The following is a 144,179-nucleotide window of genomic DNA, read 5'->3' on the forward strand; positions in this document are numbered from 1 at the left end:
CCAGTGGCTTTAATATGATAAACGAGAAGCTCATTTTGGAAAGCAGTATCACTATTGCTCATGGAGAAACATCCCATCTCCTGTGGGGTGGGCACGTGTACCCCGTGTCGTTCATTATATGAAGCTGAGAGGCTGCTGCAGCTACAGAGACACACACAGGCACATGCACTAAATTGTTCTAAGGCAAAATAAATGAGTCGCTGTCCAATACAGAAGATGTTTCCAGCAAGAGTGGTGCGCGTCCTGCCCAATCACAAGCGCGCTTACAAGAGCACAGAGGCTTTGCAGCTGCGGTCGCTCCAGTGAGCGCTTGTTTGCGATCTGACCCCGCCCCTTTCCTAATGATGAGAAGGGACCAAGCCAGGGAATAAAGAGGCGCTGCTACTGGATCGAAACAGGGACGCGCTACCCAAAGCCCCGGGGGGGATATCTTGGCATTGAATATCCCTCTTGGACCCTGCCCCTGGCACACCCACCCACACAGGAATACAGGACAAGATGGCAGGGATCCTAGTTTGGTTTTGGAATGAGAGATTTTGGCTGCCTCACAATGTCACCTGGGCGGATTTAAAGAGCACTGAGGAATCCACTTTCCCCCAAGCTGAGGACCTGTATCTGGCCATCCCTCTGGCCTTCTGCATCTTCTGCATCCGGCTTTTATTTGAAAGGTAAATGGGCTGGGAATTCTGTGTGCACCTTGACTTTCCTCACTCACTCACTCATCTTCATCATCTCAGCCTGCCCTATAGGATGAACATGTGCAGAGCTGTGGTGTCTGGGACTGCTGCAGAACCTCTTGGACACACATACACCAGCCATATGACTGCTTAGAGAGTGCAAGTTGAGTGATGCTGCTATTGACAGCCCCTCTGTTCAACAGCTTCAGCTGCAACTACAGCATTTGTTATCTCATTGAACCCCACACACCCTTGTTCTACCCAGGGCTCTCAACGCTACCTAACCTTCACAGTTTACCCTTTGTGTATCCACTTTGTTAATGGACTAAATAAGTAGGATTTGGTCATGGCAATCTAAGAACATTTGCAGGTCTTTATGTTTTATGGTAGTTTATCTTATTTAACTTATTTTGTTTTCATTCTGTCTGACTTGAAACATTAGATTGCTGTCTAATTGTTAGGCTTAGAACTCTATTCAGGCTTTACCACTTCTTTAAATGTTTACTTTGTCTTGTAGTCATCCTGCATAGTTGATAATTAAACAAGGTATCTAATAGACAGAATCCATAAGAAGTGTATAAGAAGTGTATAGAGGTGCAGGCAATAAAAATACTATCTAAAGAGTTTGCAGTCAAGTCAAGGAAGGCAGTCTGCAGGGGGGAGCATTTTTGGATGCTATATATGACTTTCAGGAGATGTGGGTGCTGCACCCCATAATCCCCTCAGGTAAATAAATGACATTGTGGAGAATAGTTCTGTTATCTCTCCTATCTAAAGATTATGCTTATACAGTCAGAAAGAGGGCAAGATTTGCTTAATGGCACAGCGGGCATTACCTTTGATAAGGATTAGGAAGGAGAAAAACATTTTACAGATTAACCTCATGTTCTTTATGGAAGGGATGTTAAAGTTTTATTGTCCAGCCTTCTGACAGGGGAAAGGTTACATCAACCTAGGCCTTCTAGCATTGTCCATAGGTCCCTAAAAGTTTAAACACCTTTACCCACCTGTAATCGGATGAATGGGACACACTTTTCCTATGGCAGAGCCAGAGATTGCTTGGGACAGTGCTGCATCTGCAACAGGCTACCGATGTCCCAGTCATATGTATAGGAAGTAGCTTCATGTAAAAAAGTGTATTCCAACTGTTGTGATTGTCACTGAAAAATGTTGACGGGGTTAACGCCAGGCAGCTCTGTACCTTTCAGATGGCAGCAGCATATAAAAGCTCTTTCAGACAGTTCTAGAGGAAATGTAAGATTTCTGAAAATATTAAGTAACACAGGGGTTCTATAACTTTAATAATCCGTTAATAATGTCAGTTCCCTGACAATCAGTTGTGTATAAGGTTATAATGCTTAGGCACACCAGGAGCCTCACTTATGTTGCGGGAGCTAGTGCTAGATCTCTAAGTGGGGGGGGGGGGCAGAAATGTCATTCACAAAGAATTTCCATCCTGGTGATACATGACCTCTGCACCTTGCACAATTAAGGTATTAGTTGAGGGCAGAAGAGGGGACGCCTGTGTGCCTCCATTCACTTGCCCCTCATGTATACAGAGGTGCTGAACATAAGGAAACTGCAGTATATCTTGTGCCAAACCCATCCATTCTATAGACTCTGTTCAATATTTAGCACAAGCGATTCAAGGATATAAACCAATTCAAATCCCAGAGGGCATTTGACAAATGGGAATGAGTACATTTGTTGCTTAACCATAGGCGTGAGAGCCAGCATAGGCAAATTATGGCTAGTTCGCAGTTTATATTTCATGGGAAAGGAAAAGATTTCGAGTTCCAGGGTTTTTATATGGTAGTTTTTGATGTAGCTGATGCCAATATTGCATATATTTTGGGAAAACGTAAAATCTCGGTGGGTGGTGGAAATATATACAGTATTTATATATATATATATATATATATATATATATATATATATATATATATATATATATATATATATATATATATATATATATATATATATATTAATAATTAATGTTGCTTTGTATCTTTTCCCTTTCTGCTCTTTGCTACGTCTCTTCCCTCCACATTTTCTTTTACTCTACCCCTCTAATTCTCCCTTTCTCTCCATATCTCGATTCCACTTTTAAAGTGTTCTCCACTTGGGACCCCATACCAAATTGTATTCCCTCATACCTCCCAACTGTCCCATTTTTCACGGGACAGTCCCGATTTTGACAGCTCAACCCAGATTGTTACTGAAATGTCCAGACTTTCTCTTTGATCTCTTGCACTGAACAACCAGAAAAATACGTTTCTAAAACTTAATTGGCTTTTGTCAGAGAGCCCATAATATGTGGCAGTTGCACGTACAGTAGATACATTTGTAACAATTTAAGATAAGCAAAAAAAAACAATGGTAACTATTTAAGATAAGGATCTCTCTTGGGGAAACTGTGACTTGCATCTTATAGGGCAATTCACCTTCATTAGCAAAACACATCCGGTTTTCAGCGCAGAAATGCGGCACAGTTTTTAAAAAAGCCGACTGAAACCCCCAGAAAAGTGTTCAAACTTTCTATAACCTGCCAAATTTTATAAAATGGACATGTTAATTAGGGGGTGTGGCCGTAAAATGAATGTGGTCAAAGACTTTTTGTCCCTCTTTCTGTTTTCAAAATGTTGGGAGGTATGTTCCCTTTTCTACCTAATCCCCCCATCTCTCACTGTCTCTCTCCATTTTACCCCACTTGCCTTATGCTCTTCCCTTCTGTTTCTAAACTTCTGTACTGAATTTCTTTTTGTTTCCTCGTTATTCTCTTCTACTCTCTCTTCTTATCTGCAGATTTCTTTCTGTTTTACCTTTACTTTTATTTTCTTTTGTTTTCCTCTGCTCACTAGAAGTGGAATTCAAGTTATTATCTCCTTGAAACATGGACCCTGCCATTTAAGTATAAAAGGGGCCCCCATTTAAAAAGATGGTGCTATAAATAGATCTAATGTAGCCATATTAAACTAACCTCCAGTTTGCCCAATCCACAGCAAGCCCTCCCCTTTCTGGGGCTTTACAAATCTTGACCATTTGTAGGCATTATATGTTTAGACCCTCCTCTTTCTTTGGTTGCCACCAACCTAGCCAATATGATACAAGCCATGACCACATCCAGTATTACAGATTTGCTGCAAATGCACTTGCTTGTAAATTTGTAGTATACAATTTTTCTGTCCCTGATATATTCCCCACAACACCCCTACCCACTAATGACATCTGCACTGACGCTACATCGTCATTAATCAGAGCTACTGGATACAGTTTCCCCTTGAGATTTATATCTGTATTTTAATAATTGAGCACCAAGCAAGTTACCTATAACTGGACTATAGTGTATGATACTTCATTATTGCTGACAGCAAATAGTAAATCTTACTCTTACACAAACACAATTCTGTCTTTCTTGCTCTGTAAGCAACACCTGGTAGATCCTTGTTAAACTGCAATAAACTGGCACAGCAATAAAATAAGTCTCTTTCAGCTGTGCAGCGACACAGACTTTTAGTTGTATGAATTTAAATTCAATTATGTCCCTTTTTAGTAAAGGCCATGTTGTAGTAAACCATCCGTACAATATAACTCACCAAAGTAGGCTTCCATGCTTAATTACAAATTCAATAAAATTCTCCAAAAAAAATATCGTTACTATCTTAACCAGCTATACATCAGTCATCTCAGTTACCTAACATACACTACTGAGGCTGCATTGCAATTATTACTTGCTAATATTACACTGTAATCAAACTTCCCATCATGCTTTAACCCTTGAAAATATAATCCTAGATCAGCAACATGAAGCAACACTGCTTTGGAAGGTCTATTTGCACCAAAACCTCTAATGGGGGAATGTAATAGATTTAATTAGAACTAAAAACAGTCGAGGTTTGCGTCCTATTTGACCAACTACAGACCGTAACAACTTCTTCTCAATGTTTGCGAACAAATGGCTTTTGTGAATATGTGTATGTAATAAAATCTCTCAACAACAAAGCATTTTTTGCCACCAAATATTTAATGAAACTCCAGAGCATGTGTTAACCTTTGCTTAGCGATAATGAGTGGTGTAATATTTGCCAGCAGATGATTTTATATTACAAGCAGCACTAAACATTAGCAAAAACGTTATTTTAAATAACGCTCGTGATTTTTAATTGCATTCCCCCTTAAAGCCCGAAGCCTACATGTTCTCTGTAACTGTTTCTGAGCCTGTGGTGCTTAAAGGGACACTCAACCTTACTATACTGCACTGCTCAACCACACTTTATTCAGTTGTTGTTGGACTGCAAATCCCAGAATACTTTAAGGCTAGGATGATAGCGGATCTCATCCAGCGGCTCCTTCTCGGCTTCTCCGCTCCTGCTCTGCCTGCATCCAGAAGCATTGTCTCCACTCGGGTGCAGGCAAATGTGGCGGATTTTGCATTTTGCACTTCGGACCAAAATCCGCCAGCAGCTCAAAAGATAAAAGGAGCGGCAAGGCAGCCTGGGGATAATCAGCAATCGTAATTGCATCATCTGGCCATAGCTTAATAGATCATCACAATTAAGGTATGCTGGGGCATTTTAATATTGAGCTGAGGGGTACATATTGTTATCCAGATTCTCATTGGTGGGTTCTCTTCCATCAATTGAAATGCTGGATGTACGGAACAGAGGACCAGCGGAAGTGATTCACTGAGAGGCACTCCTGATATTGCTGCATGATTTATACCAATGCCATTAGGTCAGTGTATGGTAGGAGCTGTCCAGCAAAATTTAGGTGAACCATGGTTGAGAACTTAGTATTTCTTATTTTAAAGGGGATATAGCCATTCCTAAAATTCTCTTAATATACCCCCTATTCCCCAAATTAAGCGGACATGTTTAATTAAAGACGCACAAATGTTCTCCAATTAGAATCCTGTATTCCAATTAAAGATTAACCATATTATTGTCAAGTGGTTTAGGATTTCAGATTGCAATAAGCTGTGGGGAAAATTATTGAATATGAAGCACAAGAATAAACTCATTTGATATTTGTTTGCCATCGTGCTTGACATAAATTATAATTGATCCCCGTGGATTTTAAGAAATGTGATTCTAATTCTAATGAATTGAAATAGAAACAAATTAGGTATTTAATAACCCTTGTTTTCTCAGATCCATGCCTCTTATCAGAACTTTGGGCCTCCTGAACTGCCTGCTAGCTTACTCATTTTAAGATGAAGGTTTGTTGGGTAAAAGGAAATATTAATTAATGACTGTAGCCATTTAGTCTGCGTTATTAGTACAAAGGATCTTCCCAGGGTGCATGCAGGCAGCCAGAGGTGCTCCACCAATGATCGAGTTGAGCAACTTGCCTCAGGCGGCAGTGCCCCACAAGGTACCAGGGGTGTCAAAAATGCCGCACCTGGTACTTTAAGAGCATAATTCCTGGTTTTCAAACTGCAAATTTGGCTCTTCTGGCGCAGAGAGCGCAATTATGCTCACTGTGCTAGCCTCCTGGCCCCCTCCACCACCCTCATGGATCCCCTGGACCAAAAAGTTGAGTGCTCCAGGGAGGGGGAGGAGGTGGCAGCAACACCATGCTGCCTCAGCCGGCGGAGGGGCTAGGATTGCCCCAGGGGGCAGCTATAATCATTTGTGTTTCTCGTGCTTTGTGTTCCCCAGTGACAGCATGCTGAGACCTGTAGTCTAGAGACATGACAGAGAAAGAGAGATATAGATGATAGATAGATAGATAGATAGATAGATAGATAGATAGATAGATAGATAGATAGATAGATTAGAGAGACAGAGAGATTAATAGATGGCAAGGAATAGAAAGGATGTGGCCAAGATCGTGCTACATCTAGTATGCAGTACTTTCTATAAGTAATAGGAAGGAGGTAAATAATTACAGAAGCAGCTACAAAGATTCTTTCTATAGCTATGCTTGCATTTTACAATAATTGCTGTACAGAGATGTCACTGTCACTTTAAGGACAGTGGAATATTTCACTACCAATCCCTGAGTAAGTCCATTCCCAAGTCTATTTTACTGTCAGTAGGATAATGGAAGTTGTGGTTCAACACAGGGTTGCTCAGTGAGTAGGTCACAGGCACTCATGTCTGCTTCTCTAGAGATGTGTGATACCTGGAGGTACTTTCTAAACATTCAAGGGGCCCTTACACGTGCTGAAGATTTTACCTTCACTAGTTGTAGTGAAGGTAAAATTGGCTGAAAAAACAAGACACTTTCTGTATGTCCCTTTAATACTTTTATGCAGAGAATGATTTACTAGGTGAGGGCACTATTCTCCTTTTCTGCTTATCTTTTTCCATTGTGCTGTTCTTGCCACAAGGCCATGCAAAGTATTTGATTATATGAACACTTCTCAGCAAGCTGCATTTTAGATTATAGTTCCCACAGGTAGCTTGTATTTCCATTGTGCAGTTCATCCATTTATACTACTTCACCTTCTGCGTTGGCACCATTTTAAGTACTTTCAGGAACACTTTAGTCATCTTTTATATCTTTTGTATTCGTCTAATATGGGACCTTAAGATTATTTATTTTTTGTGTTATTTTCACTAGCTTGTATGAAAACTGGTGAAGGTTTAAGACTTGAGATACTGTCCATTATGTGCTCCTTGGCTGGTCCCAGTCCTCCTGATTTCCTTCAAAACACTGCCCTTAAATAAAGCAAGCTCGGTGTGATTGGCTGGTAATTGTTTTGTACAGGCAGCAAGACCTCCCACCTAGGTTTTTTCTTAGCCTGTACACAGAGATATAGACATGCCAACCCAAAAAAAATGTTTTGCCTAATAAAGAAACCCCCACAATTATTAGCAAATGTCCAATATGAATCTATTAAGAATTGTAAGTGCTTTAAAAGTTATTTGTAATTGTAGTTGCTATTGAAAGCAGTATTTGCTTATCTTCTGGTTGTTTCTTTTTAAACAATGTTGCAAAAGCCAGTCTCCTCCTGCAAAACAGGTCTGTCAGTCCCTTGGCTTGTGTTACATTGTTTCAAAAGCCAGAACCACCAGGGCAGAGAATAGAAAGGAACAGATACAAACACTGCTTTCAATAGCAATACAAATAGCTTAAAAACTATAGACAATTTGTAATGAATGGATATTGCAAAGTTTTCTTTTATTAGGCAAAACAATATATTTTTTGGGTTGACGTCCTTTATATTTGCTTATACTGCTCCAGCTTCTGCTACTTATTTATCTCTCTGAAGTTTTCATTTCAAACAAAAACGGATTAGAAAAGGATTCTTTAGTAAATGCAATAGTCTAATAAATATTCGGCATTACCGCATTATGTAACATTCATATGAATTATATGAACGTGTCAATATATTAGAACAGGAGTTGACTGCAGAGGGCAGATGGGACATAGGAAGCGTAGGTCTATTGTTAGAGACTGCATCAGGTTTGGTCATTGATTCATAGGCATAATAGTCACGTACAATCTATAATTAGCATCATTAAAATTCAAAGAGCTTTTAGAATCTTGAAAGTGCAGATTAATGTTGGTGTATTTAGGGAGTGAACGAATGCACTGTTTGTTATACGTATTTATGTGGAAGGATCCCAGTTGGACATTTGTTAAAGAAAAAATGTACCCCAAAATCAGTAACAGTTTATCTCATATTAAGTGGCCTCTTAAAGAATCTCACTGTGGATTTGCCCCTTGACATTTTATCCCACAAAGGTGGGAACTTAAAATGATATTGCTTATCGAGGACTGTTCAGTCATTTCCCAGACTGCCCAATCCTAGTGAGAATGTGGCACTTCAGGGAGGGAAACACATCTTGAAAGTGCCTTCAAACAGGAAAAGTACGTGGATGGAGTGTTGCTGCAAGTAAAAGAGAGGCACAGTCAGCTTTGAAGCTTATGGAAGTCTGACAGGGCAAGTGGCAGTTATTAATAGAGATGTCGCGAACTGTTCGCCGGCGAACTTGTTCGCGCGAACATCGGGTGTTCGCGCTCGCCGGAAGTTCGCGAACGTCGCGCGACGTTCGCCATTTTGGGTTCGCCATTGTTGGCGCTTTTTTTTGCCCTCTCACCCCAGACCAGCAGGTACATGGCAGCCAATCAGGAAGCTCTCCCCTGGACCACTCCCCTTCCCTATAAAAACCGAAGCCCTGCAGCGTTTTTTCACTCTGCCTGTGTGTGCTGAAGAGATAGTGTAGGGAGAGAGCTGCTGCCTGTTAGTGATTTCAGGGACAGTTGAAAGTTTGCTGGCTAGTAATCGTTTTGATACTGCTCTGTTATTGGAGGGACAGAAGTCTGCAGGGGTTTGAGGGACATTTAAGATTAGGTAGCTTTGCTGGCTAGTAATCTACCTTCTACTGCAGTGCTCTGTATGTAGCTGCAGTGGGCAGCTGTCCTGCTTCTGATCTCATCTGCTGACTGCTGCAATAACAGTAGTCCTTGTAAGGACTGCTTTTATTTATTTTTTTGTTGTTTTACTACTACTACTACTACTACTACTATAAGAGCCCAGTGCTATTAGTCTAGCAGTGTTGGGGAGTGAGACTGGTGTGCTAATCTGCTGCTCCTAGTAGTTCAGCAGCACCAACTTTAATTTTTTTTTTTTAATATTCATTTTTTTTTATTTTACTTTTTTTTATTTTACTACCGCTGTAGTAGTGTATAAGTTGACCTTTTAGGCATTATTTGCCCTGTAGGCATTATTTGCACACTGTTTTCTTCAACCCGCCATCTAGCTGTGTGACCTTGTTCACATTCTGTCTAAATATCCATAATATTACCGTCTCCAGAAAAAACACCGGAGTGACTTTTTTCAAGCAGCATTCATATATTTTACGTAATCCGTATCCACCGCTGTAGTAGTGTATATGTTGACCTTGTAGGCATTATTTGCACAGTGTTTTCTTCAACCTAGGTCACAAAAGTGTCGATTACCTGACCTTTATTAAAATGAATGAGGGGTGGATCTCGGAGGGTTACTGCACGCCAACGACGTTGACCTTGTAGGCATTGTTTGCCCAGTTTTTTTGGCCGCAGCCACTGAAGCACAGAGGCCAGAAAAAATATGCCATATAAATGCTGAAAATAGTCATTTTTTGCCATACGTTGACTCAACGTATATGGCAAAAATGACTATTTTCAGCATTTATATGGCATATTTTTTCTGGCAACTGTGCTTCAGTGGCTGCGTCCAAAAAAACTGGGCAAACAATGTCTACAAGGTCAACGTATGGCGAAAAATGACTATTTTCAGCATTTATATGGCATATTTTTTCTGGCAACTGTGCTTCAGTGGCTGCGTCCAAAAAAACTGGGCAAACAATGCCTACAAGGTCAACGTATGGCAGTTGTTTAAAGAGAACAGTAGATTACTAGCCAGCAAAGCTACCTAAGCTAAAATGTCCCTCAAATCCCTGCAGACTTCTGTCCCTCCAATACAGAGCAGTATCAAGCAGATTACTAGCCAGCAAACTTACTATCATCTGTCCCTGAAATCACTAACAGCTCTCCCCCTACACTATCTCTTCCAAGCACACACAGGCAGATTTTTCAGATACATTTTTGCCCTTGATCCCCCTCTGGCATGCCACTGTCCAGGTCGTTGCACCCTTTAAACAACTTTAAAATCATTTTTCTGGCCAGAAATGTCTTTTCTAGATGTTAAAGTTCGCCTTCCCATTGAAGTCTATGGGGTTCGCGAACCGTTCGCGAACCGCTCGCATTTTTGCGCAAGTTCGCGAATATGTTCGCGAACTTTTTTTCCGACGTTCGCTACATCCCTAGTTATTAAGGTCAGTGGCAGTGATCAGTCTGGGACACTGCCACACATTACTGGGCCCACCTTGCCTGGTCTATTCTGTGGAGTTGGGTTATAACTGTGCATGGACTGAGTTATCCCTCTGCATGTAGGACTGCTTGCTGGTGCTGCCCTCCTGTGACTACTGCTGGGACTACATCCTGTATTTACAATTTGCAGTGTTGAGTTTTCCATATTCTGCTGTCCTATCAATAAAACATTTTTGGGATTAATAAGCTGACTGGTCTCAGAGACTTTGCTGCAGTGGCTAGACACACACCAAACTGGATATCAGTTAATATTGCCCTTTTACGTGTTTTACCTTGAGAAATATTACAGCTCTAACTGTAACAGGAAGAAGCGTGGGACAGAACTTTATCCATGAATTGGCTCATGTGACCTAATTATAAATATGTGTAGCCGAGTTTTTCTCGTTCGCATCACGACAATAGTGTGGTCCTAGGTGGCAACCCTTAGTAATTAAAATGGCAATTTCTATTTAGGATTAACCAAGGCACATACTGCTAAAAAGTATATTTGTATGATAATGGTTAATTTAGACTAAGCAGGGTTTTACATATCAGCTTATGTGATATATTTTTAAGACTCACATTGTTTGGCGGGTATAGAATCACTATCTGAACTGAGTCTTGATGTTCCTTTGCTCTTCGGAAAGTCTGTGCACCATTCACCATATAAAACAGAGGGGCTTCAAGTAACAGAATCCATTTATGCTCAATTATATATATATATAATATATATTATGCTCAATTATATAAGGTGAGGAAGGGTTGAATTACTCTGAGTCCAAGAGTGGTTAGGAAATTGTTCCTACGTGTAGGAGACAGACTGTCATGGTTTCCTATCAATTCATGGAATCATATATGTCTGTGTAAAAAGATATATATACAGTATATTGGTAGTTGGTAGTGATTGTGCTTTGGAAAGTGAGGGTCTTATCTCATTGAGAAGAACTTTAGGTTTCACAATATGAAGACCAACAAATTTTCCATAGTAACGAGACACATCTCAGGAGCATCATGTGGCTCTAAAATGAAGATAGTAAATAGCTGCTGAATATGCTGGTTTTTCATTTCTGGGTGATATATGCCCAATAAGTCATTAGAGCTGAAATAAAGTTTTAATATAGGTATAGAATCTATAATTCAAAAATGTGTTATCTAGAGTGCTCAGAAGCCAGCATTGCCATTTCATGCTGTGTATTGTTTAAATATACAGGTTGACATTACCCACATACTCATAAATACTGATTGCTCATTACTTATATAGGACTGTCAGTTATTTTGAATGACACCGTAACTTTAATATATAGAAAACAGCATTTGTAACCATATTCTTAGGGTTTTCTCCATAAATGGCAGGAGTTTATTTGAATGTTTAAAAGATGACAAATGCAAAAAAAAACACAAGACAAAATACAAGATTTTCGAAAATGGTAGAAGTCGTCCGGAAAGCCTCCCTGTAAGAATCATGATAGGCATGTCTGTTATTAGAGCAATGGCAAGGGTAATGTGAAGGTAAAAGGAAATCTAGTTTAGAACATCTCCCCTTGAAAAGCACACCCTCTTGCAACATGAACACAGTAGAGCTACATAGTGTTATTGTGTGGAGACCTTGACAACTGCTTATGAAGGTCACTGATTACCCTTTGTCAGGGCTGATTCGTAGAGTGATAACTGCGGAATCTAAAAGGAAGATGAAGAAGAGAAATCATAGCCCTGAGCAATATTTGTTATCCCTGTGGTTAAAATGGTAAAACGTACATTCATTCTATTTCCTGAAGATGATGTAACATTACCATAGCTCCTCATTGGGAGCATTTTTTTTATAAGTGCTGATTTAGAGATGCTGAATAGGTAGTCAAAAGCTGCCAGGGCATGCTGGGAGTCTGTGTGTAACAGCATTTGAAGGTTGTCTGTTTTTCAACACTGCTTTAAAAGCAGGGCTTTTTTATCTTTCCCCTTTAAATCACCTTCTTTATTAAACAGCAAGTCCCACAGACTAACTGGCATCATGTGTCCTGCTTGTGGCTTGTTATCAACACCATCACAATGCACCTCTATTTGGATATTAACAGAACTCTATAGGTCATATTACAATGCTTCTGTTTGTACTGATCAGGTCAGAAACATGTTTTATTCCCCTAATAACAATACTTAATACAAGAGATAATCTTCCTTACCAACAGCTTTAATGGCATCCCTACCAAGCAGATGTATGGTAAAAAAAAAATCAAATATTCCTATTAAAGGAACAGTAACAGCAAAAAAGAAAAGTGTTTTAAATTAATAGAAATATAATGCATTGTTGCCCTGCACTGGTAAAACTGACGTGTTTGCTTCAGAAACACTACTATTGTTTATATAAATGAGCTGCTGTGTAGCGATGGGGGCAGCCATTTAAAGGAGAAAAGGCTCAGGTTACACAGGAGATAAGATGTTCTGTAGAACATAAAGGTGTTATCTGTTATCCACTATTTAACCTGTGCCATATATCCTTTCTTCAATTTCCACCATTGCTACACAGCAGCTTGTTTATATAAACTATAATAGTGTTTCTGAAGCAAACAAATCAGTGTTACCAGTACAGGACAACTGTACATGATATTTTCATTACTTTAAAACACTTACATTTTTTGTTGTTATTGTTCCTTTAATGTATACTAGAAAGCAGCTTTGAATTACATTTTTAACTGGTTTTGTGGTTGAGATTCACTTTTTTTTTTTAAAAAAACTTTTTTTTTAACTTCGGGTAGTTTATTGAAAGAAAAAGTAAGCAGTATACAATGTAAAGACAAATAACGGAAAAACATAGTGTCACATGTTACATGTCTAGATCAAGCAGGGTGAACGAAGCATAGCATGCAATATACATTTCGTCATGAGTATTGCAGTGCACAACAAAATCGAGACTCCCTCCAATGAGGGATTCACATCTAATTAAACAAGTGGAATATAAATACCAGGTACCTTCCCTGAACCCTATTCGATTTAAACTGCTAGTGGTTGTCTTGGGTGTAGGGGGTAAATGTCAGTCCAGGATCCCCAAATTTTATGGAATTTGGTAGGGGCTCCCCTTTTTAAGTACATTAGGTACTCAGTGGTACAGGTATCCTGCATTATTGCTTTCCAGGCAGAGAAGGTAGGAGGAGTCACAGCTCTCCAGTTCTGGGTGATTAGTCTCTTGGCTAGTAACAGTGCCTCTAGTAGAAAAAGTGATTGACATTGATTCAGTTTTAGGTCCTGAATTATGGCCAAGATGCAAGTTTTAGGAGTTCTAGCTAATGTCACCTGAAGCACCCCATCTAAGGCATCCAGTACTTCCCTCCAGTATGTAGTAAGCTTGGTACAGCTCCAGAGCATGTGTATCAGAGTTCCCTTGTCCAAAGCACACCTAGTGCAAACATCTGGGGTGCCGGCATTAATGTAGTGAAGTCTGACAGGGGTGTAGTAAGCTCTGTGAAGAATATATAGTTGAATTAGCCGTAGTCTATGGTTGGGGGATACTAACTGGGGGGATTCTTGCGCTTCTTGCCATTCCTCATCTAGGATTGTACCAACATCTACCTCCCATTTAGATTTTAGCCCATCCAAGTTACTTCCATGCACTTCTTGCAGCAACTTAGCATATAACATGGTGACCAAGCCTTTGGTATGTCCCCTTTTAATGTAAACTAGAAAGGGGTGCGTGGACAGCGATAAATCTTGATGCTTGTGAGTGACCATGAGAGCACGACTGAGCCTATGAAAAGTCAGCTATTGGTTATGGGGGATCTGAAAGTGGTCCTTCAATCGAGCAAAAGAGACTAATGTGCCATCATGCCATATATCACCTAAGGTATTTACCCCAAGGTCCGACCAAAGACTCATTGGACCTAATTTTGCCAACAATGGGTAATTGAGGTTGTTCCATAGTGGAGTAAGCGGGTCAGTGGGGGGAGACTTCAAAAGTGCATTGGCCATGTTCCACACCTTACGTAGGGAGTCGATGGGGGGGGGGAAAGTAATGACTGAGCTGTAATGACAGATTTCCCCAGAATCCAGCTTACTGGGTTCTCAGTGAAGCCAGTCAAATGAGCCCAAAGAGAATGTAGCACTCGGTGATGCGAACCTTCTACCCACGTGGTGAAGTGGGACAATTGTGCGGCCAGGTAGTATAAATACATATCTGGTAGGGCTAGGCCAGCTTTACTTTTAGCACACATTAATGTTTCAAGCTTTAGACGTGGTCTGGAGTGAGCCCACACCAGTTGTCTAAAAACAGCATTTATTTTAAGAAAATAGGATTTGGGTATCCATACCGGGGCTTGTTGTAATACATAGAGTAGCTTGGGTAATATAATCATCTTAATAAGATGGATCCGCCCTGTAGTGCCTATCGGGAGATTAGCCCATGATTTAAGCTTCTGAGACATCCAATCATGCAATGGGTCTAAGTTAAGTGTTAAGTATTGTTGGGGGAGAGCTGTGACCTTAACTCCTAAGTAAGTAAATTCGGGAACTACTTTAAAAGGAAAGGTAGACATTCTTTCCTCCTCAGTAAGCGGGTCTATCATGAGGGTAGTGGATTTTGATTTATTTATTACCAGTCCGGATACTTCACCAAATTCTGCCAAGACCGTTAGGGCATTGGTTAGCGAATCACCCCTGTCTCCCAGATATAAGAGGGTATCATCCGCATATAATTGAATATGATCCTCCCTATTACCCAGAACAAACCCAGTTATATTGTTATGAGATCTGATACGGTAAGCAAGGGGCTCAATAGCCAATGCAAATAGTAGAGGAGAAAGTGGGCAGCCCTGCCTAGTACCCCGGTAGAGACGGAAGGACGGGGTAATCATATTACTAGCTTTTATAGAGGCGATGGGAGCATTGTACAACAATTTAACCAGATTGATGTATTTGGGGCCAAATCCGAATTCTTTAAGCAGTTGCCAAAGATATGGCCATTCAACTGTGTCAAACGCCTTGGCGATATCCAGGGCAACCACAGTCCTCTGGCCCTGGTTATCATGAGGGAGGGAAATATTAGTGTAAAGTCTACGGATATTCAGAGCTGTAGATTTGCCAGGCATGAAACCAGTCTGATCCTCATGCACCAAGTGGTGAATCACGTCACCCAGTCTCATGGCCAAGACTTTTGCCAAGATTTTGGTTGAGATTCACTTTAATGCAAGTTGTTGTTTCCTTGAATTTTCAGTATATCTAGCTGTCTAACCTTTCAACCGCTGCTTTGGGTTACAGGATCAGGTCAAATGTGGTGATTTGCATTAACAGAGATTACAGGGGTCTTGTGCATCATTGGGGGCTCGTGGGTTTTGGTCCAGCCCGTACATCACTAATCTCCATGCTTGAAATATGATAAATAATTATTTAACATTAAAAAAAAAGCAATAGCATTGATTTGCCACCAATAAGGATTAATTCTATCTTACCTGGGATCTAGTACAAAATACTGTTTTATTATTACAGAGAAATAGTTGCTAAAATTTTTAATTATTTGTTTAAAATGGAGTCTATGAGAGATGGTCTTCCCGTAATTCTGAGCTTTCTGGATAACAGGTTTCCAGATAATGGATTCCATGTCTGTATTACAGAGTATTGCAAAACAAAATGATATCCTGTTGTGAAAACAAGACCAACATTTTTGCTCATGCGGGAGCCTTTGGGGGTTTTTTTTATATTTTTTGTGCTGTGATGGTTTTTGTGTTTTGTGGGTTTTTTTTCATATGAATCATATGCAGCTTAGCTTCCTTATTCTGATTTAATAGAACCTTTGATGGAGTATTTGGTATTTGTCATATCAAACAATTGTGGATTTAGTGTACCCACTACAATATATACACTATACCATCACATTGCTACATGGCAGAATTAATGGAAAAAAGAATAATCTGTTAGCTCTTATAAGTTTATTGCAGTTTGAATAATGATAGAGTCATAAAATGTAACGGAAGTGTGAAATATGTTTGTTCATGTAGTCTGCTCATTTAAGTGACTCAAAGGAGCTGCCAGATACAGGCTAATTAGATATCGAGTTATTTCTGATAGTACTACTACAGGTATGGGATCCGTTATCCGGAAACCTGTTATCTAGAAAGCTCCGAATTATGGAAAGGTTGCCTCCCATAGACTCCATTTTATCTAAAGACTCCAAATTTTTAAAAGTGATTTTCCTTTCCAGTTGCTTTCCCTGAAAGCAAAAACAGTCTATTTGGGTTTATCTGTTTACATGATTTCAGGTACTGTATGAAGATCCAAATTACGGGAAGATCAGAAGCATTCTGGATAACAGGTCCCATACCTGTAGTAGTTTTATTTTTTATTGCTTATATGTAAGCATCAGTAAGGTAATTGCATCTGTATTGAACTTTTTGTCATCACCAACTGAAAACTGAGGGGTTTTGTGGGACATCCGTATGGTTGGGTTTCAATTCCCTAAAAGGGGCCCTAAACCCATCTGTAAAAGCTGCCACACTGTGCTACCTAGTTTTCTGTAGAAAAAGTAATTTATCATACATAGAAAACAATTCACCAATTAGAATTCTACGTACCAAAAACTTAATTATAGATGCAATAGAATCCACCAGTGAGAATGCTGATTCCATGCACTATGTTAGGCATCTTGCTGTTATCTTATTATATAATTTTGACTTCATTATATTACATTGCATATTCAAACATGGGGATAAAGGACATGCCTGTTCAATGCTGGGGGAAATCTCGGTGGTCTCCATGGGGCTTCATCTGAATAACACTGGGGTGTGCAGTTGGCCATTAGGTACCCCAGTCAGACATTGGCCTTATGCCACTTGTATCTGAGGACATTTTGGGAGGGTTTAAAGGCTTTTCAGTTGTAGTGTTCATTTTTATTTGGATTAATGTAATGGGTAACCAGTGACACCTAAATAAATTGGCCTGTCTGGATAATATGAAATATGAGTATATCTGTTTGATCAAATTGATACTCAGTCCCTCTTATTCCTGTTATTTGATATTTTACCTTATAAATTAAAGCAGTAGATCTTCTCACTGTTTGTTCTGTACCTTTTCTTAGATATGTCATTTCTCCTACCGCACACCTGTAGTTCACCAATCCTGCAACTTATTGTTTTATTGTTTAAATACAATATTTATTGCACTTGGACACTTTGAGATAGAAGATGATTATTTTGTAACCTGTTTTCTCTGTATTTCACATAAGGGTTACATTTCTTGTATTCCACATAAGGGTTAACTACTGTGGCAAGTTGCATGATGGGAAAAGAAGGCGTGGGAAGTTGGGTTTAAATTGGTTACTGCACTAATAATTTTATCCTGATGAAGGGTGGGTGTTTCCCCCCCGAAACGTTGAATGTTTGGTGGCTGAATAAAAGGGGATACTGCCTGACTGCATTAACCAGTGTGTGCGGATCCGTTTTTTATACACATTCCTTTTCTTAGATATACCAATATATTCCCAGAAACCTATTCTGCATATATATATGGAGTAAGCACACCTTTATATTATTTAAATGAAGCACTGAGATGAAGCCTCAGAGCCACAAATATTGGTTTTGCCCATTAAAATATATAATCATAAAAACATGCCTGTAATCATTTGAGATTCATTATTTACAGTTCATTAAACTGAAATGTGTTCTAACAAACATGATGGTTTATCATTATTAGTGGTTTCTCTAGTGCAACGGCAGAAGATTGGCACTTAGTTAATATGAAAACCTTCCTTTATCACAGGACAGAGAAGTCAGGTTTGCTCATTTACATTTGAAATATAAATGAGTGCATTAAATGAATGTTTATTTTCAATAACAATAAAAAAACTACACTGATGTAAATGCATAAATAATGCTTTTATAAATTCAGAGCTTAATGCACCAGCCTAAAGTTCATCATCTCTATAACAGTAATGATCCAGGCCTTCAAATTTATGCACAAGAGCTCTCCATCTTGGATTATATTTGGGAGTGTCAGTGACACTGTACGTTCTTTTTGTTCTCTGGTCAATTGTTTAGAATCTAAGCTTAGAGCTTGTTGCTAATCATCAAGCTGAAAATGAGTTTCACTCATAGTAGCTAATGCTACTTACTGGGCTGATTATTCAATTCTGATACAAATTGTCATGCATTGTAATGAGGATCTGAATATATTAATCAGCCTTGTATCATTATATTTATATTATATACAGTATTTTGTTAGTTGGTTCCTAAACTCAAGCAACTGACTGCAACCCAGATTACTTGTCTTCACCTGGCAGAAATATCTAAAACTGCAAAACACTTGCATGATCTGTTTTTCTGTTACTAATATTGAATATGTTTTTTATATAAAAGTTTATTTCTGGTCATCAAGTAGATATATATTAGTTTGGTCAACAATATGGGAAAATAGGTTCAGTAACAACATTATAAAGAAAACTAAGCCAAGGAATAAAAAATACAAATGATAAATACCCTGCATAATGTTGTTTGTGGTCTTAAAGCCTGCATAAATCTAAAAACTGGATTCATAAGATTGGAGACTGCTTGTTCCTGGTCGATAGTAACTTTTGGCTTTACTCTGCATGGATGTAAGGATCTTCAAGAAATCCGCAAGGAGGCTACTCAGATTTTACAAGCTTACTGTATTGATTCAGAACTATTGATTGCTGTGGATAATTTAGAATCCAGGCCATCAATCATGAGGAGATGCAGCCTTTAGCTTTTATTTTTATGAGTTGACTTTCTTTAATTCTGTAGTGCCATGAGAAGGCTTATATACTGTATTTAATAAAGACATCCTGTGTTCTTCTACTTGGGACTTGTAATCAAACAACTAGAGAGTATTTACTTTTTCTTACCCATGTAGATATGTAAAAAACCTTATGGAGCCATTTTGCTTAGATACCCTCACCATGTCCCACTATGGCATCTCATTTAAAAGGACAGTATACCCCTTGTTCAGATAAATGAATAGGCCTTGGGCCAAACATACCTGTTGCCTATTCTTTTAATCACAAATAATCTGTGTTTTTGTTATTTCTTGAGATAAACAGGGCAAATAGAAACATTTAAGTTATGCTATGTTTGGTCCTTGAGAGATTGATAGGGTGCAACCTGGCTTGTATTTCACTGGCGTAGCTGGTACGATACCGCCAAGACTAATAGACAAAAAGGGATGTACACTACTAGCCCTATTTATTGAACTACCCCTTAACAACAAATTATTTTGACATTTTTTCCATTGAAAGTACATTGTGCTGTGGTGTGTAGTAGTGCTTTGTGTGATGTCCATGAACATGAGACTAAAGTAATATCAAATGCAAGGAATTGCATTGTGCATATTGGGATTACTTGTTTGGCAATATTATACTGTTGTAAATTTGGGAAAAGTTTTATTGCATAGTGTTACCTCAAGAATGTATCTTTATGGTTGCTGGACTAATCTTTGATTGTATACTGGAGAATTGTGGGAATGTGGCTGCAGGTTGGGTCAACCTGGTGTTATGTGTTACTGTTGCCATCTTGCTTTATTTTACTTTTAATCCTCCACCCTTCCTATCTACTGCTCTTTGGGTCTCTACTGTGTGGGGGCCAATAAATGTCAGCCATATTTTCACTCATCTAAAGGCTGCTCTCCTGAGATGTGAGAAATAGACTAATACCTTAGTATGCAGTAAATGTATGAAAATGTAGAGGCTTACATCAGATTCCTACTTTCAGCTCTATTCATTTTATATTGACTTTTAATTTTGGAGTGCTGCTTGAGGAGACTTGTTCTAGTTTACTTATCTGCCCAAAGATATCAGTCAGGATTTGGGAGAGTTAATATCCATATCCTTGAAGTACATTAGCTTCTGTTTCTTCTTTCCACTACATGGCAACTCATGTTTTTACTGTTTTTATGTTTCCCAATGGCTCTGTACCCTTGGGAATGATGAAATACTAAATACAAAGGAAATGGTCATTTTTGTAAATTGGTTTCCATTCTCATGGGTACAGATCCATTAAAAATCATGAGATTAGTAAATGTTTCCATAGGCCCCATAAACATGGTGCACTCGTTTTTAAACATCTTTTCTATGTTGCAAAGTAGCCTTTGCTCCATCGGCTCCGTGCACGTAGTGGTCACATTGGTCTGTATGTTTGAGAGTGGAGATTAATAGTGAATGCCATCAAAATTGGTCTTTGTTCAACTTTGAATTGTGTTAATCCTTGGTCTGCATGCCCATAGGTACAGACCCACTGGAAGACATGAAATAAATAAACCCATGAGTTTCCATAGGCTCCATATAGATGGTAGCCACAGTTGTATGTGTTTCACTGCAGGGCAAAGCATTCAAAAAAACATCCTATGGTCTCTGTGTATACAGTGCCTGATCTTTGTTAATATATATTCAAGGTGATCTTCCTCATATACAGAACTTGTAGCCAGTGTATTTGTACAGGGGCACTAGCTGACGAGTACCATAATTCAGAGAGATCTGGCCTGTGTTACTGCTGTATCCACCTGTTCTGCAGTGTAGATATTTGACAGTTTAGACCATAAAAATGTTTTCAATTTTCAATTCGACCCTTAATAAATCTGCCCCTAAATGTTGTGTTGTATGTCTCTTCTGAAGTCCATTATAATTGGTTCTTTACTTTTGTATCACTTAGCAATTAATATCATGTGTCAGCTTCTTTGCCCAAATGCACACTTTTTTAGACAACTGCTCTGCTTGACTGCCAAATTTTATGTTATTTTATATGTTCTTTGATTCATTCCAGTTGTAACTGCCTTGATCATATATTCTTTTTATTGTTCACAGTGTCCAGAAATACTAACTCATTTTCTCCCTTTCTGATCACAACTTGTTTGCATTTCAACTAACTCCTTCAACTTCCTTGCTAACCTTCCGATACATGAACATACCAAACAACTATATATATAGCTTAAACCATGTCCTTCTTAAGGTAGAAACATAGTTTTGAAGGCTGCTAGTTCAGAAGTACACTTTTGCAGCCATAAGTCTTTCTCTATTAAACGTGCATAACCCATTGGCCTCTCAGTCTCTCCTTTGCTCCTACTCCACTGTGATTGAAGAAATGGTTTAAAAAATTTTGATTATATTTCTTCCAAAGTTCTCCATGCTCCTTCCATTTTTAAATAATTAGCCGCCCCATTAAAGGAGAAGGAAAGGCATCCTGCACTTGAGAGTTATAACAGGGTTATACCAGTGAGCACCACGGAGCGATTTGCTTCTTCTTGCTTCAAATTTCCCAGGGCAAACGCATGTGCAGTTGAATGAAATCGACGACTTTTTACTTAAAGTTAGGCTTTTCGTACTACTGCGCATGCGCAGCCGCGTGAAAAAATCAGAAGATGATAGAGAAGTGTGGTGCTCACTGGTATAACCCGGGCCGGTACAGTTTTCTGCTGATAGGAACACTGGCCCGGGGTATATATATATCAAGTAATTCCAACACAAAAAGTTATTGGACAAGATTACAAGCAAGTGCAATGTGTTTGCTTCAAGCCTAGTAAGCCATAGCACCTAATCAGAGGGTAGCGATTACTATTCTTAACACCTAAAAGCAATTGGGTGCTGTACATCTGGAGAAAACTTTGCTCAGTGTTTCATACATTGAACCATACTTATAAAAGTACTGTATATACGTAAAAAGTGTTCACCACAGATCTCATCCTAGTTGATCTTCTAATTGGGCATTCTCCCCTAATATTGCCCTTATTGGTTTTGTTTGGAAACCACAAATCTAAAGTAAAGGATTAGCAAGAATATTTATTCCACTTACACATAGGATCTAACCCAAATGTTGAAATTGTAATTCAAGGACTTTCCAATAAAAATTAATTACAAATTTGGGAGTTACCCTACCTATGATATTTCTCCCTATTGTGGATAAGGGGACTAAATACAGTGCACTTTCTATTTTTTCTAACACTGTCTCATATTCACATACATACTATGCAAGATGTCCTTATTGCTCTCTGGCAGTTTTAGAACGCTGGGATTTCTTGATATAGTGCCACCAAAAGAGCAAAAAGAGTAATGATTTTGCCCATAACCAAGCATGCAAAGATCTACTGTGCTTTAAATCTCTGTTTCATTTATTTATATTGCATCACTCCAACACTGAAATTCCCAAATATGTGAGCTGTAATGTAGCTGTCATCTGGTATTCTACAGATACTGTATGATATGGTTGTCCTGTATTGTTATAGTGAACGGTGATTGTCTGACTTTTTATTTCAAGCCCCCCTAGCAATTATATTATCATCCCAAATATATAGGCATTAAACCAAGATCTAACCAACATTCAGGCTGAGGGGCCAATTCGCAGTTTAGGAACCATTGATAAAACAAATAATGTACCCCTACTGTCAAACATGTATATTTGAAGACATATATTTGGAGTAACTAAGGAGTTCCATGACCATATTAAGTATGAGGCTAAAAACCAAGTCAGGTCACAGAACTTTTAATTTCTTATGTCCTCATATTTTTTTTTTTTATATATTCTTTATTTTCAAGAAAGCAAAGAAATCATTGCAGAGCATAGAAGTACAAGGAAATGCAATATGATAACACATGAAGAAACAATACGTACATCAGTTTCAGCATAATCAGAAGCAAACTCCAATGAGAGCATATATCCGTTAGTACAAATGAGCCTCTGTAATGTGTCATCAGTTAAATCAAAAGACATGATAAACAAAAAAAAAAAAAAAAAAACAAAGGAGAAAGGAAAGGATGAAAGAGAAAGAAAAGAGAAAGAAAAGTCACTTGATCACTCGCCCGTCTGACAACAAAATCAACACGCAGGTTAGCAAAATAGACACATAGTATAACAGTCTAGTAAATCCTAGTAAGCTCCTAGTCCATGTGTGGCTATTTTCATCGATTTTGTTCCAGGTAAAGTACCCAAGGAGACCAAGTACCTATAAAAGCCTCTTGCTTCATGTGGAAATAACTGAGTAATTCCTCCATCCGCATGATATGTCCTCATATTTTATAACAAAGGGTACAGTACATTTTCCTTACACAATTTACAGTTGATCATGTGCTGATTACATCACTAGGCACTGTTTATAAATATATATTTTATATGTTTTGTGTTTTCACACATGTAATATCACAACTGTAAACTGCCAACAACATGTTATAACTGTTTTATGAACTTGTTTGTATAGATAATTCTTGATTTATGATTGATAGCATTTCTCTTTGGCCAGGTTGCAGTCAATAATTTCCCTTTGTAAAAGTTGCCATAGACGTTAAGATTTTTAAAAGATATTTTCATTATCATAGGATGCTAAACTTGAAACGATTGTTTAAATGTGTGATTTGTCCATTATCTAAAACAACCATTCCAAGTGGTATCGTCTAGTTGAAGGTAGAAAAACGGTGGGTAGCTGCCTGCGTGACCCTGCAAACAATTGGAAAATAGATACAATTCAGAAAAAAAAATTTAAGCTGACCAGTCGATTTGCTGACCGATGTCGGATGATCGTGCGATGCCCACTAACCTCACAATAATTTGATGGATTTCTCGGATCGTAGTAAAATTGGTCGTTAAGGAGAAGAAATCTTAACGTCTATGGCCTTAATGGACAAAGCAGTCAATGTGTCCATCTCAGTCTAGTAGTAATAGAACAACAATTTTGATGTTCAATAGTAAAATGTTCATCAGGAAGATGCTTTGGGTGTCAATATCACGATGCTTGTTTTAATAAAACATATACTAGAAACAAACAAAACAAGATAATTACTATTTCTTTTCATGTATTTTAATAATCAGGGATAAGATTAATATGCTTTTTCTAATTTGAATCATTGAAGTTTATGCAATTACAGCATGATAATGATCTGGAAAGATATCTGCATTAACATAATGAGAAGTGTAATTGGCATAGTTGTCACTTAATTCTTTATATATCTGCTAAGCAGAATGACAATTGAATTACAGTTAATTTTATATTTTAATTGTGGAGAACAGCTGACTGCCTGTACTGCATGAGCAAAAATATTTTTTAAGAAAACCCTGAAAATTATCTAGATTGGTTGCACTTGCGCCTTAAAATCACTGGAAATGATTTCCACATTTAGGTATACAGTTAATTTAGAAAAAGAAAGTTTGTTATATGCTATGAAAACTAAAATTCTGATGTATGGGGAAGCCTTGAAATATACAGTACAGTTGTTACTCCTTATCCGGAAACCTATGTAAGATTATCATATCTTGTATTGATAATAATAATAAATTATTATTATTATATTCCCCCCTCTTACCAGAGTTTACGGTTTTGAGCAAGCAGACAAATAATTCATAATTTAATCTGTAGAAATTGAGAAAAAACATAATTACACATGGAAAACAGTTCACCAATGAGAAATCTACTGAGCAAAAACTCAATTACAGATGCAAAAGAATCGACCAGTGAGAATTCTGATTCTCAGCACTGTGTCAGCCATCTTGCTCTTATCTTGCATATACTGATTATTGCGCCATTTTGGGTTCAATATATTACACTGGAATCAAACATGGGGAGGAAGGACAGCATCATAGACCTTATGATGTTTCATGGATTGAATTTGGTCTGCTGGTGTGACTAACAGGGGATTGGTGTCTGCTCTATTTCAACTGTTTGTTCTTGGTTTCAGGGTTTCTTGGATGCCTTCTTTTGAGGTCTGGGTGAGATCAAATAAGTCATTGTTATGGAATGTCTGAGATTTAATACGTATTAAAGGTCTATTTATCATAATTTAGAAACTACACTTGAAATGATTAAATAGGAAACCATTTGTACTTTTCTTAGTGTGTCCTACGGGTCACTGAACATTTTGATCTGAAACAGTTAGTGTTAAAACCCTAATTAATTTATTGGTTTAGATGTCTTTGAGGGACTCAGTAGGGAGGAGAGAGATCAGTATTTTCTTCCAATTAGCGTGTTAGAAAATCCAATCTTGATATCCAACCTGATTTATAGACATGTAAATATCTTTTGTGTGATGCTTGTGTTTGCAAATTGATTTGCTGAATTTAGTCTTTCACAGTTATTACTCTAATGACTGAGCTAATCAGATCAAAGACACTGTGCAATGCCTGTGCATGAAAACTGGTGCTAAATCTGCAAGCCACAATATTTACCAGCAGAGGGGATTCGCAAAAGTGACATTTAGTCGAAATTGGGTTAAAGTAGAGTAATTTTTTTGTTTGTGCCAAAAAGTTAAATTAACAGTATTTTCATTGATTTAATTACATTTTTCTGACAGATTTCTCAACAGAATTGCACAGTTCGCAAAAACATTGTTTGCAAACATTGAAAATTTTGGTCACTAACATTTACAGTGGTCTTTGCAAACATTTTTCGAGGTAACGAAATATACAGTCTTACATTCCCTCATTAGTGTAGATATGAATACATTTTATTTTGCTATACAGCAATATTCTTTTTAATTGTTCTTTAAATTCGGGCTCTTTTGTTAAAAATGTGTTCAGTCTGGATGAAGTGTATTATGAAGAACACACATTTCCGTATTATGCTAATCCAACATGCCTTAGTAGTTTTAGTTCTGCGTCCCAGGAGAAAACCCAAAGACAACCTTGAACAGACTGCTACTTTAATCAGTCTTAATTAAAGCTTGGAACCTGAAGCTGAGCAGATAAAGAGGAAAAGTTTTTAGCTATCTAAAAAAAAGTATACATATATTAAAGTTCAGAAATACAGCTCTAGCATTTGCAGGATCAGTGTATTATTAATGTAATGGCTGTTGGTAAGAGATTTAAGCAATTACCCTGGTATGAATGATTTGCTCTTTACTCTGCACTTCAAAACAGCAGATTTAATTGGCGAATAATCCTTAAAGATGGTCTGTTGGGTAAAACTTTTCTTTCTGTTTCTGTTTAAGCACCTTTGGAATATTATCCTAAATGATTCATTCATTCATGGAAAAAAGTAGAAGACGGTCATTTGATTCGATTTTCTTATGCAAGCACGACTTCAACCTATAGAATTCTACATACATATTTTCCCAAAATTGCTCTTAAAACTTTTGTTTTTGATGATAGTGCATCTTTGATGATTTTCATGGATTTCCTTCAAATGTTTACCCTAGAGGTGTTTCAGCTCCTTCTTGATGTTCTGCTGTACATGAATAAGAGGAGTCAATGAATTAGAGTTTGAAACAAAATAATATCTCAGCTTTAGACTTATATTTCCTTGGCAGGCTCAGGATGGATATCCAACTGCAATTAAAGCTAAGATACATATAGAGTACTTCTAGTACTCTATATGTATCTTAGCTTTAATTACCCAGAAATACTTAATACCGAGCTTTCTTGATCTTCCTGGTCTCCTTTCTATCTGATGAGATGCCAAACAGGGATGGGCGAATTTGACCCGTTTCGTTTCGCCAAAAATTCGCCGCCGGCGAAATGTCACAGACGCCCATTAAAGTCTATGGGCGTCAAAAAAAATTTGTCGGCGAAACGAGGCGAAAAAATTCGCCCATCCCTAATGCCAAACAAATTGGTGCATTGCAGAAATTCTGTTCAAAGAGCAAGATTTCTTCTGCCAAGCAACTGTGGAATTATACGTTCAGTGACCTCTAGAATTAGTGAATTGCAGTATGTGTAGATTGTAGGTGCATAATTTAAAGGAAATATAGTAGAATAATTATTGTTTATCATCCTTACTTTCTAACCTATGGTTACACAATTCTATCAAAATAAGTAACAGGCTAGACAGGTCATTTCCTAAAGCTGTTCTAATAAAGTTGTATTAAACATTTGCAGTATGTTAGGGGAATGATCCCAAATAGTATACTTGTACAGTGTATGTAAGTCAGTTCATGATCAGGCATGTTTGCCAGTACATGGTGCACTGGCAGATGGGGAAGTGAAGAGGAGAACATTTAGACTGTATCTATCAATTTGGCTCACTGATTGATCTGTCAGTTACCAACCAGTGTATCACCAAAACTAGACCTCTCAAAATCCATGTTAATTTGTGGGGGTTTTCCTTCATGTTTAAATGTTGGGAAAGAGGTGCTCATCCTTCCATACCATAGTTTCTTCTCTTGAGTGAACAAGAATTCTCCAACATATACTATAATCATAAGTCTGATTTAAAAAGATCCTCCAATGTGTCCAATGTTCTTTTTCAGTTGAGGGCTACCTTGGAGGGCCAACTAATGTTCAGGGTCTCCCAAAATTTTAATTGACCAAGCTGGGCATTGGTATTGGGAGAAATTTGAAACAGCACCACTGTATTTTTCTTATTTCTTAAAAGCCTTTAATTGTGCAAAGGGGCATCACAGCAACGTTTCAGGTCTTGCGGCCTTTTATCAAGCTTGATAAAAGGCTTTTAAGAAATAAGAAAAAAACAGTGGTGCTGTTTCAAATTTCTTCTATCCATGATGTTTCCAATGGAAAGTGGCCATTGAAGTGACGTTCACTGCCTTGATTGAATCCGACAATCGCTGTGCTGACTACTTACTACTATACATTGGTATTGGGAGACATTTTCCTTAGATCTTACCGTTGCTGCCCATAAAAAAAGCTACCGTGCCACTTCTCCAGGCCCTTTGAAGGGACAATCCCCGCTATTTGTTAATTGTCTTTTGAGTACTTTCTTTGATTCTCAGTACATGTCAAGAAGCAGACAGGAATGCTTTGTTCTTACCCAAGAGGACCTAGAAACTGTTGTATTTAGATAGATATCAGTGCACATACATATATTTATAGAAAATGCTCATGGTGTGTTATTATAAAAATTGCTAATAAGAAGTGAAAACATTTATGGAGGAGATGAACTTCCTGAATGTTAAATGATAGTTTAACAACTAAGAAAAAGCACAAAAACAGCTTACCTTTAAGGAACAGTAACACTAAAAAAATTAAAGTGTTTTAGAGGAATGACAGCATAATGTAGATTTACCCTGCTCCGGTAAAATGGGTGTGTTTGCGTCAGAAACACTACTATTTTAAATCAGTGTTGTCCAACTTCTGTGGTACTAAGGGCCGGAATTTTTTGGGCGACATGGCAGAGGCCGATAATGGAAGCCTGTGTTGACCACTCCCAGTTTTAAAACACAAATGGTTGGTCATAATAAGACATGCCAAAAAATCCATATGAATCCTTCCCCCCTGGGGCTAGCACCACAACTCAGCGAATATATAATAATAATAAACCCCCAGAGCAACCTTCCACAGTATAGCACACACAGGGGGCATAGTGCAGGCAGAATTTGGCACACTGAGTAGAGAGGCAGAATATGGCACACACAAGCAGAGAGTCTGGGATGGAAGACAATGCAGGGGATAGTTAATCTCAGTATTTATACCTTTTAATGCTTACACAGCAACCAGACTTTGATGGGGGGGGGCTGGCCCGCGGGCCACCAGTTGGACAGCACTGGTTTATGTAAACAAGCTTCTGTGTAGCCATAGGGGAAGCCACTGAAGCAAAGGATACACAATAGATAACAGATATGTACTGAAGAATCCCAGAGTTTATCTGTTATCTGCTGTGTATCCTGTGCCTTTTCACTTTTTTCCAGCTTGAATGGCTGTCACATGACTACATAGCTGCTTGTTTATATATACTACATTTGTGTTTCTGAAGTGCACACAACAGTTTTCCCAATGCAGTGAAACTCTACATTATATTTCCGTTCTTAAAAACAATTACATTTCTGAGTGTTACTGTTTCTTTAAAGACTTGGACTGACACAATTTGTTGACCATCATATGTACAAGTATGTATATGTATATAATGAAGCTGCGCCCCACTGACAACTCTGTACAAGAGTCTTAATTGACCCAATTGATTTGAGAGAAGTAAAGCACATTAACTATTTGTCTGTTACAGGCACAGACTTCAGAGTACAGATTTTTACTTTGGATTGTTCTATCCCATTAATCCCCAATCAGTGACTTGTGAGCAACATTTTGCCCCCAACCCCTTGAATGTTGGTCTTGGTGGCCTCAAAGCAGGTGCTTCTATTTGAATTCCAGGCTTGTAGGTATAATAACCAGGTGTACTACCAAACAGCATCCTGTAAGCCGCATTGGGGCTACCAATAGTCAACCACAGCAGTTATTTGTCATCCCCAGGGACGTTTTTTCATGTTTGTGTTGCTCCCCAGCTCTTTTTACTTTTGTATGTGGCTCATGGTTAAAATAGGTTGGGGACCCTTGTTCTATCCTATTCTAGACCACATAGCTGGTCTAGGCTTATATGGGTTGGTATGGATTACAGATCTAATTTTTAAGTTATGATAAATAAAGGCCAGTATTTTTAGGAGATGCTAACATAAAAATGGCATTGCACTGCGATGACTGAAATCTGGCCGTGTGTCTTTGCAAGACATAATATCAAAAGTATCTTGTGTATTCTTATTGCTGAGTCTTCTGCTGAAACTTCTAGACACTGTTTCTTATAACAGAATGGCTTCATTGTTCCAAGTGCTAGAATCAATCCTTTGTGTGAATGACAATTTTCTTGTGTACGTGTAGATAAACTGTGTGAAATGCAATACATTTTTACAAATGCCAGGATAAGAGATTACACATTCTTTAGATATCTTTTTAAATGCTGTCCATATGTAGTCATGTATGATGCTTCATCCTTTACTTTATGTGTTGGTACATTGACCATGGCAATTTTGTTTTGTAGGTTTATAGCTAAACCATGTGCATTGGCCCTGAAAATCCAAGCAAGTGGACCACAGAAGGCTCAGTACAATGCCATTCTTGAAAAAGTCTTCACTTCAATCACAAAGGTATTGTCTCTGAATATAACCATATTTGCCCCTACATCTTTATGGTCCTTTACTTCTCATGTAATAAACTGTTATAAAAGTGGAGATTTTTGCCCTGTCTCTAGTAAAAGTGGAGATGTTTACCCTGTCTCTAGTAAACCAAAGCAACCAATCAGCACCAAGTATTATTTACCGGTCACCTCTTTAATAGCATACTGGATGCCTCCAGGGGTGGAGCTATAGATGGGTACAATGAAGTAAGTAAATAATGATCCAGATGTGTCTTCCTTCCGTTGCAGGAGGCATCTCCAGATGCTTTCCAGGGCATATAGTATATGAATAACATACAGAAAACAGAAGTTCCATCAGCAGGCACTCTATGCCCCCTTTACTTTAAGATGTAATAAACCATGCTGAATGTGCTCTTTATTTGAATTCAAGAAAATGATGGCATTAACACATTAGTAGCATGCCACAAAGTCTGATTGTTCTTATTCATTGACACTTAACTTCCCTGTCATTTTACCGATGATTTGTTCATTTTGTTCTCCTTCAATTCTGTTTTATAACTGTACTAAGACCATCAGTCTCCACATATGGTAGATTTATACTTCTCTCTGGCTAACACCCACTAACAACTGAGTTTCATCAAACTATTAAATAAAAAAAAGTTCAAAACTGCATGAGGTCTCACCTGCGGGGTCTGATAGAGTTGCTGCAATTCTGATACAAACACTTGTCAAGCCATCAAACTATCATTGTGTCTCTTCTTCAATCAAAGATGAACTTCTTCTTTACCAAAGAGAAACACTATCATACAAATGTTGTTGGTTTAACCAGAACATCTGAATATGCTAAAGGTGACTAGAATTCCTACACACAGGACTGCTAAGAGAAACCCTCAGAACATGCTAGGTCCCTATCTAGTTAGTGCTTTTGTAACACCTTGTGACTCAAAATAGTTAGATTCTACATTTCTGGACTTCAAGTTTAACCATTCTGGAACATCCTCTCCTCCTCCAGTCCTTTCATTTGCTTGACCTTCGTGGCACGGCCCTGTCCTGGTTCTTTTCTTATTTCTCAAATCATTGCTTCAGTGTCTCTTACAATGGAGCATCATCTTCTCCCCTAACTCTTTCTGGAAGGGTTTCTCAATGCTCTGTCCTGGGGAACTTATTATTTTCTCTCCATACTCCCTCCCTCTGCAACTTATACTCAGATCAATGTCTCCTCTCCTGATTTAGACCCAGATCTCTTAACCTTAATCACTTTCTCCCTGTCTGCTACAGTATGTCTACATGGTTTTCACAACCTTACCTTAAATGAAACCTTTCTAAAAATGAAATGGTTTTGTTTCCCCAACTAATACCCATAACATCCCAGAAGCAAGGATCATATCTATCATCAATTCCACTATCACCCCCATCTCCCCAGGCCCGGTGTCTTGGGGTTATCCTAGATTCTGCAGTGACTTATTAAATCATGTCACTTTCACCTAAGGAACATATACAAAATACGATCATTTATCACAAAAGGTGATGCGAAAATTCTTATTCACACCTCATAGAATTTGTTCTTTGTATAAACACATTAATTTTACATTGCTGAAGAATATATTGGTGCTCTAAAAATACATGTTAATAAAGTCAGTTGTCATAGGGCTACAGTCCTACAAAGAATAATCAGTATATGGATGTCAGATCAAATAAACACAGTCTAGCCTTTTGTATTAACTATTATTTTTATGTTTGCATTGCAGCACCCTGATGAGAAGCGTCTGGATGGGCTTTCTAAGCAGCTGGACTGGGATGTGCGTAATATACAGCGTTGGTTTCGGCAGAGGAGGAATCAAGAAAAACCGAGTACACTCACTCGGTTCTGTGAGAGCATGTAAGGGGTCATTTTCTTTTCTCCGTCTAGGCTAATAATGGGCAACTGGAAACTTTTCTAATTTTCAGGAACTGCATCTCCCAGCATCCCCCTGACAGCAATGCAAGGTAGAAATTGGCCACTTATGACCTCATATGTTGATTGCACAATACAAAAGTGCTAGACAAACAGTGGCAGGAAGACTAAGGGCTATTCCACACGGGGAGATAGCGACGCGTTTGCGGTCGCGGCGACAAAGCGCCGCGACCGGCGCAGGCGACAGTTTTGTATGGGCGCCTATGTAAAAACGCCTGTGCTAACCACACGAGGCGATGCGCTTTTCAACAGTCGCCTGAAAAAGCCTGGCGAGGCATTTTCACGCGTCGCTATCTCCCCGTGTGGACTAGCCCTTAGACTTCCCAAGTTAGAGATCTCCACGGTCCTCTAGAGTGAAATTCCGCCACTCTCTATTCATTTCTATGGGATTTTGAAAGGTGTTTTTATCAAAAGATGAACTTTCAGTTTCATCCATTGATAAATACTCTTTTAAAAAAGAGAGTGGCGGAATTTCACTGTAGAGGACCGTAGAGATCTCTAACTTCACTTTTTTGTGAAGTCTAAGTCTCTCTGCCACTGTTTGTCTAGCACTTTTGAATTTCCCTCTAGAGGACTGTGGTGAACTTTAACTTCATTCTTTGATAAATATACCCTTTAGACTGAAGGCCAGTTAGGGTGAGAATTGGGGATACTTGCTATTTGCTTTCCTAGATACACCTGAAAGCCCAACTTAAAGATCAGTTGGGTCGAGATTTGGGGTGAAAGTATTTGCTGCCCTTGATATTTTTTATACATATTTGTTCTTATTTTGTCACCTAAATGTTCTCTTATTTTGTGATTTAAATGGGACTTTGGCTAAAGATCTTAAAGGGCGACCCTGGTAAAGGTCAGTGTTTCAGATGGCTTGAACTATTGACAACCCTAGACTCCCTCCAGAAGCCATCTTGCTGAACTGCACCACAATGGAAGAACACTGCAACACTGACCCATTATCAATGCTAGTGAATAAAAATCAGAGTAGTACAGAGGGTTTGGCAGCTGCCATATGATCCACCCTGACATCAATTGCACATACTCTTGTAGGGACCCCTACTGGGTAATCTGCCCTGCAGCTTTAAGGCCCCCACCTTTTTTCTTAGAGTGATCTGCCAGGAGAGAATGACACTCCCCTGCTACACTGCTATATAGTGTGTGTAGGGAGTGGCCACTTCCTCTTTGGCCTGTGGATGAGTGATCCAGCTGGGTGTGCTCAGGGGAGCCTGGGCACAGCTAGGCCCAGAAAGGCCCATGTACTTTGAAGAAGAAGTCGGGGACCAGGTAACCCCGTCAATGAGGAATAGTTGCACTAGGGCAGACTTGTTATAGTCTCTCTAGGAGAGAAAGGCAGAGAGGTGAGAGAGAAAGAGCAGCTGAAGCTCCAACAAGGATTTGCAGTAAGGGAGTAGCTTCCCAGAGGCTTTATGTGTTGCCTCCAGTCAGGGACCTCAGTGAAGAGGGACTGTAGGGTAGAAGCTGCTTTCCTGACAACTTCCAGGAGGGAATGTGTGTGAATACTGCAAATGCCTAATGGAGACCTTTCCTCTGTGAGAAATGCCTAATGCCTGCAGCTCTGTGTGAGAAATGTGCTATTGCCTCAGCTCCTGTGTGACTACTAAACCTGAAGTCACTTGCCTCGTGCATAGTTAAATAAACCGTTTCTGTTTTACTGCAAGAACCTCCTGGCGCCCATCTTTTGTTGTATGCACAGTAGCCTGGGGGGATGTAGTTGCACTACACCATAGAGGGAACACTTCCACATGGCGAAGGCCCTGACCCTGTTGTGTGAAGTCGCGTGTAACCCATGCTTCTACTGCTAGCTGGACAGTTTAACTATTTGTGTGCTATGCAGCCCAAATAGGTGTTACACTCTGTTGCTTTGGAAATTACATCAAACAACAAGAGATGGTGGCCTTCAATCCTGCTGAGCTGCTCTACCTTTTATTCACAAGTATAGAAGACAGGGCAGTATTGGGGGTCTGCTTTGGTTTGGGAGTGGGGGAGGCCTGTTGAAGGGGGCTAGGGTTGTTAAAGCACTTTTATCCTCCCTTAAACTGCTGCATATTAAGGTGCATTGCGTCACATCAGTCATTTATGTATAATTTACACAGCATACTGCCTATTTAAATACTTCTCCCCAGCACAGAAGCCATGGCAACTTAATGATTACTTAAATTAAGATGTTTTAAAAAAAATGTTTCACATTTAATATTGCAAAGTCTTGTAAATTAAGCTAATTAACATTTCCAACAGATGTCTTTCTCTGTAAAGGGAGAAAAGGATGGGGAAAAAATCCGTTTGACCCTCTGATAACAGAGCATCGGATAATCTGTATTCCAATTAATGTGCCATAGTTAATCCATTTAACTAGTGAACTTCAAGGGATCATAAACCTAATGTCAGACTCATGCTTATTAAATCAATAGTTTGCAATGAAAATCAATTTTAATTCATGCTATCTTGAAAATTTTGTTTTATGGGGCTAAAATAGTTATTAAAGATTTTAATATATATTAAGGATGTACTGTATACAGAAGCATTATTAGTACAGTATATGACAGACTATTGGTGGTTATGTCCAGGTGTTCTATTTCTATTACATTCTCCAAGATCCACACACTGACCCCCACCACAAAGAATAGTCTTTGTGATGGGTATCTGTGCATGGTTCTTTCATGTAGAACACCTGGAATGCTATATTGATGATGTGTCCTAAGAAACATAGGAGCAGCAAAAAACATCCTATTTTTAGGGCTCTGGTTTGAATTAAGGCATACGCACACCCCAGATAAAAAGGTACATCTCAACAAAGACCTCCTCTAAATTCTGAGGCAAGGGGGAGGATTTAGTTACATAGTTACATAGTTAAATCGGGTTAGACAAAGTCCCTCAAGTTCAACCCCTCCAAATGAAAACCCAGCATCCATACACACACCCATCCCTACTTTCTCACAAATTCTATAGACCCATACCTATACTAACTATAGATCTTAGTATCACAATAGCCTTTGATATTATGTCTGTCCAAAAAATCATCCAAGTCATTCTTAAAGGTATTAACTGAATCAGCCATCACAACATCACCCGGCAGTGCATTCCACAACCTCACTGTCCTGACTGTGAAGAACCCCCTACGTTGCTTCAAATGAAAGTTCTTTTCTTCTAGTTTGTAGACATTGCATGCTCCCCTAACTGAAAAAGGCCTGTATTATCTTGTAAAGTATTCAACAAGTTGGATGGATGAAGGGTTTCATCATAGAATCAAGGGTATTGTAGTATATAATACAAGGGTAATGTAGTATATGGGCAGTATCCCAGAACAACCAAGAAGATCTGTGCTTTCATGCATTTAACTGTACTAGATCTAGGGTTGCCAACTTTTTTTTTCACTGATAGCAGCCTTCGGGTCGGGGGACTGGCCATGACATCACATGGCGTAGGTTTATGATGTATATGAAATTACTGGATAGGAAATGGTGGCTGGGGCAGCGGCAACTCTATTGTGAAAAGACTGGATCAGCAGTGGAAAGGGAGAGGAGGAGTATAGGATTTGCAGAATTACCAGCAGCTGCATTCCCAGTAACTTTGTAATACTGGTGCTGGTGATTTACTGTCTGTGCTGGTTAAATACCAGCCAGGTGGCAACTGTAACTAGATCTCAACACAGAAAACTAACTGCTGATTGGGCTCCATAGATTCCTGGACTGCAGAAGACTTTCAGTAGTAGAGAATCTCCCAAATGTCCTTAATTTCCTAATTCAGGAACTGTAAAGATGTCAACTGTATTCCAAAAACTAGTTAGCTTCAGGTCTCACATACGACCCATGCAGCACAGTACCTTTCTTTAGCTTTTAAATTTTCACAACACACTCAGATATCACTCAGATATACAGGTATGGGACATGTCTCTCACACTACCTTAAGCCTACTAGAAAAACATGTAAACATTAAATAAACCCAATAGGCTGGTTATCTTCCTATAAGGATTAATTATATCTTAGTTTGGATCAAGTATAAGGTAATGTTTCCTTATTACATATAAGAACCATTTTTAAAAAAAAAAATTAAGTGGAGTCTATGGGAGTGGGCCTTTCTGGATAACAGATCCCATAATGTTTCTTATTCTGAAGTATTTTCAATCTAGCCTGACAAAATCAAAAGCCTGGTTTAAAGGGGACCTTTCATACTAATAAATAATTCTGAATTATTTTCTATTGAGCAAAATAAACTTTACTTACACCATATTTATAAGTTACATTTTGTTCCCTTCAGTCTTGGAATTTAAAATCACATCAAGTAGGCAGGAGCAATTTTGTGGCAATTTGTTATTAAGATTAAAATTGTGTATCACCCCAAAATCTTGTGTATGCACCAGAATGGGGGACATTATACCCATGTGCAGTGTCCTACACAATTATAGAGTGTGAGGAAGGAAGGGGGAATGTGAGGAATTGCTGAATGGAATGTGAAAGTAATTGACTGCCCCACCTCTATGCCTCATCATAGAGGCAGGCAGGTAATATTTGATTGACAGCTCAGATATTCAAACACCTTTATAACAGGTATGGCTGTTTAAATAAAAAAAAAAGGATTTGGGTTCCATGTTTAATTTGCAAAGGACTTTTATTACACAGCTTTTAATGTGTAGGTGACAGGTCCATTTTAATTACATTAAATAGGAAAGGCCCTTCACTCTAAAACCTTTTTAGAATGAGAACCTGCTATTTATATTTATTTTTATATTGATTTATATTGTAAATATTGTAATTGCCTTGCAGTATCATATAGTGGCACACTGTTAAAAGCAGATGGCAGGTCTGGTTTTATAGCTTATTCTCTTTGATGGAGCGCATTGTTAATTAAATTAAATTAAATGGCTTGCTATTGACACAGTGTTCTTATTTATTAGCTCTTGCTGCCAATGACACAGCATGGCAGGGATATCTTGAAAGCAAAATCTAAGCATTGCAGCTACAGCAGTTATATTATAATAGACATTGATTGCAGTTCTCTCACAAAATTGTAATTAATATTTCATTCTCTGAGCACATAGCCCTATCTCAGAATTCTTTATGAACTGTTTTGGTATGTACCTAAGTAAAGGTAATGAGATGTATGTTTACTGTAAAATATATCTACAAAGTTCATTTTGGCCCATATTCATAAATACAGTATACATATGTACAGGTATGGGACCTGTTATCCAGAATGCTCCGGACCTGGGGTTTTCCAGATATACAGGTATGGGACATTTCCCTCACACTAAACATTAAATAAACCCAATTGGACGGTTTTGCTTCCAAAAATTATTTAATGTATCTTAGTTGGGATCAAGCACAAGTTACTGTTTTATTATTACAGAGAAAAAGGAAATAATTTTTAAAAAAGTGGATTATTTGATTATAATGAAGACTATAGGAGACAGCCATTCCGTAATTCGGAACTTTCAGAAAGAGCCAGCACTTCATGATGGAACTGCTGTCAGACATGCTACTGTTTCTCCTGCTTAATGTAACTGAAACCGTCACAGAAGGGCTTGAATTTTTAATGTCTCTGTGTATCGCCGATCTGCGCTGGCCCATTCTCCACAACAGGAATCGCTACACAATATCTTTGAAAAGCGGCTTTTATTTAGGCTCCATAAGTGATAACAGGCAGTGGGTAAGTGGTACAAACTAACGCGTTTCGTGCCCTTCCTATTGGCACTTCATCAGAGTTCAAAGTGAGTCACGTGTTAACCCATTTAAATAAACTATCTGGTGCATACGTTATCAAACACATGTGTGTATAAATTAGCATAAATCATTCTGTTCAATTTGCATCAGACGTTCCATTCAATACGAGTGTGTGCTGAATTGTAATACAAAATGAGTTATATTAATCAAATACTAAGTGTTTTTAAAAGGTTATTATAAATAGCGACTATAAAAAATAGTGAATATAAAAATAGTGATTATAAAATGACTCTAAATGAGGATCATTAGCACAAAGGAAGTGAAAGCATGTTTATGGCAAATTGTTAAAGCATGTACTGCAATCTAGAGTACAGAATTACTGTAGTGCAGCAGCAGGCTTATATTAGTTTTTTAAATTGCCCTCCAGTATCTGAAAATGTGAAAAGAGAGAGAGAGAGAGAGAGAGAGAGAGAGAGTGAGAGAGAGAGAGAGAGAGAGAGAGAGAGGGGACAATGAGAAGAACAAATCAAAATGGGTAAGAGAAAAGCTTAAGATAATAATAGAAGAGGAGTTTTTAAGAAGCCGTTTATAACGCATAGTTTAAGGTCTCTCTAAGGTAAGAAGAAAAGATGAGAATGCAAAAGCAAGTTGCCAAGTGGACAGAAATGTAGTTGCCCTTTCAGTTTCCACATCTGTTCCATCAGTGAAATCACAAATGCCTGGTTTTACCTGAGGGCAGGAATCTGCTATGTGTGCTTCTCAAGCTGTTTTAAATGGGATAGCTAAAGGGTAAATTACGTAGAAATTATATTTCCATGTACAATCCTAAAAAAAAAATCTTTAGTTTAATTCTTATTTTTGTGTTACATAGACTTTCTGTCTTTCTCCATCTAGACAGTTTAAATTTTCTGTGGTTGCAAAGTGTTAAGAAAAATGACAGTTTCAGAGGCTCAGATCTTGGGACTAGCTGGGCAAGAGTGTCAAATAAAAAAATCAGTAACGACTTAAATACCAAAAATCAAAAAGTGAGTTGCAATAATCTTTTACCAAGGAAAATAACGTCGTCTTACACTGCTCTTTTAGCTGTACAGAATAAAGTAGACGAAGGCTCCAAACTTTACTCCTGTGACTCACGTGCTTAATCCTCAAGTCATGTGCTGATAGGTTACACTAAAGTGGGGTAATTTGCAGATCCCCAGGGCACAATAGAATGTCAATCACTGCTGCACTCTGCTTATTGTGCCAGAGATCCTTGTCCTTACTGACCACCATGGGCCCAGTTGTGACCTGCACTTCCCACTGCTTCACTTGTTATTCAAAGAACATGTACTGTAGGGGGCAGAAGATGGGACACCTAATTGCTTGGATAGAGCACTGCTTAAAGTTGGCAGCGCAGGTCTCTGTGTTCTGAAATGGAGTCTAGCAACCATGAAGGCAGCCTCCATCGAGAATGCTAAAAAATAATAAACCATTCAGCCACACTTTGATGTTTCCAGTGCTGCTTCATTACTTAAAACACAGTACTTGGAGGCAGTTTTCTCATAAACCACCATTCTGGCCTCTTCCATTTCGACTGACAGATGTATTTATTGTGCTTTCTGTAGGTGGAAGTTTACGTTTAACCTTTACATATTCACCTATGGAGTCAGATACCTGAAAAAGGTAGGAAATGCCATTTCTTAACAGTATTCTGATTCCTGTGTTAAAATGACTTTTGGATACAGCGGTTTCATAGCACATTTTCTAGGGATCTCATTTGATATGTGAAGGCAATAATAGCTATGTTGTATGCAATTTATCACCTTAATTAAAAACAATAAACTTCTTGCCATTACGTCCTTACTTAAATTGTAATTGGATTTGTAATAGAGCAATTTTTATTAATAGATTTTTTTAAAATATCATTAGTTGTTTTGAATTAGCAAATTTGGCATCAAGGGATGTTCTGGGTGATACTGGCACATTGTTGTCTTTAAAGACAAAGTGTCAGTGGTTAAGTTTAATTCTCAAAAAGGTCCCTGAACCACATCAAATGCTCTCCCATCAGCTGCCTGTACTCAGAGAGAGAATGGGGGAGAATGGGGTGCTTTGCAATGGGGGAAATTGGGGGAAATTGTAAATAGGCCTTTGCATTGACGGCACACTGTTGTTGAAAGATAAAAAGAAGAGTTTGAGCAGTACTGTAAATAAAGGGCCATTACCACTAATACATTTTATTCAACAATTATATATCACAACATGTAAACTGAAAATTATGGGGATACTACCCAATGCTGAGTGTCCAAAGTGTCAAGAAGTGAACACTGGTTTTGAACATATGGTATGGGAATGTGTACACATTAATAGATACTGGTCCGAGGTGATGGGGTACATAGTTGAGCAGTTGGCCCTGCCCAGGGTTAAGTCTCCTGAAGTTTGCCTCCTGGGGGTAATTGACGACATCATTCCCCGAAAAGGTTCTAGGCAACTAATGAGAGTAGTCTTGTTCTATTGCCATAAAGTGGATGAGTCCTGAGACACCACAGGATTGGTACTCCGAAGTGCAATAGGCTGGTACAGGTTATAGGTACCTTTGTTAAGTTGACGATAAGTTGTAAATAGACTGTGAATGTTTTGTCTTGTCTGTTATAAAACAAAATAAAAACCTTTTTAAAAAAAAATACAATGCAATCTTTAGGAGCACCAAGGTCTGTTCGTCAGGCAAAATACAAATGAAAGCTAGAAAGGCACAGCATATATACTGTTAAGGTTGCCATACACTATGGGGCCGATTCACTAAGGGTCGAATTTCGAAGTTAAAAATACTTCGAAATTCGACCCTCGGATTGAAATCCTTCGACTTCGAATATCGAAGTCGAAGGATTTAGCGCTAATCCTGCGATCGATCGATCGAAGGATTTTTCGTTCGATCGAACGATTAAATCGTTCGAATCGAACGATTCGAACGATTTTAATTCAACGATCGAAGGAAAATCCTTCGATCAAAAAATCACAGGCAAGCCTATGGGGACCTTCCCCATAGGCTAACATTGACTTCGGTAGCTTTTAGCTGCCGAAGTAGGGGGTCGAAGTTTTTTTTAAAGGGGAAGTACTTCGACTATCGAATGGTCGAATAGTCGAACGATTTTTCGTTCGATTCGTTCGATTTCGTTCGAATTCGAACGAATTTAACCAATTCGATGGTCGAAGTACCCAAAAAATACTTCGAAATTCGAAGTATTTTTCATTCGAATCCTTCACTCGAGCTTAGTGAATCAGCCCCATAAAGTTGCGCTTGTTTGTCGACATCTCCAAACAAGCGGATCTTTTCCCCGATATGCCACTCACGGCAGGGCTATATCAGGGGTTATCTGAACATTCGGCCCTATGGATCGGATTACGACAAGCGCAATGGGCTCCGGCGGGTCGGTCGGGAGAAAAATCAAACCTTCCCGATTGATATCATGTCCAGATGTCGACAGGAAAGACCCGTCAGAAGCCTCCATACACGGGCAGATTAGCTGCCAAATTGGTCTAAACGACCGATATCGTCAGCATTATCTGCCTGTGTATGGCCACCTTTAGATCAGTGAAAGGTATTCATGGGCAATAAATTAGGACGTTACAGATAGATAGAGATCAATTGTAGAGATAATACAATGAACTAGGGTGGCTTGTAAATAGTCCAGGAGTCTGGATTCAGTCAGGTCACATAGGGGCAGATTTATCAAGGGTCGAATTTCAAATTTAAAAAAATTGTGAAATCGACCAACCGAATATGTCCGTTTTCGATCGAATTAGAATTGTACGAATCTAAGTTTTCCCCCCCAAAAAAACTTTGATTTTTCAAAGTCCACCAATTGACTCCAAGTAGGTTTTAGGAGGTCCCCCATAGGCCACAATTTGGCAGGTTTTAGATGGCGAATGGCCGAAGTCTAAGTTTTAAAGAGACAGTACATGATAAATTTCGATATTCAAATTTTCGAATTTATTTCAAATTCAAATAGAATTTGGACTGTTCCCTAGTTGAAGTACACAAAAATTATCACGATTTGAATTTTTTTAATTTGAATTTTCACTTCGACCTTTGATAAATCTGCCCCAAAGTGTGACATGAAACCTAACCTTAAATTAAGACCATGGGATATATTTATCAAAGAGTAAATTTAAAGATCGCCTCAGTCCACTAGGGTGCAATACCGCCTCTCTCCATTCATTTCTATGGGATTTTTAAAGGCATATTTATCAAATGGTGAACTTTCACTTTTACCTTTTGATAAATACGCCTTGAGCTCAGCTCAAGTCCTGTCTGATGTAACAGAATAATTTTATATTGTGGATATTACTTTAATCAGTGAATACTTTGCTGTTAGATTCCTTGTGCATTGGGTAAAACATTGCATCTGCAAACAGAGATTAATTAGTATGGGTACCAGGAAATTCAAAGCCCAGCTGGAAGCTGCAAGATGTAAATGAAAAAACAGTTGGAAACTGAAATAGGCATCCCCTTTTATACACTAAAACAGCTTTATGCTGTGTGAGTTTATCCTATATTAAAAAAAACACATATAGAAAAGCAAAAAAGATTATGGTGTAACAGAATAAGGCAAATAAATCCCAAATTTAAAAAGTATGACTGTGAAACATTTTAATCTGACTACATATTCCAGTTTAGCTTGCTAAATGCTGTGGAACTATGCAACTTCATCATACCTGTGAATGGTAAAATTGCACAGATATTATCTAATTGATCAGCTGCTAAGAAAAGAATGTGCGTTCCCACAGACTGAGCATACTTAAAGGATAAGTATACAACATGAACTGAAAGAGTAGGGCTTGTTCTAAACATACTGTATGCTGTGCTATATTTTTAATCACCAAAAAATCTATGGGTTTTGCTAAACGGAACAGTGACAAGATTTTCTTTCTCCTTGTGTATTTTTAAACATTGCACCAAATACCCTCAAATATGGTTTGGCTACCTTGAATATTAGACGTGCTGTGGTCATTAATATTATTATTTCTGTTTTACAAAATGATTCACAGAAACAGTGAAGAAAGAGCAGCTGTGTTGTAAAGAGGAACATATGGTACTACATCTTGTGATTAGAAATAGAACCATTTGAACTGCTGCAAACTAGAAAATGAAAGCCGAGATCTGACTGGCTGAACTAGACAACTGCACTGTTGCATATTTATATTATGTAAATCAGCCCAAGTACATTCGTAAACACATTTAGTAAATTTTAAAATTCACACTTCTTTTTCAATTGGCAGCTTTGCTTTTGTGGTTAGAAAATACAATTCACAATCACAAAATTCATTAAAAAACTAAATTAAACACATTTAGTAAATTTTAAAATTCACACTTCTTTTTCCATTGGCAACTTTGCTTTTGTGGTTAGAAAATACAATTCACAATCACAAAATTAATGTTGCTCCCACTAACACAAGAACACAAGGCATGCTGTTGTCCAAACAAAATTATTTGTTGTAATAAAAATTTTGTAGCAAAATGTTGTATTCTTGGATTCAAGACACACTGTTAGTCTTGAGACATGTCTCAGGGAGGAGTGAACATAAAAAAGTCCTCTTTTCCTTAAGACCAATGATTGTGCCTTTTTCCTATTGTAAATATATACATATACAGATATACAGTATAAAAAGAGAGATGAATATCCTGTAAATTATCCTTATAAATGGTGTTTAGTGATGTTACCCGTTATAAATGGTTCTTAGTGATGTGATTCACACATATACATTTTATAAAAATAATATACCCTCTATAAACATAAGATAGGAGCATTTTAGCAGCTTGATTATTTGCTTTGGTGTTTTGGGCTATTGACTTTTAGTTTATATAAACATCTGCAATAATCTAAGCAGTACTTTATCAGTACATGTACTCGAGAAATTTTATCAGGCAAGTGATCCTTTAATAGTTATAGCCAAAACACTAACTATATATGTATATATATATATTTTGTTTCCTGAAGACAGCTCAAGCTATGGAGCCGAAACGTTGATAATAAATTTTGATATCTGATTTTTCACTCTAAGTCCTGGTTGATGCGTTTTTTTTGTTAGTAATATATATATATATATATATATATATATATATATATATATATATATATATATATATATATATTTAGATTATTGTCTTCTTATGTGACCCTGTTTCTGTGAATAATCCATTGGTACAGCCTTTGGGTTGTTTGTCTTAGTTTGTATGAACCTGTACTGGTGTGTAGTTCAGCCACTCCTACTGTCTTCCGTTCCCATGTGTTTTATCAGGTGGTAGGCTACATGTGTCTGTGTTTCAGTGTCAGCTAATCACTTGTCTTTGATTCAATTCATGTGTGCTTCAAGAGTAGGAAATGGCTCTTTGCTGCCCCAGGTGCGCGCTGTACCCCCTGCCAGGGCAATTAGACACAATTTCAACAAAGACAGCAGCACTCTGGTAATTATGAAAAAGTGAGTCTTTACTTAAAGTGCCCCAAAGGCAACGTTTCGGGCCCTTCTGACCCTTTATCAAGCCTTTCATTAACATTACCAACATGTGTTTAAATACCCTCAGGAAGAGGAGGGGCTCCATATTACCCATAATGCACAGTAAACCGTTTCAGAGTTTATAAATAGAACAGTAAAGTTATACAGTGAACCATAAAAGATGCTTTATATCATTTTAAATTGAAATACTTTGTAACAATCATCTAAAAGTTGCAAAATAGTATTATTTAGAAACAGTGTTGTTTAAAAATTACAAAAAAGTTACAAAATGACATTGTGACTATAGAAAATGGACAGTACTACAGTCTAAACGTCTTACTTTACTGTTGCTTTATATTAATTATCTTGAAAAAAATGCTTTCTTTTCTGCTCCGTTGCTGAATTCAGGGGGACAGAATTACCTTGGATCTGGATCTTCCATATCTTTAAATCTTATTGTCCTAAAATATAGCCAAATAAAAAAAGAGGAATTACAAATACAAAAACACAGGTACATGTTAAAAACAAGCACTTAAGTTAAAGTTAAATTATTCATGAACACTTACTCATATAAACAGCATAGGAGTGTATTCACTATTCAAACCCGCCGGCGATAAAGTGCACAATGTGTCAATCCAGCGCATCTCTAATTTCTTAAGTGTTTGGTGCCTATCACCACCTCGCCTAAGTGGTTCTACATTGTCAATGTCCTGATAACGCAGTTGTGAAACTGTATGCTTTTTGTCACGAAAATATGCAGGTATAGGTAAATGTAATTGTTTACAGCGTATGTTCGATTTGTGCTGTTTAATCCCATCCTTTACCTTTTGGGACAGATTTATCAAGGGTCGAAGTGAATTTGAGGGAATTTTCAGTAAAAAAGTAAAAGTAATTTTTGGATACTTCGACCATCGAATCGAATAGGCTACTACGACTTCGACCTTTGATTCGAAATAAAATCGTTCAACTATTCGACCATTCGATAATCGTAGTACTGTCTCTTTAAAAAAACTTCGACTTCAATACTTTGCCAACTTAAACCTGCCGAATTGCTGTTTAGCCTATGGGGGACCTCCTGTGTGTTTTGCTAAGTTTTTTTTACGTCAAAGGATTTTTTGGGAAAATCGTACAATAAAATCGTTCAAATCGTTCGATTCTAAGTACGATCGGAGTACGATTGTACTACGATCGGAATACGATCGTACAATGTATAAAATCCTTTGAATTCGAATGTCGGAAGATTCTATTCAATGGTCGAATTTCGAAGTTTTTTCTACTTCGAAATTCGACCCTTGATAAATCTCGTCTGTGTAGTTTCACCTACATAAGCTACACCACAGGGGCACTTTTGTGTAAAGAAGTTACCTTTTGTGACATTATTACAATGCACACATGATAAACGGGAATGTCCCCTTTTGGGGGTTCCCAAAAATTGTTGTTTCTGAACTTTTGTTTACCTATATCAGCCCTTACCAGAAGATCCAAGTTTTTATTTTGTTTAAACGCCATTAGAGGGGGTGATGAAAATCCCTTAATATGTGAAGCACCTGTCTTTAATATCTGCCAGTGTTGTCTTATGATTTTCCTGACACACTCACTAGCCACTGAGTATTGGCTAACAAAAGCTAATCACTTGCCTGATACTTAAATGAAAAATTTTTCCTTGGACCAGTGCAGGTATTGATATAGTACTGCTTAGATTATTGCAGATGTATCTATAGTACTTGTACTTGGGCCTTGTACTTAAAGGGTAAGTCAACCCCAAAATAAAAATTTGCCTAATAATAGAAAACATTATTTTAAGCAACTTTGCAATATACATTAATTTCAACTTTTCTATGATTTTTAAGTTATTTTTATATGTATTGCTATTGAAAGCAGTGTTTCTGTCCCTTTCTATTCTCTGCTCTGATGTCTAAGACTGTTGATACAATGTAAGAGAAGGCAGCTGATCTCTTTGCTGGGGCACCAACACTGTTGCAACTGGGAGTTAAGTCAATGTTTCTTTCAATATCAATTGTTTTTACAAATAACTTTAAAAGCACTGACAATTTGTAATGAATGTATATTGGAAAGTTGCTTACAATTATGTTTTTTTTTTTTTTAAAAAAAAATTGGTTTAGAATTGCTCTTCCCTACCATTGCCTATTAAGTATGGATAATATTTTATTTCAGTTCAGTAACTGCATAGTAAGTGGAGGCTTGGAGAATAGTAGGAGGTGTTTTCTACACCACTTGAAATGTCTCCCGCTTATTGCTCCCATGGAGTTATACAATTTTATTAGTGACTAGAACCAAGTGCCTAAAATATAAATAGTAATTATAATGCACTGCTGATCTGCATAATTTTTTGAAACAATCCCATAGTGTTCTGTAATAACTAAAGATGATACATGATAGCTTCATCTGTTCAACTCTTTATTCTTGATATTTTATTGCAACCCAGTACTTGGGAAAGCTAAAATTCTACTTAAATGTAAACCTCTCAGGTCAAATTATGCACTGAATGTAAAGCATTGATCATAATTATCTTACATTATTCAAAGTGACAAACAACTATCTAACGCTTCCACTGATGTTTTCTGAACAAGTTTGCTGACTTGGTCGCCTTAGGGAAATCACTAGATGCAGAGAAAATGTTGACTTTGTACAATTAATGTTTTCTGATACAAACATGATTTTTTTTTTACATTTAATAATTTAAGTTCCTGCATGCATGGATAGACATGTCCATATTTAGTGTAACAGGGGTTTAAAAATGCACTTTAGCAGTACAAAAAAAACCCAAGATAGCTCCATGAGAACATTACAAAAAGAATATAATAAATTGCCAGGTATAAAAGCCACAGGTGCACAATGAAAATATAATAGGAGCTGCAACCAGAAAAACTGCAAACAACCTGGAGAGTTTTTGCAAGATAGTCAGTGGCATGATTCTTTTACAGTCAGACTTGATGCAAAGGGAGTCTCGTCACAAGCAGAGAGAAGAAAAAGACTGGCACCTGTCTCTTTCGTTCTCGTAACTGTAATGACAAAGAATTCAGGCCATACCGGTTATATGCATAGACTCTTGATGGCATCACAATATAAACTTGCAGCAATGACCCAGCACATTTGCATAGCGGTTTAGATCCATTGAAGGCATAACAATGGGGGCTTCCAGTTTGGGACGTCACCTTGAGTCATCACCTACAGTAAAACCTTGTACAAATACTAATATTGTAGTAGGATCACTAAATCAAGTATTCCGTTCTTGATTTGGCCAAGATTAGACCTTTTTCGGCAGGATTCGGACGAATCCAAGTGCCTGGCCAAACCGAATTTGATTCCAAAAAAACATGTGACTTTTCATCACACTAACAAGAAATTTTTGAAACCTCGAGCTGTTTAACCACCTAATTTCCTTAATTTACATATGAAAATTAGGGTTCGGATTTTGTTCTGTATTTGACCTTATCTTTCACAAAGGATTCTTCATTTAGCCAAATCCTATAATTTGTGGATTTGGTGCATCCCTAGTTGCTGGACTACATATCCCAGGATATTTTAACATATTATTAAGGCATGTTGGAAGCTATAGTCCAGCTGTAGTCCAATAAGAGTTATATTCTTAAAGCAATATTAATCAATATAAATATAAAACGGATAATATATACGGTATACAAACATTTTACTTTCATATATGTGTAAACAAAGACCTGGCTGCCTATAAATGAAATGAAATGTATCATAGAGAATATGAGATGTTAGCTACTATTAGTTCACTACAGCATAATTGTGTTTCTCTTGTTTCTAGACTCCATGGCTTTGGAATACAAGACAGTGCTGGTACAACTATCCTTATCAGGTAATTCACGTTTCATCTTTAGATTTTGTATATTGCATTTTTTATTTAAAAAATAATTTATTTTAATAATTTTACATTTTTAGCTTTATTCATGGAGGCTTATTTATTAAAGGTCGGATTTTTATAGGTTTTTGGAAGCACAACTAAACTCACAAACTCACTGAATTTATTAAAAGTTCAAAAAAAAAGCGCTGAATGATCTGTAAAAAAATACAAATACCTCAAAAACCTCTTAAAATCTCAGACAATTGGTAGCGAAAACAAAAAAAAACCTCAAACATTCTCAAAATGGTCCAATAGAATCAGCACACCTCCCATTGATTTCTACAGCACCTCGACAACTTTTACTTTGGCATTAAAGGAGAACTAACCCCCCCAATAAGAAAAGCTCCATATACTACCCTAGTCCCCACTCCCTGCTTTCTCCCTGCATAACACAGTATTCCAAAAAGTGTCCCTGAATAGCATGCTAACTTATCTATGCAGAGTTGTGCGGCAGAGCTCATAGATGCCATCTTCCGGGACACGTAGTTATTTGGCGCATGCACAGTTGGAGCAGTCCAGTATTCATACCAACTCAGCATGCGCCAAAAAGTTCTGTAAATTTCTGAAGGGAAGGAAGAGGATCGGAAGAAGACCAAAGATATGGAAGATGTCGCCCATGAGTTGTCCATGTAATCATTAACCAGTAGCATAATTCATTAAATACAGTTATTTGAGAATTAGAGAATCAATGACCAGGCCTGCAGGAGTTAATACTGGATGGGACAATTAAGCTATTTTATTTATTTATTAAATGTTATTAAAACAAAAATAGAAGTCTACTGAAAAACCCCTTATTTGTGGAGTTGCATTGGAAAATATACCCTCTTTTCAACATGAGGGTAATGTATATGGTTTGTGCTGGACAGTTTTTTAATTGTTTTAAAAATTAGGAAATACGTTTTTTGTTATTTCTCGTATTAAAAAGGAAAATATATGAAACTGAAAGTTAAGTCACATCCTACTTTTTGTTTGTAGGAGCACAGTCAAAGCAAATCATCAGTCCACAGAGAAGCCCTAACTGGAGCCTAGGTGCTTTCAAATAAAGTGCAGTTATACAGAGGGATTCTCAGCTGATTTGTTTTGATTGTACTTGTGATAAAACAACTTTTAATCTGGAGGGTAAAATGTAAACTATTATGTTATTGCTTAGTTGTTCCTAACTGCTTCAAAAATGGTATGGTATAACCCTCAATAACACAATACACATAGTTTGCCCCAAGTCCCCCTGTGAGATCTGTGCTGAGCTGTCTGGATTTTACACACACTGGCTATGCTCACCAACTGGCGCCCCATTGGTCCAGCACTATTAGCTGTGATTGGTACTATCACAGTTCAGGACTGGTTTGTTCTCTATAATGGCCCACCCAGAATGTAATGTAATTGGCCCCCTCTGAGAGCTGCCTTTGTGTGGAAATCCCTGTTCTGAATTTACAACAGATGCTATTCATTTTATGGCTTTCAATGTTGGCTACCAAGAATTCCAAATTGTTAGTCTTTTTATACCAATGGAAGATCACAGAGACTGCCCAGCTGTAGACCATCAAAGCTGTACCAACATGTTCCAACGACCAGTAGTTGTAGTGTCCAACCTTGCATCATTTGCAGACAGAACTACTACATGCTGGCTGACTTCCATAGAAACGTTGAGAAACTGGCAACAATCGATCTTCATTCTCTAAAGGAGTTGTGTTTGTGAGTACTAGCCAATGTCCATGTCCGTTCACGGCTTAGTGCTGTTATAGTGCTCCTGTAGTAATTTCAGGAGGCTAATTCTGATCCAAATGTCCAAATTCATATTCCCCATTGCTGAAAATCCACCTGAGCATGTGATCGGGCAAATATTATTTAAGAATTGCAGGAGTGTGGTAGGGGTCAGTTTCAAGAAATTTTATGGTGCATTTTTGAGTTTGCCATTGTCTAAAACAGCAGCAAACATACTGAAAAAATAAGAGCATAATGTTAGGTGTGCAAACAGACTGCATTTCTGTGTATGTGTTACGATTGGAATCCCAAACCCAGAACAATCCCCAAGGTCCCAATCACGGCTCAGTCTTCTGCCTATAACAAACACATTTCGCTTCAGGAGGAGCCCTCTGCTACTCAGGTGCCACCAGGTCTTAGCGTGAGAGGACCAGGGAGAGAGTTCCGGGGGCAGGCAAGGGAATCACATGTCGTACCGGAATGGAGAACAAGAAGCGCGATAAGGGACAGGCCAGGTCGAATACCAAACAGGAGCAGCAGTACAGATTCAGGAGACGTAAAGATAGTTGGGGTCACAGGCCGAGTCAAACACATCAAATACGAAGTACAGAGCAGGATCCAAGAGAGACGTCATACAGGCAGCAGACTAGACAATATCAGGAACAGGCAGGGTCAATAAAAGAATACAGGAAAATAGCACCCAGGAACTAAGAATAGATCTTTACATTGGGCAAGGTACAATTGGCGTGCGCGTCTATAAATATTTGAATCTCGTGACAAAATGCGATGCTTCAGCGTGGCTATCTCTTCAGAACCAGCATCGGCGTGCACGAAGAAAGACAAGGCGGGCGTCCCCTCCGTGGGTGCGATGGGAGTCCCCGTCGCACCCCGCTAGACCACGAGGGTGAGTTCTTACAGTATGTTTTTGGCTACTGCAAAGAGACTACAGTGTTTCGGTAGAAGACCCTTAATAATTCATACGATTGATTGGGTCTTTGCCCCCATCTCTACCATACTTTCTCAGCATACAATGAATGGAATTTATTCCTTTCTAAATGCCATCCGTAATGGTGCATATACTTAAACAACATGGCATATATTCAGAGGTTACTCCATCTCCAAGTTGCACATTGCTCTGCTGATATAATTGCTCCATCTGTATTTAACTGAGCAACACACAAGGCCATGTAAGCACACTGAGATCACACCGGGGTAAGGAAATGAATTCATTTAGAATTAGCCTCAAGATTTAAACATTAATCCGTTATGTTTCTAAAAATGCAAAGCACTTGAGGAAACTACGAACAGACACCACAAATAAGATTTTTAGAAAGAATAAAACAAACACAAAACCCCCTGGGGTTCCGGTCTGATGCCAGACGCTAAAATGATTTTCAGCTTGTATTGCTCTCTGCAGAGGCTGCTTATTGTTACAAGATCCCCACTGTCTTATTGCTCCTTCACATACCACAATAGCTACAGTAATAGTTCTTGTACTGCTGCATTAGTAGGAGAATCATGGGCACAGGGAAATAGCATTTTCTGAAGGTGTTTCAAAGACAAACCAGGGTACCAACACAAAGAAATGTATTAACTATTCATATAATTCAACCGCTTCTTTATATAAACAGGATTGTAATTAAACATTTCAAATGTGAAGAACTTCAGACAAGCAAATCTTTCTGTACCTCAGTTTATAAATCTCTTTTTAAGCCTTTGATACTGTTATTGATACTGCTGTTTTTTTTATGTGGTTCCCATTATGTGACACGTGTCCTCTGCATTACCATATCCATGCAGACTTGTTAGGAAAACTGTGCCTAAAAGGGTTGATCAGCTTCAAAACACTTTTTTCAGTTCAGTTGTTTTCAGCAGGGCCGGAACTAGGGGTAGGCAGAGTAGGCACGTGCCTAGGGCGCAAAGCTGGGGGGGCGCCAGGCACGTACCTGCTCTGTCGCCTACCCCATGTCCGGTCCCATCACTCCCTATTTTCCTGCACGGTTTGGCCTTTCTGCGCATGTGCGCATGCTGATTTGCGATTGTGCGCATGCACCCATGTGCGCCGGCGTCAACACGCGCATGCGCGCCGGCGTCAACACACGCCATGCGCGCGCTGAGCCAGCACCACAACGGGACAGGTTGCCTAGGGCGCCTGCACGATGTGGCCCGGCTCTGGTTTTCAGAGTGTGCATCAGAAACAAAGACTTTTTTCAATTGCTTTCGATCTTTTCTTTTTTACCGTTTTCCCAAAATTTAAGTTTATAGTTTAAACCTACACATAAAATGCTGTATAATGAAAGTCCTTTGCAAATTAAACACGGAATACAAATTCTTTTTTTCATTAAAACATCCAATCCCGTTATAAAGGTGTTTACATGTCTGAGCTGTCAATCAAATATCTGCCCTGAGGCATAGAAGTGAGGCAGACAATTACTTTCCTCTGATGAAGCGCCCAATATCGCGAAACACATCAGGAGGGAGTGGCTAACACAAGGTAGGCAGGCCAGGGGGGAAACACTGCACTGTGATGTTTTGTTGAATGTGTTAATATGAAATTTTGCTGGGGTTAAAATGCACAAATAAATATTTTAAGTAAGAAGCTGTGCATGTTTCTAATTTACATGTAGTATTCGAAGTGGACCTATGTACGGCTCTTACTATAAAGATAGAATCTGCCCCAAAATTCATAATTAAACTCGTTTATGCTAAACCTTTACAATTCTTATATAAGTTCAGTATATAAAATATGGCATTTCTAGCCAAATTAATTTGTAGGGGTTAGTTCTCCTTGAAAGTCTGCACCAGATTCTTCCCAGTATTTTAAAATAAACCAAAAGTTATCATACTATAGATCTCATTCATTATAGGTTTTGGAACCTTACAATTGATTAATTCCTCTGGGACATGTTGTATATGGAAAGGCATGACGCAATTAGTAGATTAAAAAATACAGTATACTATAGATAATACTTGATAGCTTTTTCTCATTGCACTGGTGCATTAATACTAGAATAAATGTATATTAATTAATTATCCTTTGAGTTCCATCAATACAGTTTTGCTTCAGTGGCAGAATTTACTGCCAGATCTAATGAGATGAGGCCCTGGGCCACAGGGAGGGATAACAAATTACATTTTCATAGGCAGTAAAGCACCCACTAAAAGCCTTCATAGTCAATGTTCCACAAAGATGCTGCGGTGTCTGTGTGCTCATATAAATATCAGTCGTGTCTGGTGGAAATCTAATCTTGTCGCTGCTTCTTCTTGAATCTCTTAGCAAAACAAATAATGCAATCCTCATAACTCATCACAATTGTGTGTGCTCTATTCTGCACCACAACAAGGTAGCATTTAATTTACAAGTGACCTTGACAAGGACTTTGTACTCTGGTTTTTGTTTCCTGTTTTTAAAATGACAAACTGCCAGTGCTTGGACCGTGGTGTGTTTGATATCATCGGTATTTTAGATATACCTCAGTTGTAGGAACATCTAACCAAATGTACTGCTCAATTGGGTTGAAAACACTGTTTGTTTTCAGGTGGGAATTTCTTGTGTTGGGTTTTCCAATGTGCTATGTGTACCATGGTCTTTAGAGACACAAAGACATTTTTTTACAGAACATAAATAGCAAGGGTTGTCTTTGCATTCAAAGCAAAACATATATTATATTGACTTGTAATTCTAAGTAGCTAATGTGTGAATTTTGTTTATTTTTCAATTTTTTTTGTAAACTAAATAAATAATAGCTGTTAATGTTTTCATCTTTCAGCAACTCACCCCTGACTTGCATTACTACTATGTTGTGGAACTCTCTTTCTACTGGTCCTTGATGTTTTCTCAGTTCACTGATATCAAGAGAAAGGTAAATTCAAAAATTTTCTCAACATAAGTAGAAATTTTAGTATTCTTTGTTCCTCTCTTCTGAACCATAAAGCATTAATAGCTGTCTGATTTTACCTATACTGTTAAACCCTTAACAGTTTACTGCTGTCTGGGGAGGACCCAGCAGCTCTTGAACCTACTTTACACTGGTTAAGCCATGCACTTACCTAGAACTATAAATATATGTTCACCCTGTAGCCCCAGTCACAGGTTGGGGAGGTAGGCCGATAGTAGAACCACAAGATAAAGCCTTGGAACAGAGGCAAGGTTGACTATTTGCACTCCTAGATACGATACATCTGAAGGCCCATCTTGTAGGTCAGTTAGTTTGAGAACTAGGATTTGGCTGTCTAAAATATTCTTGGAACTATGGCTAAATGACTAATGCATCAGTGTTCCCTTATAGCAGTAGGATTGATAGGTTGAACTTCAAATGGTGGTTCAACTGGTACAGTCTGGCAACCACTGATTTAAAGGTATCGAACAAGGAGCTGCATACACAAATCTACAACATGAACCCATTTAACAGCGCACCCTTTGTGCGTTTATGGCTTTTTGTCCTTGATTTCAAAGGAAGCACATCAACACCACTGTGATTTGTATAGAATTAAGAGGTATCAGCCTTGCTCTCCCTTATCACTGAAAACACTGCCTATAAAAGGCACTCTGTAGAACCAAACCAGTTATTCAGACTCACGTTGTTAGGTGGTAGAAAAGTTCATAGATAACCCACCCCTTTGTTTTCCTCTCTTAGTTCTATTATAATTTCAACTTAATTATAATATACTGTAAATGCAGTGGTTACTCATTTGTTCTTCATTGTGATGAATTAAAAATGATGGCATACTTTAAAGAGCAGATTTCCTGCAGATAAAATACATGTTACAATCCTTAGGTTGCATGAACATTTTTTCTAGAAAGAGACATGGTTACCTAGATGCTTATCCTCTCGTTGGGCTGGAAAGCAGAGTGACATAGTTACATTACCCGAGCCCGTGCCTAGGATGGTATTGACATAATCTTTGCTTAAAGCTCTGTATAGGGGAGCCCATCCCCCCCTTCTCTTTACAATCTTCATCTTTCTTCTTCCTTTCCCTATTTTCGTTTTTATCCCCCCTTCTCTTTAACTTTCCTTTCCTATTTTATTATGGTTGGAAAAAATTTCAATAAAGAAAATCTTGCAAAAAAAAATGGTTTTTTTTCTCACATTTAAATTTCATGTTTACATTAAGAACAACAAATATTTAAATGGTTGGCAAAATGAAAAGCCACTATATCCAACCATTATAACAAGCATTATCCACCAAGTTTCCTTCCATATTGTATGATATTAAATTCCTTATGTCATGACCAACTCAATGATTGCCTGGTTTATGAAATTTTCCAAATGTCTGAAAAGATATTAAAAAGTTTAAATTCATTTATTAATGGAAACCAGGCTGGGATGTACTCCTTAGCCCTCCAGCAGCTGTTGGTCTCTCTTGTTATAACTCTGATGGGTAAAAAGTGATTTAGTGATACCGCCGATGGTATAAGGTTTTCTTATAGAGCCTCTGTTTAACCCGGGATTTGTAAAAGTGTTCAGCACATGTTGGGTAAGGTAGATGGGAGAGTTATGATGAGCTGCAGGTTGGGCAACTCATTTAGCAATGGTACAGGTGTATGTGCCAAGTATGCAAAATTGTGCCCCACAGGGCCTATACAGGGAGTATCTGTAGCAGTATCACTGGCACAAGGAGTAAAGGCTGACTTACATAAGCACAGTGGAGGCCAGTACCTTGCATCCCCAGCTTGCATGTTGTATCTGGTGCACTAGCTCGATGGATGCATTCAAGAGGACTTCAAGTTACTGTCAACCATATCTGTATTTCCCTAAAGTCAGTTTTGTCTAGAAAAGAAATAAGGCATCTAACATAAATCTGCACATAAATGAGCCAGCAGGTTTAACATAATTATGTGTGGATTGAGAGAAACCTATAATGAAGCAAACAAACTAGGGGAAAAGCTATGTCCCTTAATATACGTGTCACCTCTTTGCTCCTTAATTAAGGATGGATTTCTCAGAAACCAACCATTTGAATAAATACAGATATAGAGATGTCGCGAACTGTTCGCCGGCGAACTTGTTCGCGCGAACATCGGGTGTTCGCGCTCGCCGGAAGTTCGCGAACGTCGCGCGACGTTCGCCATTTTGGGTTCGCCATTGTTGGCGCTTTTTTTTGCCCTCTCACCCCAGACCAGCAGGTACATGGCAGCCAATCAGGAAGCTCTCCCCTGGACCACTCCCCTTCCCTATAAAAACCGAAGCCCTGCAGCGTTTTTTCACTCTGCCTGTGTGTGCTGAAGAGATAGTGTAGGGAGAGAGCTGCTGCCTGTTAGTGATTTCAGGGACAGTTGAAAGTTTGCTGGCTAGTAATCGTTTTGATACTGCTCTGTTATTGGAGGGACAGAAGTCTGCAGGGGTTTGAGGGACATTTTAGCTTAGGTAGCTTTGCTGGCTAGTAATCTACCTTCTACTGCAGTGCTCTGTATGTAGCTGCAGTGGGCAGCTGTCCTGCTTCTGATCTCATCTGCTGACTGCTGCAATAACAGTAGTCCTTGTAAGGACTGCTTTTATTTATTTTTTTGTTGTTTTACTACTACTACTACTACTACTACTATAAGAGCCCAGTGCTATTAGTCTAGCAGTGTTGGGGAGTGGGACTGGTGTGCTAATCTGCTGCTCCTAGTAGTTCAGCAGCACCAACTTTAATTTTTTTTTTTAATATTCATTTTTTTTTTATTTTACTTTTTTTTATTTTACTACCGCTGTAGTAGTGTATAAGTTGACCTTTTAGGCATTATTTGCCCTGTAGGCATTATTTGCACACTGTTTTCTTCAACCCGCCATCGAGCTGTGTGACCTTGTTCCCATTCTGTCTAAATATCCATAATATTACCGTCTCCAGAAAAAACACCGGAGTCACTTTTTTCAAGCAGCCATAATATATTTTACGTAATCCGTATCCACCGATGTAGTAGTGTATACGTTGGCCTTGTAGGCATTATTTGCACACTGTTTTCTTCAACCCGCCATCGAGCTGTGTGACCTTGTTCCCATTCTGTCTAAATATCCATAATATTACCGTCTCCAGAAAAAACACCGGAGTCACTTTTTTCAAGCAGCATTCATATATTTTACGTAATCCGTATCCACCGCTGTAGTAGTGTATACGTTGGCCTTGTAGGCATTATTTGCACACTGTTTTCTTCAACCCGCCATCGAGCTGTGTGACCTTGTTCCCATTCTGTCTAAATATCCATAATATTACCGTCTCCAGAAAAAACACCGGAGTCACTTTTTTCAAGCAGCCATAATATATTTTACGTAATCCGTATCCACCGCTGTAGTAGTGTATACGTTGGCCTTGTAGGCATTATTTGCACACTGTTTTCTTCAACCCGCCATCGAGCTGTGTGACCTTGTTCCCATTCTGTCTAAATATCCATAATATTACCGTCTCCAGAAAAAACACCGGAGTCACTTTTTTCAAGCAGCATTCATATATTTTACGTAATCCGTATCCACCGCTGTAGTAGTGTATACGTTGGCCTTGTAGGCATTATTTGCACACTGTTTTCTTCAACCCGCCATCGAGCTGTGTGACCTTGTTCCCATTCTGTCTAAATATCCATAATATTACCGTCTCCAGAAAAAACACCGGAGTCACTTTTTTCAAGCAGCATTCATATATTTTACGTAATCCGTATCCACCGCTGTAGTAGTGTATACGTTGGCCTTGTAGGCATTATTTGCACACTGTTTTCTTCAACCCGCCATCGAGCTGTGTGACCTTGTTCACATTTTGTCTAAATATTGATAATATTATCGTCTCTAGAAAAACCACTTGAGTTACTTTTTTTCAAGCAGCATTCATATATTTTACGTAATCCGTATCCACCGCTGTAGTAGTGTATACGTTGACCTTGTAGGCATTATTTGCACACTGTTTTCTTCAACCCGCCATCGAGCTGTGTGACCTTGTTCACATTTTGTCTAAATATTGATAATATTATCGTCTCTAGAAAAACCACTTGAGTTACTTTTTTCAAGCAGCATTCATATATTTTACGTAATCCGTATCCACCGCTGTAGTAGTGTATACGTTGACCTTGTAGGCATTATTTGCACACTGTTTTCTTCAACCCGCCATCGAGCTGTGTGACCTTGTTCACATTTTGTCTAAATATTGATAATATTATCGTCTCTAGAAAAACCACTTGAGTTACTTTTTTTCAAGCAGCATTCATATATTTTACGTAATCCGTATCCACCGCTGTAGTAGTGTATACGTTGACCTTGTAGGCATTATTTGCACACTGTTTTCTTCAACCCGCCATCGAGCTGTGTGACCTTGTTCACATTTTGTCTAAATATTGATAATATTATCGTCTCTAGAAAAACCACTTGAGTTACTTTTTTTCAAGCAGCATTCATATATTTTACGTAATCCGTATCCACCGCTGTAGTAGTGTATACGTTGACTTTGTAGGCATTATTTGCACAGTGTTTTCTTCAACCCGCCATCTAGCTGTGTGTATTATCGTTTCCAGAAAAACCAACTGAGTTTTTGTTGTTGTTGTTGTTTTTTTAAAAATAATGCCAGGCAAAGGCAGGCCGCCACGCAGAGGCCGTGCTAGGGGCCGTGCTGCTATGCAATCCTGTGGCCCTAGCAAATTGCCCAGTTTTAAAAAGCCAATGACCCTGAACTCCCAAAATGCTGAAGAGGTAGTTGACTGGCTTACACAGCACACCCCATCCTCTACCGTTTCTAACTTTACCACAACATCCTCCTCATCCTCCACTGCTATGGCCACCCCACGTAACACTTCCTCCACCACCGGTGCCCCTTCTTCACTGGGGTCAGAGGAGTTATTTTCCAATGAGTTTCTTGAACTGAGTAATGCGCAACCATTATTGCCAGAAGAAGATGAAGGAGATGAGGACCTTACACCAGATTTAATTCTGGCAGAGAACACGATAGAGATGGACATAATGAGTGATGAGGAGGAGGTCCCCGCTGCTGCTTCCTTCTGTGATGTGTCAGAAGAAATTGATGCATCTGAGGAGAATGATGATGAGGAGATTGATGTTTTGTGGGTGCCTAGTAGAAGAGAGCAAGAGGAGGGTAGTTCAGATGGAGAGACGGAGAGTCAGAGAGGCAGTAGGAGAATAAGACTTAGAAGAAGCAGGGAGGACAGCCCGCAGGGATCTGTAGGGCAACAACATGTATCGGCACCTGTGTTCAGCCGGCCAACGCACCCGCCATTGCCGCCAATACCGCCAACTCCGCCAACTTCTACTGTTACCGCCAGATCGCACACTTCCAAAAAGTCAGCAGTGTGGGATTTTTTTAATGTGTGTGCCTCTGACAAAAGCATTGTAATTTGCAATGAGTGCAGTCAGAAACTGAGCCTTGGTAAGCCCAACAGCCACATAGGTACAACTTCTATGCGAAGGCACATGAGCGGCAAGCACAAAGCACTTTGGGAGCAACACCTCAAAGGCAACAGGCAAACTAAAAGCCACACTCCTTCTGGTCCAGCATCTTACTGCTCTACCTCTGCTCTCCTTGACCCGTCTGAACCACCCTCCACTCCGCCTTCCACCTTGACCACCTGTTCCCATTCCCAGTCATCTGCCACCAGCCAAGTTTCTGTGAAGGCCATGTTTGAGCGTAAGAAGCCAATGTCTGACTGTCACCCCCTTGCCCGGCGTCTGACAGCTGGCTTGTCTGCACTCTTAGCCCGCCAGCTTTTACCATACCAGCTGGTGGACTCTGAGGCCTTCCGCAAATTTGTAGCAATTGGGACACCGCAGTGGAAGGTACCCAGCCGCAATTTTTTTTCTAAAAAGGGAATACCACACCTGTACCAACATGTGCAGAGCCAAGTTACCGCATCTCTGTCACTTAGTGTTGGGCCAAAGGTCCATATGACTACTGACGCATGGTCCTCCAAGCATGGTCAGGGCAGGTATGTCACCTACACTGCCCACTGGGTGAACTTGGTAATGGCTGGGAAGCAGGGAATGGGTAGCTCAACAACAACAGTGGAGTTGGTGTCACCGCCACGGATTGCACGCGGTTCTGCCACCACCTCTACTCCTCCATCGCTCTCTACCTCGTCTTCTTCTTCTTCTTACTCTGCTGCTGGGTCCTCCTTCTCCTCCTCCACACCTGTGCACCCCCAGCTCCCCCTAGGCTATTCGACGTGCCAGGTACGCCGTTGTCACGCTGTCTTGGGGATGACGTGCCTGGAAAGCAAAAACCATACCGGATCTGTACTCCTGTCATCTCTGCAGTCACAGGCCGATCGGTGGCTGACCCCACACCAACTGCAGATCGGAAAAGTGGTGTGTGACAATGGAAGCAATCTGTTGGCAGCGTTGAGACTAGGCAATTTAACACATGTGCCCTGCATGGCACATGTGTTAAATTTAATAGTCCAACGTTTTGTCTCCAAGTACCCAGGATTCCAGGACGTTCTCACCCAGTCCAGAAAGGTGTCGGCCCATTTCAGACGTTCCTACACAGCCATGGCACGCCTTGCTGACATTCAGCAGCGCTACAACATGCCAGTCAGGCGTTTGATTTCTGACAGCCAGACTCGCTGGAATTCAACGCTCCTTATGTTGGAACGTCTGCTGCAACAACAAAGGGCCGTCAACGAGTACCTTTTTGAACTGGGTGGTAGGACTGGATCTGCACAGCTGGGGATTTTTTTCCCCCGTTACTGGGTGCTTATGCGCGATGCCTGCAGGCTCATGCGACCTTTTGAAGAGGTGACAAATATGGTCAGTCGCACCGAAGGCACCATCAGCGACCTAATACCCTTCGCTTTCTTCCTGGAGCGTGCCGTGCGACGAGTGACAGATGAGGCTGTAGACCAGCGTGACGAGGAGCTGGAAGCGCACGATTTCTGGTCGGAATCACCAGAACGAACCCAGGCACCTGCTGCAACGCAGGGAGAGGTGCCAGAAGTGGAGTCAGAGGAGGAAGGTGGCTTTGTGGAGGAGGAGGAGGAGGACCAACAGGAGCAGGCTTCCCAGGGGGCTAGTGGTGACCTTTTGGGGACCCCTGGTCTTGTACGTGGCTGGGGGGAGGAGACCGTGGATGATGCAGTCCTTGATAATGAGGAAGCGGAGATGGATAGCTCTGCATCCAACCTTGTGAGAATGGGGTCTTTCATGCTGTCATGCCTGTTGAAGGACCCCCGTATCAAGAGGCTTAAGGAGAAGGACCTGTACTGGGTCGCAACGCTACTAGACCCTCGGTACAAGCATAAAGTGTCAGAAATGTTACCAACATACCACAAGTCCGAAAAGATGCGGCATTTACAAACCAGCCTGCAAAACATGTTGTACAATGCTTTTAAGGGTGATGTCACTTCAGGAACTCATCAACATTCCAGGGGCAGAGGTGCCAGTAATCCTGCCACGAGCACACCTGCAAGGACAAAGCCCTTTGGCCAGTCTGTAACGTCAGACATGCAAAAGTTTTTCTGTCCAAGGCAGCGCCACAACCCTTCTGGATCCACCCTCAAAGAACGCCTCGACCGGCAGGTAGCGGACTACCTGGCATTAACTGCAGATATCGACACTCTGAGGAGCGATGAACCCCTGGACTACTGGGTGCGCAGGCTTGATCTGTGGCCAGAGCTGTCACAATTTGCCATGAACCTCTTGTCTTGCCCAGCCTCAAGTGTGCTCTCAGAAAGGACCTTCAGTGCAGCAGGAGGGATTGTAACTGAGAAGAGAACTCGCCTAGGTCACAAAAGTGTCGATTACCTGACCTTTATTAAAATGAATGAGGGGTGGATCTCGGAGGGTTACTGCACGCCGGAAGACTTGTTCTGACTTCTATGCAGCTGTCCTTCTCTTCAAGCCTCATGACTCCACACACAGCTGTCCTTTAGCGTCCTCCTCCTCCCTCCGCCACCGTTACAAACTAGGGTGCAAACCCTACTGGTTTAATTTTTTCTGGCCTCTGTGCTTCAGTGGCTGCGACCAAAAAAATGCCTATTTTCTGCATTTATATGACATAATTTTTCTGGCCTCTGTGCTTCAGTGGCTGCAACCAAAAAAATTTATATTTTCAGCATTTATATGGCATAATTTTTCTGTCAACTGTGCTTCAGTGGCTGCGACCAAAAAAATGCATATTTTCTGCATTTATATGGCATAATTTTTCTGGCCTCTGTGCTTCAGTGGCTGCAACCAAAAAAATTACTATTTTCAGCATTTATATGGCATAATTTTTCTGGCAACTGTGCTTCAGTGGCTGCGACCAAAAAAATGCATATTTTCTGCATTTATATGGCATAATTTTTCTGGCCTCTGTGCTTCAGTGGCTGCAACCAAAAAAAATTATATTTTCAGCATTTATATGGCATAATTTTTCTGTCAACTGTGCTTCAGTGGCTGCGACCAAAAAAATGACTATTTTCTGCATTTATATGGCATAATTTTTCTGGCCTCTGTGCTTCAGTGGCTGCAACCAAAAAAATTTATATTTTCAGCATTTATATGGCATAATTTTTCTGGCAACTGTGCTTCAGTGGCTGCGACCAAAAAAATCACTATTTTCAGCATTTATATGGCATATTTTTTCTGGCCTCTGTGCTTCAGTGGCTGTGGCCAAAAAAACTGGGCAAACAATGCCTACAAGGTCAACGACGTTGACCTTGTAGGCATTGTTTGCCCAGTTTTTTTGGCCACAGCCACTGAAGCACAGAGGCCAGAAAAAATATGCCATATAAATGCTGAAAATAGTCATTTTTTGCCATACGTTGACTCAACGTATATGGCAAAAAATGACTATTTTCAGCATTTATGTGGCATATTTTTTCTGGCAACTGTGCTTCAGTGGCTGCAACCAAAAAAACTGGGCAAACAATGTCTACAAGGTCAACGTATGGCGAAAAATTACTATTTTCAGCATTTATATGGCATATTTTTTCTGGCAACTGTTCTTCAGTGGCTGCGTCCAAAAAAACTGGGCAAACAATGCCTACAAGGTCAACGTATGGCAGTTGTTTAAAGAGAACAGTAGATTACTAGCCAGCAAAGCTACCTAAGCTAAAATGTCCCTCAAATCCCTGCAGACTTCTGTCCCTCCAATACAGAGCAGTATCAAGCAGATTACTAGCCAGCAAACTTACTATCATCTGTCCCTGAAATCACTAACAGCTCTCCCCCTACACTATCTCTTCCAAGCACACACAGGCAGATTTTTCAGATACATTTTTGCCCTTGATCCCCCTCTGGCATGCCACTGTCCAGGTCGTTGCACCCTTTAAACAACTTTAAAATCATTTTTCTGGCCAGAAATGTCTTTTCTAGATGTTAAAGTTCGCCTTCCCATTGAAGTCTATGGGGTTCGCGAACCGTTCGCGAACCGTTCGCATTTTTGCGCAAGTTCGCGAATATGTTCGCGAACTTTTTTTCCGACGTTCGCTACATCCCTATACAGATATCATTTCACTGCTGTATTTACATTTTATATCAAAAATGCAATTTGGTCTTTGCATATCCTCTGAGTTAAAAAAATGAGACAGCATTCAACATGCTTATTATTTTTCTTTCACATTAAGATTTTCTCTTTTTGGCTTTGTGTGTGAAATCTCACTAATGAGGTTTGTTTCAATCTCCCTTTTAAGTAAGGAGGCATGACTGGCATATTACTCATGAATACGCTAGGTGTAATAGGAGGACTGATTTACAGAGGCACAGTGCTGCTATTTTCATTCTCATTGCTACTTGCTCATTCCAACCTCTCGTTTAGACTTGACACTGGGGAATGTCATGGAAGATCACCTTTAATACGGAGTAAAAAAACCTAAAGGTTTTGGAATGGGGAATTTCTAAAGTGAAATGCTGAAGAGGCCAACACAGAGCCTAATGTGCTGGAATAGTAAGATATTATAAGATAGAGTGGCTAGGAGTTATAGTTTGACAATGATTGGGTAGCTAGAGTTTTTGTGAGATTGTAGGAAGAACTTTAGGTGCAAAGAACACATTGTTACACTTGGAACCTAGACTGGTCAGAGAATTCCCTGGTGGGCCCCAGCCAAGGACAAATCCCATCAGCCCTTTCTTATTTCCACCATACGTCTGTACTCCACCTATTACATTTAGCACCAATGGATCAAAGTATGGGAAGGGTTGGATTACACTGTGAGCATAAAGGGGATGGGGAAAAGGTCCCAGTGAGCAAAGAGACAGGCAATTGTGCTCAGCTGCAAGAGCTCATGCCAAAAGTGGGTATCATTTTTATTTATATTGTTGTTTTTGCAATAGTATCCCTTTAAGCTTTACTTAAGTCTGTTACAGTTTCCTACATTAGTTGCTGTCAAAGATTGCAACCAGAGAGCATGCTTAGTAGAGTCTAAAGCTATTGTTGCTACCGCTGTGAAATGCCTGCAACAAATATATAGAATTGTATATAGAACAGCTTAGAGAGCTATAGCCATGGCATGAGTCAGCTGCTACAGGGGCACAAGGGGACAAAAGATACTTACTGAATGTTTAATTTAAAAAGTTTAGAAAAACAATACAATTTTGAAAAACTAAAATAATTGAAGAATATCTTTATTTGGTGTTTTCTAATTGAAAATAATACATTTTGTGAGGGTGAGTGTCCCCTTTGAACACATTGGCTGAAATAATCCACTCTATCATTGTTTTTCTCATAGCAGGACAAATTTCTGGAACACAAAAATTATGAATGACTCACTTTCAGTTCTATTAAGGAAAATCATAGTTTCAAATAGCCCTGCGCTAGTGTATTTATTAAAGGCTGGGGAGAGCCCTTGTGAAGCAGAGGAATGAATGCTGTATTGATTGTGGAAAAAATCGATTTGGGTTTGTGGTCTGAATCATCATAACATAGTTCTTCATAGGCTTTTGCTCTTGACTTATGATTTGGAGCTAATTATGAAGCTTGGTATAATGGCTTTGCCATGCTGTTTACTGTAGAAATGCATTAATGGAAAAGGCTTGATGTTGCAATAAATGCTTAACATATTTAATACATAAACTAAGGTGTTTGATGCCATTTAATCCCTTGGTTAAGGTATGCAATGTACCTTAATCCAGTCAAACCCTTTACTCTTCTATTTAGCATATGTAGTTTACCAACATTTGAGTAAAGTGTTGCTTACCAACAATGTTTACATCCCATTTGGCTTCCTCTGCCCCTTAGGACCCCTCCATGGAGTACTAGTTCCTGTGGGATTTGCTACTATCTGCAAGGTTTAGATTACAGCATTATTGGGCACAAAGCAACCCTGCACTTAACACCTGCCTATGGCTATGTACAAAGGAAATGCTTATTTTATGACACCTGCCTGCTGCTTATTAATACAGTGCTGCAGTGACACTGTGCATAGGAAGGCTTAGCTGCTGTTCTCTATACTGGGAGCAAAAAGAGCTGGACCAGAGGGCATGTTGCAAAGTGCAAGAAATGTGTGCCTTTCATTGCACTCTTCTGGGAGATGTGTTTCAGAATTGTAGTTCACTTGCTGCTGTTGCATTAGAGCTTTTAAAATAAATAGATAAGACAATGGAGTAGATGACAGCAGGAGTCTAAAGACAGTGAGAAGATTGAGAGTTTTGAACTATTTAACCATACCTCCCAACTGTCCTGTTTTTTGCGAGACAATCCCGATTTTGACAGCTCAACCCGCAGTCCCGGATTGTTACTGAAACATCCCGACTTTCTCTTTGATCTCCTGCACTGACCAGACAGAAAAAGATAAAAAGTTTCTAAAACCTAATTGGCTTTTGGCAGAGAACCAAGAATACCTGGCAGGTTCACTTAGATACTTTTGAAACAATTTACGATAAGCAAAGAAACAATTGTAACTATTTAATAGTCTCTTGGAGAAACTGTGACTTGCAGCTTAAAGGGCAATTCACCTTAATTAGCAAAACTGTAATAACACATAAAACATGACCCTAAAACCCCCAAAAATATGTTCCAACTTTCCATAAACTGCCAAATTTTGTAAAATGGACATGGTAATTAGGGGGTGTGGCCATAAAATGGGCCACTGCGTGCGGCAAAACTCTTTGTCCCTCTTTCCATTTTTAAAATGGTGGGAGGTATGGTTTAACTGATTTAGCTTTGATTCGGAAATGTACATTTGAGCAGTTTCTGGTGAGTTATCATAACTGCACAAAACCAATTTCACATTCTTCCAAAGTATTTAGTTGATTTATATCTTTCATTTGAATTTCATCATAATTGTTTAGTGATACTGAATGATAGACTAATAGTAAATATACTCTGCTTTTGTGCCATATTGTGTATCATATCACTACTAGATCCATAATCCATGTATGTATAATGATGGAATAGCTATTTTCTAAGGAGAAAAAAAATATTTTTATATCCATGGCAACCTCTCAGCTCCCAGCGCCCAGTTTTGGAAATGTAGGTACATGCTTCAAATAGGAGGTATTCCTTGTTTCCACACTTTTTGGATTTAAGCTTCCTATTCCAGGTAAACATTTGGTCAAGCTTCACTTAGCACATAAATAGATTATAGATAACCCTCATCTAGTGACACGTGTATTCAGGACTGTAAATAATTTGTGTTCATTTTTTCAGGCTGGGCACTCCATCCATTACATTTTGTTTTGTCATTATCTTTTCAGGACTTTGGCATCATGTTTCTTCATCACCTCGGTACAATCTCATTGATTACCTTTTCATACGTGAATAACATGGTGCGAGTAGGTACCCTAGTGATGGGGCTCCATGACATGGCTGATGTTCTACTAGAGGTGAGATGATAAAATGATAGATTCCTTTATGTGTAAGTATCCATGAAAAGGTTTTCACTTGGACCTTTATGGAAGTAACGTGGAGGCACTTTGTGTATGTATTGCTTCTAGTTCGCAAGTTTCATTCTTATGTAATTGGGCAGTATTGGCCACCTGCCCTTCAGAAAGCAATTAAACCTGCAATGAAGTAGCAACTTCCTATCTTCCTGCACGACATAACCCTAAAGGTGGGTGTACATGCGAGAATAAAGCCAGCAAGTTTCCAGATGAATACCAAATGAGCCAGCCAAATCTAACTATTTTACTGGCAAATACCAGCTGAATGGACCTAAGGGTTCTGAATGTCTCTGATATGGCACCTGTTGAAAGGCTATATGTGAATCTGTAAAGATGTGTGATCTTCTTGTTAGGTAATCAAGCTGAACGGGTAGATATACCCATCTTTCTCCAACTACCTCTGTCTTATTATCATGAAGTGCAGATATTATATAAAGTAACTAAGCTATTAGACATCATCCGATTTTGCATTTCCATCTTCTGTTTAATCTCAAGGCTCTTTGCAAATACTATAGCATTGTTAAAGTTAAGCAAAAGACTTCTTCATTTGCTTGATATTGTTCAGCAACCCTGTATCTCTGCTCCTGACTCCAAATATTCCGTTTACCAACTGCTATAATGTTTTTCTAATGAGCATCCATCTGCCCTTCGGATAACCTCCACCCACTCTTACAGTATCTTCCAAGCTGTTTTATGTGTTTTAAATTCACTGCCACATCCTGTAGTCTAACTGCAGGCATTCCCATGTTCCCCAACGACCCATTTTATCAAGGACAGCCGTATCAATAATAAACTATTTTATATACTACTCAAACATACTAGGGCTCATTTATCAACACTGGGCAAATTTGCCCATGGGCAGTAACCTATAACAACCAATCAGTGATTAGCTTTTTAAAGCCAGCTGCAAGCAGTACAATGAATGCAGCAATCTGATTGGTTGCCATGGGTTACTGCCCATGGGCAAATTTGCCCAGTGTTGATAAATGACCCCCAGTGTTTCTGCCTTCTGTAGGTTGTAGTCTCTTACAGTGGGAAACACTCTGTATTTCATGTCATTCTGCTTGCCTTCACTTATTCAAGACAGCAAGAGACAGGAGCATCAACATTGTTGCCTCATCTAATGCAAAATAAAATTAAATAAAGTCTCACCAGAAGTTAAAAAATCGTGAATAACATTATTATGCATGCTTTAACTCTTCCATGGTGGGTTCCATGACACAGTGAGGGAAGCAGAGTTATTGTTTGATACCTGAGATTTTCAAGGAACCACCACAGGGATAATGTCTACTAAACTGAAGTAGGGCATGGAGGTGTGATTCTTAATATACCCCAATACATTAGTACTAGTGTGTCCCTTCAGCTACATTTTCTTCACCTAAGCATACCAGACCAAGAAGCCGCTTGTACCAAAACGTAGAATTACTTTTTAAAACTGTAATTAATTTTAAGGCCTTGTAGGTGATATTTTCCACATAGCTACATGGTGCCTTTTTGAGTGTCATAAATCATATAAAGTTTCTCTTCATGTTCTAGCAAAATACCACCATCTCCGCCACCATGGTGAGAAATCCCTAAAAACTAAACCAAAATGAAAGGATTTGATATAATTCATAGTGAATGCCAACAATAAACTAAACGTACAGTAGGAGTGTTTCATGTAATACTGCTGAATTATTTCTGGGTGCTTAAAATTATTCTACAGAGCAAATGTTCATTTAAGCATGTGTATGTTTCCTCTAGGCTGCAAAAATGGCAAATTATTCAAAATGCCAAAAATTATGTGACCTTCTCTTCGCCCTGTTTGCTTTGGTGTTTTTAATAGCAAGACTGGGGGTATTTCCCTTATGGTAAGTCTTCTGTTATTTTGGCTTGTATGTCCTACACAGCCCAATCCTGTGTTCTGTAAATAGAATCCGTTCTCCTTTACATCTGCAAAAGCCTTTCATACTGGTGTTGTTTAACCCAGTTTATCAATGTTCAGCAAACTCTTCTATAGCTCCAAAGCCAGCTGAGAACTTAAAAGGGAAGTTCACCTTTACTTTAACTTTAAGTGTGATGTAGACAGTTTTGCATTGAGTCATCCTTTTATATTTTTTTAATTCTTTAGCTCTTTGTTCAGCGGCTCTCCAGTGTGAAATTTCATCAGCAGTCCGTTGGCTAGAGCCCAAATTATCCTAGCAGCCAGGCAGTGGTTTCAATGAGAAACTGAAAGCTGAATAGGAGAAAGCCTGAAAAGAGAGATGAGTAATAACATGTACCAATAAAAGTATAATTGTCGTTTGATGTCAGGGTCTGTAACCCCTACTGCTAGAGAGAAGAAGAAGAAGAATTCAAAAAGTATAAAAACTAATTGAATAAAAACTAAAATAGGAAACGGTGAACTACGTATGTAATGGATAACAAATCTCCAAGGAGAACTTTGTTTGCCATGTGTCCACTCAGCTCCATGTTATTTGTCTAAGGGGTTCTTGCACAAGAAATTTAACACATTTGTTTTTCAGCACTGCATCCAAAGAGATCTGGGTTTATATTGATACATCAAAATTACTTTTTTATCTGCCTGTGTTATATACTGGAATAGCAGTTTTGACCACCTTCTTTGGAGAGCAGAGGAGTTTAATGTGACAAGTTAAGTTTATGGGTCCTTTCTTATATACTGTAGTTTTGTATTAAAATGTGTGAAAAGTTGTATATCATATATATATTGTATAGGTATGGGACCTGTTACCAAAAATGCTCAGGGCCTGGAGTTTTCAGGATAACGGATCTTTCTGTAATTTGGATTTTGATACCTTAAGGCTAATAGAAAATCATGTCAACATTACATAAACACAAAAGGCTGTTTTTGCATCCGATAGGGATTACTTATTTCTTATTTCAAAAATTTGGATTATATGGATGAAATGAAGTATATGGGAGACAGCTTTCTGGATAACTTATTTCTGAATAACAGATCCCATACCTATATTATTAAACTATCTCAAGCTGTATTTACTGTAAGATTTTTATCAGACTGATGAAATCCTGTACCAGTTTCAGGGAAGGTGTAATTAAGATATGATTTGAAATACTTTGGCAACCTTTTGTCAGTGACATGTGCAACAAAAAAAATGCTGGTGACTTCTCCTTTTTTTTAAAGCTGATTGCCTGCAAAAGTCCTAACTTAAACTTTTTTGAGTTAACATTTTTCCCCAGACATTTGAGGGCCATGGAACATTCATTTTACAGTGGGCTCATGTGTAGGGCATTCAAGCATTTGCACCAACATCTCTAATAAAGACGTCCATACAACTTTAATGTACCCGTTCTATTCAAATTGACCTATGTGTAAGATCACTAGCGACTTACGATAGGCATAAACAAACACTAGCGAATCTTTGCTATGAAATGCTAAAGAAGTATCTCTGGTGAGATGTCACGAAAAGAGCCGAACTTGAAGTCCCAAAGCCGCGAAAAGACCCAAAGTCACGAAAAGAGCTGAACTTGAAGTCCCGAAGCCACGAAAAGACCTAAAATCATGACAAGAGCCGAACTTGAAGTCCTGAAGCCCCGAAAAGACCGAATGTTGCGAAAAAAGCCAAACTTAAAGTTCTGAAGTCGCGAAAAGACCGAAGTCACGAAAGGAGCTGAAGCCACAAGTTCTACTGAACACCAATGTGTGTTTTTTTGTTTTTTTAAAGCCTTAGTCACCAATGTATTATTTTAATACTCTATAGGCCCCTGCCACCAATGTTTTTTGTTAAAATATTCTCTTGTTATTTTAACTTGTAAGGGGGGCCTTGGCGCCAACATTTTTTTTAACTTATGGGGGGCCCGACCACTAATGATTTTTAAAAAACTTTTATGAGGGTCCCTGGCATTAATGTTTTTTTTTAACAACCCAATAATAGTGCTTTATCCAGTTCATTTGGCAGCACTGCGTAGAGACGGGGTAGGAGGTTGGTGGTACCTGCCAAAACCCAAAATGTCCAAAGATTGTGGTTTATTCACAATAAACAACCTTGGTTACATCAAGCGACATAAAGTGCTATGGACCCCTGTACCCAACGCCTGCCATAGGCTGTGCCTTGTGCCAGTTTTATAACTAGTGCATAGGGCCCTAAGGGCTGCAATGGAGGGGTTTGAGACCTTGAAAAGAAAAGTTTGCTCCACTGTAGTTTTAAAATATGTAATTTTTTTAAACTAATATATATTAAAAGAATAACCTCCAGAACTGAAAACACATACAAATTGGGAATATTTTCAGATACATGTTAGGATTGTAGATTCCCTTTAATGTGTTATGTATGTGCTGGTAAAGTGCAGTGAGATGTACAAAAGACTGTTAGGAAATAATTGGATTTTTTCCTGTTGCAATCATTTAGCTACAGAGGCTACTAGTAGGGGGGTTTATTATTACAGAATAATATTTTTATGATCAGTATAGATATACTGTAGACTATAGAGCATGCAGTACATGCATCTTGTCTGCTGACTGACTGTTAACCTTTCTTACATTTTCCCATGTTTATTTTTCAAATAAAATGTGTGAATTGAGCTAATTAATTCACATTACTGTTGGTTATTGCAAGCAGTATATCATACAAATTGTTTGCACAGTCTATTTAATACCATTACTGTATTTTTGCAGCTCAAAGACAACATAAATTGCTGCCTGCTGTTGTGTTCCTATCAGGATTCTTCATTACCGGCTTTTGTGGTTGAGGAATTGCTAATCAATATAACTGCTGTATTATCTGCAATTAGATTATAACTTGGCATCATAGATGCTGCCGAACAGCTTTTAATGCTTGCTCCCTGCACAGAAGTGCCACCTAGTGGTTTGAAATCATAATTTTGCTTACAGTGAAAATATCAGGATGCATTCATGTAATCATATCCTAAGAAATCATTTGAGATAGCTAGCATGCCATCTGATTTCTTTCTTTATAGATCATGAGTCCATCTACGCTATGGACTATTATCACTCTTTTCAGTAAATAGTTTCAGTAAATACATTCACTCTACTTAATTCTTTAAATCTTTTCTTCATGCCATACATACATACATCACCCTATTCTTTGTGCAGGTTATACATACATAATACATTCATATATATACTCTACAGGTCACACCTCCTGCATACTGTTTTCACACATTCATTTTGGGTTGTAAAAAAGCCTTAATTCCCTATAATAACAAACGTGTGTGAAAATGGCTTATGTTGGTGTCAGGGCAGTAGGCCATCAAGAACAGGCAGTAAGGACCAAGATGGAATTAGACATGGGAGAACAGATTGAAGGGGTCTTATCAATGGGGTTCAGCAGAATTGTTTCCAAAAGAGTATAGTCAAAATCAAGACAAGAATTAGTAATGGGATTATCAGACTGAAGTGTTAGAAATTAGAAACTATGGGGAATATTTATCAAGGGTCGAATTTTGAATTGAAAAAATGTCGAAATCAAAAAGACCAGCCGAAATTAAGTGATAGTTTTTTTTTGGTCGAATAGGTCCATATTCGGGCGAATTAGAATCGTACGAATGGAAGCAATATGGCATTCGATCGAATTCGATTCAAGGTTTTTCCCAAAAAAAAACTTAGACTTAGTCCACCAATTGACTCCAAATAGGTTCTAGGAGCTACATGATAAATTTTGATATTCGAATTTTTGGATTTTTTCAAATTGTTATCGAATTTGGACAATTTCCTAGCTTGAAATTTGAATTTTTTTCAATCGAAAATTCACCTCGACCTTTGATAAATCTGCCCCTAAGACCTACAATTGGGTGAAATGATTGTGTGTCAATTTCTGTGCCAGTAGTGGTGGTGTGAGGTCACCACTATGCTCCAAAGGATTAGTCCGACTTGAAGTGCAGAGGCTATCACATATATGCATTTGGCTTTAAAACTGTAACATTTCATTAATTTGTATTTAAATGTGAATATAAAGCACAATGAACAGGACACATGCTTTACTGCATCCTTTAGCTTGTGACAAAATGCCAAGGCCTATATCCTTGTTCAGTATCATTGTTTAGTTATATTCAGTTGTTCTTTACCATTCTAACAAAGGATAATATGGCTTTTTTTTTTTACAGGATTTTAAACACTACATTGTTTGAGAGCTGGGAAATTGTTGGTCCTTATCCCTCCTGGTGGGTATTTAACCTACTGCTGCTGCTTCTACAGTCCCTACACTTATTTTGGTCATATCTCATAATCAAGATTGCATGTAAAGCAATTTGCAAATGCAAGGTAAGGATAAATCTTTCGATTAATATTTTGTTTTTCCATTGATGATATCACCTTAAACTTAATATTACCGTTACGGTCCCAGCTCTCCACTTAATGCAATAGAAGCCTCCATGGAAAGTCCTGCCTGCTTTGTTATTCCAGCTCCCTGTTCATTGTTTATATAGATCTACTATTCTGATGTCCTGTTACAGTGTAATACTACTAGCAGGCCCTATTCTAGATAACCATAAGATAACTGATGGGGTGCAGGTTGGCAGGGCCATGACTGTAGCATCCTATTGTGTTTTTAAAAGTATGTCATCCTTTCTAAAAATAACATTCCAGTCTTATTTGCAGATGCAAGAGTTTCATTCCTTCTTACCCTACATAATTATCTTACTCTAGTAGCTGATGAGTTTCTGTGCTTTTTAAATTGGGCCACCTAGCATAGAGAAAAGGGGAGGTGAACGGCAGAGTTTTGGGAAAGGTTTTCATCCCATAGCCACTGGAATTTAGTTCTACAACTAGAAATGTCTACTAACCCTCTCAAACCTAGACTGCTCCGACATAACAAATTCCACCTCAAGTGGGCCCTAATTGCAATTAAAGTTTTACCTTTATTTATGCATGCAATGCAACTCTAAACTACTGGAATTTAGAGGCTAAAGGGTTATGTCAAGGCTATATACTTCATTGTGTAAATTGAAAACAAATGGAAGGTAATCCTTGTATACAATCTGAACAGGGAATATCTCCCAGATAAGCAATTAGTATTTTGACAAATTATATCCCTCGGTCTGTGTTTTGGGCATTGAACTAAAGAACTGTATTTATTTATATGAAAGTCCAGCTATTATTTGCTATTTGCACCCTGACCTATCCATGTGTGTGTGTTTCTTTCTGCTGTCATGGAAGATTGGAAAATGGAATCCTTTGCATGTAAGTCTCATGAGGATATTACAAAATGTTCATCCATTTCAATTTTGTTATGACTATGTTTTTTTGTACCAGCTCTGGTACACATATGATCATTGGTGTGTGCAGTTACTGGTTAATAGGCTGATAAATGAACATTTAAAGCCTTAAATGACCACCATACACTTAACTGTACATTTTTCACTATATTTATGCTCAGTGTAGGGAAATACCTGTGCTCTTTTGTAGAATGTATCTGTACAGGCCGTAAACAATCTTAGTGGGGTATTCCTGTTAATTCTATTTCAGTTCAGTCTGTAACCATCCGTGCCACGAATGCTGTAATGCCCCTCCACTCGGTCACAACCTATGTTGCATTTTTGGAATAGAGGTGTAGGAGGGCTATGGGGATGATGATGAAGGCTGCGGCCATCCAGCCCTCTGGTAAACTGTGGCAGTCCCTTTTTCACCCTTTGATAGATGTGCCCCAAAGTAATAAATCGTGTTCTTAGCTGGAGTCTCATATTGGACAGCTTGTTTGATAGACTTTACAGCTCTTGCATGAATAAGTTAAGCCTTTAATAAGGCTCAGGTATAATTCAAAATGAAACAATTGGTATGCTTTTCTTAAATTCAGCTTGGTTTTGGTTATATGCCCCCCTGGGCTACCTAAAACCTGTAGCCAGGATTATTTTCATTTACATCTAATGGGTAAAGCAGAGATGTCTCTGGGAGTTTTTTTTTTTACATAACCATGGTACACGCAGTTACCCTCTGGTCATTCCAAGTATTTCCCAAACAGTGCACTCAGCTCCATCCCATACCAGTGTTGTAAATGTGTGTGACTCCAGTTGCTGAAGAGTAACTTGATTATTTCAGTAACAGTACATCATTTTTAATTATATATATATATATATATATATATATATATATATATATATATATATATATATATATATATATATATATATATATATATATATATATATTCAGAAAGAATATTATTCTTATGATTTGAAGATTATATTAAATCATCATTCTTGTAATAGTTCTCCTTTAGTAAATAAAGTGCAACATATTTAACGTTAATAAACTGTAAATTGCCTTTCAAAATATCAATTTCTATCTGTAACAGGTATCAAAGGATGACCGTAGTGATATTGAGTCCAGCTCAGATGAAGATGACTCAGTAAGCTGGACCAAACACTCCCAGAATCCTTCTTCCAATGGCACCAGTTCTAATGGAATGAACGGATATCTCATGGGTGCGGCTGTTTCTGAGGAGCACTAGCTCACCAACTGCACAGAACCATAAACTCTTTGCAACTGGATAAGCTCCTTCATAGATCTCCACATCACAAAATAAATCTAGGAATAAAAATGCATTCAACTAGTGCACTGCCGGGTTTTATTTTCTTTTGTTTGAGTTTTTTTTTTTTTTTTTTGGTGAATGATGGAATATCTGTCAATATGTGTAGGCGTGTGTATTGTTCCAGAAACTGGCACTATAGGATAAGTATTTTCATAAGTCTGGATGCTATTTATTTTTATATTTGTTTCGAAAAAAAAAAATGTTAAAAAAAAGAAAATTGCTAATTTTTACTTGTTTTTTTATTTTGTTTTTTGTTGATTTTAAAGCTGATATAATAAGTTTACATTTTAGCTTACAGTATTTTAAACACTCTATCTAATAGTTTAAAGGGCAAACATGCTTCAGATGTACAATACTGTGCATACAGGATGTCAGCAAATATAAAATTGAATTAAGGAAAGAAGGGAGAGTTGGATGAATAAGATACAGCTGATAATTATGCAGGGTTGGACCTCTCAATTCTGTATGTGACCCAGAGTGGCTTGTGCCTTGTGGGCTAGGCTGGAGCTGTTATTTTGTGGCAACAAGTGGACCCAGAAAAAACCTTTTTGTGTGTTCTGTGAGAGCAAATACTTCCACTTAGAGCCTTTATATAAGTGCTTTCTCAAGTGTCTTTTAAAGGGGATGTACCGTATACCTATACTAATACTTGTTCTTTTGCTCCCCCATCTCTCAAAAGTAAACATCCCAAACTTAATTATAGATGGAATAGATGAGAATCATTGTTAAGGTGACCCTGCCAAAGGAGCAGATCTTTACCCTGATATATTATCCACCGGGCTAATCTGATTGCTCAGGCCTTGCTCAGGCCAAAACAGTCAGATTAAAAAGTTGGAAATAGGCATCGATTACAACCACACCAGCTAACTGATTTGGTCCTCGATCCGATGGGAAGATCAAACCTGCCCAGTCACCATCTGCCCGATTTGTGGACTGATATTGGTAGGGGAGGCCCATTGGAGGGCTCCATGCATTGGCAGATAAGATGCATAATCTGTCTAAAGGTGCTGAATCACCAGTTTAAAGCTAGCCCTTGTATAGCCAACTTTACCAGATATATGTTATTGATCTCATTGTTTTTTTTAAATATTTTGATAACTGTGTAATTTTACTTGTTTATATCTGACTAATATGGATAGTGAGTATAGCACTGTCTTGGATCTGCAACAAAAGGTATTTCATGCCTTCTGGGAAAAAAAGTTGATTTCATTTAAGCCATACCCCTTTTCTAGACTTCCAAGGCAGTTGATAGGGCATTTAAATGGAAATTTCATTAGTACTGTCGGTAAACAACAATGCTTTGGACTGTGGCACCATTTGATAACCACTGGTAACCAAATGACTTCTTGTTATGGCTCTGTGCTAGACTTTTACATGTATGTGCAAGGAAGGAAATGTCTATGAGATGTGGTGAGTTCCTGAATCACAATAAATTGTATTCCTGTTTGGGAAAATAACCTTAATTCCATCAACTGACAAGCTGATGATAGGTTGGTTATATAATAAAGTCACAAAATCTATCAATGGACTGCAGAGAAAAAGCTTATCAGTTCATCCACTGTCTTCTATTTACATATAAAAATGATCACTAAAGTATTTCAGAGGAGTAACTGCATTCTTGTCCTTGATATGAGCATTATTTTACATTAAAACCCCTCCAGTCTACTAAAACTCAGGGGTGTGGCAACTACTGTATATTATTAGTGGACCTTATCCCATTTTGAAGGCACTTCTCGAACAGTCCTTTGGACTAATGGCTTTTTTGGAAACTTACCACCAACTAATGTAATTCCAGGGACTGAGATGTTCCAACATTGTTGGAAGCCTCCTCCTTAAAGTGATACTGACACTAAAAACTACTTTTTAAACTATGAATGTACATTATGGGGCCGATTCACTAAGCTCGAGTGAAGGATTCGAATGAAAAATACTTCGAATTTCGAAGTATTTTTTGGGTACTTCGACCATCGAATGGGCTACTTCGACCACGACCTTCGACTTCGATTCGAACGTTTCGAACGAAAAATCGTTCGACTATTCGACCATTCGATAGTCGAAGTACTTTCCCTTTAAAAAAAACTTCGACCCCCTACTTCGGCAGATAAAACCTACCGAAGTCAATGTTAGCCTATGGGGAAGGTCCCCATAGGTTTGCTAACCTTTTTTTGATCGAAGGATTTTCCTTCGATCGTTGGATTCAAATCCTTCGAATCGTTCGATTCGAAGGATTTAATCGTTCAATCGAACGAAAAATCCTTCGATCGATCGAACGAACGTTTAGCGCTAAATCCTTCGACTTCGATATTCGAAGTCGAAGGATTTCAATTCGAGGGTCGAATTTCGAAGTATTTTTAACTTCGAAATTCGACCCTTAGTGAATCTGCCCCTAAAAGTTACCTATAGGTCATGTTGATCATTTTTTGCTGAGAGGTTTGTTTTTGTAAGCAATTTTTAGTTGAAGTTTCTAAACCTGACTGTTTTGCCAACTTGACTGTCTCATCTCAGCCTGTCAGTTAAAGTTTCTAATGCTAACGGACTCCAGCTGCACAAATATGGCAGCCCCCTCATAGAGGAACATGCGGCATCAGACAGGTAATGTAAAAGCATTGTGCAAATACTTAATATGGCAAAGTTATAAGTTGCTTTCAAAGGCAATATTATGATAGATGTAAAAAAGAGTGTCAGTATCTCTTTAAATTCCTGGATGAAGGTGCAGTCTGTCAAGTAAACTGTAAAAATGTTGCAGATAGGGTCTTCAACCCGTTATTAGTATCTGAGTCCATATGTATTCAACAAAAAAGCCCATTACAACAGGGATACTAATAAAGCACAGGCTACAAGGCTAGTTGTTCATTTCAGCGTATATGGGGACCATATAGAAAATAGTCTGAATTTATCATGGTTTCATTTCTGTATGAGAATTAATAATGCTCATTATCTTTTTAGAAATTACTTAAAATTAACTGCTACACTAAAGCAAGCTCCAAATAGGCTTTTACCCCTTAGAGGTAAAGGATCTTTTGTGAGAATCCTGCCTGTTAAGGGGAAAACAAGAAGTCTCACAGTGCTGGAAGGCAGGATTCTCACTGGAGAACCTTTTTTGCATCTGTAATATGTTTGGTTTCTGCTTTGGAGAGCTGGGGATTGTTATTGGTCTTGTTCAATTAATTTACCTTTCCAAACTGGTTTTCTGACAATCTATCTTTGTATAAACATATCAAGGTTTTTAATCATGTTAAAATTCTGAGCCAATTTTCTTAAAGTTTCAAGCAGATATTGGTATTTGCATAGTGTACCCTTATAAAGCTCTGTCTTTACAGATCCTACAAAACCTAAAGCCAAGTTAGATTTTGCATTCTCTGTCTTTACAGATCCTACAAAACCTAAAGCCAAGTTAGATTTTGCATTGCAGTCTTCTATTTCAGATGTCAGAACTTTGTTTCTGGTGCGGGGCACTAGTAATTTGATTTATTGCAGAGTAAACAATGTGTTCAACATTTTAAGCAGGTCTCAACTAAAAGATAGCATGCTAATTAGTAGTTATAGGGGTAAAATCTTTGGTTTAACCAAATTGAAATTGAAACCCTGCTGTTATGCTCTGAATGGCTTATTTCGGAACGCAAGTGCTAAAATAAACGGCACAGCTTGCACATGATTTACTAGTGCAGATGCAACCCAGTGTTCTCTTTGGTTAATTTTGTGCAAGCCATTCTTACTGAGTTTGTGTGAGAATGTCGTATTTCCATTGCACCACATCAGTAGCCCCGTCAGGCAGGATGCAGTTCCCAGGATGCAAGTCAGTTAGTAAATCACCTGCTAATGCTGGTATTAAGGCAGTGAGCTGTAAAAGACACCATATGCACAGTATTTTCAGTATACTAAGGGGCCGATTCACAAAGGGCCGAATATCGAGGGTTAATTAACCCTCGATATTCGACTGGGAATTAAAATCCTTCGACTTCGAATATCGAAGTCGTAGGATTTTAGCCGAAATAGTGCGATCGAAGGATTATTCCTTCGATCAAACGATAAAATCCTTCAAATCGAACGATAAAATCCTTCAAATCGAACGATTCGAAGGATTTTAATCCAACGATCGAAGGAATATTCTTCGATCAAAAAAACTTAGGAAAGCCTATGGGGACCTTCCCCATAGGCTAACATTGAGTTCGGTAGCTTTTAGATGGCGAACTAGGGGGTCAAAGTTTTTTCTTAAAGAGACAGTACTTCGACTATCGAATGGTCGAACGATTTTTAGTTCGAATAGTTCGATTCAAAGTCGTAGTCGTAGGTCGTAGTAGCCCAATCGATGGTCGAAGTAGCCCAAAAAACACTTTGAAATTCGAAGTTTTTTTACTTCGAATCCTTCACTCGAAGTTAGTGAATCGGCCCCTAAGAGAACCATGGAACTACCACCTCTGAAGGTCCTCCCAAGCACTCATATCCCCTGTACATCATCAGAGCAGGCTGAACAGGTGCACCTTGTAAATGATTAGGAGCAGAATTCTTTGATTAAATGATGCTCCCAATTTTATATCAATTTTAGTACTTTTCAGTTTATAAACAGGAGAATTAAATGGAATGTAAACAATCCAGTATACTAGGGCCCTTGAAATCAGTTGAATCTTACCACATATGAACAGATTATAGCAAACCTGCAGTTGTCTCTTGGGGAAAAATATATACATAACATTTTTATACCTTAAACAATGGCTGAATCATATACATAATTGTTGGTATCCTGATTTTGTTGCAGTGCTCTAAAATAATATTTCCTTTATGCTTTAAGACCATTACCATTGAACTCCAAAGCAGATTGTGTGGCAGTGAATTTTGTTTTTCAAACAATCCACTTAATTTTGTGAAAGTATGCGTATTAATATATGCAATAAACATACAATATCTGCTTATTGCCTATTGTAATTTTATTCATTGCATTTGACCTAAATAGAGATCATGTTATGATTTTTATGGTGTAGTTTATACTGCAAATAAATTCACTCTACCATATAAAATGTCATTCTTAACCCAACAAGTGTATTTTTTTAGTTGTAATATTGTTGTGTAGGCACCCATCTCAGGTCATTTTGCCTGGTCATGTGGGCATGCATGTTGGCATTTAAAATGAATACAAGGTTTTATAAGGATGGAGCAATTTCCCCACTGTCCTCCAATTGTCCTCAGGAGTCGGGCGTTTCGGGGGTCCTTGCTGTCCTGAGGTGGCCTTTCCAATGCCACCCCCCCTCGCTGCATCGCTAATGCGGAAAGTATACAACTCTCGCTCCATTTAAAATTTTTAGGTACAATTTGGAAATCAGCATTATTTAATAAATCAAATTATTAATATATGCCACATATGCAAAGCTATTTTTCCTCATGACTTCAGTGCTCCTTTTAAGAGAAGTCTGCGCTGGAACACACAGGCATTACAGTTGGCACATTCTCTGTCATGAGAAGGAATCAAGTTCTTGCCATGTATGAGTTGGCTTCTGTTCCATGAGTTTATAAGTCACCGTTCACTGCACAAAATACACAGACACTGTTTAGAGTGGCTGCCAGATATCCCAGGGTAAAAGATCAGCACTAATGGAAGTTACACAATACCTTTGTACTGAAATATTTTTATTGAGCCTCGTTGTTCCATGTTGAGCCTCTGGAGTCATGTGACGGAGGTGTAATAGCTCCCTGGATTCATCATTGTACGCTGGCTGCCTCACCTGTATTTCCTACTGGCTATGGATCAGATACACCTTTTTAAAATGAAAGACCCACTTGCAGGCTCCACCGTAAGTAAATTTTATTTTTACTTTAAACCTCTGTATAATGTCCAGATTGCTCTTATAAACTCTGTGTCAAAAATCTCTTTTCATATAATTACTGTACTGCCTGTGTGCTTGCTTTTGGTTGCACCGTTGTGCACACTGCCGAACTTCCTATTTATTCTCCAGCTTCACTATTAACCATTATTGTACAGTATATATTCAATTTAGGTTTCATTTTTCTTTTGGAATAGGAAGCCCTTCTGTATCTTTCCTCTTAATCCTCACCTGCTGCATGTTATATCAAAGAAGAACATTTTACAGTTATGCAACGCTTTGTCCCTAATGACATTTCTTCTCCATAACCAGGAGAGTCAAGAAAAATATATTTTTTACTGTCACTATATATGGTACTTTAACCTGTTTTATATTTTCTGAGGCTAAACAGATTTAAGGTTGTTATTCAGATCACTAGTATTTTTGTGAAGTACAGTGAATACCAATACTCTTGCCCTTGCATGACTATTACACAGTGTATTGCTCTCAAATGATAGAACCTAAGGGGGTTATTTACTAAACCCCAAATGCAAAAATCACAAAAAATTCATGATTTTTTTTATATAAAATCGGACTTTTAAAAAATAACAAATTTTTCAGAATTTATTAAACCCCCGAGATGGAAAAGTCAGAATCAGAAAATCCGGTATCTCAGACCTGTCGAGGTTGCATATAAGTCAATGGGAGAAGTCAGGAAGACTTATATCAGGAAGACTTATTCTGTAAACAGTGAATAATGCAAATAATGTGTGTGGAACTGGGAAAGCAATGGTCAATTACTGTATAAATCTGATCATTTATATATAACTGCCATTCCTCCTTGGTGCCTACCAACAAGGCATCAGTTGTATCTGGGAGTAGATTAAATAGTAATCTATGTGGAATTTCATAACCCTGTTAGAATACCAGAAAATTACATTTATAGAGCAGAAATAACTCCCTTGCTATAAGTGGTGTATAATATATATATATATATATATATATATATATATATATAAAATTTTCCACAGTACCTGCACTCAGACCAATGGAGCCGGTGGTGCACAATCAATAATGTTGATATATATAGATGAAGGATCAGCACTCACTGTCATATAGTGGAGAAAAGTGATTTATTTCATGAAATACATCTTATCCAGCGTTTCGGTCCCACCTTTCTCAAGAATTATATATATATATATATATATATATATATATATAGATATAGATATAGATATATATATATATATGTATATATATATATATATATGTATATATATATATATATATATGTATATATATATATATATATATATATATATATATATATATATATATATATATATATATATATAGATAGATATATACAAATACAAGATTCCTTTGCACTCAACTTTCCCTTGTTTGTTATATAAATAAATAAATAGATAGATAGATAGATAGATATACACACACATAGAGCGGATGGCCAGTTATACACCCCTGTCAAGTCCCTCCTTGTGTAAGCTGTGCCAGTTAAACACTCCAAAGTCTAACCGTCTGACATCATATTCTGCATTATTACTAATACTTGAAATTCCTTGCAGAGTTGTGTTGCCAGGGAATACGTTTGCTGGAAGAAATTCATTGCATGTCTCTGTACAGGCTCAAAAAAACCTAAGCAGTCTAAAGTTTTATATATGGTTGGCCATGACCCCCCCTTGTTGTTATGTCATGCTCCTGTATAGAGCCTTTCTGACTTGCCACTGGTCTCGAAAGCTCTGCTATTCAGATGTATAAGTGGAGCTGTGTAATCATTCTAACCCCTCTGTGTTTTCAGCAAAAATTGACATCTCATGGAACAGCCAGACCATAGACGCAAGTGCCTTTTGAATGAGCACCAAGGGTTTCACTTTTGCACCTATTGCTCTAACACAGGGACCCAACATTTTTTTTACCTGTGAGACACATTCAAATGTAAAAAGAGTTGGGGAGCAATACAAGCATGAAAAATACCCTTGGGGTGCCAAATAAGGGCTGTGATTGACTAGTGGTAGCCCCTATGTGGACTGGTAGCCTACAAGAGCCTCTACGTGGCACTATACTTAATTTTTATGCAATTAAAATTTGTTTCCAAGCCTGGAACTCAAAAATAAGCACCTGCTTTGAGGACACTGAGAGCAACATCCAACATGTTGCTCACGAGCTACTGTTAGTGGTGCAGGTGTAATACCTCCTTAACTCCCCAGTTACTGGTAACAAACTAGACTGCACTGGGTCTGACTACAGCAAACCTAATGGACTTATGGTCTCCTTATCTTCATGATTAATATAAAATGTAAGGTTAAAACATACACTCACTCCATGTTCCTTCCATTCTCTGTTCCATGTGGGATTTACAATGCTTTGTTCCCTGCATGTTTGCAGTTCTCATTTACAGTGCATTGTTAAGTACTTATTTACCTTGCTAATAAATGTGTCACATGCAAATAACACTCCTCTTCTTTTGGCCAGTTGCTTCTTTGTCTTAGCCAATCCATGGAGGAAATCCTTCTAAACCTCTATTATTTCCTTGCATATATATATATTCTTGTGTGTGTGTGTATATATATATATATATATATATATATATATATATATATATATATATATATATATATATATATATATATATATATGTATTTATAGATACCATTGTTTGTGTCAGTATGACAGGGTTTACAAGGATCTGAAGAACATATCTAAACATGGAGAGATCTTTTGCAAAACTCTTATGTCTGCCCTGCAACAGAGGTGGGTACACTGGTAACACTGGTGCATAACGCTTAAATCAAGTTTAACCTTTCCTCAAAGTAACTCTTGCCTAACATCAATATGATGTAAAAAAACAAAATCATATCCTGATTTAGTAAGGGAAACACATAAGATACAGTAATGGAGTTTAAATTGAGATTCCAGGACTACACAAAAGTTTTCGGCACAATCCGACACGCTTATTTCCGTCGCATGCGATTTGTTGCATGCGTTTTGTTGCAGCACATTGGATCGTGCTGAAAACGTCTGTGTAATTCTACCCTTAAACAGATAATAATAAAAAAAGTAATCTAATCAACTTTGTAACTGATTTGCAGTTTTATATTTGTTTTTTTAAATCAATTATCATGTCAAAGCAAAGCTCAAAACCTCACTAACCAGCAATATAGATCACTTGTTAGCCACTATTTTTAATGTTATGATGGGTGGGGCAGGGTGCAAAGTGCCAAAAACGAGCAAAATATTTTCCACCCTGCTATCCTTTTAGCAACTATAGGCACTAGTCTAATGAAGAAATGTAATAAAAGGCGCAGTTTGTTACTGGTCTAATCACCTATAGCCAGAATGTAGCATTTTCTGGTTACCTGTTTAAAAGCAGACATTTTCTTTGTTTCTGTGGGTTACTGCTCCTGTTATTCTGATTCATCTTTCATTCTGGACAAATGCCAATTGCCAGGCGACTAGTCTCCCCGAACCTGCCCGTGTGCCCTTACCCTAAAGCACAAATTTTAAAGTTGGACTATTTACACAGAACTCCTTCCTTTATAAAGAGTCCCCTGTCTATTTTTCAACAAACAAACCTCTCCCTTCTCTAAGCAGCAGCCTATTATTAGGGGCTCCTCTGACATTTTTCAGTAGTAACAGGAAGTACTAAAGTTAAAATGGCTTCATATTCTTGTTTAGTGCCATAGATAGTACCATAGATAGTTCTTGATTAATTGGCAAAGTATGTTCAGCACAAGCCCTATTTTTGCATTTATGTTGAAAAGGGATGTACTGTATACTGTCACTTTAAAAAGATGCAAAGCTCCTGCTTATGAAAAGAAGTCCTCCAGCATGATGCCACCATCGCTCATTATACTTTTCTGTAGCAATGCTTAAATCATATCAAAAGGGCTTTTCCTGCGATTATGTTTAATCATGTTTTTCATAGATATGAAAAATCTTGAATGGATTGATTGCAAATGAGTTTTGTGGGGGATTATAAAACCATCACTCTTTGGCAAAGAAGCTATGGGGTTTATCCTTACAGGGTCAGAGCTGCACCTGTCTTCTGCTGCCTGTGCTGCCCCCCCCCTTGTCCACAACCAAGAGAACAGGTAGGGGTCGGGGGGGGGTTGTGGCTAGGGCAGGGGGGCCCTGTGTTGGAAGCCCTGGTGGGCCTAGGACCCTCCAATTCAACGCTGTATCCTTGATTAGTTTGCTCTGCAAGTTATTTGTAAATGATCTTGTGCAGCAAACATGGAAACTGGAATCCTTCTGCTATGTCCACTAAACCACTTACATACTGGAAAATAAACCTTCAGGGTAATACAAGAACACTGGAAAGTTTACTTTGCTTAAGTAACCCATTGCAGCCATTCAGATAGCTTTATTGATTATTCTAATTGCCCTACATCACTAGTTATTTGCGGATTGATTAATATGAATTACAGGAAATTGGCAAACATAGCCCGAGTTTGTGCATAATATACATATACCTCCTATAAGCTATGTTTTCATTTATGTGTCCATTTGTCTAACTGAGGATGTTATATTCTATCCATGGAATTAAAAGCTATTTAGTCAGCATCCAATGTCCAAAGCCAATCCAAGATGAGTTATGCAAAATCGTAGTTCTTGCCCATTCTTGCACAATACGCAAAAGAATAATGTTTTATGTACATTGTAACATACATGCTCTAGTATGTCTATTTTGACTATATTGGTAATGCTTTATTACTATGGTAGGTCTAACCTAGAACTGAGTTATGCCAAAGGACTGGAGAAGGTAGCGAACAAGCTGACAAAGGCATTGGCCAGTGTGAATAAAAAGTAAGTAAGCAAAACAAACACGTCTACAGTATGTATCTAACTGTTCTTACTGTCCATGATAAATTTGTTTTTGTTGTTGGCTGTTAAACACTTTCTGGCATTTACTGGCCAGGACATGTACTGATCATGGGAAAACACAGAAAGAAAAAGGAAGTTCATAAGGTGAGTGCTTCCTGTTGGCAGTAGCTCATATGCTATTGAATTATGAGCTATATCTTCCTAGTAGGTGTATGAGCTATCAAAAACTTTCTATCAAGCTCTTCCACTGCACTTCCCAGCACTCCAAAGTAAACAACCAAAACAAAATTACAGGTGCAAGATGATCTACTAATGTGAATCTTTTTTCAGCAATTTCACTTTCCTGTTATTTAATATAGGGGCTTGCTCTGTATTCAGAGTCGCTATTAAAAAACATCTTGTATTGAAGGTTTTATTTCAGTCTTGATAAAGAACTAGGCTCAACACCTTGACATACCTTTGTTTTGTATTGTATATATTAATTTATATATCACCACAAATATGCACAGTGCTTTACAAGGTATAACTACAAGGAGTACAGTTATTGTAAAATTAGGCAGTGAAAATAAATAAATCTATGCATAGGTGTTTCAGTACACAGTTGGAATAAGGTTTCAGCCCCGAAGAACCTACACTCTAGTAGGAAAAGATGACAAACAGAAACAAAAGAGATGGGAAAAAGGGTATAGAGTGCATACAATGCAATAAAGTTATGATAAAACCCTGTTGAGTACCCCATAACTGCTTCATTCTCTATAAAGCAATAATATTTGCAGAAACTTGTATTAATAATTCTTACTTTGGTAAAGTTTAAATGCCTGGTCTGCAGTATAAAAGTAAGGTGATATCAGGATGGCTATTAAGCTGAAGGTTCTGCACGGGTCCAGTCCACTGAACCCCCACCCAATATGTACCCAGTACTCTGCTATACCCCCCTACCCAGACCCGCTACCTGACCTGCACCCATAAGGTGTTTACTTACCACTTGACCCAAGGACCTGCAAGACCAAAAGTGATGTCGCCATGGATCAGAAGTGACTTCACTCCGGAGGTGGATCAACCAGGCAAATGAAAAAAATTGCTAGATGGTTGATGTGGTGTGGATGGGAGGGCTAAGACCCTCAGCTGAACCAGATACCCAGGCAGGGTACTTGCGGACTGCCCAACTGCTTTGTGGGTATTTCACAGGTACCCAAACCACTGCAGGTCACTAGCTGAAGGCAACTAGTGTGAAGTTCTCACCCTATTATATGTATATACATCATTGTACCTTGGCTTCTCCTGTCTATCTCACATTGCCATAGCTTCCCCTTCTACTGACTGTAGAAAATAGCTTGTTGTCGTTATATGATGTATCTGCTACCTTTTAAGTACCTTTCCTATTGACATTTTACCTAAACACAATATAATTTCTTTCACATATTTGTCACAACAGTAAAAAGCATTTTCATAAATTAATACACAACTTCTCTACCTACAGTTGCATTAATAATGCCTGGACTTGTGCTTCTGATGAAATGAGGACGACAGCAGAAGTACACAGGTGAGTATCATTACTTAATAAAAATGTGTTCTTAAATTAATTTAAAAAAAAGAGCATTCGATTCTGTACCATTTGCTGCCCCGATTGTATTCTGTTTTTTTTTTTTTTGCACATAGTGCATATTGTTAAAGTAACATATAGTAACCCTTATGATTATTCAAAGCTTTATTTGTTTCACTAGAAATGGGTTAATTTGCAGTTTTTAATATAGGAAACTAGGCACAGCCATTCAACAAGAAGCCATAAAACCAACCAGTCAAGTCTTGGAAGAACATGAAAAAAAGAAGAAAAAAGTAAGGAGATAGCAATTTCTGCTGGCCTTCAATTGTGATTCCTTGGTCAGGAAGCAACATCCCACATAGTCATTTTTTATGTCTGTATAACTGGATTGGTGAAATTACTATTGGAGATCCCAGTCCCATAGGGTTTCCAATCTAAGTGGGTAGGTGACTAGACTGATTGAGTGCCAGTAGTATATCATTGTGGAGAGTGTGGTCAGTCAGAAATATCCTTACACAGAATTTGTGTTAGTAGAAACGGCCCATTAATTAATCTTACCTTCGTTTCTTTTCCTCACCAACAAGCTAGATAATGAAGTAGAGAAGATGACAAGTTCTGTATTGAACAACTGGAAGCAGCAGATAAAGGTATATATTCACTTCACTTACCATCACTGTAATCAGATTTTGTCCAGGGTTAAGGGTAAGTCCACACAGGGCATTTTGGGGGAGATTTGGTCACCTGTCGACTAATCGCCTCGTTTTTGCGGCGACCAATCTCCCCAAACGCCTTCCCTGTTCCTGCACGGGCTAAAATGAAAAAACACCGGCGCTAATCACACGCGGCAATTCGTTTTCCAAAGTCGCCCAAACGAACCGCCGCGTGTGATTAACGCCAGCATTTTTTCATTTTAGCCGGGTAACTTTGGGTAAATTAGGGTGGGTTGGCAGGTTTTTATATGTATTTGCTGCATATTTATGTGTATACTAAAATGTCTAACAGTTGGCGCTCAACTATTGCTACCACTGACAGTTTTTCTTTCGATTTTATCTGATAAATCTTATGTACAGGTTGTTTGCCTGAAATATAACCTTATAACTTCCATGTTGCAATGCATAGGTCAAAAAAAAACTTATGGAACATACCAAAAAACATGAAGCTCTTTTCCATCATGTGGAAAACACTAACAAGCAATCAGTGTCGGAAAAAGAAAAACAGAAGGTAAAGGCTTGGAAAGTATTTTGCCAGTGTTTGTACCTTGTTATCTTTCTATAGTGATTGCAATCTGCCCCTACTAACTTAGTATGGAATAGAATGACTGAAACATTGCCTGGCCATCATGACTGTAACCCTTTCTCTACATACATAAAAAAAGATTATTGAAAGTGGTACATTGTTAACTATAAGATGTGAGAGTTGAGCTAGAGAAGCAGAGTTTATACAAAAGTGTTCTGAATATAAGCTTAGTGACTTCCCCAGTGTACCCCCATTTTAAGTGCAAAGTACCTTGTTCCTATGAAATCTCTATCTTATGCCCAAATCTCAAACAGTTGATTGGGTTTCCTGTGCATCTCAGCTCTGCAAGTGTATTGGCAGGGGGTAGGCAGGTAGGCTGTAGACATCCCCTGTCATGCCTCAATCTCATGCCAGTCAGTGCAATGCACAGAAGAGCCTTGTTTCCAACAATACTGCACTTGCTGGATTTTTTTACATTTTGTGTCATATTGTGCTTGAACTATGGATAATTGTGCTAGGCCAATTATAGATCCTGTCCTATAATTGTTTGTATAGCTTAACCTACATTAAACCATAAGTACTATTAACATTTTAGCTAGCTGAGAAAGAGTATTCATCAACTGAGGTTTAATAAAAGGCACATGACCCATCAGAAAAGGGGAGTAGTACACAAAATGTACACCATATAGTAAAATAAAAACTGCTTTTCATTTAAAAAAAAATAAAAATAAAAAAATGTTGTTTCACCCATAATTAATGTTTTCAAGATATTAAATATTGCTCGACACAAATGAACTATTTGCACCGCTCATATATTACCTCACAACGGCTTCATAAAATGAATCCTCTTCTAAGTCAGAACTGCCCCAGGTGCCACCATTCCCCGGCTGATTTCTTCCATATGATTTGGGATTGTCCACTAATTCGAACGTTTTGGAAATCAGTAACTCAGCTGATACATGTTAGAACAGACGTATTTCTTCCCCTGGAGCCTAGGGTGCTATTGCTCAATCAAGTGGAGGATGTCTCCCCGAGCCGTGCCCACCGCACATTAGCAACCGTGCTTTGTATGTATGCTAAGAAAGTGATCGCCATGCACTGGAAATCCAGGTTGGGGCCAACCATAAAAATTTGGGTGCAGTTAGTTGAGAAATCTATACCCTTATACAAACTCATATACATGAGGAGAGGCTGTCCGAATAAGTTTAATAAGATCTGGGATGTATGGATTGGTGAGGATCCTGTTGAATGCTCTCCTAACCGCTTATAGTCACCACACATGTAAAAGTTGGTTATAGGTAGGCGTAATCCAGATTGACGGGTGCCCGCTCCACCCCCCCCCCCCCGGTGCTCGGGAGCTGGGAGGTGGTGGGGTGCTAAGTGCTTAAATTCATTGCTAATAAAGTGTGATGGGGTGAATACGGGAAATAACAGGGAAGAAAATGGGTTGGGATAGATTACTTGGTATTATCCTCTACTTCCTCCATTTTGATTGTAACCCCATTAGGTTTTTGCTCATTACAATACAGTCTGGAAACTAAAAATGTTAAGTACGACACCATTTTGTTATCTTTTTCTTTATCTTTATTTGAAGTTTATTGAATTTGCAGCAATCTCATGACTATGACATTTTCTACTGTTTGTATGACATACAACCTGTACAATTGAGATGCTAAATAAAGGAATTGTTAAAAAAAAAATATATATATTGCTCGGTCTGACAACTCGATACATGCACAAAAATGTTTTTTCCACTTCCAGCTTCTCAGTAAGCTAAAAAAATCAGTAGAGACACTAACCAAAACGGATGAAGAATATTATCAAGAGAATATCACCGGTCAAACAGTTCGGCTGAAATGGGAAAATGTGCTGGAAAATTGCTATACGGTATGTATCAATGAGGCATAAGAAATGGTGCTACATGGGTTTAGAAGTTTCTGAAATGTGTATGTAATTTTACTTAAGCTCCTTGCTCGTGGAATCCAAAATGTTGACTTGGCTTGTCATGTTTTACAGCCTTGACATTACCAAAGCTGCTTCATTCTACTAATATTGATAGATTATATTTGGAATGTCCTTGGAATGGGAAATATCTTTTGTGGTACTGGAGTCAGGTTCATATGACTAAGTGCTAGAGAGAGCACAACATGCATAAGGCTGTAATTATGTGTTAATTTATTATAATAAATCACATAAGTCTGCTTTGCATGCAAGCTCTGGTTCTACTGAATCGCTAGCAATATTTATCCATAAACACCAATTTAAACAGAGGATAAATATACCAGTAGGGATTAATTCTGATTTTCTTTCTGTTGGGTTACCTTTGCAGTGCTAAAGAATGTATAATGGTTTGAAGTGATCTATTGGGTCACTTAACTAAAATGAAAAAAATAATAAACCATCTTCAATCAAAATCACTAGGCATATACATCTGGTATTGTGTTTAAAGAACTTTAATTCACTGTAAGTTACGTTCCAGAGTATTCAAGATCTTGAAAAAGAAAGAATACAACTCCTTTCTCATATCCTCACTCGGTACAACCAACATGTGTTAACTTTCGGACAGACACTAAACACTGTAAGTGATGTTTTAGGGAACCTTACCATAACAGTCAATGTCTTTTTTTGTATTTATTTAGCAAATTGTTCTACCCCTTTGGCATTACTTGACATAGTTTTTATGGGCTGGAAGTAAATGAAATATTTATAAACGTTATGTTATATCCAAGACTTAAACTATTCCCAATTTTCCAACATTTCATAGGCAAAATATTATTCTAATAACTACTGTGATCCAGGATGCTGGGATAAGAATTTAAAAATTAATGTATTTACCAAGAATATTACTTTTTAGTGTCAAAGCCAGATTGATCAAGCCATCAAAAGCATTGACGTTGAAAAGGACATTCAGACCTTCATGGAGGAAACAGCCATTTATTCTGGAGACAACAAATCAGAATTTCTTCTGATGGATTATTTTGTGAGTTCAAGACCTGTTAAAATGTATTTATTAGCCTCCCTAAAGCTTGTTATGGGTTTTTTGGTCAATATAGCTGTAATTTTTGCCTTTATTCACATTATATACTGCCTTACTTATAATTACTTAGTTTCTTTTCTTTCTATACAGCTCTTAAATAAAGAGATATTTTTTTCCCTTCAGTTTCATTATGAAGTTAAATGCAATCTTTAATTTAAAAGACCAAATACCGTTAGCTACAAGCTGTTAGGGAAAGAATACAGTATTTTTCAGCCTCAGTCTCTTGATTTCTCATATGAGGTTTAAATAATAAAGTGACATTGCACAATAAATCTCTTTGGCAAACTAACACAAATAAGAATGTGAGCACTTTGTTTTGATAGGAGGAAGACAGTTCTGTTATAATGGACAAGGAAAGAAGGATAGCTTCCATTAACATGAAACTTGAGAGACTGCAGAGTGATATTGATAAGGCACAGAAAGACAAGGATGGTAGGGCTGGGTTATTTATCACTTTGCTGCATGGGGTCATGTGTGTACCCTCTATAGGTATGAACTGCTTGTGAGATTAGGGTTAAAATATTAGAAGCTATTCTTATTATAGCTCCATTGTACAATAACTTCATGTTCCATTCCCTAACTGACAATCTCTCTAGAGTATAGACATCAAAATAGCATGGATGCACATGTATAGGCATACTGACAGCTTACATGAGATAAATCAACACTATCTTATAATATACTATATTAGCAAACTTTTCACATTCCCTTTGTCCTCAACTTGACCGTATATGATATGGTAGTGTGATAAGTACCTATTTTACTGGATTTTGTATAGTACAGTACGTTACAGAGCTAAACTTCAGAGTGAAAGAGAAGTAAAACTTAAGTAATAAAAGTTGTCTCAAAAATAATTTAATGCAAAAAAGTCTCACCCAACTCTAGTGAAAAAATTTTTTTTTGTGCATTTGCCATTATATTGTCATTCCTCCCTGCAATGGAGTACTATTGAAGAACAACACAAGTTGGCAAAGCAACTTCTGACAATTTTAAATGATGAAGCCCTTTGATGTTATTACCTCAATTATGTTAACATTAACACTGTCAGATTAAAAAAAAGGGTTACATTGGCATAAAAAATAAAACCTTTTGATGTTAAAACAGAATCTTGCACAAGGTTGTACAAAAAGTCTGGACCTGAAGTCCCAACCTTGTGAATTGCATTCCCCTTTAATGCCACTTTAACACCTATTTTGAGTTGACTCTTTTTTTATGAATTCCCACCAAAAACAGAGGCAGTCCATCTAACATGGAAAAAGACTTCACAGTTTACAGCTTACAATAGCTGCAGCCTTTGCCAAATATAATTTGATTTTTGTGGCTGAACATGTGCAGGGTCTCTGTGATTGTTGTGTTTCTCTTAGGACTGGAGAAGATGCTAAAGGCTTATGTAGATAATCCAGCCTTTTCTGATGTGAAAAATGAAGAAAATACATATGTACTTTTGGAAGAGGTAACATGCACTAATATTTTATAATCTATTTATATTGGCACTGACGCTAGTGTGCTTTGCTGGTCAGATATTCTGCTGTACAGGTATGGGATCTATTAACCGGTAACCTGTTATCCAGAAAGCTCTGAATTATAGAAATTACATCTCCCATAGACTCAATCTAAATAATGCAAATTTAATAAAAAAAAGTAATAATATTTCCTTTTTCTCTGCAATAATAAAGCAGTATTTTGTACCTGATCCAAACTGATACAGAATTAATCCTTATTAGACGAAAAAACTGCTTATTGGGTTTATTTAATGTTTACATGATTTTTTAGTAGATTTAAGGTATGAAGATCCAAATTATGGAAAGATCCCTTATCCCAGGTCCCGAGCATTCTGGCTGACAGGTCCCATACAAGTGCCAGCATCCTACTTTAAATGAGTATGCTGCCTACTCTGTACTGTGGCCCTTAGTTCAAATGAACATCACAGGAGGCATCAGAAAGGTGTTTTTCTGGTATTGAACATATGTGATGTATAATTATATTGTATTATTACCAAGTCCAAACTGAACAGTAATCTCCCTGTCTAAATGGTGGTATGGGGGATTCCCATTCAAGCATCCTCTTCCCTTTGTAACGGGCTACCGTCAGGGTTTAAGTCCAGTTGTAAATAAATTACATGATGACTACTCAGGCGGTTTAAATAGTAATTCCTTCGATATACTCAACCTCTTTTTTTGTAGACAAACCTTAAAATACATTTGTTGGAAGCAAATCACTTCAAGCTGTTATCAACCCTTGCAGAGCTAGAAGGAAAGACTATATCACCCCATCCATGCAGCGAACGGATCTCAAAATGGAAAGAAAAGGTGCCATATAATTCCAAATGCTTTTATGGAAGGTCACAAATGGTCTTAAATGGTTTGTTGGTGGGGATTGCCCTACTGAATTATTTCTTTGTAACACGTACCCTACAATAACCTTAAAGGGGTCGTTCAAGTTTGAGTTAACTTTTAGCATGATGTAGAGATGGATATTTGCAAGTGGTTTTCAATTTTTTTAATATTTTTGGTTTTTGAGTTATTGAGCTTTTTATTCAACAGCTCTCCTGGTTGCTGGGGTCCAAATTACCCTAGCAAACATGCAGTGATTTGAATAAGAGACTGGAATACAAGTAGTAGAGGACCTGGATAGAAAGATGAGTAATCAAAAGTAGCAATAACGATAAATTTGTAGCTCAGCATTTGTTTTTAGATGGGGTCAGTGACCCCCATTTGAAAGCTGGAAAGAGGACGGCCAATAATTCAAAAACTATACAAAATAAATAATGAAGGCCAATTGAAAATGGGTTTAGAATTAGTGATTAACGTAAAGGTGAACTACCCCTTTTAATCATGCGGTATACCTTATTTGGATGAGTGCTTAGATCTATACAGTGGCACTCAGAATGAATTATTGAGTTACAAACACAACAAACACAAATAGATACCAGGTTGTTACCCTCATTTACAACTTGTAGTATGTGTCTGCCATGTGTCTGTCATGTATCGATGCTGGAACACTGGTATGGGCTGTAATCCTCTCTAGTAGCATATACTCCATTTATGTACCCTATTAAATATAACTATTGCCTGACCCACATGTGCAAATTGTGGGTCGGGGCAATTGCCATTTCAATGACAGAGTGGCTTTCTGAGTCACTGAATGTGCCATTGACCTTAATGTTGATGATTTCAGCAGCACGACGGTGACTCAGGTTTTGTCATGTTGATGGTGTAATTTATGTAATTTTGGGAAATTGGTACTTCTGGTGATACTGATATTGTACTTCCAGGGTTCCCAGCATTCCTCTGTTTACATATCACGCTCGATCAACACTAAAAAACTTAAACGTTTGGAAAGCCATCGGATTTCTGACAGATCAAGAGGAAGCATGAGCCACTCAGTATCTTTTGATGATTCGGCGGTATCCGATACCATTGATTACCCCAGCAAACCCCCGCGAGGTCTTTCCAGGAGGGTTAAAGATCCTCACGAAGAGAATACCCTTCAAAATGGTAAAAGTGATCTTTTTTTATGATAAGTTATAAAAAACTTTATTGTCAGACTTGTTTCTTTTTCCTCCTGTTCCTTTCACTTGTATATTAGAGGCATCTGCTTCTCCTAATGGGCACTATTGATGTGTTTGGAGCCATAAGCTGCAAGTTGTTCCTCAAGCTGGAGAAAGAAAAGAGCATTGGAGCCTTCAGTTACCTACACAAATACAGCAAATTATACATACAGATAGCAAAATGTACAATTGGGCCACACAGAAACTGACTGAATTGTGCCTAGCAATTGCTGAGCACTGCACCCCAAGCATGTTAGGAATTCTGGCTGGGTCAAAAGTGTTTTGCTCTGAATCTACAGAGAAAATCACATTCTCTTAAAGTGGTAAAGATTTCCTACCACATTGGGGCGATGTACAGAACAGCCACATTTCTGCACATTATATTTACCTGGACATACTAATCATAAAATTACTAACACTGAATGCTATTGTAACTACAAAATGTTTTCATGCACTGCATTGGTTATTTGATTAGATAGAGGATATTTTTAGAGGATACTTTAATTCTACTAGTATTTATATAATAGGGATACAACTAGAAACTACTAAAACCAGATAAATATTGGGGAAGGAAAGGATACAGTGTGGCTATAGAGAGGGTGTGGATTTTTTTGGACATAGGGAAGTACAGAAAGTGTCCTTTCCTGTTTGTTCAGGTCCAAGTCCAAGGTTACTAAAACCAGCCATAGTGTTTCATCAAACTGATTCTGACCTATTGTCCAAATTAATACTTGTGGACACATGATATAATTTAATATTGAAAGTCATAGAACAAATAAATGAATTAAAGATTAATTCAATAGGGGTACCCCGAGTAGCACATGTGTAAGAGTACGAAGGGGCGCCCTTTTGTGCTCATTCTGAGGCTCATCCAGTCTACATGCTGCCCACCACCTGTCCCTGTTGAATGGAGTGTTGCCACTAGTTTCTGTGCTCTGAAACGAAACACAGAATGCCCCATGCAGTGGGTAAAGTGCAAAAAAAAAAAAAAAAGCCAATTGCAGCCTTATTTTGCTCTTTGCACACTGACTAGGGCATTGTAAATGAGCCCTAATGTGTCTTAAAAAGCTGTTGTCTACAGTTATATTTCTTTACCTTGGGTCCTTAGATATGGCTGATCTACAGATACCAGCACACATCTGGGGATGTTGAGAAGCATGTCATATGATATATATATATATATATGAGTTTGTTTACAATGTCCTATGTAATGTGCAAAAAGAGGCTGCAATCAGAATGAGCACTAAGGGTACTTTTTCAACAATGACGCCTGTAGAGTCAATTATGTTAATCTCTTTTCTAGATGGGGTTCTTAGCTAGTATAGTATATGCAGTAAAATTGGGACATGCTATACTTCTCATGTCTTTCTAGTGTAGGGGTCTGATAAATGTTTTTCTGATTTACTTTATATTCCCCTAGAGCAGGGAACCTTTTGAATGCCTGAGCAACATTCAGAAGTAAAAGGATTTGGGGAGCCAAATAAGGGCTGCTATTGGCCATTTAATAGCCCCGATCCTCTGCATGGTATTTGCTGTCATACTGATTTCTCAAATTTATGTGAAAATAAAATATTTTAAACATTTAGTAGCTCCTATGTGGACTTAGGGAATTTGGGGTAAAGCTCATAGTTAGAGCATCGGCGCCACTCATTTTACTCTAGAAATTAATGAGTTAAGAAATATGGCATCTCTTAATCATTTAGATTAATACTAATATTCATATAAGGAATTTGTTGAATTTATAAAAAAAAAGTATGTGTTTATTTAGAGAAAATTAATTGAACATAACCCTTACTAATAAAATGGATTAGTCCCTTTAATACTGATTAAATGGCAGATTGAAAGACATGCACAATAATGGTTAAAATTTGAATGTTAGAAAGATATTAGAGCTTTTCATAAAACAATTTAAACTACTTTCTTCTCAGCATAAATCTATGGTAATATAATAGTTCTGTACACTTACTATGTATCTGTAGTGAAGTGAAGTAATCATGCTCTAACAAGACTAAAGGGAATCCATTAAAGATGTTCTCATGCTGTGAAAGGCAGAATCAATTTGCCAACTTATATAAATATATATGTACATACCCTTTCTACGGTGTTTAGAAGTGTTGTTAGGTGGTAATGGCTAGAAAATGAGAAAACGATTGAATTTGAAGTTGTTTCACAAGGTTTACATTATTGTTTTCTCTTATACAGAAATAAATGAACATCAAAGAAGCTCGTGCACAGTTTTATACCCATATAAACCCCAACGGCAGGATGAACTGGGCTTGCAAAAAGGTATTTGTGAAATCATAAGTTGTCATTCCCAGGGTATGTTAGGCTCGGAGATCCTTATTAACTGCATTTACCCATAAGGTGCCTGTGTACGGTACCAGCTGATGGCCTACCCGATATCAATATCTGGGCAAAAATAGAGCAGCTATCAATTGGGCAGGTTTGATGTTGCTGTTGGATCGAGGACTGCATTGGATTATGATCCAATCATTGGCCTGAGGGATAAACAAGAAGATTGTTACATGTATGGCCAACTTTACTGTACTTTCATTTTGAAGGATTCCATCAACCAACTAGGAATACTGCAGGCTGCTACCCACGAGTACCCATTTTCTTTTGACTGAGGAACATACCCAATACAACTCTCTGAATAAATGTTTCCAAAAATCTAAACATTATGCTCTGGTTCTCCTTTGCACTCTACTCTGTAGCATTTGGGGTCCTGGTAAACATCAGTTAAAGAGGGTTCAATTTCTTGTATAGGTGATGTGACAATAGAAACAGTTTTTCTGGGGGAACATTACAGAGCACAGGTTTGATAACTTTTTTTCTTCCCACAGGTGATCTTCTAGAAGTTCATCACAAGGATGATGATGGCTGGTGGTACGGAAGCCTCAATGGGAAGAAAGGCTATTTTCCCTCTACTTATGTTCAGGAGCACACAACAGATCAATCATCTCATGCATAGTAACTGGAATTAAGCTTATTTGCTTCTTTGTAAATGGTGTAATTCTAATTTCAGTTCGGTTGTCTGCAGAAATAGCTCAAACCATTTTCTTCCATATACAGCTTGCACAGTTCCAACCAGGGAGGCTGGTTTATCCATTTTTTAAACGTAAAAAATGTAGTTATTTCCTCAAATTGCGGTAAAAGTGGGATCTCAAATTTTAATAAGTAGTCTCTAGGGATGGGTAAATATTTTGACCTTGTTTCGTCGTGGAAATGACGCCCATAGACGTGTATGGTGGCGCGCATAAAAAAAGACTTTAATGGGCGTCTGCGACATTTCGCCAGCAGCGAATTTTGTCGAAGCGAAACTGGTCAAATTCGCCCATGCCTAGACCGTCTCCTTAGAGTATACATTCCTATTACATTCCATATGGAAAGACTAGAGAAGGATGGAGCAAGCAAAGAACAGGACAGATGGGGATGGATCTAGCAGGTGTAAAACAGGACAGATTGGAGCAGGACTGAGAGTCTGCAGAACAAGATTGACTGGAGAAAGGCAGATTTTATCACGAATGACTAGAGTTGGATCATGGAACAGTTGTAGAACAGGACAGAGTGGAGCAGATTACAAGAATGCAACAGCAAGTCAGGACAAGCTAGAAGGCAAGAATAATCAGTCCAATATAATATTTCACAGGTTAAACAGGGATGTAATTGAACAGATAGGACCTTTGGCAACTCCCTGCAGTTTATGTTATCAACTGTTAGTGATAATGAGATTACACTGGTGAAACAATGTTTAGGGTTGTTACCCTGATCCAGTTAGGAGAGAGCCCATGCCTAAGGTAATAATCCAGAACAACATAATACGTTTCATTGTTCTCAGTAGCTTCTCCAGTTCAGCTGAAGTCCTGGGAATGGTTCCATTTTTTGTATATAATATTCTTAAAATAAATAATTATCCATCCTTATATTATGTCAAGTTGTATTTTAGTACTTACTGTGCACACCGTTTTACTGGGGTATTTTACATTACACTTCAAAGCCAATTATTCCTCTGCACCTACATGTCTTCACTTGTGTCTCCATATGTTCCTGTCCGACTCCTCAATTCTCTCAGAGTATACCCTTGGAAGTATGCCTCACTATTACCACTGCTTCCCGTCTTAAACCTTTCTGCTATGTTGCTTCTTACATTTGGAATGCCTTCCCTGAATTCCTCCAGATAGAATTCTGGATTCAGTCTCTTCAGAACGAAACTCAAGTACTACCTATTGGAGCACATGCATAACACTTGAACTGGGAACTGGCACTTATATTGCAGTGTCAACCACTTTAACCTGCAGCACATAATATCTTCCTATTTGTGTCTGTAAACCTGTGGCTGCACCCAAACAAGGAAAGGCAGCAATAAGTCACCATGACTGGGACACAGCAGCTATTATAAAATACAGTCAGGAAAAAACAGGAATTTAAAACTGGATCAAAGATTGTCATCTATCTTTCTGGATTTTTAAGCTCTCACCCGGGCTTCCATCAGGGGGGGACAGGGGGGACAAATGTCCCAGGCTCGGGCATGAAGGGGGGCCTGGCAGTGCTGCAGTTTTGAAAAGAGCCGGGGCCCCCCTTGAGAGCGCCAAAGCCTGTATCCATTCCGAACAGCCGAAATGCGGAAGTGCCGAAGAGAACAGACAAAGGACCCGAAGCCATGAAAACAGCCAAAGCCGAAGTCCCGAAGCAGCGAAAAGACCGTAGTCACGAAAACAGCCGAAATTGAAGTCCTGAAGCTGCGAAAAGACCCAAAGTCACGAAAGGATGCGAAGTCCTGAAGCCATGAGTTCAATTCTACTGAACACCAATGTGGGGTTTTTTTTTAATCCCCTGACCACCAATGTATTATTTTTATATTCTATAGGTCCCTGCCACCAATGTTTTTTTGTTTTGTTTTTTAAATTTTGGGGCCCCCAATTATTTTTTTAACTTGTAAGGGGGGCCCTGGCACCAATGTTTTTTTAAAAAATATTTTTTGGGGCCCCATTTTTTTTAACTTGTAAGGGGGGCCAGGCACCAAAGTTTTTTTTAGAAAACTTTTTGGGGCCACATTTTTTATCTCAACATTTATCTCGGCAGCCTATTTTTTATTTAATGAGAGATATTGCTATTGTCAATAGCTGTATTTGAAACTTTATGTTGTAATTTCCCTTGATTTGGGGCACAAATTTCTTATCTTATTTAATTCAGTTTCTTTATAATTTGAACAACCTACGTCTTTCTAATAAAGAAGATTCTTTCTTATAAAGAATCAAGATCATGTATACATCACTGATATCAAATGTACTTTCCGATTTCATTCTTTCTGTACATTATCATGTATTTCTTATTTAGTTGTATGATACAATTATCATGTTAAATATAATATGTCTAATGACATGAATCCAGTAGTAAGCTAGGCTGAATGGAAATGTAGATAAAAATCCAATTTGAGATAAAGATCTGCTTCTTATAAATAAATTACTGCAAGAATTCTAAGAAATGATAAATAAAATTATAGTTACACCATTACAGGAACAAGGCCAAAAACCTAACATTTTCTGGAAACATTACACAATCACTGAAAAGTAGCTACTTTTGGATCTGTACAGTAAATAAATATTTTTACTGTATAAACATATAAACGTCTGCTGCTGTAGGATAAATGTGATTAATAAATGACTTGAATTGATGACTGTGCTCCAGAAGTCATGTATTCCATCAGATTTGGAGAGCATAGACCTCTGCTCCAACAAAATTCTACAAATGCATGTACTTGGGTTTAAAACGTCCAAATATGAAGACAAAATAAAACTGAAAACATTTTAGAAACAATTATTCCAAGAAAGTTGGGCAGATGGTGCTCATCAGAATTTGGTGTATGAAGCTGGAGTTTCTTCTTACATACAAATAATGGTTGGCATTTTGGCAAACTCTACCTTGGGTAAATCTGGACATACTGGAGAGTATTAGCAGGTAGGTTCCCAATTCTCTTATCCCACCTGTAGTGTTCTCGTGCAATTGCTGTGATTTATTTTGCAAGCACCCTGCTGGTCCAAGATCCATTCAGACTAATGCTTTCTATAACCTGGACAGCAGTTTCAATCCTTTGTCACTCGCTGTGCAAACATATATAAGGCAGTGAAAATAAGTTTATTAAGAACAGTAAATGTGTTTCAGTGGATTTAAAGGGACACTAAACCCTGCTGCACTGAACTGCTCAATCACGCTTTACTCAGTTGTTGCTGGACACACTTTACTCAGTTTGCTGTATTTTTAAAGCAACATTGCTCAATAAAACAGTCCCCAGTTCTTCAGCTCCCTGTGCAGAATTAAAATGCAAAATAATCCTCCAATGTGAATCCCAACTGACCTGTATAAATCTGGCTCCATGTTCCTGCAACTGGAGTTGGAAGCATCAAGCACAGTTTCTCACCACTGAACAAGTCTGTCCTTCCTCCCTATGTCTGATTACAGTGTAATGTAATGAGAATCACTTCATGTAAGATGACAGCAAGATGGCTGACATAGTGCTGGAAATCAGCAAATTCATTTGTCAATTCTCTTTCATCTGTAATTGAGTTTTTGGTCAGTAGAATTCTCTAAGGTGAATTGGTTTGCATAAGTAACTACATTTTTTCTCAACTTCTACAGAGAAGTAGGGTGCACATTGGGACACCTTTATGGTTGGATTTAGTGTCCCTTTCTACCTGCATCATGAATGGAAGAGTCAAATTCATAAATAACTTGACAACTAGAAGAAACTTGAATAAATAATTTACAGCAACGTAAAATCAGTGATTATTTAAAAGTCCTTTATTGCATATAAAATCACAAATGATGTGTTTAGAGATTAAAATCATTAAATTTTACATAATAAGATCACCTGTCATGATTAGCATTATTCAGTTCAATAAAGCCTTTCTGTTGTGTCTGCCTGCATATGATTAGGAACATTTACAAATACTAATGTACATTTACCCATGTCCTTACAGTAAATGACAAACAAAAACAGATGTCAGAGGGTTATTGCATGACAACTCAAGTCCCACATTGCCTTACAAAATGCATTGCATGAAAACCTTCTACGTATGTATGGCTACTGTTTCCTTGGTCCATGTTGTAACATACACATGTAGCCAGGGTTATCCTAATATAACATAGAAGGCTATTGCAGAGAGTATCAATGGCCATGTGCCACATTGTGACAAAATAGAGGGTAATAGTTCTATACAAACATTAGTATGATGGTAAAGTTTAATTGGAAAGGGATTTAATATTTATATTCAACAAGATTAAATATGTATTTGTAACCAAATTTTGTAATCCCCTTTATGTAAATAAGTGCCTAAAGTACGTCTACTTTTATAACCTTGTACCTAGTTCTCTGCAAAATCTTCCTTCCATTGCTGCCCTCAGAGCCCTGACTCAGAGAGATGACTTTCCAACTGTGTGGATGCACATATGTAATAAATATTATACAATAAACTTTTATATTTACAGCCCTTGCATGGTGTAATTTCTTTTTCTACAGTCATGGAATTAAAACGTAATTTTTCAATAGAATCTGAATACCGGACCATTAGCTATTTGCTCTTAATGACTGTCTGCTGAACTTATTGTATGTAATTACAGTACACCTGTTCTCCAGAATGCTTGGGACCTGGGGGTTTCCGGATAACAGATCTTTCTGTAATTTAGATCTTCATACCTTACTCCTACTAAAAAATAATGTAAACATTAAATAAACCCAATAGGCTGTTTTTGCATCCAATAAGTATTAATTATATCTTAGTTTGGATCAAGTAAAAGGTATTGTTTTATTATGATAGTTTATCAAAATCTCGATTATTTGGTTAAAATGGCGGCTATGGGAGACAGTAATTCAGAACATTCTGGATAACTGGTTTCTGAATAACGGATCCCATACCTGTACAAAATGTAACCACAGTTGCTACTGAACTATTTCTAATGCCAAACACTAATGACGTTTAACTTGTAGCCTCATACAACAGCTAGTTATACATCCCTGTAGTGTAGAGATAAAAATAGCAGTTTAACTAAAATGTAATGTATTGGTAAATGTAGAAGTTAATGGAGTGAATGAAAGTCAGTGTCAAAATTGGCTTTAAAAGCAGATGTCATACAATTCTTCACTGGATTTCATCCCCTTCAAGCAAACACTTGAAATACACCAGTGTGTTCCAGCAAAGCTTTTATTTCTTGTTTGGACCATTAACTAATCGGTGCTCCAGTTGTAACAAGTTTGTAATAGGCTCCCTTTTTCTCCATTAGTTCTTCATGATTCCCTTTCTCAATGACAATTCCTTGAGACATGACAGCAATGATATCAGAATTTTGAATTGTAGACAAGCGATGGGCGATGACGATGCAAGTACGTCCTTCTCTTGCTTTGTCAAGGGCGGCTTGAACCGTCTAGATATAAATATATTGCATTTCTCACAATTTATATTTCATCAACTTTATTATTTTACAAGAGCTAGCTAATATTTACATTTAAAAAACATTCATTTAGTTCATTGTCATGCAAATAAATTCTTTGGTGATCTTTGATCATATGTGGAAACTAAATTTCCTGTAACTGTCATTCTATATCCATATGTAATAAAAAACAAACTAGGGGTCAGTCATTTTCAAAGAATTCAGTGTGCAAAGGACAAAAATAGACTGCAAATGGAACCTGTGGTTTCAAAATAATACAGTGCTGACTATGTCAGTAAGTTGAGGGTTTGAAGGGGAAAGACATGTAGGCAGAGCGAGTTAGGGAGCATAAGGAGGCACCACTCCCATAGGGGAGTAAAAATCACATTGTTCCTTTAATTTTTTATTTTTCAAAAAATAAAATCTTGGAAAAAAATATAATTTTCAAATTTTTCCTTCAAATTGTGGCCATTTATCTTGATTGACAAATGCAATATTCAATCTTAATACATTTGCCCCATGTGTCTTATTTTTAAATAACCCCAGTAGATCCCTAGGGAAACCTACAGTGCAGAATTCATGAGCATGTAGGTAGGCAAGCAGAATACAGAAGGGAATGGAGAGAGCTGAGAAAATATGAGTAAAAAACTGAAGGGCATCACACAATTTAAACAGTTTGAACACAATTGTGGTGTTGGTGTTGATCCGGGAGAAAATTGAAGACAGTGGATAAGAACAGGATATGGGATGGAGCAAATTAGTACAGCTGATGTAATGGATGTAGGAAGTTCAGAAGAAGGCGGAGCAGATGAGAGATACATTAAAATGTAACACGGCAGAAGTGAAAAGAGACAGGTGAACAAAAACAAAAACTAGTAAGTCCCCAAAACAACACACAAGGACATGTTAGGAGAGAAGCTGAAATACAATATTGAGCAGAAAGAGAATTACAGTTAGAAATGCAGTTAGGCAGAAAGCTCATCATGTGGCATAATACAACCCAAATCTATCTGCCCGAATTCTTTCTGCAGTTCCATTTGACACTTACCTTTTCACTTTCTGTATCTAAAGCAGAGGTGGCTTCATCAAGCAGCAAAATTTTAGGGTCTCTGACTATTGCTCGGGCAATTGCAATCCGTTGCTTTTGGCCACGGGAAAGCTGGGACCCATGAGCACCAACATTGGTATCATATTTCTGCAACATGGAAAGAAAGATCAGTGTTTTTTTTTGCGTAGATGAAAAAGCCCAACTTAGTTAAAGTGATACTGACACTACAATTTTTCAAAATACGACTCTACATTAAGGTGGTTAAAATCCGAATGCTAAAAACGCTAAAAAAATTTTTAACTATAAAATCTGAATTTTTAGTGGGGAAAAAAAACGAATTTCTCTAGATTTATTATACCCAGAGGCTGCAAAAAGTCTGAATCCAAAATTCCTGTAGAAGTCAATAGCAGAGGTCCTATTTGTAATTTGAAGCTATTATCTGCGCTGGGTTTCGTACAATAATTAATTAATAAATAACAAATCCAAAAAATTCCGATTGTTCGAACAACAATCTGAAAAAAATTTTTTGTCTATCTAATTTTTTGGTGGTTTTTCAATGATAAATAAGGGTAAATTGTGGATTCTAGTTTGGTCGGATTTTTTAAATTAATTAATCAGAAAAATTTGGATTTTGATAAATAAAGTTACCTATAGGTCATGTTGATGTTTTTCATTTCAAAAGATTTGCTTTTGTAAGTAATTGTTACTTGAAGTTCCTAAACCTGACTGTTTTGCCAACCAGACTGTCCCGTTTTAACCTGTCAGTTAGAGTTTCTAATGCTGGACTACTGCTGTACAAATATGGCAGCCCCCTCATAGAGGAACATGAGGGTAAGAGAGATAATGTAAAAGCAACAGGAAAATACTTTTATGGAAAAATTATAAATACCATTCAAAGTCAATTTTATGATAGATATAAAAAAACATTTTCTGTTGTCAGTTTTACTTTAAAACTTGTTTCTGACATTTTACAATTTGGTTTGCTGTCTAGTCCCATGGAGTGTTTGTTTTTGAGAAGGTATTTTGGGCTTAGGCTCTTCTTCAATTCCAAACATCACAGAGCCTGTGGAGAAGTGCCTAGAGAGCCCAGACAGCATAATTTGGATGATTTTCAGCAACTAGAAAGGAGTAGGATCACATTTGCAATGCAGTTAACTTGGAAACCACCAGCATCTATAGATTTCTTGATGGCATCTTTGAAAACTTATACAGTTGGGTCTCATGAAAATTATGTTCTGAAATGAGCCCTGACAATGAATTTAGCCTTGAGCTACCACTAGATAAGAAATAAGTGGTATTGTCTTCTGTAGATATGAACTTACATCTGGAAGTCCCATAACAAATTCATGCAGCTGGGCTTTCTTGGATGCTTCAATGATCTTGTCCATAGAGAGTTCTTGAGTATTATCTCCATATCTGATATTATCCACTATGCTACAGTCAAATAGTACTGGTTCCTGAGATACAATGCCAATCTTAGAGCGAAGGAAGGCAACATTGATGTTCTTGCTGTTGTGCCCATCTATGAGCTGTTAAAACAGAATATAATAATGAATAGTAATACACTGGTTATCCAGACAATGCATTTCTCTTTCACTTACTTTTCTTTAATAGTATATACTGTATGGTCTTCGCAGACAGTGACATTTTTTATCCAAATTCAGCTCATTTATGTCAGATATAAAAATAAAACAATGGGACAGATGTACAGTTGATATTAAACAATTAGGGTGACATTATGCTTCACACAGTGATGGGTAATAAGTGCATTGGTTTTATGGGATGCTCTACCCCTCCCAGTTCAAGTTTGGTGTGTGTTACCAAAAAGGGCAGTTGCATAATTATACTTGGGAACAATAATTATATTTGGGAGAAAAAACATCATGGGAGTGAAAGCTATGTGGTAACTGTTCTAATTGATGCCATGGCTTTATATTTAGCCTCCACTTGATTCTTTCTGAAATTCCATTTTGCCAAATGACAGTTGGTTTCAACATTCTACTCTGATTATTAATACCAGCCTGTTTTTTCTCACTTGCTAAAAGGCATCCGACTCCTTATTGAAACCATCTAATGTATCCGTTTTACCAAATCAAAGCTATTAAAAACCTTTTTCACATTAAAATGAAATCTCATTTCTTCTATTGTTAACAGATGTGCTTGGATGCCATGTAAAGATCTAGTGGTGAATAGGACACCAGAGAAAGTATTGTATAATACCTTTATATATTTATTCATTGTTATCATAAAGCCCCATAAGCACATCTTCTGTAGTGGATTTGATTTGAGATACTCAATAACCTCTATGGGGTCTATTTATCATGCTGTGTAAAAAGTGGGGTAAACCATCACTGGTGATGTTTCTTATAGCAGCCAATCAGATATTTGCATTTCATTTCTAACTGTTTAAATATAATTGCCCAATATTTAACTTTTTAAGGTTGTGCAGCAACTTTTTCTGAAATTGATTATATTTGAAGGTGGAAGAGAACAATACTTGTAAGCACTACCAGCATGACTATCCTTTTCATAACCATTATAAGCTTAGCTGTCCCTCTGTGGCCTCATTTTAATAAAGTCCATTGCATCTATGTAAGCCCCACTTAACACCAATACGATTTTAAGCACTTTGGGGCAGTCTCCTTACTTCCTATAATGTGCCTGAATGGTACAGTAAATACCTCTCTTTCTTTTCAGTGGAGTGCTTCATACATACAGATAGTTAAGATGATGCTTACCACTTTGCCCTTGTCTGGATCATAAAACCTTTCAAGAAGTTGCACACTTGTACTTTTGCCACATCCACTGCTGCCAACAAAAGCAAGGGTCTGTCCTGGCTTCACAGAAACATCAAGGCCATTCAGTACCTGGATATCTGGACGGGTTGGGTAAGTAAATTTGCAGTCTTTAAAATCAATGCTTCCTTTGAAATCAGTCTGTGAACAAAATGACAATGAACAATGACAAAAAAGCAGCTTTCCCTGTTAAAGCCTTGTATTTAACACAACTTGTGAAAAGGAATCATATTTATATAATCAGTAGATATCTTGGGTGCTACACTATTACTCACCCATCTTTCTCCATAATCGCTATACACACTAATTTTTGGAATGCGGTCCACCAGTTTAAAGAAGCGAGCAGCAGAGATTTTAGCTTTGGCATAGTCGGGAGTATAGGATGATGCTCTTCCTAAAGCAGTTCCACTGGTCACAATGGAAGATATTACTCTGGGTTTAATGACAATAAAGAGGGAAAATGTAAATAGACATGGTGTAGGCAGGTCATGTACCTATAATGAATAGTTTATTTTATCTAAGCTACATCTTATTCCATAGAAACATTTATTTTCCTCTTGGGCATGGAGATGGCAGCAATGGGCTCATAAGCAAGAATACTGCTTAGACCCTACCAAACTGGAATTACTTTTATCCTGTTTATACTTTGGTATACAGATTTCTTTTGGCTTTTATATTTCTATGGGTGTTGACCAAAATTGATGCACACACTATGGTAATTTAAGTTCTATAGCACTGGCAGGCTATCAATATACCTAAATGTCTTAATATATTTACATACACAAGCTGGTCTATATGTAACATATCTATTTCAGCAAGTCCTTTAGGGACAATATAATGATTGGATAAAACACTTTTCTTTGAGAGGAATTTCTATATGTAAGACATAGTTTCTTACTCTTTCTGTAAAATGCAACATAACCTATCTTGGTCATCCACCACAGCAGAAATATTTCTATAGGAGACAGCAATGCTGTGGTTTTTCCAACAATTTAAATGAAACCCACACTAAAACCTTTCTATAATTAGTAGCGAATTAAGTCCCCAGAAAATGACATTTCTGACCTACTTGTGTCCTGATTTGTATTTTACATTACATGTTGAACCCCACTCTTTACTTCTGTCAAAGGTGTTCTCTCTTACAAGCACAAACTATAGAGCATGTTAATACAGTATGTGAATCTGGAAACTTTCTAAAAGCCTCAGAATTAACTGGAAATCTGTAATTTTCTAGTACAGTAGATTTTGGCACAATTAGTGATTATTTTAACTTATTGACTGAACAGGATCTGCAAGTACATCTGCTCCTGATTTGAAGTGAAATGTTAGAAGCATCTCCTTCACTTGGTAGATGCTTCTTGATGACCCTCCTTCAATAAACCATGTGCAAATGCTACAGTACTTATGATCATTAAAGAGTACCTTAAATTGCTACATTCAAGGTGTCTAGTGTAATGCCCATTACCATATAGGAATGGTTCATCCAGAACAGGGAGGCTGCAAACCATATTCCAAGTAATTTATCTGACCAATCGTGTAGAACAAGCAAGGCCAGATGATACCATTTAGATAGCATTACTAAATGTGAAAAAAAAATGTGGCTTTCAGTAGCAAAAACGTATATATACATATTTATTGCCATGAACATCTGCCCAGATTGCATTTGAGTTAAGGAATAACTTTAACTTAAAATATGTATTTTTTTGACACCTACTAAGTTTCCACTATCACTTGCCACATAGTAAGATGAACCCCACTGTGACTGGGCATTTTGCATTCTATAGTACCATACGCCATTCCAATCCAATACTCTAATTTGGAGGTGCATTCAATTTTTAAAAAATTTTTTTTTTTAAAGTTTTCACTTTTTAAAGTTTTATAGTTATACTATGCAAATTGTACCTGAAAACAAAACTGTAGTGAAGACCTTCCTTGTCTACTAAATATCCACCATATCTGTATGACACAGTGTTGGCAATGAAAACAATGCACTGTGCAAAGCCAAAACATAATCCATAGACATTGGCTTTCTTGATTGCAGATCTGTATGGAGCCTCAAGCTGTTCTTCATACATATCAACAAAGGTCTTCTCCTTGGCAATTCCTGCAATAGTTCTGATGTTTCCCAGAGCTTCACTTGATATCTAGAAAATGTCACTGGCTTGTTAGCAATCTTTCTAAGAAATCAGGGTTTCTTTTAATTCTCAACATCGGTCAGATTGGCAAATGCAAGAAGTAATCATTCATGGTCTTTTACCCCTTTCTATGGTCTGGATATCTATCACATTACATTTTTATCAGAGCAAGTATGCAGGTGGGGAGAAAGACAATTTAATAACCCTTCTCCTGTAAAACGTTAGATAACTTCAGTTAATACCTGTGTTTGTAGCAGAAGACCACCTGACACTTGTTAGTGTGCTTTAGTCACCATGTTTTCCCTATGTTACAGAGGTGTGAGATGGGGAACAGCATTTTGACTTTGTCATTGTCATTTTACAGCTTATGGCAGCATTGATCAAAACACCCCATGTGCCATTATTTTAAGAATCCCACAATTTGTATTTGAATAGTAGGGTAGCAACCCAGAAGACCACTATGATCGTGGAAATGAGATGCTTTCAACAAAGAAGACATTATAGTTTGGACTAAAATATCAGATGGAAGAGTTGGGTAGAGAAAGCATCTGCCAGTGGTCAAACTGGCTGTTATAATCTTGACCCTGATCTTCAACAGAAAGACCAAATTGCAGTATTCATTGTACAGTTTTACTTGTATATGGTACTGTAATATGAATAAGTCCATCTAAGGGTTAGTTAGTTCTAAAAGTTAAATAATACATACTCTTCCAGCAGCTTCCATAGCGTGTTTATCTTGATTCGCAAACCCTGTGAGCATCTTGGCTTGCAGGGCCCCAGATATGGCCAGGAATGGCAGGAAACACATGATAACTAGGGTTAGTTTCCAGCTAAAGTAGAAAGCAATTATAAGGGCAACACCGATGTTAGAGATAGAGTTCACAATCATTCCGATCTGGGATCCAGTTGCCTGTAAATATGACAGGAGGCACATTAGTTTGGTACTGTATGTGCAGAATACAAGTGGCATTTTGGCTCCCTAAGCACAGGACAATGATTTCAACCTTTGTTATTTGGCATTGCTATTGAGTCAGTATGTAAGGCCAGATGCCCTAAAAAATTTAAGAAAGGCTTGGAAAATACTACAAAGTTGCCGGGTAGTGGTGGGGGGCTGCCTAACATAGCCATAACCCTTCCTTGTCCTTTAAAGGCTCTCGAGTTGTTCTGTGTAGTTAATTTATAATATATTCACTAACCCCCTGGACTTGTGAGGCATCTGTTGCAAGTCTTGTGGTCAGGGCTCCAGGGCTGTTTCTAGGGTCATCAAACCATCCAACTTCTTGGCCCATCATTGATTTAAATCCCAACTTTCTCAGCCTGCGTGTAAGCAGTTCCCCAGACTTGGCAAAAGTATAACCCTGGAAAAAGAAAGAGTATAAAATTTGTAAGAAAGGAAAGGGCAACTGAAAAAAACAGCTTTTGTTGAAGTTTGCAAACATTGGTCGCTTTGATTAATTAAGCCCCCGATAATGTTTATATACAGCCTTTACATATAAAGGACACTGATTTAGCAGTCTAAATATGTTTTTTTGTGGTTATAGCACCATTGCTCTAGGCACTGTTCTGTGCCACTGGCTCACATACATTATACCACTGATTAGTTGATTGGTTGCGTAACCCTTTACATTTTTGCAACTTTTATTTCTTTGCCCAACATGTTTTTTAACTTTTAATATGCAAATAAGGCTTAGGTATCTGGATGACACTATGTAATCCAAAAAGTCGTATTCTACTAGTAAATGTTTATACCTGCAAAAACTGTGTTAAGAATGATACAACACCAATCAAAACAAAAAGCACACAGATGCCATTAATCTGGTCCCTCTGTTCTTTTTCATCGGGTAGAGAGAATATCTGCAAAAGGAAAGTGTAGCTGATGAGATAGGTATAAATGTATCATACAAAGGGCAAATATTAGTGATGTACCTGATATAAACAGCACACTATTCATTTCAATTATGATAAAATAGACACTGTACATGGTTTCAAAACAGAATTATATAAAAAAAAATGGAGTTAGATTCCCAGCTCAGAAAATCGCATTAAAAGGAAACTAAGCAACACAAGAGCCAGCATTTGAACTGAGAAGTAAAGGGTATAACTGACATAAATATATATTATAGAGGGAATTTGTTTTTTTTCTGATTGTAGTTAGTGATGGGCGAATTTATTCGCCAGGCGCGAATTTGCGGCGAATTTGCGCGTTTCGCCGGCAGCGAATAAATTTGCGAAACGCCCGCGAAAATTCACGGCAAAAATTCGCCGGCGTCAAAAATTTTTTTTTTGAAAAAACGGACGCCGGCGCAAAAACGGGCGCCGGCGTCAAAAATGGGCGTCGGTGTCGAAAAAACGAGACGCCGGCGCCGTTTCGCGAATTTCGCAAATTTTTCAGCGAAACGCCGCAAATTCGCCCATCACTAATTGTAGTACTGTGCCAATCCAGGAAAAATGTATAGTTTGGCTCATTACAAGACTTTTTATCCTGTTTAAGATTATAAGATTATTTTAGGGGACTATGAGAATTATCAAATGATTCCCCATGTTTTATGCTTCTTTGCCTGTTATTTCTTTCAAAATTACTTTTATAGATTGTTAAGGAGCAGCATTTTGTAATGTGTCAGCTGTTACACAGTTACTTATGCCATGCTATCTTGTACAGGACCACAGTGACCTATGGTTATGACAGTATTGTCCTAACTCTGCTTTCCCAACATCATAACCTGCTACAATGCCAAGTCACACTGTATCAATTTACCCCTTGGCACTATTAAACTTCAAATGGAAAAAAACTGATCGTATTCTGAGATCCAATAGCTCTGTTTAAGCTTGGATCCAGCACCACTCAACAACCTGATGGCATACAAACGCTTTTCTTCAAAACATTCTTCAAAGAACATCAAAAAAGACCCACAGCAACAATGGGAAGTATTACATCTACTGTATATTACACAGGATCATTATTCTAAATGTGTCCCGCTGGATCCAAACAACAAAAACACAGTAAAATGTACTCCATACATTTCGAATACTGTATTATTATAGTATTACATGCCCTTCTGTTATCAAGGAGAAAGGTCAGTGTTTTTCTTTGAGAAAACTGAACTTTTTATAACTTACCCCAAGAATCTGGCTGAAGAGTAATGCATACAAAGGACTGACAGCACCATTTATTGCAGCACCTATTGATCCAAATAACATATATGGCCATTCCGGAGCATTGTACTTTAAAATCCGTGCAACTGGTGCTGGCTCAATATTTTCCTCACCTTCCGCTACAATATCCTAAAGCAAACCAAAATGAATTAAGCAAAGAATAGGAGAGACAATTCCCACTGAGGTCTTATTGTGGTCTTATGATCTTCTTGTATCTTCCAAATATCAGGGCTGGTCATGTAAACTGATTAAGCATGATTAAGTGAACTGACTGTAAGACCGACAGATTGTTATTTTCAAAGTATCCCATTAAATATGGACAAAATCAATTTCAATGTATATTATTTAGCTACCTATCAGGGGAATGTAATAAAAGTCAGTAACGAAAACAAAATTCGCAATGAGAAAAGTTATGCATTTGTGCGAACAATTTTTGCTTTGTGCGAGTTTAATCTATTGCGAACCCGGAAACTGTTTAGCAACCACTTCCAACATTGGAAGACCGTTTGCGAATTTTATAGATTGCGCCAATGCGCAGTAAATGTTATAAAACTTCTTACTGAAAAAGTCATTATGTTTGCTCCAAAAGATTATGACACCTTCAAGCACTTCTTAAGAGTGCACAATTAAAATTCAAAATGCAATAACAGTTTAAGGAACAATATTACATGTGCATTTTTATTCTTATTGGTGCAAATTGTTTTTCTCTTTGCCACTTTAATTACATTTTCCCCTATATGTCTTAGAGTCAGTTCTAAGCATGATCAGTGCTAATCAACTTAGAACAAACTTATCATCATGATTATTTATTAATGATCAAACCCAGTGAAGACCAGAAGAGACCAGGGCCTGTTTGTGAGTGTATGTGTGTAGTAAGGAATGTATTGGAGATGTAGCTGGATCACAATTTTGTTGAAAATCATTAAGGATCCTGGTTGATTATAGGGACCCAAAATTGCAGGATGGTTTATAAACCAATCTTTGTATAAGAAGCAAAAGGGCAATAAATAATTTATAGGTCCTTTAGCTCACCATTTTTGTGTTGCTTTCATCATCATAACGATTTGCATGTTGTATGGGTTCAGATGCATCAGCACCAACCACCAATAATGGTGTATCTGGCACTAAATTAGATAGCTGAGATCTTGAACGCTGCCTAATAGAAGCTCTATAAGTCAAAAGAAAAACAGCAGAACGTGAGTGAATTCATAATTATCACTTTGTCCATTTATATAGTGCTGACAAAATATACACTAGGCCACAAATACCTCATCTCGGTTGACAAGCAAATGAGATTATGACAGTGGCCTTTAGAGATGATTAAGTTGTTACTGGCCTTTCTGGTGGAGTTAGTATACAGTTTATTGATGGTGTTCATTTTTTATTTCTTTTTTTAGTTTTTTTAAAAAAATATCTATTCTACCTCTGTCCAGCCAGAAATGTATAATTCTCTCTAGCTGTCCCATCTTCTAGGCCACCATTTAAACCGCTATCTACTTCTTATAATTAATGGAACTCTAGTGCCGAGATACATGTAAAATAGAGACATGTGGAATAAAATAATATAATAATAATATAATTGATAATTGTCTGGGAATATACTTGTTTGCATAACAAGAGTTAATTTCAAGGTGAACTGCCTCCAGTACTTATAAGTAAAAGCATTTGCTATTTAGCTATTTTACAAGCTATAACTAAAAAACAGCTTTTTTAAATAGTTTACTTTGCACAAATATATAAGGAATTTTATAGCAATGCAAGAGATAATCCGCTTTCACACCACAAATTTACTGTCTCAACATGGCATACTTATATGCGTATTGATCTTATGATATTAGGTGTCAACACCACAGAAAAAGAATTCATCACAAGAGCATAACAATAAATTACTGAAGTAACTTTTTTCCCACAAAGCTATTTGTCACAGAGGCAGATGGTGTAAATGATGGGAATAAAAATGTTTTCTTGATTTGGTAAACATACCGCAGGCTGGCCTGATAGCTTCCTCTTTTTAAAGGTTGTAATGTCTCTAGTTTTGGTTCCTCAAATTCTTTATTGGATTTTTCTGGAAAAAAATTAGTTTTAATGCAAAAAATGAATATTAACTAGCAGGTTCATATGGAAAAATATAATGGTATCAACATGTATACACAACACAAAGGTTCACATCAAACAATGTAAAAAAACAGCTATCTGGGTGCAAGAAAAACGTGGCTTTGGTACAAAAATCTAAAATATTTATTTAATCATATGAAAAGTCCAATGTTTTGGTCACTGCAGCGCAATCTTTCTCAATGACCTGTGTATCCATATTTACATATACTAAATAGATAGACAATGAGAAAAAAGAGATATAGATAACTTGATAGATAGATCCTTATAATAGGGGCACATTACACATTTATAATATATAGGGGTCTCTAGTGCAGAGCTGTGCTCTGTATAGGTGGTGGGAGCAGAGCAGAGGACTAGAAGTAGCAGTAGAGGAACGGCTACCAGTGGTTGGAAGAAGGTTTGACATTGTCCAGTGGGTAGAAGAAGGGATGGACCCAATTTTCACATATAGTACAAATAGATCACAGTATTTCAAGGGAGACTGTATGTTGAGCCTATGGAGGTCAGTTAAATACAAGTGAAAGGAATATCAGTAGTGAAATATTTAATTTTGTTCATCCAGGTGCAATAGTGACAGAAATTGCATCAGTAAGAGAAACAGCATTGCAATCAAGATAATCTAGAATACTAATGAGCACTGATTTTTAAGGAAACTGTGGCTTACCTTTCTTTTCCATGTTATGCAATGCTTTATCTCCTTGGCTTTGTAGAGTCACTAGAGTAAAATATACCCCCTTTCTCTCTAACAGCTCATCATGGGTTCCTTTTTCTACAGCTCTACCATGTTCAAATCCAACTATCACATCTGCATTCTTAATTGTTGACAGACGATGTGCAATTGATATTGTTGTTCTTCCAAAACGGACCTAGTGATATAAATTTTTTAAAAACAGGGCTCATATTGCATCTCTTTAGAAATATACCTACAGATGGAGGCTGCTGGAGCATCTGGCTGGTACTGGTTGCCTTTGATTTCAGTGGAGAAGAAGATGTGATTGTGTCTGCTGTATGCATATTTAATGACTATGTAATGAATCTAGTACAGTAATTATTCTTTAAATTATTCTTTACATTTAAGTATGAAGGAAACAGATGAACATACACACACACACCACTATCAATTATAGTTTAAAGATTTAGGAGGCCCAAATTTTATGAACATCTCTCTGCTAAAACTGAAACTTTGAGTTGTAGTTCTTCTTAATATCTGGTTTTCCTTACTCAACATTCTAATATATAAGCAGCATTTATAAGCAATCTAGTATTTTTTTATAATGATGCTTATGTTCTACTCCTTTTGCACATCCATTAACAATATAAAAGTGGTTAATAATGACTTGATAATAACATAATAAATTCCAACCTTGTCAAGAGCCTCTTGGACAATGGCTTCACTCTCATTATCTAGAGCAGATGTGGCCATATCTAGAAGGAGGATTCTGGGATTTCTGACCAAAGCTCTAGCAATAGCAATTCTTTGTTTCTGTCCTCCACTCATTTGACCTCCACCCTCTCCAACTAAAGTGTCGAATTTCTGGAAGACAGTTTTTAAATTAATATCTGTCCACAAAATAGAACAATAATAAAAGGTAGATACAAAAACTACAACATAATAACTTTTACATTTATGAATGACATATATTCATATTTATGATAGATATACCTGTGTTTTAAGTTTAACAGCCTTTCTAGGAAAGAAATTGTGTGTTTTAAGGCGACTGGAAGATCAGCAATCTAACACGTTAAAACTAAGCAAGAGAAGGTTGGGCTAGTTTAAATCAGCCTGTAGTATGACCATTTCTCTATTAACATAGTTATTGAAGAAAACAAAAACTTAGAATAAACACTTCTGCATTTCATACTTAGACCTTTCAAATGTGGTACAGAGTTCTATAATTTCTTATCACAAATAGTGCTGATGTGGTCATGATGATGCCTGTTATTGAGATACCAAATTTTGTTCAAGATTAATTTCAATATAGCCCTAAATTAGCCAATGTGACTTTAACTCAGCTCCCAGTATTTTCCAACTGTTTGTAAAATGTAATACAATAATTGGAGCTCTAGCCCAGCAATGCCAGGGATGGTCTTAAAGAATAATTCTGGTGGGTCATACTAATCTCATTATGTAAGTTAACAGTAAAAGGACATATAGCTCTAGAACCGGGTGCTCCTTAAAGAATTGTTTTCCCTCTGTAATTATGTTTGGAAGCATGGATATTTATTAGTTATTTTTTGGGGGAATTTCACTTGAATGCAGTTGCACAACCACACTTTCCTCCAGTTGGTTCTGGACTACAAATCACAGCACATTTTAATATATTACCAAGGGTATAATGGACAGGCCATTGGGAGGACCCAATTTATGGGCCAGTAGGCTGCCAAGTTGGTCTAAAGATTTTATCATCCTGTGTATATGCATCATCCTGTGGATGTGCATGACTGTTGCTCAACATGGTATTGAATATAAGTGTTTCTGTAGATATCATGATCAGACTAAACTTTGGACTAAAAATTATAAAGAAAAAAGATACCCCGTGGGTAACAACCTAATCAATAACCAGCATACATTAAATCTCTTAGGATTTAAATAAGTTAATTGAATAAATAGATTAAAGTGCAAGAAATGCCTAATCAATTGATTAATAAATTGAACAACTACTTGATTTTAGGATAATACATAAATTGTATAAGGTGCCAATTAGTGCATAATGTCCATTAGGTAGTTTAGTCAGTTATCATTCTCAACTTAAATAACAATTCATGGTTAAACTAAACCAAAAAGAGCTAAAAAGATAAAATGACAAAGTTCCTCAAAGGAGTGCAATTAATTGTGAAAAAAACTTAAATTAAGTGAGAATTATTAAGACCAAAGGAAGGTATATTAAATTAATCAAGTACTAGTATTTGTATGATAAGTGCTGGGAATTAAATTAATTACAAAGATCTCGTTAAATTAAAATATGACCACATTTGGGTGAAAATAAAACCCATGCTACGGTCAACAGAAAAGAGAGAGGATATAAAGAAACTTAAGAAGGTGGAGCTGTCCCAAAACTAACTGCCTGTTGTTTTCTAAGTCTGGGACACCACAAAGAGGAAGGCAGGACAGGGTAACCGAGACTGTGGCCTTGGTATATTAACTTGCCCTGATCTTAAGAAGACTAAGTTAACCCTAATAAGCCACAAATCACCGCGCGTTTCGCTTACAAGCTTTCTCAAGGCGAAATAATAATTATTTCGCCTTGAGAAAGCTTGTAAGCGAAACGCGCGTTGGCGAGTCGCTCAATTCCTAATTATTATTATTTTTTTAAGATTCGTTTCCTGGTGCTTTATTGGTTTGGATCTAATTCCTACTGCTACGGTCTTTTTTATCTCAACCAATCTTCCTCCCTTTCCAAGGGGCCGGTGATTTGTGGCTTATTAGGGTTAACTTAGTCTTCTTAAGATCAGGGCAAGTTAATATACCAAGGCCACAGTCTCGGTTACCCTGTCCTGCCTTCCTCTTTGTGGTGTCCCAGACTTAGAAAACAACAGGCAGTTAGTTTTGGGACAGCTCCACCTTCTTAAGTTTCTTTATATCCTCTCTCTTTTCTGTTGACCGTAGCGTGGGTTTTATTTTCACCCAAATGTGGTCATATTTTAATTTAACGAGATCTTTGTAATTAATTTAATTCCCAGCACTTATCATACAAATACTAGTACTTGATTAATTTAATATACCTTCCTTTGGTCTTAATAATTCTCACTTAATTTAAGTTTTTTTCACAATTAATTGCACTCCTTTGAGGAACTTTGTCATTTTATCTTTTTAGCTCTTTTTGGTTTAGTTTAACCATGAATTGTTATTTAAGTTGAGAATGATAACTGACTAAACTACCTAATGGACATTATGCACTAATTGGCACCTTATACAATTTATGAATTATCCTAAAATCAAGTAGTTGTTCAATTAATTAATCAATTGATTAGGCATTTCTTGCACTTTAATCTATTTATTCAATTAACTTATTTAAATCCTAAGAGATTTAATGTATGCTGGTTATTGATTAGGTTGTTACCCACGGGGTATCTTTTTTCTTTATAATTTTTAGCACTTTTTGATTCTCTGACGGTCGTCAGCCCTCGTGTGGAACCTTTGAGATCTCGTTTATTTAGGGAGTTAAGAGTTGTTTTTCCTATTTTAATTGTTTAAACTTTGGACTAGTTATATGGTTGGCTGTACTCCCAAATTAATAGGGTACCCATAGATATGTATTTAACCCACAAACCAATATATAGAGTGCTAGATTTTGATTCCAACCAGGGCACTATATGCAAGGAGTTTTTCGGGGCATTGTTTGCACTTTGTTATCTGCCCTGCAGGTAGTAAATGACCCTTTGTATGTTCCACATCTGGTTTCCTCCTCCTCTTCCAAAGAAAAGTAAAAATTTATAATTACAAGCATTTGGGATTTTAAATCTTTTCTTACATACAGTATATTAAGGTACAGAGGGAAGGGTGCAAAAAAAATATTCATTTTCATAGGAAAGTCTTTAAGGAACAAAATAAAAAATGTTTCTAATATAGTTAGTCAAAATGTAATGTATAAAGGCTGGAGAGACTGGATGTCTAACATAACAGAACAGAATACAACTCTAACTTTGACTTAGTCAGCGACTTTAAGGGGGGCCACATGGGACATAACTGTTCAGTTAGTTTGGTTTTCATTCTTAGCATTCAGGTCTGGTTCAAATGCAAACAGTTATGACCCATGTGCCCCCCCCTTAAGTTACTGATTGGTTAATGCCTGGTAACCAATCAGTGGAAACCAAAAGAACTGCAATGCAGAAAGTAGTGTTCTGGCTATTATGTTAGACATCCAGTCACTTCAGCCTTTATAGATTGTTGGCTAACTAACTATATCAGAAACATTTTTTATTTGGCACAGCCTATCTATTTACCCTTATATTACATTTACATTATATTGTCATTACTTTAAAACACTTTAATTTTTTTGTTACGTTTCCATTAATTTAGACTTTGTAAAAATGTATGGATCTATCTGATTTTTGTTGCACCTGAATAAATATGCTAGCAATCAAAAAAAGAAATCATATAGAAAAACTTGATCAAGTTTAATCAAGATTTTTTTGTGATCTAATTTAGAAAACATCATATTCAGAAATTAATTAAATTGCCTTCCTATGTAAACCTTACTTTTAAACTAATTTCAATTATAGGACTTTAAAATTGTCTACACTATTCATAATACTGTTTCACTGGGCACCACAGAACCAGCTTTACACAGGGCAGACTGGATTTTCACACAGGAATGCTTATTCATTAGTACATGTAAAATATTTTATTTGAAGCAGAAATCCTAGTCTTATCAACAGTATTTGCTATCAGGTCAACCATCTTACATCAAAACAAAGCCCCACAGGTCTATTTCTTTAATGGAATTGTATATAATACATGCAGGTTGTCCACTTGGATTGACTGTAAGTGGCAAAATTGTCTGGGAGCTCTGGGCCAAAGTTACCACTTATACAGGGATAACTAGTTAAAGAAAAACTAAAGCATGGGGATACATATGCTCTAAAAAATCAGCTTCTGGCAATAAAATATCATAACACCAAAAATGTGCTGATGCTTAATACCATCCACAACAACAGCATCATTGTGCAACACAGAAGTGGCAGTAGGCCCCCTAAATCTAAGCCGCTGTGTAGAGTAGAGCAAACATATGTGTATTATGGATAAAACGGATCAGATGCAACACTATTTATAATGCCACTCGAAAGTGGCATTAAAGTCCTGGTATAAAAAAATGGCAATTTATATGATGCAAATGGCCCTTTACAATTCATAAGTTGTCTACAAGGCAACAGCACCAGGCGGAGATGTGGAGAAGGTGTTAGAGATGGCTGCTAGTGAGAATGTCACTCGCCCGGTGGGGAAACATTTCATTGACCACATCCCAGCAACACCCAATAAGCAGTATCCCCAGAGAGACTGCAAGGTATGCCAGAAAAAGGGGGTTAGAGGATATGTTCGGTACAACTGCCCCCAAGTGCTCCAGCCAGCCGGCCTTATGCTTCAAGCCGCGATATGAGATGTACCACACATGGCCTCAAGAAAAAAGTGTAAATGGTGTTAAAGCTAAAGAGACACCAGAAATAAAAATTCAAGGCCCAAATGCAATAAAAGGACAAGAGATAACTGAAAGAAAATTCAAGAAACAAGTTTTGCAAAGGGATAAGAATTACCTGAGGTTAAAAGCCAAGATGTTAAGGGTAAAGGGTAAAACTGGATAAACAATATCAGAATGGCAACAAGGGTAAAACTGGGCAAACAATATCAGAATGGCAACAAGAGGAACATTGGGGGAAGGAGCAAGAAACAGGAGAGCTAAAAAGTATGAAAATGAATGAGACAAAGGATACTGATTGCAATAAAGAAGAAAAGATGATAGAAGTAAGAAGGCAGGGTTTAAAGTTCACAAAAAAATCAAGGAGCAAACCAGACAAACTGGCAAGGAGTCAATGTCAAGGGTCAAGAGACACCAGAAAAGAAAAATCAAGGAGAAACTGTAAGAAATAGATTATAGCTGTTGAGAGTCAAGGTCCAATGGTCCACCAGGCAAAGACTTAGCTAATGAAAAGAAGAACGGATTCATAAAAAAATTTATACAAACATTTAGGGGAGTAGCATAGAATATGAACACACAGTGGCGTAACTAGAGTTTGTGGGGCCCCCCTGCAGAGGAACTTCCAGGGGCCCCCCTGGCGAACAACTTTTGGTGCCCTCTCCATTTATATTAATTAGTGGAAATGACAATAATAAATATACACTTTTTCTTTTTGAAGTAAGCATAACATATATGGAATATATGGAAAAGTATAAAACTTATCCTACCCATGTGCAGTTCTATTTAACATAATAAAAGAGAATCACTGCCAGAGGGAAAAGGGAGGGGGCAGAAGGGAATGGAGAGAAATGGAACAGCTAAAACAAAGAAAAGTTATGAGAACACAAAAGAAAAACATAGACAAGCATACAATAGGGAAGCAATTCCATGTATAATACCCTACAGAATTCATAGTAGGATGGCACATTGGCAATTCCATGTGTAATACCCCCCAGAATTCATAGTAGGATCATGGCACATTGGCAATTCCATGTATAATACTCCCCAAATTCATATTAGAATGGCACAGAGGTAATTCCATGTACAATACCCTCCAGAATTCATATTAGAATGGCACAGAGGCAATTCCATATACAATACCCTCCAGAATTCATAGTAGAATGGCACAGAGGCAATTCCATGTATAATACCCCCCGAAATCATGGTAGAATGGCACAGAGGCAATTCCATTTATAATACCCCCCAGAATTCATTTTAGAATGGCACACTGGCAATTCCATGTATAATACTCCCCAGAATTCATATTAGAATGGCACACTGGCAATTCTATGTATAATACTCCCCAGAATTCATATTAGAATGGCAAAGAGGCAATTCCATGTATAATACTCCCCAGAATTCATATTAGAATGGCACACTGGCAATTCCATGTATAATACTCCCCAGAATTCATATATGAATGGCAAAGAGGCAATTCCATGTATAATACTCCCCAGAATTCATAGTCGAATGGCACAAAGGCAATTCCATGTATAATATCCCCCAGAAATAATAGTAGAATGGCATAGTGGCAGATTCATAAATGATACCCACTGAACACTTTTTTTTATGTACAACAGCCTTCCCTACAGTTGCCCAAAGCACAGGGAGCATGTGCTGGGCCACTGACACTTCTAACAAAATCCAAGATAGTGACCCCCCAGTGCATAACTTTGAAGGCCTGGATCTTTACTTGTTTAGAGATGCCGATGAAGTACATTCTGTATATAAAATGTGGCTTCGGTTTTTTGGTTTTAGGGTTTAGTTCTCCTTTAATATAGCCTCTGCTTTTCTATCTGTAGGGTTTTTAAGCCCAAGTTATCTTCTAAGGCAATGTTAGAGAACCACTGGGGAATTAACATTAGACAGGGAATCCCAACTTTTATCATGAGTAGGATAAAAAGAAAAAAAGATAAAAACAATCTTTTAGGGTTGAAGAACTTTCTTCCTACCTCAAGTAATCTTGATGTAATATAGTTCCATTCCATATACAATATAGCTAACGACCACAATCTTCTATTGAACACCGTGAGATATCTGTCTGTATATGTAATTTTAACTCTAATTTCCATACGCCGTTTCCTAGCAACCTGTGTGTGCGGCTGCGCGCCCATCCAATCGGAGCGTTCGGTGACGTCACGTGGCGCGATTGGTCTGTTTGACGCCGTTCTCTATTTAACCTGGTATGAATGGAGTGTTTGTATTATGCTGCCTGAGTCTGGTTCGTTTCCGCGTCCGGGATGCTGACTGGGTCATAGAAGGATGTGGGGTGCAGAGTGGGTTATATAAGGACAGTGTTGAATGCCAAGCGGTCCGTATAATTAACGGCCAGCACCATCCACGGTCGGAACTGGCTGCACATACTACTGAGGAAGCAGGCCCCGCCGGGCCCCCTGTACCCCCGGGCCCCCCCGCGACTGCGGGGTCTGCTTCCTCGGTAGTTACGCCACTGTGAACACAGACTAACAACAGTAAATCAAAAGTAAAATCAACAGTACAAGAGATGGAAGAGGAAAAGAGAAAAAATGCCACTTTGGAAAAGGAAATACACATGGCACAGTCAAAGGGAAAGGAAAAGGTTAGAAAAGAGTTACTAGAGAGAGAAAAAAGTTATGGCATGAATGAGACAATGGCCAAACCTAATAATAATAAACAGGAGCAAAGTAGGAAGATCTCAAAAATAACGTAATCGACGAAAGAAGAAGAAGCCTGAAAAAACAAATGCAGCACAAGAAAAGAAGCAAGATAGCCCTGTAAGACAAAATAATATCCTGAAGTCTGGGCAGCCGGAGCAGAAGAACAAAGGGCCAATGCCCGATGCTGCCCCCCTCTTCTGCTCTGCGCTTACAATATTGCAGCAGGCGCTCTCTGCACAAGCAGAGCAAAATTTCCAGGTTAAAACCCAGAAATCGACTCTTAATATTACAAGAGACAGCTTTTTACCCCCCCTTGTAACTGGTCACTCACTGCCGCTTGAAGCAAGGTTCTCACCTTGCCTCATGGCAGAAGCAGCCCTGATTGTAACAGGGTACTACTCCATGGAGTTGCACTTTTACTGAGAGATGTTAAGTTAGTAATAGTATTATGGGTAACACCAAAACTGGAGTCCCCAGCCTGTGACATATTGATATGCACAGAGACCAAAAAGCGCTGTAGAATAAAAAAAGGTGCTCTTCTTTAGGAAAGATTTTAACTGGTCATATTCCTTACTCATCAACAAATTGTGTAAAGGTTCCATGCTTCCATGTCCTAAGGTTTAATATATGTTTGTCAGCCTTCTTCTTAGATCAACAACTTTTATCTTTTCCATTAGAATCATGTTTACTTTCACTTACATGGGCAACTACTGTTATATATAATATAATATATTGTTTTTATAACTGTCTCATTTTAAAACAGCACTCCCAAACTTTCTTTTTTTGCTCATTAAAATAATGGCCCCACCTCCAAGCTCATAATAAAAGTCTTTGACATTCAAGACCATCACCATAACAATAACTCTTTTATAGTTTTCAGTGTATCCAAAACAGTAAATAAGGATATACCCTCAAGATTCAATAGTTTGGCATCCTTCCCAGTGATGGCTCACACTACCGTAAAACCGTTTTTTTTGTGTTGTTGACAAATGCTTTAGTTCCAAATGCTGCCACTTACTTCCTATTTGTCCTAATGTTTTCTTGTTTTCTAACAGGTATGAATGATAAAAATGTATTTGCTCCCTTTTTACATGATGTAACTGACTACATGCACAGAAGCAACAACAAGCCCTGATACCGTCTCTACCTCCCTGGCCATTTTGTCAGTATTCACAATTTGTGACTGCTCAGAATACCATAGGTTGCAGTAAGTGCAAATAACGGAGAGAGATTTTTGCTCATGAACATGATTTTTCTTTAAAAGTTTCAAAAAACAAGAGTAAGGTAGAGTCAATTGCAGTTATGCTATCATTCCTAGTTGTATGCCTGTCCTACCTTCTAACACATCTAGTAATGGAAAGTACACCATGAAACAAAATATCCTAACCAAGCAAAGGAATACCTGTTGTACAATAGGATAAAAGGTTTGATAAAAAAGAATAACTGATACAAAATAAGTCAGGCTAATAAAATTATGGATGTGCTACCTGGGCTGCCATGAAAGAATTTAGGCAAATACGAAGGGGTTGCCATACCTGTGGGAGGTCCATTATGAAGTTGTATGCATTTGCCTCCTTTGCAGCTGTGATGATTTCTTCCATTGTCGCATTCTCCTTTCCATAACGAATGTTTTCTGCAATTGTGGTTGCAAACAAGACTGGTTCCTGCTCTACAATTCCAATCAAAGAACGCAGCCATTGAATGTTGAGAGAACGAATATCATGGCCATCTAACGTCACCTGCAATTGAACCAAACTATTATTCCAGTTTCTCCAGTTTAATCTAAGAACGGACAATATATCATATATCAAAGTGAAATAGTTCAGAACATGTATGCAGTAGGGATGCACCGAATCCACTTGGATTCCATTTTGGATTCAGCCGAACCAACAAATCCTTCGTGAAAGATTCGGCAGAACACTCAACCGAATCCGAATCCTAATTTGCATATGCAAATTAGGAGTGGAAAGGGAAAAAACATTTTTTACTTCCTTGTTTTGTGACAAAACGTCACACGATTTCCCTCCCCATCTGTAATTTGTATATGAAAATTAAGATTTGAAATCTGTTCGGCTGATTCCTGGCCGAATCCCGAACCAAATCCTGGATTCAGTGCATCCCTAGTATGCAGCATGTTCATTTATGGCATTATATGATGGAACAGTGACTCTCTCATAATGAAAAGAAAAACACACAGATGAAGCCTCAACTATTCTAACTTTAGTGGTGACCTCTTCAAGAATGAATGTCATGAATCTAACACTTTGCAGACTGTCTCACCTATGAAATATCCTAATACACATTTAGCCTGAGCACAAGGCTTCTAAGCCATGTACCAGTAACAGAAAGTTACAAAATTAGATCAGGTTGAAAAAAGACCAAAGTCAATCAAGTTCAACCCCTCCAAATGTAACCCAGCATCCATACATGGACACATTGAGCCCTCCATACACTCACATAAATGATATATACCCATACAGCAATAGCAATCCCAGTATATTATATAACAGCAAGACAATGGTGTGCTAGTAAGATGGTTCTATTAGCTCTTTCCCTCCCATTTACAATGTGCAAATTCTTCCAGAGACACACCTTCCAGCCCTATATAATTAGCCTCCCTGCCTTTTTCCTGACCCCATCACAAACTTCTACTGCTTTTCTTTCTTTATCGTTGCTGTAAATAAATCAACAAACAAGCAGAACCTAGAAAATGTACAAACAAGGCAAAGGACCCACTCCAGTCAGCTGCCTCTGGGAAAATGACAGGACACTGACAAGCCAGTATGACACTACTGGTACTGAGAATGTAGAAATATATTTATATTTTTTTAACATTATCTTGTGAACCCATTTACAGTATAATGTGCCCAGTACATTTCCATAGACTTCTTACCATGCCTACATCTGGATCATAGAAGCGCTGAATGAGTTGAACTGTGGTACTTTTTCCAGCTCCGCTTGGTCCAACAAATGCTGTAGTCTCTCCAGATTTAATAGCCATGTTAATCTTGTCCAAAATCTAGCAAGGGAGACAAATTGTTGATTCATTTATTAAAACTAATTTACCAGTAAACACATCAAATATGTCGGCACAACAGCTGTAGAATACAATTCCTTCCATTCTAAAGTATCTAATAATAATTACAGTTATTTCTGGCACCACTAATATCTACAAAGACGCTCCAAATCTGGAATAATCTTCCAGCTCTTAATGCTGAAACAGCTCTATATCTTGCCTTCTGAAATGTTATTAATGTTTAGTATTGGAAATATAGGAATTGCACTGCAATCTCAATATGTTATAAAACAATGAGATGACTAAATTAGTCTTATGCTTTATGAAGAAAAAAAAATTAGGCTGGTTGGAAAGAAAGATGGCAAATTCTGTTGGCTTTTCTGTTATCTGTAATATTGTTTGCTTATGTTAAAGCCAAAAGTCACAACGTGGAGTTGTTTACACAGAGCTCGGTGTCACTATTAACATACAATTAAAGGGGGTTGTTCATCTTTATGTTAGGTTTTAGTATGTTATAGAATGGCTAATTCTAAGCAACTTTTCAATTGACTTTTGTTTTCTTTTTTATAGCTTCTTAAATTATTTGCCTTATTCTGACTCTTTCAAGATTTTAAATGGGGGTCACTGACCCCATCCAGGGGCGCTGCTGCAATGAGGCGAGTTGAGAAACTCATTCAGGTGGCAGCAGCCAATTATTTACCAGGGGCAGTAACCCGGTAACTGCAAGAGCCACAAATAGGGTTGCCACTTTTTCTGGAAAAAAATACCGGCCTTCCTATATATTTATCTTTTTTCATATTAATAACATTGGGATCAACCAGCATTTTTACTGGCCAGGCTGGTTAAATACCGGGCAGGTGGCAACCCTAGCCACAAATTCAGATTTTGGAGAGCTGCTGAATAAAAACCACAAATAATAAAAATGAAAACCAATTGCAATTGTCTCAAAATATCACCCTCTAATGATACTAAGGTGAAGAACCCCTTTAATAGTACAATTGCACATGCAAAATAATGCTTTATAATAATATTACTAAGAAATATGCATTATTTTTAAAGAATTGCCTTTGTATATTCTTCTGGTTAAAAATGACCCGCTAACACCCATGACTTTACCTTCACTTCAGGTCTGGATGGGTAATGAAAAGTTATATTATGGAATTCAATTTCTCCCTTTACTTTATCCAGCTTATAACCTTCTTCTGACATGCAGTCAATTTTTGGCTCCTGTAATAGAATTAAATATTAGGAAAATACATGTAGGCTTATTCACCTTACAGAACAAGAAAAGTGAGTTACAAGAATAAACCATATATACTAGGTGATTTAGCTATTAGATATTCTCCTTTGTAATAAAGCCAACAGTAAATCTATTATATTTGAGGAAACTTGGGTGTATGCAATAAGAAGCTCAGAGTTTGATACAGGTCTAAAAAATCATAGTAACTCATCAAATAGTTGACCAGTAAATGTTGCCTCCCATCCTAATATATCCATTGGTTTCCATACTTAAACACCCCTGCCTTATTAATCAATGAGCTGGCTCCTGGACTAGGAAGTGTGACGGGGATACCTAAAATGAGATGGCAAGTCTAACTATTTTTGTCTAACTATCCAACTAGCCTGTGGAAAGATCAAAATGGTGAATCTAAGCAAGGAGAAGGAAGGGCTTATGCAAACTTTTTACTCTTTTCGCCACTTCCTTGACTTGCTTTGCTTTTTATGTCATTGGGGTGCTGAAATGCTAGTACAAGGCATGAATTAGGGGGATTAGATGAAGATGTGCAAATTCCAGTTTCCAAAGTGAAGCGGTGCATCAGTCAGATGTTGTGAAGGAACATATGGAAACAATTCTTTATTCAATTACAGTAATAATATAAATGACCCAGACAATGAAAAATGATAATGGATTTTAACCATGGCTAAAGATGGCAATACATGGACAATAAAACCTATCGACTTGGCCCCTCCAGACCAAGTTGGCATCTTATCGTATAATGCCTATTTATTCAGCTACCTGATCAGTATTGATCAGAAAGGTTTGAAAATCCAGCAAGGCACGGGTCACATTTGAACATTGATGCTGTCCTCTCCCAACGGACCTCCATAGGCTGCTTTATTAATAGGGATGCACCAAATCCAGGATTCAGTTCATGATTTGGCCAAATCTGAGCCTTGTTTAGCAGAATTTGGATTCGGCTTAATACAAGACCCTGGCCGAACAGAATTAGAGCTGCACACGCTACTTGTGCCTTTGCGATTTTTGTTTCTGGATCGGCAATTTCTGCTTGATGCAAGGGGTCAGATTCAGTTCGAGATTTTGGAGTTCTCTGAATATTGTAACAAAGGGTTCGGTGCATCCTTACTTTTTTATTTTTTTCATTTTGGGTAGGAAACCAAACTATCAGAGCTGCCAGATTTGGCCCACAGCAACATCAGTGACATAAGATCCTTGCCAAACAAGCAGATCTATAATGTATGGACATCTTTAGTATCCTGTTGCTGAACAATTTCCAAAAATAGAAGGAGAAGGCGCACACCCTTTTAAATCGAATTACAGGGTGCTAATCCATAGGTGACTCCCCATAAGGGTCTCCATAATGATATACAACTAATGCAGATAATGGATAGCACACCCGATTTGAAAAACCAAAATTAATTTATTACAAAAAAGAAGAAAAAAATATAAACAAAGAAAATACACAAAACATAATCAAAAATCAAAAATGAGCCCAACGCATTTCGACCTTAAGGGTCTTCATCAGGGGCACAAAATAAACAAAAAATCAAAATGGCCTTTTTTCAAATCGGGTGTGCTATCCATTAGCTGAACAATTTCCAGCATTCTCCCAACATATGGGGTGTGTGTATGGATGCTGGGTTTTCATTTGGAGGGGTTGAACTTGATGGACTTTGTCTTTTTTCAACACAATTTAACTATGTAACTATGTAACATACAGTATATACATAGAGAGAGAGAGACAATTTCGTTGTCTAGTGATGCACAACTTACATTATCAATGGTCTCAAATATATTTGTTGCAGCTCCACGTCCAGATGCAAATGCCTGCAGGCAAGGAGATGCCTGTCCAAGGTTTAAAGCTCCAACTAAAACACCTAAAAAGACCTAAGAAAAAAAATATATTATGTAATTATATAATTTCCCACACCTTCTAAAACTACATTTTCATAATAGAATACTAGTAGTATATTAGGTAGCCATGAGCAAGCACAATGCTTCACTGACTGGAATTACTAAACAATTACTCTTTTCAGCAAAGGTAGAAAGAAAATCAAAATCACCCTGCTTTTTAATTTAATAGCCATAGAATATTTTAAAAAGTTATGCGAAAAGGAATTTTTCTTCATGGGATTAAATAGGAACTAAGCAAAAACTTTTAGTGAAGCACGAAGAAATGAAAAAAAAATGTAAAATAAATATACAGTATATATATTATACATATTGGGATCATGTTAAAGTGTGACGAACATCTAAAATCTCTCCAGCAACAATGACACAGTCAATGAATCACATATTCACACATCATGACTTCACGCAACTAATTCACATAAATACAGACAGGCTTATTAAGATCCCATGAATATAACAATGTGGCAATTATCCTATAATAAAACAAGTTTAGAAATAATACCTATATATACTGTATATATATATATCTATATACTATATATATATACATATAGTGACTGATACAAGATGAGCTGGTCTTATAGCTATACATTAGCACTCTGTGGTTACCTGTAAAAGGTTCCCAGGAGAATATTCCTCTTCTTCCAGAACTAATTTTGACCCATACCAAAATGCCAGGGCATAACACAAGAAGATGATAAACCACATGTATCCAGTAAAGAATCCCATGATGATTCCTTTCCTTATTCCCCAGCGCTGGGCATAAACAAGGTTTCTGTCATATCTGTGTAATGTGTAGAATTAAGAAAATAAACGACTGGATCAGTATATGTTTTCATTTTTGTATTTGCATCTGGGAGCTCATCCTTCCAAACTGGCTGGTCTCCCAGAAAAAAATTCATGTTTAGCAAGGCAAGAAAAAGGTAATCTTGTAGCGATAGTTTTATTATATAAGTGCCCTTTGGAGGTAATCACCAACCTTTATAATCAGTAGTGCAGTAAATATTTATAAGTCTTTCAGACTTCGGTCTTGTGAGAGATTTGCTCTAATTCTCAGTGCTGTCAAGTTACACAGTAGAGACATCTAGGTAATTATATGTTTTACCTAATACATTTCCAAGCCAAATACAGGAATGCTTAAATACAAAGCTCCCTGAACACAGAATGGATGGCAAAACCATTTCCCTATTGGCTGTTACTCCCCATTCAAATAAATTAAAACAAAATATCCTTATGGAAAAAACTGCAGGGATAGCCAAAGCAAGTATTCCTATGTGGTCCCTGGTGGTCTAAATAGTCCAAATGCCCACTGTGCTATAGGTTTAAAATAATACATTTATATAATTAAAGGTTATATTGTACCTGTCTACTTCTTTTGTCTCCCCACCAAAAGCTGCTACAGTTCTGATACCGGAAAGCACCTCGTCAGCCACTGCTCCAGCCTTGGCGTAAGCAAGAAGTTCCCGGCCAGTCAGTTTTGCAACGGCCTATAAACAGACATAATCGATTGTTATAGTCTCAGCTCATCTAAGATACCCATTTAAGTCTGAATACTTTGGTAAAGGCTTAGAAGCAAATGAAGGTATGGAGTTTGGGACTGAACGACTTTTAAAGAAACAGTAACACCAAAAAATTAAAGTGTTCTACAGGAATGACAATATAATGTTATGACGCAAACACACCAGTTTTACCAGTGCAGTGCAACAGTATATTGCATTTTCATTACTTTAAACACTATAATTTTTTTGGTGTTCCTTTAAGTTGGGCAGCCTTAAGAGAAAACCCCAAAATGAGTTCAGATATGTAATCTACAGTCTATATCATTCTACTTTATAGATTATGCCTCATCAAATATATTTAGTTTTTGTTTAAAGGTGATGAAAACTCTTTTAAGCAAAAATAGCTTACACAACAAAGACCTATGCATGGTCCCCTATGCCTATAGCCGATGCCATTGCAGATAACTTCACACATGCTAATATAAAAAGACAAACCCTTACCAAAGCCATCAACGCTGCTCCAACTCCAATGAGAGGGCTCACGGCAATGATGATCAAGGTTAACTTCCAGCCATTGACAAATCCTAACAGGAAACCACTTAGAAATGTAGTGAATCTCTGGATGAATATCCCCACTTGATCAGCAATGGCATCATTGATTTTGTTGATATCACTGCAAAGAAAATGCTACATTACAACTACTAACAAAACCTTTAAAGGAAAGACCAAGGGGCAGATTTATCAAGGGTCGAATTTTGAAGTACAAAAAACTTCGAAATTCGAATATCCAATTCGAAGTTTTTTCAACAAATTTGGTAATCCTGCGGTTGAATAAAAATCGCTCGATCGAACGATTCGAACAATTTTAGCGGTCGATCGAAGGATTTTTATTCGATGTGTAAAAATGTTGTAGAAGGTCCCCATAGGCTAACATAGCACTTCTGCAGGTTTAATTTGGCGAAGTATTGAAGTCGAATTTTTTTGGCAGTACTTCAATTATCGAATGGTCGAATATTCGAACGATTTTTACTTTGAATTGAAGTATAAGTAAATGTGAAGTCGTAGAATCCTATTCGATGGTCGAAGTATCCAAAAAAATTACTTTGAATTTCGAATTCTTTTACTTCGAAAATTCCCTCTAATTCACTTCGACCCTTAGTAAATCTGCCCCTTAGTGACCAAAGTACTAGAAAGTGGCAGTGGGCCCAGAGTTTCATTCCTGGTATTGACTCATTTTGAAAAAACTGGGAATTCCTCTATAGATGTCTCTACATTTGAAACAGTTTATAGAGCATCGACAGAAATGAGACACATTTACCAGCACTTTATAAAGATGATATACATCATTCAAACTATTCCCTGCCCCAGTGGAGCTTACAAGCTAGACTCCTATCAAATTCACACACACACTATGGTCAGTTTCATCAGAATGCAATAAACTTGCTTGCTTGCATCAGAAAATTTACTTTTTTTTAATTGAAAAGTATAAAAGTAAACATTGGAATACTCACTCTGACATTCTGGTATTTAACTCCCCCACAGAGGTACAGTCAAACCAGCCAATCTCCATCCTCATTACTTTGCGGAAGTAAAGTTTCCTTATCCTCTGAATCTGGCGGGCAGCAGCTGTTACCCAAAAACAAATCTGTGGTGGAAATTAAGGTGAAAAAGTTTTTTCTCCCCAATATAAATCTCTCCCATAAGTTTTCACTTGATAAACTAAACCTTAAAATAAGGTTTCCTTGTTGATTTAAATCTGGACTTATATATGACAAACTCATAATTTATTTGATGGGAATAATGAGCATCCTAAATATTATCCAATAAAAACTCTGTACCATTTCTGAAATAATCAAATTTCACTTCAGTATCCCCCTCTCAGCAATCTGTCTCTCTTTATGCATGACTCAGGGTCAAATTTTAGGCAGATCCGTTGGTGTGTGTTCCCTTTGACTAGACTGCATACGACGAGTCATATTGCCCGAGATATAAATAGTGAGAACAATGAGGAAAACATTGAATGAGTGAACCTGAGTTTTATTTCACCTCTTAATTTCCAGTAAACTGTTTGCTTGCTGAAAATTATATTTATATATTTATACGTTTAGAAATTAACTGCTCTAATTTTCTCTGAGTATGCTATAAAGTAGCTGGTACCTATGTGTTTAAGACAATACACATCCTCCAACAGCTGATAATATTGCTTCCATGTGCCATAAATGCTTGCATATGCTCTGATATCAGTACCAGATATCTGAATTATGTTAAACAGTTTTTTTTTATAGCTGAATTGAATGCAGTACATTAATGCAGTTTGTGTAAAGGGCACAGGACTTACTTGAACATAGCCAAGAATCAGGACTGAGCAACCTATCCCTGCGTAGTAAGTGGCAAATCTTGTCATTTCGAATTCAATATCCAGAATACTGTTGGGATACATATATGTATAGTTTATGAGGTTTGGGGGGGGGGGGGGGTAATGCTGTTGGATAGTAAAAAAAATTGATATGCTAATTATTAGCAAAATAACTTACCTGCAGCTTAAGGTCTTGTTATCCTTATCCTGCGCTAAAGAGCCATCAATCCATACAATTGTGTTGTTTGTGCAAGTCTTGTTAGGGTTCCGCATCTCTTGCATCTCAATATCATATTCTATAAAGGTGTCAATCATAAGGCCAAAGACCAACAACATGCAAGGCTGTGCTGCTCCATGGATAATGGCAGCAAGACTTCCGAACAGCATCATGACAGTCTCAGAGCAAGAGGCGAATCTAAACTGGAGTCATAAAAAAGTTTTAATCTTTATATAAGGTCCTTGGTAGTGCTTCCATAATGGAAGGCTAAACTCTCTTAAGGGCACAGTGGTGCAGGAGTTAACATTGTTGCCTTGCAGTGATGTACTTTTGCAGAAAATAGATGGCTTGCCCTGGAATACTGGGGACAAATCTTATCACACAGTTAGGTTAATTTAGTAACGCTGAGCAGCTTTGTTAAGGTACAGTAACATATACTAATCAATCAGAAATCATCTTCAAATAGTCTACCGTTAGTATATAGATTAAAATAAATCCCTGATTGGTTGCTACTGCTTACAATACAGTAAATTTCTCCACCATTAAACGGGACTGCAAAAAAAATATTAACAAACAAACACACAGAAACAGGAGTCTGAAAACATATGGCCTTACCAATTGAAAGAAGCCAACTCTGATGCTGTCCTGTGACTTTTTGGATCTGCTATTGGCACAGGGGTGAGAGAAATTCCAAAATCATTTGATTTGTCAATTTAAAATGTCTTGATTTAAAATTGAGATATAGAATATATAGTACTTACTCATTTTTCTTCGAGGAGCTATTTCCATTTGTATTTAAATCTCTGTTTCAAATAAAAAAAGTTTATGTTTAACTAAATTAACTCATTTATGCATGAAATCTGTATTACTATAAGAGAGAGACAAAATATATATCTACTTTTCTACAGTGAAACAATCCAATGAAACTAAAACCGATGTTAGCATTTGTTTTAAAAGGAAAAATAAAGTAAACTTTAAAGGACCACTATCCATTCTATTTGAAAAAGAAAAAATGCTTCTAAGATTTCCATTTTGTAATGCCCTAAAGGCTAAAGCTCACCCACTAGGTTTTAGCACAGCCAGGACAGCATATTTAATTTCCATTTGCTTTTTTTCTATAGGCAGGTACTGTTACTGTTGCAGACTTATTGCCCTCTATAGGCCTCCTATTGGGTTACCATTCAATTACAAGAAGCAACATGATGGTGTGGCCTAATAGTTCAGAGGAATTTATATCATTGTGGACAGGTTCTGCTGAATGGCTCCATATATGCCATCTTAGGCATGACTCTATGCCATCTTAGGCATTCTCCTTTAAGCATATGTCTTCAGAAAATAATTAATGTACAATGGACTTTTAAATATAGAAGTGATGTGCAGCACACTGCACTGTAGGATTGGAACTAGCCTGACCTGATAGGAGACCGAAGCCCTGATTGCAGGGCTGTGATTGGCTGTCCCCCTCCTACTGTGCTTCTGCCAGGGACTATTAGGACCCACCCATCCCTCATTTGAAACACAGATAGGGACAGTGTCAGATCTATGGGGAGCTCCAATAAAGGTGCAATTTTTAAAGATAATGATCATTTTAAGCAGAGAGAAAGCTGGTACACATATTCATTATTGCCTACAAGATTAGGCCCTTATGCCATATGTCATATTTTGCTAGTGCAAATACTTTTTAAATAGGACATTCTTATTAATTCATTGATATCTAACATATAAAAAGAATCCTGCTAAGAGCTTTTTTACTGGCTGTTTAAAACTTTAAATTCCTATTTTTATATATTTATTAAAAAAAAATTAATACTTACACTGTCTCTTTACAGTTCTCTGTTGAAAGATTGAAAAAACATTTCATTTGCTATGTTATTTGTTGTTTACAGAAATGGTTTCAGCTAGTTTATCAGAAATGGACGCATGACAAACAATGTATAACAGTGTATTATTTGTGAGGGACAAACTACAAACATTATATAACTGTGTACATTTTGATGAAAAACTTTGTATTGGGGCTTTTAATATGTGGCTACAAGCAGTACAGCTAAAGGCTGTACATGGTCCAACTTAGAGTTATAAAATAATTGTCTCTTTTACTTTAAAATAAAAATAAAGAATGGATATTAAATGTTCCGCTGGTATTAGCAAGTGATACATACAGCTAACATTTTTGATGAATTGCTATACATGAATTACTAACACATTTCTTAGCACATAAAGTCAAGGGTTAGAATGGACCATTCAGTGTTGCACAGAAAAGGGGTTGAATATAGCTATGAGATACTGTATTTGGTTGATCTCTAAAGGTAAGAACGTTATGGTGTGCAATAACATGTAGAGCCCAGTCAAGTAGCCCTGCAAAGAAAATATGAGAGTATAGGAATGTGGTTAAATGTGTACCCTCAGTCTATGATGGATCCTAACTCCCTACATGACAAATGTTTCCCCGGGAATAGGAAAAGCAGGACAGGATAGCCCCACTGATGATGTAGAGCAAGTACTGTATATTGAAATCATCTTGAGGAGGATATAAATACAGAGACTTGGGCAGAAGACCAAGTAAGATTAATTCTGGGTTTGGACATAGTAGTTGAAGGCACTAGGCCTTATGTTCCTAGCTTACTGCCCAAGTACCAATAAAGTATGGTGACTTGTTCATCAGCGTGCTGTTCCACTGTGTACTTCAAAATACTGTAGAAAAATAGGCTGCTGATATAGATACAGTCAGGCCCGGACTGGCAATCTGTGGGTTCTGGCAAATGCCAGAGGGGCTGCTGTAAATTGCCATAGACAGGCATTATTTATTGGGCTGATGAGGTGCTGTTTGGGTGTCTGTGTAGCTGAAATGCCAGGGTCTATTTTGAATCTCAGTCCAGACCTGGATACAATAGAAACTTGTGTTATATAAGCAGGGCCGCCATCAGGGGGGTACAGGGGGGACTGTTGTCCCGGGCCCTAGTGGTTTGGGGAGTTAAGGGGGGCCCGGCCGTGCTGCATTAACTTGAACTTACTTGCATTTACTTGCACAGCCGGGCCCCTGCATCAGAGCTCCGATGACTGGCTTCTTGTGTTCTGATTCGCCATGAAATGTAAGTCCCGGTAAAGCCACATGCGGATTGGTTGGGAGAAGTTTGAACCTCCCCTCTACTTTAACCAATCACCATGCGGGTTTACCGGGACTTACATTTCACTGGCGAATCAGAGCACAAGAAACTGAAGATACCGGCATCTGAACTCCCTGGCTAAGGTACGTGCAGTTTTTTTTTCTTTTAACTTGTGGGGGCCCTGACCAATTGTTTATTTGTTTATTTTAAATGTATGGGGGCCCTGGCTAATAGTTTTTTTTAAATGTGTGGGGGGCCTTTGCTATTTTTTTTTTTTTAAATGTGTGGGGGCCCTGACCAATTGTTTTTTTGAAATGTGTGGGGGCCTTGCTAATTGTTTTTTTTTAAAATGTGTGGGGGGCCTGGCTAATTCTTGTTTTTTAAAAAAAAAATGTGGTGGCCCTGGCTATTTTTTTTTTTGTTAAATGTGTGGGGGCCCTGGCTCATTGTTTATTTTTAAAATGTGTGGGGGCCCTTGCTAATTGTTTTTTTTTTAATGTGTGGGGGCCCTTTGCTATTTTTTTTTTTTTTAAAGATGTGTGGGGGCCCTGGCTAATTGTTGTTTTTTAAAAAAAAAAAAGTGTGGTGGCCCTGGCTATTTCTTTTTTAAATTTGTGGGGGCCCTGGCTCATTGTTTATTTTTAAAATTTGTGGGGGCCCTTGCTAATTGTTTTTTTTAAATGTGTGGGGGCCCTTTGCTAGTTTGTTTTTTTTTGAAGATGTGTGGGGGCCCTGGATAATTGTTGTTTTTAAAAAAAAAGTGTGGTGGCCCTGGCTATTTTTTTTTTTAATTTGTGTGGGGGCCCTGGCTCATTGTTTATTTTTAAAATGTGTGGGGGCCCTTGCTAATTGTTTTTTTTTTTAAATGTGTGGGGGCCCTTTGCTAGTTTGTTTTTTTTGAAGATGTGTGGGGGCCCTGGCTAATTGTTGTTTTTTAAAAAAAAGTGTGGTGGCCCTGGCTATTTTTTTTTTTTTTAATTTGTGTGGGGGCCCTGGCTCATTGTTTATTTTTAAAATGTGTGGGGGCCTGGCCACAAATGATTTTTTTCTTTAACCACCACCTGACACCAAAACTTGTAGGAGGGGCCTGGGCACCAAAGTTATTTTTTTAACTCGTAGGGGGGCACTTAATGTTTTAATGCCTGTGTCTTGTGTGGCCTTCATACTAAGGGAAGGGTGGCGAGGGGGGCCCAGAAAATTTTGTTGTGAGGGGCCCCGTGATTTCTGATGGCAGCCCTGTATATAAGCAAGGAAAGAGGGTGTATTGTCATTTGAAAGTGGAGGTATAAATAGTGTAGAAATGTGATGCTGCCCATGTCATGTACCTTTGTGCACAGCATACCGGCTAGCTATTCTCCTGCACTTGTCTGTCAGTGTATAGGGATTTCTGTTCCTCTCCTTGCCCCTTATATTCACTGTGCATGAATGCAATAGATGGCTAATCAGCAGAAAGTTTTTGATATACATAAACTTACACTGAATTTGAATGAATTACCATGTACCGGTATCATTTATTGTGATGCTTTGAAGGTGTCACATAGATTTAGAAAGTCACAAACAAGAATAAAACAGCTTTTATAACCATTCCAGGTATTAATATAGATTATATAGATTTCTTGCAGTTACCAGCTCACTTTTCATTGTTTTTGGTTGATTTACCTGATTCCTCTGATTCAAATGATTTATTCTCTGCCCCCAGCTTTTTGAAGCTACTCAGTTTAACCGACATTTTCTGTCACAAAATCTGAAAAAGGTTTCAAAACAGAACAATATGGCATCAAAATCATACTTCTACATAAAATGTGCAGAAATGGAATAAACTTTAAGACATGCAAAATTTAGGGTGAAGGCTGTCTGGCAAAGTTGTCTTTAGGGGGTCCAGCAGAGCAGCTCTGGTGCCAGTAAAAATCAACCCAGGTCCTGGGGATAATGTGGTTGTGAGTTTTGAATATTGAATATCATATTCTCTTGGCAGTACTAATTTATATTAGGGTTGTCCTACATGCAGTCTGCAGTTATTATTATTTAACTGAAATTACCAGCAAAGGTTGTTGGACAACGCTGGAGCTATAGTTCAATAAAAGCTATAGTTTGTATAGTAAACAGAGTGGCCTGACACTGAGGTCATGGCCATGGACTAAGCCACCAATAACAACAACACTTATTATTGAATATCTAGAATACACTATGATTTAGTGCTGAGCTAGTATTAAAGAATGGGCACCCCTGGAAATCCAGGGGGGCTGGAACCTTCAAGTGAAGGAGAAAAAAGAATCCTTACATTGTTTATGTAATGACAGAGGTAACAAATACTTCTGTAAAGATAAGATCCATCATTAATGTCGGTAAGTGCAGTGTGCAAAGTACAATTTGTCGTGTTTTTTATTTGTATAGTAGTTTTCCAGATAATCCCAGTGTCAGTGGGTCATTTGAGTAATTTACAAATGCCCCTGCCACTCTGGGCACTGGATACAATGTCGACCAGATTCAGTAATGTACTTGCATCCAAACATGATCCTGAGCAAATTGCATCCATCCTGCCTTTTCTGAAGACTAGTGCGCACTTTTGGTGCTGCAGAAACCCTTAAAGCTACCACCACCTATTGAAAGCTCCAGAATTCCTACAGTGAGTTGTGTCAGTAGGCACACCAGACTTGCAGCCTGCCAATTATATGTACAGTAAATGTTAAATTGAATGTGTGCTTGGAAAGTAAAATAACTTCAGCTCTGGAATGCTAGTCACAACTTGCAAGTTTCATTTTTATGCATCAAGCACACGTGGGGGCACATTTACAGTACTTAGCTCGAGTGTAGGATTAGAATAAAAAATACTGCGAATTTCGAAGTATTTTTTGGCAACTTCGTCCATCGAATTGGCTACTTCGACCTTCGACTTCTGTACTGTCTCTTTAAAAAAAACTTCGACCACCTACTTCGCCACCTAAAACCTACCGAGCACCAATCTTAGCCGATGGGGAAGGTCCCCATAGGCTTTCTAGGCAATTTGGGATTGAAGGAAAATCGTTCGATTTGAAGGATTTAATCGTTCGATCAAACGATTTTTCCTACGCTCGATCGAACGAAAGAATTGCAGTAAATCGAATTCTAAGTCGAAGAATTTTACTTTGACGGTCGGATATCGAGGGTTAATTAACCCTCGATATTCGACCAATAGTAAATGTACCCCTTAGAACTGTGGGAAAGAATGCTGTACTGTGGGTAAAATGATGGCAAATGAAAGTAAATTGCACTTTAGATACTGCACTTGCATTTGTAAATGACCTCTAACGGGTTCAGTATTGTCCACAAAACAGAGTTTGGAGAACACAGAACGCTCAGCAAGCGTGTACATTTATTACCTACTTTTGTACTCACTGCTTTGTACCTCTGCCCATATGTTTTGTATATACACTATACAGATAACCTATTAAATTTCAAAAAGTCCAGTGCTTTGTAAAGAGAAAATGCAAATCCTGCTGTTATATTATTCTTAAAGGAAATATAAACAAAGTAATGCAATTAATATAAAATTGTTCAGCGTGGTCTTCTGAGCACTTTTGCAATTTACATTAAGTATTTTTGCTAGTTTTCAAGCTGTTAGCCATTGTTAGATCTTTTTATATAATGAATTTGAAAATTCATTTTGAGCAGAGCAACATCACTAAGACTTTTCTCTGTTCACAAAGTTTTCTGCAGAAGTGCTCAGAAGATTTAGCCCTATCTTAACAATGTATTTAACTGCCTGTCTACCCAAAAAAATAATAATATTGAAATCATGCAACACTTGAACATGAATTTCACAGGGTAAGCACAGGGCCCCCTCACATGGCTTCCTAATGTGTGGCTTTCTAATAACATGACAACAAATTTCTCTCAGGTGCCAGTATAAAAGAAGACCTTTAAAGAGTACAGAATGTTTTAATTACTTAATCTTTGTGCATTATACTGTTAAATTAGCTCATATACATGAATACTGCCAAAAAGTGTTTCAACAAGAAGTGACCTTTGCTTCAAGGGGTGGTTTACCTTTAAGGTAAATTTTAGCATCTATAGAATGACCAATTCTAAGCAACTTTTCAATTGGTTTTCATTTTTCATTTTTTATAGTTATTTGTCTTTTTCTTCTGACTCTTTTCAGCTTTCAAATGGGTGTCGCTGACCTCTTCTAAAAAGCAAATGCTCTGTAAGGCTACAAATGTATTTTATTGCTACTTTTTATTACTCATCTTTCTATTCAGGCCTCTCCTATTCATATTCCAGTCTCTTATTCAAATCAATGCATGGTTGCTAGGGGAATTTGCACCCTAGCAATCAGATTTCTTAAAATGCAAATTGAAGAGCTGCTGAATAAAAAGCTAAATAACTCAAAAACCTTACATAATAAAAAATGAAAACCAATTGCAAATTGTCTCATAATATCCCTCTCTACATAATACTAAAAGTTATTTCAAAGGTGAAAAATGTATTTAATGCATTAGAACAGATATTAAATTTGTGTCTGGTATTAGTAGAGGGTAATTAACAGTAACAATGAAGGCTGTAAACAATTCAACAAAAGTTTCAGGAGTCAATGACAGGAATGCAGACAACTGACAGATATTGCTTTCAGTAAAAATAAAAGCCTTTTTATGAATGTATAATGGAAATTTACTTTGCACTATACTTTCGTGAATTGCATTTGCTGTCATTTTGCAAAGAACTGATGGGGGGGGCAATAAACAGCAGTTAAAAGCTTGTAGAGTGCATATTCCTGATGTCAGTTACAAGAAATATGAGTTGCCTGTTATACAATCCAATTATCAGCTTTCTGTCATTTTACTAATACCATTTTCTGGCCAAAGGTCCCCTATGATACATGGTCCTAGGGCAAACGCTGATAAACATCAAATCTAACTTCATTATATTAAATTGGTAGTATTGTGCTATAACATTGAAGCATATTACTTGCCAGTGATTTCCACGAAGACCTGAAGCCAAGGGTGTCACAGCCCCAGATATAAACTGTAAAGAGAAAATCCCCCGTCAGTGAGTGTCCATGTCTCGTGCCTTGGGTGCAAGTGAAGTAACATAAATGAGAACTGAAGCTTTTAAGGTTGTGTTGGGTGTTTGTCTAAAGGTAAATGGCCCAACGATCAGTTCTCTGGCAGTTCATTGACTTTCATAGCAAAAACTTTGCTGTGCTGTTGTGTAGGACACAGACAGCAAAATGGGAAGATCTATGTGTATCACGTGCCTGGGCATTAGGGTTCATGTCTTGCATACAACAGACTCAGTAAGTGATTATTTGGTGCTGAATAGTAGCACAATAGAAAGTAGAGGCTTAACTTGAATATACTGAGTCCAACCACCTACAAACATAACAAAATATTCGAACACTAAAACAATGATTTTTGACACTAACATTGTATATCCCTGTTTTATCTATTGCTAGAAATTATTATTTTGGCCTCTGTAACATTGCCCAAGCCATACTGCAGGTGAACTGATCCAAAAACAAACAAACAGGTTGAGTTTCAGCAGGTCAAATTGCAGGGTATTATTAAACGTGATAATAATACCAAAAAAAGAGAGTGCTTCATCTCCATTATATATATTATATAAGTTGCAACTGGCATTTTTCACTGCTGCAATTGGCAGTTTACTTTTCTAAGCAACAAACACTCCTCATTGTCTAAAATGTGACAGTCCTGAATTGTTGCACTTTCTGCAAATAAACATAACTTATCAATTTTTTTTTTTAAAAAAAATAATATCCAAAAAAACAACTCAAGGAACGATAAATGTACTCACTTTTAAAAACCTATTTTTTTTTTTAAAGAGCGTAGCTATTGATCAATCAGCTCCAATGTGTAAATGCATTTAGGTTATTATTTCCTGGGCATTGTTGACCCTTTATAATATATATTTGAATTCCTATAATTTTGGGTGTCTCCTTATTTAGAGGGAGTACTATTCCATGGTTTTTACAGTTTTATTTCTCCTAATGAAGTCCATGGTCCTAGTGGGGAGATGGTTTCATAAAACATTCTGAAACAAAGGTCCTAGTGGTAACTAAGCAAAAGGTGAATGCACTTGGTTCCCTCTGTGAAGTAATTCAGTGTCATGTTCTGTACTGACCTTTCCATGAAGAGTTCTGAGCATGTGCAGATTTAGCAAAACACTCTGGGGGGAATGTAAAAAAGTCATGAAATTTACATCAGTTTTAGTAACACATAACAACCAACCAGCCTCTTTCCAACAGTAAATGCTATGGGTTACTAGCCTGGTGCAATATTTTTACATTACCTATTCAATAGTTTCCATCTTTTTTACTACAACAAATAAAATATTACACTTTAAACACTGTGTGATGCATTAAACAAGCCTTTTATGTTTTGGGCTTTTCTACCAGTCCAAGGCAATCACAACCCTTTAGTAGTAAAACTCTGTGCCTATATCTATACCCCAGTAGCCCCACATCTTCTATTCTGCTCATCTACAGCATATGTTCTGGGCACCTGCCAGTTACCTGAGCTGACTCTGACTCTCAGGCTCCAGAGAAAAGGGTGCGCAGATGAAAAAGACACTTGCGCAAAAAAAAAGGACACGTGCGCATGTGTGCAAAAGGACGCACATGCCGGCCACAGCAGTGAGATGGGACCGGACCAGGGGTTAGAAGGCAGAGAAGGTACGTGCCTGGCTCCCCCCAGCTTAGCTTCCTAGGCGCATGCCTACTCTGCCTACCCCTAGTTCTAGAGCTGAGGGACCCATTTACAATATACTGTATATACAGAACAGAAATGTCACAATACAAGGTTGATTAGTAATTGCATCAGAATGGAATAGTTAGCCCCATAGCAACAGCTTCTATGATTGATTAAACTAATTTTCAGCTTGATGATTAATTCCAATAATCTCAACATACTGTATATCTCAACAGCTGCTTAGAGCAACCTGAGCATATTCAGTGCTACTGCCACATAAAAGATAGCCTACAAATAACCAAAACGGAGAGCTATGGACAACTTTTGAAGGCCTGGATCATAATTGTTATATGGCTGATTTACTTCTCTGCTGGTACAGTAAGTTCAGTATTTAAAATACAGAATTTCTAGTCTGATTTGTCTGTATTTCTCTGTCAATTTCAGAAGATCCCTTGCAACAAAGGAAACA

General features: G+C 37.8%; 3 protein-coding genes across 5 annotated transcripts; 2 read left to right on the forward strand and 1 right to left on the reverse strand.

Annotated features, from left to right (window-relative positions):
- The first annotated feature begins 350 nt into the window (after window positions 1–350).
- On the forward strand, window positions 351–75,220 carry LOC108702983 (ceramide synthase 6). 3 transcript variants are annotated; one of them, XM_041578534.1, is made up of 11 exons: window positions 351–668; window positions 30,141–30,246; window positions 31,985–32,115; window positions 39,467–39,524; window positions 48,130–48,180; window positions 53,697–53,789; window positions 66,510–66,638; window positions 68,439–68,545; window positions 72,777–72,933; window positions 73,828–73,851; window positions 74,963–75,220. In XM_041578534.1, the coding sequence occupies exons 1-11, from the start codon at window positions 499–501 to the stop codon at window positions 75,116–75,118; spliced, it is 1,182 nt and encodes a 393-aa protein (XP_041434468.1). In that variant the 5' UTR covers window positions 351–498; the 3' UTR covers window positions 75,119–75,220. The 3 variants fall into 3 exon arrangements, with proteins under 3 accessions (XP_041434468.1, XP_018094334.2, XP_041434469.1); XM_018238845.2 differs by lacking the exon at window positions 73,828–73,851; XM_041578535.1 differs by lacking the exons at window positions 72,777–72,933; window positions 73,828–73,851; window positions 74,963–75,220 and adding an exon at window positions 69,200–69,402.
- Window positions 75,221–80,791: 5,571 nt separating this feature from the next.
- LOC108702267 (nostrin) lies at window positions 80,792–99,128 on the forward strand. Its single transcript, XM_041578619.1, has 16 exons — window positions 80,792–80,985; window positions 83,681–83,766; window positions 85,738–85,821; window positions 87,320–87,382; window positions 87,594–87,675; window positions 87,967–88,029; window positions 88,502–88,603; window positions 90,380–90,505; window positions 91,098–91,196; window positions 91,473–91,598; window positions 91,979–92,087; window positions 93,020–93,108; window positions 93,839–93,964; window positions 94,930–95,152; window positions 97,408–97,491; window positions 98,049–99,128. The coding sequence occupies exons 1-16, from the start codon at window positions 80,935–80,937 to the stop codon at window positions 98,174–98,176; spliced, it is 1,641 nt and encodes a 546-aa protein (XP_041434553.1). The 5' UTR covers window positions 80,792–80,934; the 3' UTR covers window positions 98,177–99,128.
- A 3,927-nt stretch (window positions 99,129–103,055) lies between these two features.
- Window positions 103,056–142,100, reverse strand: abcb11.2.S (ATP binding cassette subfamily B member 11, gene 2 S homeolog). The gene is made up of 29 exons (XM_018238846.2): window positions 141,976–142,100; window positions 138,687–138,771; window positions 135,738–135,756; window positions 134,685–134,726; window positions 134,539–134,587; window positions 133,885–134,126; window positions 133,689–133,776; window positions 132,862–132,995; window positions 131,852–132,023; window positions 131,214–131,338; window positions 130,461–130,635; window positions 129,714–129,827; window positions 127,817–127,927; window positions 126,578–126,703; window positions 125,220–125,423; window positions 116,239–116,409; window positions 115,540–115,741; window positions 114,744–114,825; window positions 113,793–113,928; window positions 112,725–112,889; window positions 111,357–111,461; window positions 110,804–110,965; window positions 110,314–110,517; window positions 109,375–109,616; window positions 107,748–107,904; window positions 107,416–107,613; window positions 106,000–106,206; window positions 104,678–104,824; window positions 103,056–103,623 (listed from the first exon to the last, which is right to left on the reverse strand). Exons 2-29 carry the CDS (start codon window positions 138,754–138,756, stop codon window positions 103,423–103,425), a joined length of 4,050 nt encoding a protein of 1,349 aa, XP_018094335.1. The 5' UTR covers window positions 138,757–138,771; window positions 141,976–142,100; the 3' UTR covers window positions 103,056–103,422.
- Window positions 142,101–144,179: the final 2,079 nt, after the last annotated feature.

This window comes from Xenopus laevis, chromosome 9_10S (genome assembly GCF_017654675.1).
Source record: "Xenopus laevis strain J_2021 chromosome 9_10S, Xenopus_laevis_v10.1, whole genome shotgun sequence".
Lineage (NCBI taxonomy): Eukaryota > Metazoa > Chordata > Amphibia > Anura > Pipidae > Xenopus > Xenopus laevis.

What these genes read in the sequence shown, in the direction of transcription:
- abcb11.2.S (XM_018238846.2), bottom strand. Translation starts at nt 138,756, where the DNA reads ATGTCGGTTAAACTGAGTAGCTTCAAAAAGCTGGGGGCAGAGAATAAA. An exon ending in CATCCAGACCTGAAGTGAAG is followed by an intron (nt 126,704 to 127,816) that starts GTAAAGTCATGG and finishes CTCCCTTGCTAG; the next exon opens with ATTTTGGACAAGATTAACAT. An exon ending in ATGATCCAGATGTAGGCATG is followed by an intron (nt 125,424 to 126,577) that starts GTAAGAAGTCTA and finishes GTTCAATTGCAG; the next exon opens with GTGACGTTAGATGGCCATGA.
- LOC108702983 (XM_041578534.1), top strand. Translation starts at nt 499, where the DNA reads ATGGCAGGGATCCTAGTTTGGTTTTGGAATGAGAGATTTTGGCTGCCT. An exon ending in ATCCGGCTTTTATTTGAAAG is followed by an intron (nt 669 to 30,140) that starts GTAAATGGGCTG and finishes TTTGTTTTGTAG; the next exon opens with GTTTATAGCTAAACCATGTG. An exon ending in CTGGGGGTATTTCCCTTATG is followed by an intron (nt 68,546 to 72,776) that starts GTAAGTCTTCTG and finishes TTTTTTTTACAG; the next exon opens with GATTTTAAACACTACATTGT.
- LOC108702267 (XM_041578619.1), top strand. Translation starts at nt 80,935, where the DNA reads ATGGATCAGATACACCTTTTTAAAATGAAAGACCCACTTGCAGGCTCC. An exon ending in TTGGCCAGTGTGAATAAAAA is followed by an intron (nt 85,822 to 87,319) that starts GTAAGTAAGCAA and finishes CTCTACCTACAG; the next exon opens with TTGCATTAATAATGCCTGGA. An exon ending in TTCTTCTGATGGATTATTTT is followed by an intron (nt 91,599 to 91,978) that starts GTGAGTTCAAGA and finishes TTGTTTTGATAG; the next exon opens with GAGGAAGACAGTTCTGTTAT.